Source organism: Thermobia domestica, chromosome 13 (assembly GCF_964235325.1).
Source record: "Thermobia domestica chromosome 13, izTheDome1.hap1.1, whole genome shotgun sequence".
NCBI classification, from domain to species: Eukaryota; Metazoa; Arthropoda; class Insecta; order Zygentoma; family Lepismatidae; genus Thermobia; species Thermobia domestica.
In genome coordinates this window covers 32490528-32634706 of record NC_137466.1, presented here as the reverse complement: position 1 = coordinate 32634706, position 144179 = coordinate 32490528, and the positions used below count along the sequence as shown (strand labels likewise).

The 144179-nt window shown below is 35.1% G+C and overlaps 1 long non-coding RNA gene across 1 annotated transcript; it reads left to right on the top strand.

Moving 5' to 3' along the window:
- The first annotated feature begins 32747 nt into the window (after positions 1–32747).
- LOC145669155 (uncharacterized) lies at positions 32748–132301 on the top strand. Its single transcript, XR_014128150.1, has 4 exons — positions 32748–32828; positions 65484–65517; positions 104327–104422; positions 130964–132301. It is a non-coding gene; the product is annotated as an uncharacterized LOC145669155 (long non-coding RNA).
- Positions 132302–144179: the final 11878 nt, after the last annotated feature.

Here is a 144179-nt window from a genome sequence, read left to right as displayed (position 1 = left end):
GTACCTTAAGCCATGCTGCATTCGCAAAATGTCCTCGCTTTTGATGCGACACTGTTAACTCTATAATTATTTCTAATTTTTCTTCATTGTACTCGTACAATATTTTATCTTAATGCTTGAATCCATTGTTCCCTCTACTGGTACGTAGGCGAGTGTAATCATAACTTCGGACTGTAAAAAATACAGAAATACCTAAACCGGTGTCGGTATCTTTGAATACGAAATTTCGGTATTACTCATACAGCGAAATACCAAAATACCGAACCATATCGAAATACTGAAAATACCGAAAAACACTGAAATAAAAATACGGATCAATATCTGAGTGTATTTTAATGATCAGTTTCTTTCTTTTCTCTCTTGTTAAATTTCCAACTGTAGATTGGTTTTATGGGGAACTGAAAAATCTTTCCCATGTTATTTATACGGGATACCTCTAACACCCCCAAATTATTGGGCACTTCCTGCAAGGCTACAATTATTAAATTTGACATGATTGTAGCTTTTCGGGACTAACCGACAGAAAAAATTGCTAAAAGAGAATATTTTTGATTTTTAGGGGGTCTGAAGGAGAGATGAAAAAATCCGTATGCTATTTAAATGGACCTTTTTTGGACCTATAATCTCATATTTTAGGTACTTGGAATTGGAATAAAAACTTAAATTTCTGTATGCTTATACGTTTTCGTTAGCGTTAACTAAGTAAATCGCTAAAAATAAAAATTTTCAACTGTAGAGTGGTTTATGGGGAACTGAAAAATCTTTCCCATGTTATTTATATGGGACATCTTCTACACCCCAAAATGTTCAGGCACTTCCGGCAGGATTAGAATGATGAAATTTGGCATGATTGTAACCTTCCGGGACTAACCTACAGGAAAATTGCCAAAAGTGAATATTTTTAATTCCTAAGGGGTCTAAGGGAGGACTGAAGAAATTCCCATGTTATTTAAATGGTCGTTTTCTTGGGATACACAAGGTTATCTTTTAGATAGTTGAAATAGAAAAAAGAACTTGAAATTTGTTAGAATTGCGGATTGAAGAGGTGCGAGGCCGTAGGCCGAGTAAACGTGAGGGTCAGGGGGCGAAGGTCCCAGCTGTGCCAAATTCAGGAAATGTAATTAAAGAGCAAATGCACAAAATTCACTCTTGATGCAAAGGCTAATACCTAAGAGATGCGAGGCCGAACAAGCGCGGGGATCTGGGGCCGGAGCCCCCAGCTAACCAAAGGCTAGTGTATATATATGAGGTACGTTTGTACCTGTGCATCAAGATATAAATACCATGTAGTTCATGTTCAAAAAAAAATCAAAGAATTAAGGAATACTTTTCTTCTGTTCTTGCTTGATTGATTGAATTCCAACGTTTCTTTTAAGCATCAAGGCTGCATGAGACAGAATATGCTGCCTAAAATGGGATTTGAACCACTATTCATTTTTATTTCACGGCTGAGTAGTTTTACCTGGAAACAAACCAGGCTCTACAGGAAAGCATACGTGTCATCATATCGTAAAATGCTAAATAATATTATTGTAATACAAAATGTAATAATATGAGATTAGAGATTTTCTGTAGCTCTTGTAAGCATGTCTATTCCATAAGACGTTATGTAATTCTTTTGTCAGGTAGTTACATTTTATAGTCAGATCGTGTGACAAAGTATTGACAAACTCTTACTTTATTTTAACGTAAAACGAAATGTTTTTATTTCACAATCACAATTTTCGTACCGATAATTCTCTCTCTACATATATACAGGGTGTTTCAAAACAAGACAGACAACGTTTGGGAGGTGATTCCTGACACCAGGATAAGACAAAAAAGTATAGACCAACCTGCGTGCATAAATGCTTTCTTTTCTGAGTTATAGGCTGCCGAAAACATGAAAAATTGAAGTTTAAAGGTCCATAGCTCAAATACCGTGGGACCTACCTTAGTTGGGTCATGACTTCACTTGGGAACTAATACGTGCCCTATCTAAATATCCATGCTACAGAATCCTGTAGTACTTCCGCAACAATTTTTATACAGGTAGTTGGTGAGTACTTCAAGTTATACACCCGTAGCCAAACTCCCTTACCTTAATACCTAGCACTATAATAAAGATCAGTGTAGGATTTACGTATAAGCTAAACAAGTTATAGCTTAGGGCCCCACTCGCTTGGGGGCCCAAAAATTTTAAAGAAAAAGCTGATTGTTGTAATGTAATTTCCAAGTAACAAGAGAAAGCAAATAAGATAAAAGTTACATATAACAATATTGTTTTGTATTGATATATACTAGGCTTTTATGAAGCAAGTAATAGGGCTCTATTTCTTAGCACCACTTGGAATGAGGCCCCTGTTATCCAGACTCGCTTATAATGGAGGCCCCGTTTCCTAGCCCTGCTCGTAATGGGCCTTTGTTTCCATTGAGTTATCCATTAGGTCCATAAATGAGTGTATAGCATATATTCAAACCTAAAAAAAAAAAAAAAAAAAAGCTTTATTTTGTCGCTGACAAAGAAAGCTTGATGTATAAAGGGCCCCTAAAGCTTGACGTATAAGGGGCCCCTTTCAATAGCTTAGGGCCCCATCAAACCTAAATCTGATAAAGATATGTTATATTTCGAATCAGTATGAACAAAGGCACAAGGGATTGAAATCTTTACTCTTTTTCAGAATTTTTTAAATTTCAAAAAACTTCTTAGAAAAATATTACGTCAAATCAAATAGATGATTTTTAGTAGATGCAAAAATCGCAATATCGTTTACTTACATTCTTATTTCTACTTTACAAAGTCAAAGAGGAGATGCTCGTTTTGAGTATCCCTTTATTCCAGTTCAACGTTTACAACTTTAAACTTAAAACATTAGCAATCATTCGGAACTTCTAATGTACTAATTTTCAGTCATTCAAAAAGACAACTGAATGAATTATTACTTTTTGAAAGGGAAGGACGATAAAAAAAAAAAAAATAAAATAAAATAAAATAAAAGAAGAAAAGAAAGAAAGAAAGAAAGGAAAGCATTGGCCCCTCTCACTACGAGTTTTCCTTTAAAGCATCACCGATTACCTCAACGAAAAACGGTTTTTACTTGTAAAGTACAGTTTTTTAAATTTCCTTACCCTGCGTTCACCGTAATTACGGGAGGAGTTATTGCTTCTGGTAAACATCTCATTTATGTTAAATAACAGACGTAAAGAGCATAAAGGGCTTAAAAAGGGTAATTTTGAATGATTAAATGATTCAATTTACGAAACTTGATCAAATGAACTGTGTTTGTATTATAGTTATCAAAGAAAAGAATAAAAGGGGACAACATACTATATAAAAGCAGGTAGATGTGTAATGTTACGTTTGGCGCCACCATTGAGAAACGGAGGAGTTTGTTAAGGAGAAAACCTAAATACATTTTCTATCCTGCGTAGATGGAAAAGAAAGGAGCAAAGTATTAATTATCAATCTAGAATTTTAAATTTACCGGCCTGACGTTCCCTCTACTATAAATTAGAAACATCCATTTCAACACAAAAATCTAATATGTAATCAGTTATTCACGCCCAACTAGAATATTAAATTTTAATGCATGTTGTTTATTAAATAAATTAGTCTCAATTACCTGCTTCGCTGGGCCAAAATAATAAAAATTAGTAATGTGTACCGTTAATCAGTCACTTTTTACTATTACTGAAGTGTTCTCTGATATCAGACATTTTCGATCATTTTTATTAATCTCTCCCCTCCTCCTCCCCTAAGTCTACCGTCAAAATGAAATGATAAAAATTATCCCAGGCCCGAACCTCTTCTATGTTGAAAATTTTATCGAGATAGATCGGGCGGTTCAAGAGTTATTAAATCACTTTCATTTTTATTTATATAGATTTCCGTCATTAATCCTAACAGAAACAAAATGCTCTACCAGACAGCTGAAGCCATCCGGAGATTTTTTCCCCCAGAAAATTTCGATATGGGGTCAGCAGATCGATTCTCTTTTTTCTTATTTTCTAGACCAAAATTTCTTATTTCTTAATTCAAGCAGTTTTCTAGTTGTCTCAGAATGCTGAGTGAACACAAAGAATCCTGTGAACTTAACGTAATATCAACCTGGCACAATGTGTATTACATCAATCATAAATATCTTAAATTTATGAATTTAGTTTGTTATTCGTTATTATTTATGGTTTGGATCAGTAATTTTTTTTTCAAATACTAAACCTAATTTGTTATCAAGATTATAATTCGTTCCTTTACTAAAATATTAGGAACTGGAAATTAAGTGAAATCTCTAGTTGTATGTCCCACGTTTACATACTTCAGGCTAAAGGGGACGGATGATTAATGAGAGTGTATAATTATAAAGTAATTGGGGGAATGCGGATGTAGGAGAAAAGCCATCGACACATGATGTTGTCCATCACAAACTCAAATGACTGTGCTATTGGTGAACGCTCTACCACTGAACCACTCTGGCCCCAATCTTATATTGGAGTATCAAAAGTAGAACGTATACAGAAATATATACGTACTTTCTCTCTCTCTTTAGGTTCGGCGCGGGAGACCCAGGTTCGATTATCGGCGGAACTTATGTAGTTTGGATTCCACGTTAATCAGTAGGTCCACATCTCATATAGCCTCGCTGTGAAAAGGGACGTTAAACTCAAAATAAACTCTACTTTTTACACAAAGGTATTTTTCTATCGCTTTTCAGCGTCACAGCTGGAGGCCCAGTAGTATGAGATGTAAGAATTACAGTTTAGTGTAGAATTCAAAGCACATTGTATTCCGGACGACAATTGAAGACCTGAATTGCAAAACATCCCAAATTCACTCTTTTTTTCGCATTTAGCGTTTTTTTTTGTTTTGTTTTGTTTTTTATGTTAGCTTTCACTTGCATAATACGTAAGTCCAAATCAAAACTTAAAATAATAATAATAATAATAATTTCAGCTAAACAGAATAGCATGCCAAGTATAATCTTCTTGTCTTTCTGCTGAAAACATAAAAGTATTCCGGTGGACTTGGGATGTTCTACAATTCTTCAATTAGTATCAACATGGAGACCATTAATTTGTAGCAAGCCTTTATCATGTTTCATATTGCACATACATTTATATTCTTCAAACGAAACCATGACATATAAAATTGCACATGTGAAGTTTAATGCTGATATTTAGAACTTCAAAAACCAAATGGAAAATATTTGTCTAGATCAGAAATAGATTATATTAAATGGAAAGCGACAATTTTATATGCAGACTCGGGATGTACGGTACACAAGAAAGTATGAAAATGCTTCATTTGTTCCTAAAATATATCGTAATGCAACGAATACGCTCAATCCCAGAAACTAAATTTTGCGAAAAATATTAAATAAGCGTTTCTGAAATTTTTTTCAAGGGGGACACCAGTAAAAATGATATTAATTAAAATTTCGTTAATTGTATATAGCTATTAATGGAAGAACATATATTAGTTCTTTTTAAATAATTGATGGCTATCAAGAATATTTTACAGTTGTTAGAATTTAAGCAATTTTAATTAAATTGTACAGGATTAGCATAAATGACTCATGTCGTTTTCAAAAGGCTATATTTTCAAAAGTATTAGCTACATGTACACACATGAAACATATATGAAAAGAGCCACATACTCACCGAGCTTATACACCCTCTACAAATGTTCAATATGTGTCCTTTGACAGTAGCGTACGCAGGAATTTATTTCGGGGGGATCCAAACTCAATATGAGGGTATTTTATATTAGAATTCCTAAAATTGACCCTAAAGTTAGTCAAAATTTAAACAAAAGTCGAAATTTTGGGGGGTCCGGACCCCCAGGACCCACCCCCTGCGTACGTCCCTGTCCTTTGATGACGACACACGTGCAGACGATACTCGAGCTCATTTCATACATTTTGTAGCATAGTCCTGTCAATTGTCTGCACTGCAGTATTGATGCCTTCTTTGAGCTCGACTAAGGATTGCGGTACTGAGGGTACGTAAACAAGGTCCTTAACCTGTCAACGCCCAACGTCACCTACAGGTGACACTACCTTAAAGGCGTCTTCTTCCTTGTACAGTACGTCGACTTCTAAACTTTTTTGTGTGGTGATGCAACAAACATATATATGTAAGTAGCTGGTGCTACTGTGGTTCACTAGGACTCTCTGGTGGACGATTGGTGAACAAGAAGATGCCTTTAAAGTAGTGTCACCTGTAGATGACATTGGGTGTTGACGGGTTAAGAGTCTTCATCCCGGCGAAATTAAAATACCGCTAATTTTACAGTAATTATGTGATATCTTCAAATAGATAAAAGATAATCGAAATGTGGAATAAGAGCGCCCTAGACAATATTATTTTACACGAGAAACCGTTATCACGACTCACTTATCTGCTTTCGATTTCGAGCCATTTTGAAAATCGGCATTTATTTTCGCGTTTCTAAACAGCTGAAAACGGAAAGCCACTAAGTGGCTTGTGATAACGGTACCTCACGGAAAATAATATTGTCTAGGGCTCTCTTGTTCCACATTTCAATTATCTTTTATCTATTTGAACATATCACATAATTACTGTAAAATTAGCGGTATTTTAATTTCGCCGGGATGAAGACTCTTAACGAACCCCCACAGGAAGAAGTCGCAGGGCATTAAATCAGGAGCTCTGGAAGATCATGGGAACAAAGTTATCATTCTCACCAATACGTCCAATCCAGCGATTTGGGATGTTCCAATGAGGAGGTGTCCCATCTTGTGCCCCCCCCCCCCCTTCGTGCTGCCACCTGGAGTACACAATACAAACTTGGTGAGTCTTTGGTTCTTTTCATATATCTTTCATGTGAGTACGTGTAATACCTTTGAAAATATAGCCTTTTCAAAATGAATGAATTATTTATGCTAACCCTGTATAATACACATGTATATTTTTGTATAATCTGTACCTGTTTGAGGTTCTCAACTAAATGTCTGATGCGCTATTCAGATGAATTTTATTTCTTCTGTATATTGTGAACTAACGTACAAGGATGGACGTCATTAATCACTTCAAGTCCGCGGGCGAACTACAATTTGAGAAACGCTGTTTCATTCAGTTTGTAATGTTTCTATATCAATTAACTGCTTTCACCCTTAATAATTCGCTAATATTATAATCATTCTATCATTCCTTTCCAAATCGCAAAACCTGTAGTTTTAAGATCATATAAAACACGGATGAAAAACACCAACAAACATTTTACTTACTATACGTATTTATCTTTGTGAAAAACTTTACATCTTAAGCCTTACTTCAACAAAATTCATAAACTAGTTGAAAAATGTAGTAACTCAGTCGTATAATCTAGAATTTCGGGTTAAATCTAATGTTTGTTTGCCAGTTTGAAAGTACTTATTTTTATTACCTAATCCTCCAAGTAGGAAACAATGGTCTTGTGCGGAAACAAAGCCAATGAACTCAAAAGAGCAAATTTATCTGTTTCTAGCGTTCCTGTGATAAATGAAGTAGGCCTGCTCATTTGATATTGGTAGTTTCACCGGTTTGAAATTTCCATGTGTTAGTTATCTTTTGTGCACGGATTAATTTTAATCAGTGTCCCGGTCATTGAACATTATCTTTTTCTTTCTTCTGAGTGGTTTCTTAGCGACAAACTATTAAAAAAAAAAGAATTCGGAATCATGAAAACACACGGAAAGAAACGAAATCACGAGAACTAATAACTCTCTTTTCAAGATTTATATGGCACGAATATATTGCACAATGCAAGGTTTAAAAGAATACTATATGCCGGCTTAACATAAAGTATATATAGCGTAATTTGACACAAAATATTGCTAACTATGATGTCATTTTTAAGCTTTTTCGTAGCTAAATGAGTTCTCGCCTTTGATGCGTGAAAGCCAAGTTCGTTTATTAGTACGAACACGAATAGATGTAATCAGGCGCGCATCCAGAAATTTTTGTAGAGAGGGATCCAATATTACAAGACAATAGTCTATATAGTATTGAACTGGTATTATTCTATGCCCGAAAAATCAATTATTAATTTACCTCTGGCGCGTAGGGTCCCTGGTTCGATCTCCGGCCAAGTAAATTTGTGGTGGACAACATCGTGCTCGTGGGCTTTCTCGAAATATTCCCATTTCCTTCCACTCTCTCATTCCACCAATTCTTACGTCATCATTCACTTGCTTTAATCATCGTCTCCCTTAGCCTAATGGGTATAGTCGTTGACGTTAAACTCAAAGATTTCATGCGTACGCGCCTTTGGCGCGGGAGACCTGCGTTCGATTCCCAGTGGGAGCTCAAGTGGTTCGGAGTCCACGTTAATCAGTAGGTCAACGTCTCATATAGCCTCGCTGCTGAACGGGACGTTAAACTCAAAATCAACTCAACTCAACTCAAAGATTTCATTTCACTTTCAATTTCAATTATTAATCACTGCCACCTATATTCTCAGAAGACGAACTAGATTCTTTTGTAAGAAAAGAAAGAACATAGATGAAATGTTGACGCTGCATCAATCATTTCTCTGCCAAAAATTATAGTTTTATTAAGAAAATGTAAAAATTTATGTTAAATTACGATGTTTGTGTGTTTATGTTAAATTACGGGGTTTGCAGACCTGATGGACCCCGTGTATGGGTGCGCCTCTTTTTGTAATTTAAATCCAAAATTAGATTATTGATTCAAGTTTCATACACCTTCGGTGACGAAAAGTAGTGTTATTCCAAACAAGCAAACAAACTTCAATATAATTTATTTATTTCAGTTAATTCCAATCACATATTAGCTATATAATCATGGAAATGTATTCAGAAGTAATGTTAAGTTGGATCAATATATCAAATGATGAATACATACATGTATTGAGATTACCAGATTTTCTTCAGTGAATCAAGACACCTTTACAACTTCAGTCACGAAGCATACGGATTTTGTTCGGGAGAGATTTGTAAACCCAGAGCAGTGACGTAACTAGGGGGGAGGGCAAACGGGGCTTGTGCCCTGGGCACCGGATTGGGAGGGCGCAAAATTGGGCAAATATGTGGGGGAATGGTTTGGTTTGGTTGGTCAATGGGACGCTAAGGCGAGTTCTTGCCCCGGGCGACAACTACTGTATTTGTTGCTACTCTTTTTCTGCCTGCCAAATTCTTCATTTGCTTTAATAGCAGAAGTTGAACTTGATTACTTTCCGGCTGTGCTTCGTACCAAGACATTACTGTCTCCAACGGCGTGAATGTTTCAGCGTGCGACGGAGCACCGGCATGGTAGGCAGCGTCATCTGCAAAGTCGTTTTCACTTTCACTGTCGTTTTGATCTTCAGACACTTGTACACAGTAAGCAATGTCAATGTCACTAAGGATTTCATAGCCCATGTCATTTCTGTCGATGTTCAACTATTCCGCAACGTTATTTTCGTCACAATCTTGAAAACCAGGAATAGATAGCCATAAATTTGCCACGTCAGTATCATTTTCAGCAAAATGTAAAAAGATTTTAGGGACCGCGTTAGAATTTTTGACGTTGGGCGACGTCCTACTGTACATGTAAGTTCGCCGGGATTGTAATACTGCAAAGTATGGATGCATCGAAATATCAAATAGTACTTTCGACAAAGTAGATATTTTCAAATATTTAGAATCAGAGTTAACAGACCAAAAACATATCTACGAAGAAATTAAATGCGTACTGAAATCAAGGAAATCGCATTATTGTTCAGTTCCAGATCTTTTGTCGTCACGAATTCTGTCGAGGAATGTAAAGATTGAAATAGATATAACGATAGCCATGGCTATTTTATTGTATGGTTGCAAAACATGGTCGTTTACTCTGAGAGAAGAACGTGGACTGAAAGTATTTGAGAATAAGATCATGACTAGAATATTCGGACCCAAGAGGAGCGGGAATGGCAATTGACAGAAACTTCATAACGAATAACTACATAATTTATACAGTTTAGCGAAAATTGTTAGGGTCATCAAATCTAGGAGGCTCAGATCATGTGATCAAAATTGCCTTCCTTTCCCTTTAGAAGCTGATCCCACGTTAAACTATAGGTCTACATCTCATATAACCTCGCTGCTGAAAGGGACACTAAATTGAATCCAGATCGAAAACGCTATGATACGCATTCAACTATCTTTAATGGGGAGTTCTAAGCTGGAGGATCCCTAAGATACTATTTCTTTTGACAAATTTTGAACTCCTCCTCACCCTCAGGACAGAAAGTTTAATCAAGGTAATATGTACACCGCAGTCTAGTGGTTAGAGAGTTTTGCTCACATCCACGTGGTTCGATTCCCGACCGGTGCTTCCAAAGTTTCGGCATCCACCCAGAGTCATGAGGCAAACTGGGGAGTCACATGAATAAAAGACGTCACTAGGTGTAGAAAGCTCCTGATTAGTGATGTCCAATTTTTGTGACATTTGTAGTTTTCGATTTGTGAGAAAACCGTTGCGGTTTTCAAAACCAAAACCGCAAAAGCGGTTTTCAAAGCCGAAACCGCAAAGCAGTTTTCAAAACCGAAACCACAAAAGCGAATTTCCAAACGTAAGACGCAAAAGCACTTTTCGAAAGCGAAGCCGCCCGAAACCGTGTTTGCGGTTTTACAAGCAAAACCATGATTGTCCTTTTCAAAGCAGAAACAATGTTTGCTGTTTTTAATTACACCTTTTAACAATATTGTGAAAGCATCTATCAATCGAGACATTTGTATTGATTTATATGTGTGTTTTAACTTTTTATTTATTTGCTCCAAAACTATTATGGTAATATGTGCAGTAGTGCTGGCGAATTTTTGTGACATTTGCGGTTTTCGGTTTTTGAGAAAACCGGTTTTTAAAACCGACATTTCGGATTTATGAAATTTCACTTTTTTCGAAAACCGGTTTTTGTTTTTTTCAACAACCGATTTCGACAGCACTATTTCCTATGCGCCTGATAGAAACGGGGTGACGCAGCGCGCTGACTACCTGTCCGTCGCTAGGTTGGACGTAGTTCAGCTGGTCGCTAATAGATGGCACTGAAGCTGCTCAGGCCCACAAACGGCTGTTACACCAAATGGTTTGGTTTAGATATGATGAAAACCCAGACCGAAGTAGATACTAACTATGATCGAAAATAAATTTCAAACGGAGACACGACGGAGATTTGTATAGCAGACTAAAATGTAAATATCCATTAAGTTTTGTAAAGGGAAATAAACAAATCTCTTAGTTTGTTAATGGTCGTCAGCAGGGTCGTAGCCAGCCCAAAAATGTAGGGGGGGGGCGGCTGAAGTTAGAAGGGGCCCGATCCAACCATATGATAGTTCATCACCATATTATAGTTCTTTTGCAAGCCTACTGTAAAATTTTAGTGGGGCAGCAAAAAATTAGGGGGTGGATACGGGCCTGGTCGTCAGGGAGCCACAAAGGTAGATTCAAGTCACTTTTGCGGAACACTGAGTACTTTATACGATTTCATAAATTAAATTAAACTTTGACTGCTAAAATAATCAGGTATGTAAAAGTATATCTTTAACTAGAAGATAGGAAGAGGATGTCCAAAAAGTGAAAGAAACTAATTACTAGCAAGTGACACATGCTGAGAAGAGCAGTGATATGACCAGCATGAGGTAAAGGAAATGCCCCTTCTTTATCTTAAAACGAAGTTTCGTAAGAAACGAAAAATATATTACTTCCTATTCCATACTTGAGCGCAGTCAATAATGCGTTATTGTATCTGCAAGTAGAACTTTCCATCGACGTGTCTTCTACAGTCAGTGAGACAGGAATTTGAGGCTCATCCAAAAATTATGAAGTACTTACCTCAGAGAGCCATTACTGCTGCTTATTTGAACGATGTTTGCTCTTAATCAGTCGACAATTCAAATTTCTGATGATAATTCTACTCACAATCTCCTCTGATAATAGGAAGCTACAGTCACTCCAGGGTGAACGACAAGGTTTGTATGTAATAAGAGTATTAGATACAATTTATTATTCAAGCTTATTGAACACAAAGATACGTATAATACTGAAATAATTAGCAACATTTTATGTATGTAGTCTATACTCAAATATATCGTCATTATTATTCCTATTCAATTCAAAACCTTATGTCGTTGTGAATTACGTAGAGAAATTTGAAGTTTAAAATATATAAATGATAATTATGCCTGTTGTGATGTATGGTTGCGAAACATGGTCACTTACTCTGAGGGAAGAACATAGATTGAACGGCAATGGGGATTGGCAGAGACTTCATAATCAGAAACTGCATATTTATATTTACCAAACATTGTTAGGGTCAAGTCTTAGGAGGATCAGGTGTAGCCGGAATGTAGCCAGAATGGAATAAAGCAGGGACGCTTTCAAAGTTTTAGCTGGAAATCCAATCGAAAAACGCCCATTAGGAGCATGTAGATGGGAAGGCAATATTAAAATGGATCTCGCAGAAATAGGAATACAAAGTAGAAATTGGATCCAGTTGGCTCAGAACAGAAGCCAATGGAGAGCTTTTATGAATGCGGCATTGAACGTCGAGGTTGCATAGGCATAGAATCAGTTAGTTAGTACAAAAATATACTTGCAATAGGGTTAGGTCTACGGGTCATTTATATATACTGGCTTAAAATGCAATTTGATAGGAGCAATTGGGGCATCCAGAAGTACAAGACAATAAGATCTAATACCAAAGTTGTGGGAAAAACACTTAAAGTTTGTATGTTATGCGTGAGTTTCAAAATATGGAAAATTAATATTATTTTTATTTTTCATTATAAGAGTTAATTACATTATCTGCAAATGCATATTTTAAACTCTGAAAGAAACATCAGATAGAGATTTTTTAAGATGAACTATGTAGAAAATGGCCATAGAAATGGATTTGATTACCTTTCTCCAATTCTAAAGTTATTTCATACTTTACTAAAGCAAATTATATTATTATAGTACCTAAAGTACTGAGTGGGCTAGACTAATTAGACAGTTTTGAATAGATATTGCGTTTATTGAGAAATATATAACATTGTGCAATGGTTACAGAAATAGTTACAAAATAGTTAGGTTAGTTTTTAAAAAAAAATGGAATTACACACATATAAGTAATCGATTTTCAACATAGTGATCGACCTGGGCACCACCTGACATATAGGTTTGCAGACGCATAAGAACATTTTTACATGCCTTCCTACATATATTCACCGGAAAATTGTTGAACTCTTAAACAATCACTTCACGCTTATATTGCTCACTGTCAATAGGATTAGCGTACACTTTATTTTTAAGTGGCCCCAAAGAAAAAAGACAGGTGCGGTTATGTCGGGTGATCTGGCTGGCCACTGCACAGATCCTCTACGGCCAATCCAGCGTTGAGGAAAAATTTCTTGCAAGAGCGCCCGAACAATTTTGGTGTAGAGTGATTTGACTGCATCTTGCTACCACCACAGTTCTTGAATGTTCTGTCGCCTATGAGGTTCGGGGACTCAGTTTATCTCAGTAACTGTAGATAGATTTCCTTTCCTCATTTGTCTGTGTGTTGTTGGATTGATTGGTTATTAATAATCAAACACTGCCTAATTGAGTCTGGCCCACCCAGTACATTCCTGGATCTGCCTCCTATGGTGATCACCATCACTATTTAAAAATTCGAATGAAGGATCATAAGTTATGAAGATATATGGGATTTTATTTTGTCCTATCTTTAGGAATTCGCACGAGACGAGTCGAGACAGAATTTTCCCGACAAAATTCGAGTCGAGACACAGCTCTTCTAATAGAGCAGAATACATTTTTCGAGTCGAGACTTCACTTTTACAGCACATTTTCGAGACGAGACAGACTCAAATCTTGTCTCGTGCGCATCCCTACCTATCTTCGAATGTTTGGGATTTTCTCTTGTCACTACCTTCGACACTTTGAAGGTCCCTATGTTCTGCACTGTCAGGGCCGAAATTTTGTTTCCAGCTTTGTAAACCTTCAGACCGAATGTTATTCTTCGTCATATATCATACCTTGGGTTCATGGATACGAGGAAGACAGAGGAATAATAAATATGACAGTTTCGGATATCTAACATATCCTTCTTCAGACACTATCGAAAATTATTTTAGATAGTGCCTGAAGAAGGATATGTTACATTAGGGATGCGCACGAAACAAGATTTGTGGCTGTATCGTCTCGAAAACTTGCTGTAAAACTGATGTCTCGACTAGAAAACTGTATATTTTTCTGTTGGAAGAGCTGTGTCTCGACTCGAATTTTGTCAGAAAAATCTTGTCTCGACTCGTCTCGTCCATATCCCTACGTTAGATAGCCGAAACTGTTACATTTATTATTTTGTTATTTTATAATAAAACGTAGTTTTGCCCTGCATTTATATTTTAGTTGCCCTGCATTTATATTTTAGTCTAAGTTATTGAATATAGCAAAGCTAGTATGAATCAGTTAGTTATTGGTATGTGGAGTACTATCATAACACAAATTATTATATAAACTCTAACTGACTAAAATATGGATTAAAGCTAGGTTTCGAAAGAATTTTAAAAGTAAGTTTAAGGTGTTCTTTACTCTTGAACTCAAGGCAATGTTCAGTACATACATTATTCCTAATAAATAATAATTGGTGGTATTTCAAGCTAATTTTATTGTATAGAGGCTTGTCAAGAAAGTAAGTTTCCCTAAAGCTGTAAACACGAAGAAGACACAGTGACCTGGCAACATTTATTGTCACAGATATTGTCACGAAAGTCAGATTCTCTAAGACGGTAAACACAAAGAAGACACAGTGACCTCGCAACATTTATTGTGACAGATATTGTCACGAAAGTCAGATTCTCTAAGGCGGTAAACACAAAGAAGACACAGTGACCTTGCCACATTTATTGTGACAGATATTGTCACGAAAGTCAGATTCTCTAAGGCGGTAAACACAAAGAAGACACAGTGACCTTGCAACATTTATTGTCACAGATATTGTCACGAAAGTCAGATTCTCTAAGGCGGTAAACACAAAGAAGACACAGTGACCTTGACACATTTATTGTGACAGATATTGTCACGAAAGTCTGATTCTCTAAGGCGGTAAACACAAAGAAGACACAGTGACCTTGCAACATTTATTGTGACAGATATTGTCACGAAAGTCTGATTCTCTAAGGCGGTAAACACAAAGAAGACACAGTGACCTCGCAACATTTATTGTCACAGATATTGTCACGAAAGTCAGATTCTCTAAGGCGGTAAACACAAAGAAGACACAGTGACCTTGCAATATATATTGTCACAGATATTGTTACCAAAGTCAGATTCTCTAAGGCGGTAAACACAAAGAAGACGCCATAACCTTGCAACGTTTATTGCCACAGATACAATACAGATGACACCAGTTTTAAACATATTCGCCTCCGAAATTCCGACACTTGTCACAACGTGGGATCAACTTTTGTATTCTGATCATAAGCCAGCCGCTTGGGAGTGGAAACAGTGTATGGCAACTGTCTGCAATTATTATTACTAGAGCTTAGATTTCCATTACATGAAACTATGAAAATATGCATGTATTTATGCCTAAAAAGGCCAAAGAATGGCCTAAAAATACAAGTACATCTTTACGCTTATACCAATATCACGCTTTCAACCAATATTACAATAATATACTAAAAAGCATGAAAAAAGCCTCAATATTTTGTTGAAATGACGCTATGATGCTTTTAAAAAAATCACACTAACTGGAGTCAATTGACTTGAAGTACCGTGAAAATATGCTCATTAATGCCTCCAAGGAATGTCAAATATAATTCATACTGGAAATATATCCCTACATACAAGTGTTAAAAAAGGGAAAAAGAAAAATGTCTTATCACAGTACCAGTGGTGATTCCAGAAGGTGCTCCGGGGGCAAGTTTCCCAGGGATATATATTTTCGACCACGCTCAATATAAATTACCGGTATTTTCGCAGTTCTATTTTTATCTAAAACAGTGATCGCCAAACCGTCGATCGCGAACTACTAGTAGCTCGCGGGGACATTTTCGATAGATTGCGTTAGCGTCTCGGTTGGCTAACTTTGATCAGCATTGTCACTTTGGGGAAAAAGTCACTAAATCTAGGAGATTCGACTTCCAGAAAAAAAAAATTGTTTATGACATCTCATAAAGTTAATGTCTGATAAAAAACATGTTATTACATTTGTTATTTATTACTAACTATATTTCAATTTCTTTCTTATGTACAATTCAATTTCAATTTCCTTTTTTATATACAGTTTAATTAAAACTGATTTCATATTTACTAGAAATGTAAGTTTGTAGGCAATAAACAAATGTAAAATTAAAAAAAAAAAAAGTAGGCAGTTCTTTTGGTCGGTAGCTCATGGAAGGATTTAAAAGCGATACGGTAGCTCAGAGCTTGTTAAGATTGGCAACTACTGATCTAAAGCCTCTAAATAGGATGATGAAATATTTCCCATTAATATGTAACAAAGAAACTAGACTTTAGATATCACTGCAGGGAAGCAGAAAGAGAGAGACAGACAAAGGCTGAGGTGGGTATTTCTCTTTTTAATATGACTGATCCTGCGCTAGAACCTCCTCACACTGTACCTCAAATCCTGTTACACAAGATCAAATATTTCTAAGAGAGAGAAGTTCCAAATAACCCCCTTAACCAATACTAACAAATATAACAGTATTTCTGAGCAATAAGTGTAACGAAAAAATGTGCTTTGATGTCATTTCGGGCCCAGATATGACCTAAACCTAAAGCATAATTCAGTTATGTATTTGTATGACCGAGGGGAACCATATCTTCTTGTTCAGAGGAGTCCGAAATGTGTTTATATTTAATTAAAATGTAAAAAGATGCCAGGACAGAAATATAACTTGCCATAAAAACACGAGCCTTTTCATCGCTATCAAAATGCTTACAGGGGTGGTGGTGAATTTTTGAGGTGTAAGAAGACTTGCAAATAGCTTGAAGCAAGATTTAGACTATACGGTGGATGGTCCTACATGTTCCAGTGCAACGACTGCAGAAGATCGATTGTCACCTGCCTATAGCTCGAATCTTGCTCTGGCTCCAACTGTATTTAGACGAACTCGCTTTTTCGGCTTTCGGCTCCGAGATACATTTGAAGGAGGGTTAAAACTTATGGATGTTTCTGATCGCTCCTAAGAACGCTTATCTGTACCTACCTTACCTGTTATGCAGGCTTACGAAATAGCAGAGGATGAACTCGTGGACAATTCTATTCCTCCTTTTATCCAGGTTGTGAAAGAAGACCTGGCAATGACGGGTGCTTATCCGCCCCCTCCCGTCTCTTCCGAATTTCCCCAATATAGACTCAAAGTTTTGTGACATAAATTTACATTTGTCCTCAAAAGGAAGTGTGAAATATTGGCTAATCTAGTCAGGCGGCAGTACCCCCCTCCCACAGCCGATTGGTGCCAAAATGGTTTCAACCATTAGTGCACGTTTTTGCACACAAAATTTTCATTTCTGTACAAAAGGAAGTATGAAATGTTGGCGCGTCTCTTTTTCTGTCGCCAGGCTCCAAACCCCACCGATCATTGCCGATTTGGTTTTGGCTCTTGGGTCTAGCCTAGAAGAACTAGGACGATTTTAGCCAAACTTAAAAGAGTTCTTCGACCCACATTGAAAAACCAAATAATTAATTTATTTGTTTACATAAAGGGGTGACATAGTCCAAAAAATTGTCGAAATGGTACAAAATTTGCAGAATTTACTCTCCATGATATTGTGGAAAGTAAAATATTTTAAAAAATTTTATTTCCCTTTTTGGCGGGAGCAGAGGGGAGATATTCCTCCATGTAATGTCGTGGGTCCGCTTTGCCTCTTGAGCCTAGTATAGAGGAACTGGGAAGATTGGAACCAAACTTGCATAATTCTTCGGCTTACAATTAAAACAATAAACTTTTCTTCTGTTTTTACATATACACGAAGAAAAATCTGTTGTCCGGACAGTGGTATATTGTACAAATATACGGATTCCATGAGTTTACTACGGAAATCTGTATGGGGCATATGTTATCCATATGCTACATACGTACTGCCTTTTTCCCCGCTTAGATCTTACATCATGTCGCTGCAGAATGTCTGACATCTAACAGTCTTGCATACATTGCATATGTATACGTATGTTACATGCGTCAGCTATATGTTATATACGTCCATCTGTATGTGAGATCCTGACCGTCTTTTATACATTTCTGTTTCATATTGATAGTACGTATAGATGGAACACATACGGAAAGCATTATACCTTTTCAGTTATATGTTTGTTGCAGTATTTTATCTAAAGTCCTACAGGATTTACCCATGTAACCTAAATTTTTGCGTATACCATATACATTTTTTTTTCTGTGTACAAGGAGTACAATGGGCATAATTCATAAAATTTATCTGAGTGGAACAACCATTACCAAGATCTCAACTCCCCAGTATATGTAAATAGATACTTTTATTTGTAGGCCGAAGAGCTATGGATCCTGTAAATTTGATTCCAACGGTTCCATTCTTTATATACTAAAGCCGAGACATGGCATTACATGGGGAAATATCCCTCCTCTGCTCTCGCCAAACAGGAGAAGAAAACTTGGAAAAAATATTTTATCTTTTACAGCATCATGAAGAGCAAATTCTGCAAGTTTTGTTCCATTATGACAAAGCTCTTATTACCCCTTCGCATGTGTAATTAGATAAGTATTTTTTGTTGTTGTTGTTTGTTTTTAATCGTAAGACGCACAACAGTGGACCCTACAAGTTTGGTTCCAATCGTCCCAAACCTTCTAGGTTAAACCCAAGTGCCGAAGGTGTAACGAAAAACTATTTTAGCACCAATCGATGGTTTTGAGAATCTGGCGCCAAAAAGAAATACACCAAATTGACCACAGAAGAGAATTTTGCTCAACTTCATTTTGTAGACAAACCCATTTTGGTGCCAAAGCATCCCCAAATTATTTTTTTTAACATCTTAAAATTTTTTGTACACAAACGTTTGAGACTATTTTTGTGTAGTTTGGAGGGGGTGAAAGGACCAGAGATGGAGTGGGTCAGTGGGTCAAGTGGGTCAAGTTTTCTGAGTGGGTCAGTGGGTCGTGGGTCAACGGCATGTGACCGACTCTGACCCACCACCCACCGTGACCCACTGCGACCCACCACCCACCATGACCCACTGCGACCCACCGACTCAGTATGATCTACCGACCCTCTCTGCTCACTGCATTGTAGACAGTGTCTTCTGAAGACTGGTAAATTTGTCTCCGTTTTACTTTCAAGACCTTCATTTCCCTTCCTTTTCCACTTGTTTCTGTCTACTTACCTGAGGTGAGTATATCTAACCAAGTGAAAAAAGAACTTCAGGCGCTTTTGGATATTGATATTTTTAATTGTAATAATAACAATAAGACTTATACTACTACTTGGCTTTCGAGATCTGTGAGTTTTTAGAGGAGCTTACTACTGGAAAAAATACATTTTTGAATGCCTGTAATATATAAATTATTATATAAAAAATTGAATGTAACTATGTGTGCCTGATCATCACGGCCGAATTGCAAAGTAAAATGAAATTACTTTTGGTATGTAGTTAGACCTTAATCCAAATTGGGATATTGTATTGATTTCATTATAACAGCTACATACTCTCAGGAGGGTGAGGATCCGAATTTTTGCGGGGAAAAAATTAGTATCTCGCAAGCCGTTATACTTACTGAGCTGAAATTCAGTGTATTAACACTTTATTGAAAATAAACAGAATGTGTCCTTGCATATTTTTAAATCCTCCTTTATGGAGGGGGGCACTTTCTATATATGGAAAATTGGTAGTGAGTTGGTTTGTAAAAATGATCGAAAACGATCGATGTTATTTAAGAAAAAAAAATCAGAAACAAAAAATTACAGTGCTTGGCTTCATATATCCATTGCTTTCTACTATAATAATTGCTGAAGCTTATGTTTCTTATGTGGAGCGCTTACAGCACAGGGCAATCAACCCAAAAACTTATGACTAAAATAGGAATAAAATTTGTACTGTAAGCTTAATTACACGGAAATTTTAAGTTTGGATTGTACGCATAATTATATGGAAAATTTTACACTTTTTTCCCTTTACGTTGGTCTACTTACCTTGATTTGGAACTTTCAAATTTCATCCTTTTTTCCACGGAAAAGTATTGATAATTCAACAAGGAAATAATTATACTATGATAATTTAATTGAAATTCATCGTAATTTGGCATATGGCAAACAGCAGTGTGGTAATTGAAGTTGAAGAAGGAGGGAAATTCCCATTCAACTCTGAACACTTTCCAGGAACCACGTTCTCTTTCGCTTTCTAGACGGGGGGAGGGAACTTGGTAATGGCATCAAACCTTTATGTGTAATTACAAAAATTGAATTTATAAACAAATAAGAAATCATAAGTTTATCAGGCTTTAATTGATAATTTATTCACAAGATTCCCTATCAAGGGCGTGGTAGATGTAGCTTCTGTGCTCCACGAGTCGACATTGCCAACTGACATGGTCGATATGGAAAAGATGTTGTATGGTGATAGAGAGATGATACTTCTTGCTGAGTATTTCAAAACTGACCAAGAAAAATCGTTATCAGACTTAATTCTAACAAGCAGATTGTCGATGAAAAGTTGCAGAAATCGGGTAGAAGTATTATCAATTTCCACGACAGAGTGCGAACGGGGAGTTACCCTTATGAATTTACAGATGACTGATATTAGAAATAGACTAAGTGCTCAAACATTGTCTAACTTGTTGTTCATCAATGTTAATGGCCCACCGCTAGACAAGCTCAAAGTAGACGAGCTATTTATTTCTTGGCTGAAGGATGGACATAATTCCGCTGCGGATGAGTTACCACGAAAAAGTTACCAACAGGAAATAAACCCGATTTCAGGTTTGTTTTAAAGTGGAAAATTACGAGCTATAGAAAATGTATAGGCCTACTTGTATTACTAATGGCTTATTTGTGCTATTCAACTTTGTACCTATTTTTTAGTAAGTCTCTTCTTTGCTTTAGTTAAACTATTTTGAATAAATATTCATAATAATTGCAATTATGCATATTTGTAACTTAAATTTAACGTGGTGTTTAGTGATTACACAAATTACAATTATGAGCATACTTTATGGAGATGCTCTCACATAGGGTACCCGAGCACCTTTATACACTATGAAAAACTGATTTTTCAAGTCTTTTGTGAGAAAAATACTGTGAACTGAGAAACCATAACCTTTTCCATATTGTACAGGGGTATTTTCTTGCGAATAGAAGTTTCTTTTGGAATGCGTTGAGAAATTAACACTTGCAAGAATACTTTCTTAGTGCAAGTATATTTTATGCACACACTAGTTTCCCCTCACCTCGAACTGTTTCAATTTCCTCACTGACAAACACTTTACCATTTTATATAATAAAGATCAGATCCACCGTTATTCTGACAGAGCGGTGCTTGAGCGGTTGACTAGAAATTCAAACTCCGATTAGTGACAATTTCACAGTCTTGTTTTATTACAAGTGTAAACTCTTTAGTCAGCAGAAGAGGCCGTGGATCGTGTTCAGAGTTGGTGACGATGGATTTTGGTGAGTCAGAATAGGTCACAGTGGGTCAACGTGGGTGGTGGGTCACGGTGGGTGGTGGGTCATGGTGGGTCACAGTGGGTCACGGTGGGTGGTGGGTCAGTGAGTCGTGGGCCAAGATTTCATTGACCCACGCCAACTCTGGAAAGGGCTGTCTAATAGGGTTGCCAACTGGCCGGAAATATTGCTGTTATTTTGATTAAAGCCGGTGACCGGTGCAAACTTCTTACCAGCCCATTTTTTTTTCAAATTTGTACCTAGTTTGAAGTATAGACTTAAAAAGTAACTTTCATTCTGTAAATCCAAAGCTGTCACCTATCACCATCTATCAACGATTAATATATTTTGTTCATCTGTTTACATAATTTTAAAGAGATGACAGGGACTGTATCACGGGAAATTTGAAATTTACTTGTAAGGAATTTTACATATTTATTGAGAGTAAAAAAGGACTTCTTAAAGCAATTTCTTGTAGCTGAAGTATAAGTTTAAAGAATAAATTTCATTTTCCAAATTCAAAATTGTCACGTAAAGACTAATTTGTTCTTTTTTTCGATAATTTTAAAGAGGTGGTGATAAATACAATAAAATGATCAATGCCGATTTCAGTTTCTTATTTATAATAGGGATGGCCAATTCCAGAAAGTGAAATTTCCGGAATCGGGATTCCGGAAAATTTTGGCCATCCCTAATTTATAGCACATTGTATCTACTAACCTTATTAGTGAATGTACTACGGATATGCAGAATACAGGTGCTAATGCACTTTTGTTCACGATAGTATTTTCCTTCCCATGAAGGGGGGGGGGGTCCAAACAGAGTTACTTCACAATTAGACCTATTTCTTAGGGAATATTGAGGGGGCGCCGGTTTTTTCTTTTCCATAGTTGGCAACCCTACTGTCTAAACGGCGTGATGTTAACACTAGTTTATTATTAATTTTAATTGCAAGAAGCCAATACAAACTATGAAGGTAAATACAACGTAATGCAACCTAACCTAACCTAACCTAATTTAACTAAACTTACCCTAACCTAATCTAACTAAAATTAGACTATAGTTATTTAAAAATATGAATTCTTAGGAAAAATTCTGGTCCCCGTAATTAGAATTTATCCCTAGTTTATAATATAAATTTTAGAAACATATATAAGAACTGTGCTCTTTCTGCAGATTGTACTTGATTTGTGAGCCTAATAGGCAACGCTTAATGTCTGTGGTTTAGATTCTGGCACTCACTAAATTCAATATATCAGATATCCCAGTTTTACAAAGGATTGTGCCTTTTTTTATTCTTTGTACCCGTAATATTCCTGAATTTTCGAACATGTTTCAGTAATTTCCCAATTTCTTCTATACAATTCCAATTCGGGTTTTTCATACCTGAGAATTGGTATGAAATAGAGACAGTTGGGAATAGTTATTAAGCAAAGGCTTTTTCATTATCAGTAGATTACCTTTATTGAGAGCCTATCGGAAGAATGGTGCAAGAAACTTCTATTTTCCTTGCCTGCCAACCTATAGTATTCGTTCTCGAAATACTGTTTCTATAATTTGTAGATTCGTAGTGAAATAAATCTATGTAACTATTGAAGTCTTAAATACACAACTAAGTTATTCGATACTTTTATTCTTAACGTGTGCCTTACTGCAACACAGTTACTTACCTCAATACTATTCCAATATACACTAACGTGGCTATACATCTCAATGTTACTCTAATTACAAAACCATTCTTATATCTTCTTTAAAATCTTATCTGAACAAATCTATGTCGTATTTCTTCTATTCATAATCTTACTGTAATCCAATCCACTTCACCTATCGGTAGGTGTAAAAAATTGGAGAGTAAAGACTTAAGTCTGTTTCACCCACATCTTTAGTATGGAAAGCGGTGTAAAATTGTGATTGTTAGGTGTAAGGTGTGCTATTAGGCCTTTCCGGTGAAATTGAAAAAGGGAATTTGAAAAATACAGTAGTTCAGTTTGGTAGTAGAACAGGATATTATGATTGTCAGAACATATGTAAAGTGTAATTAAACAATTAAGAATCATTTTTTCTTCATCTTAAGAGAAAATACTTAATAATGTGTATATATATATATATATATATATATATATATATATATATATATATATATATATATATATATATATATATATATATATATATGTGTGTGTGTGTGTGTGTGTGTGTGTGTTAATATATAATAATCAATATTAGATTCCAGATAAGAATGCTATAGCTCTTCAGAGGGCAGGACCATTATCTTGGAAAAAGTACCGTAATGATGAGGTGCAAAATGTCTAAATCCTTTATTGTCAAGATTTGTTTAATAGAGAATGGACCGTAGCCATAGCGTTGATATAAAACTTCCATAACTAGTGTCCTATGTTTAGACAAGTACTGTAATCTTGTCTTAACAAATCAATCTCTGTCTCTTAACTACGCAACAGTATGTGTCATATTTGTAAGCACTTTCAGCTATGTTCCTATATCCAACACTCAGGTCTAAAAGAAAGTATAAAGGTAACCAAGAAAGCTCTGTCGCTTTTTGTGGAGGTCTGTGTTCCATTGGCCCTCATACCGTGAGTTGAATGCGAATGGAGATAAGGCGAAGGTCAGTTCTTGGTAAGGGTATATCTAACATAATACCTCCTCATGGCATTTCAGTTATACCGTGAACTTGCGTAAGGACAGAGTGAACATTGGACCTCCATAGAGCGTCATAAGGGCGTTTATGCTGTACGAGTTCAAACTAAGATCAGACGCCTCTGCAGCGGGGCGGAAGATATGCCAAGCCTTAGGTGAGGGTGTCCTGACTACGCGGACAGTGCAGCGGTGGTTTAACAAGTTTAAGGACGGTGACAAAACACTCGAAGACTCACCACGTGCCGGAAGCCCAACACATGTACAAAATGGAAATCTTCAGGCAGCAATTGAAGCGAACAGTGGTCAGACATGTGAGGAACTGGGACTACAATTCAGTGTGAGTGGAAAAACCATTTGGCAGCACCTCCATCAACTTGGAAAGCACTACAAGTTGGGTCGATGGGTCCCACATGATTTAACTCCGGGCCAGAAGGCAACGCGAGCAGACACCTGTGTTTCTTTGCTGTCACGTCTGAGGAAGGAGCCATTTCTGGACAAAGTGTTGACATGTGATTAGAAGTGGGTCCTGTATGAAGCTCCACGGCGCAGCCATCATTGGTTAGCATCCCGCGAACCGGTTCCAAAACAGCCGAAACCAGCACTGCACCAGAAGAAGGTTCTCCTGTGTGTTTGGTGGACTGCTCGCGACATTGTGCATCGGGAACTGCTACCAGCTGGTCAGAGCATCAATGCAACTGTGTATTGTCAGCAGTTGAGCCGTATTCACGAAAAACTCAAAACTCTGGAGCCAGCACTTCTGAATCGCAAAGCGGTCTTCATGTTACAGGACAGTGCTCAGTCCACGTGGCTAGGATGACCCGGGGTGCCATTCTACGCCTTGGATGGGAGACACTATTGTATCCCCCATAGTCCCCGGACATTGCACCGTCCGATTATCACTTGTTCCATTCCTTGGACAATCACCTTAGAGGACGCCATCGCCGTTCAAATCCCTAGTAGAGATGCAAGATGTACTTGATACTTTCTTCGCTTCACAGCCCACCAAGTTCTACCGCGATGGAATTCTTGGCTTCTAGAGAGTTGGCAGAAGGTCGTCAATGCTGATGTGGGCTACTTTTGATCTTCCAGGTACGTCTAATTGAGACATCGATGCTCGAATGTGGTGGGTGAAAAAGCGACAGAACTTTTTTGGTTACTTTATAATTTGAATTAGCTGTTTTGTGTTTGCATAGTGAACATTAACCTGAACACTTCTTTTTTGCCTACTTTTGTACTTTATGTATTATCAGTGGCGTATTTAAGATTTTGTTTCGGGGGGAGGGTCTTTGCCTGAAAATGTGAAAATTCTTCAAGATATTTCATATACTTTACCATAGTAAGATTTCGGGGGAGGCTTAAGCCCGGAAGCCCCCCTAAATACGCCACTGTGTATTATTATTATTACATAGCGAAAAGCTGTGAAAAATGCTTAAGTTCCACCACATAAGTTTAATACAAAAGTTAAACTACGTAGTTTAGCTAGTGTATTGCCAAAATATTATTTTAAAAAAACAATTTAAAGACTTGAGCTTTTATTCTCTTTTTCAGAGCTCCTCCGTGGCTAAGCGGTTAGCGTACGCGCCTTTGGTGTGGGAGACCCGGGTTCGATTCCCGGCGGGAGCTCATGTGGTTCGGATTCCACGTTAATCAGTAGGTCCACGTCTCATATAGCCTCGCTGCTGAAAGGGACGCTAAACTAAAATCAACTCAACTCAACTCTCTTTTTCTTCAATACTTGGTGTCACAAAATTCGTACAAAAATAAGTCAGATAGCTTTGCAGTAAGTCAGGTAGCTCATTTTCGCATAGCTGTTCCGTTGGTGGAGCAAGTGGAGTGCTTGTCCCAGACCCCGCGTCATACGAAAAAAGAGTTAGGCCATTAAAAAAATAAAAAGTCTATGTCTAATTCATTCTCAGATTCAAAACACTTAGAGAAAATAAACCACCATTTTCTAATATACTATTTAGACTGTATTAATGTTGCGAAATGCAATCATAGTGCTATATCCGTCTATCATCGATATGAATAAGGCAAAGTTGACGGTAGATAATTTATTCGTGATGGATATTGAATGTTTAAGTAGGCCCTACATCATACGGTCCATTTTAAACAGGTCCGGTAAATCGATGAAGCAGCCCTACGTTTTCGGATATTCATTTAGGTTTCTACAGTCAGAGACAAAAGTTCTTTCCATTTGATGAAATTGGTTTCATAAACATCTTCAGAATGGAAGGACAATTTGGGTACAGTTGCGTAGTGAGTTGAGTAAATTACAAGCAATGTAACTTTCTGTGCGTTCCAGCCTTGAAACTCAGTGAAACTGTGTACGTTCCACCGTTATTGCCAAAATAAATTTTACCGAATGAAAAGAAATTTTGTCGATGACTGTACAACAGCAACGATGTTCAGTCAGCAAGTATCTCATTTTCGAATACGCGACAAAACGTACTAGCGACAAAACGTACCACCGACAAAACGTACCACTTACCCTGAGGGCTGCTTGTGAAGGGTTTTCTAAAAACACTTTAAATAATGACAAGCGACAAAACGTACCACTTGCCTGGAGGGCTACTTGCGAAGAGTCTTCCAATCAGCCATCAAATAATGACAGGCGACAAAACGTACCACTTGATAGGACAGTATATAAGTATATATATACCGGATAAAATAAGGTTAAAAGTTGAACAGATTGGTTGTGAGAAAAGTACCGATGCAAGACCAAGACCATGCCTGCAAGATTCTTGCAACGCGAAGACCATACCTGCAAGATTATCACCAGACCAAGACCAGCAAGAATCTTGCATATGCAATATTAGAATATTTGCTGATTTCCATCACACTTTATCCAGGCTTTGGACTGGCAAAATAACTATATAATGTATAAATATAACTACTTTGGCGTGTTTAAAATCAGCTGTGGTTAAGCTATCGTCAACATTTTTTCCTTTTTCTTTTCTTTTTTTTTTTTTTTTTTTTTTGGAACGTATTTTATATTTTTGCTTTTCATTTTATTTACATCAGCAGCAAGAATATTTTGGTCTCTTGTCATTTTAGAAGATTCTTGTAGTTTATTCCAGTTTCTGTATGTAAGCTATTGCCTTTAAGCAAGATCTTAGACTACCATTTTCTTCATAGTGGCGCTTCACTGTTCTTTCAAGGCGTTCATCATACTTTATGTACTTCTTCTTCCTCTTGGAGCTTCGAATGTTTAACTCTGACCTCAAAAATGCACAGTGTGATCTCTCGGCTTCTTCCCTCAAACAAATAATGACGTCTTTAACGCGCGGGTTTCTATTCTATCCATTAATTAAATCACATCTAAAAGTGAGACAAGTGTAATATCAGAGAAGGGGGATGGGATAACGAGTCAGTTGTTACGCCATGCCAGCTCTGTTGGCCCGTGTTTCACGATGCGGGCAGGTGTTTTCACGATTCATCTTACAAATATCTCCCAAACCGTTACTCCCTGTTAAAAATCTTAGTGAACCTTCTTTGTAGAAGTAGTCTTAGAAATAAAATGAAAAACGAACAAACAAGCCAGACTGTACGATAACGAAAATATGAGTGATACCGTAAACGCTTCCAGAGGGAGGGGGTCTCGATTTTTACAAATATCCCCTAACCAGTTACTTCCAGCTATAAATTGTACTGAATCGTATTTGTACTACGTAATCTTAGGGGGGAAAAAAGAGTGAACGCGCTAGGGTATATAGTAACGAAGATATGAGTGATGCCATAAACGCTTCACAGGGGGGTTTAGGGGAATAGCGGGATAAGCATCGGGGAGAATTTAGGAGAATTTTGAGAAATTATACCTTTACATGTGTGCTAACGATTGGTAGATAATTCATCTTGCTACAAATTTGTTCTGACATTTTCCCTTCATTGACCGGGCTAGTGGGCAATATATATATATAACCGGGTCACGGATAATTCGCAACAGAAAATGAAAAGGGGTCAATTCCCACCAGGAAAGCAAAAGGAGATAGGTTATTCGTTATACGTACAATATACCTAATAAGAAAAACACTTGTAGATGAAATATAAGCTTTAGAAATATGAACTACTACTACTACAACTATTATATTATTACTATTATTATTGACCATATAGGTTCGGAGGCCAATTCACCAAAATGTGTTGACTCCATTCTTAGAAGCCCATTATTATTATTATTATTATTATTATTATTATTATTATTATTATTATTATTATTATTATTATTATTATTATTATTATTATTATTATATTATTATTATTATTATTATTATTAGTTTTGAAATACTATCAGCTGAACTTCCTATTTGCTACTTATTTCCTATTTTGATGAATGTTGAACAATGACTTATGAGAAATGATAACTTCGATTAAAATTTATTGTGATTACAGAATTTAGCTTGAAGTACCGTGATGAATTCAATATGCTATTTCGATGACAGCAGAAATTATATTCTTTTGACACACATATTCATATGGCCACGTCTCTCGCAAGAGGAAACCAAAAGTGTCATAAAATTCCTGACGTAAGTTGTTAATTTATCACATCAATAACTTCACGAGTGATCAAAATGATGTGTTTGTGCATATAGCTTTCATTTTATTTATAGACCCTATTAATTGCTGTATATTTATATTTTATTGTTTGTGAAGTCAGTGTCAAGATTTTGTATCCTTGGCCTTTTTCTTTTGGCGCGAACAATTTTTTTTCACTCATTCATGTCTGCATACTTTCTTTCATCTGTAGCGAAAAGGATCCTCAGAAATGTGCATCGGAATATATAAAAGAGCAACCTTTGTGTAGATTTAGGCCATCTGTCCCGAAGGAAAAGAAAGGATGTTTCCATGCTTCTTTCCTACCGCGTAGGGTCTTTGTTTCTTCAATTCCCAGTTTCAGTACAGTGCAGTTTATTGTACGTGTAACATGGAGCACGCTGCTAGTACACTTGGAGTGGAAGAGCAATTTGTTTTTTTTGTTCTTATACCTACCGTACTTGTAGCATGTAATTATGCTGCTGCTAGGAATGGTAGGAAGCGACTATGGGTGAGGGATTGGATAAGACGTCGTTATGGCCATGGTATTCACTCCACTCTTTTACCAGAGTTGAGGATCAATGACAGTCATTCTTATTTCAACTACTTACGAATGACTGACGAAAGTTGTTCTTTGTTCAATGACGTCACTCATGATGAAAGAAACAACTGTCCATAGGCGGTCAGAATCTCACATACAGATGGATGTATGAAATATATAGCTGACGTATATAATATACGTATACATGTGTAGTATACGGAAGTTTGTTAGATGTCAGACACCCTGCAGCGACATGATATAATGTCTAAATGAGAAAAAGGCAGTAACTATGTAGTATATGGATAACGTATGCTTCGTACAGATTTCCGTACTAATCGTAAGGATTCCATATATTTGTACAACATACCGCTGTCCGAATAACGGATTTTTCTCAGTGTACACATAATTCTATACTATATGCAATAGTATCATATATACTTTGATTTTCATATTTATATTGTCAATGTAAATAGCAACAATACAAAATATCAATATCAATATCAAAATACCTGTATGTTTTTTTGTAGTTTCAATCAAATCATAGGGTCAGATAATGGGGGATCAGGGCCGTCTTACGCATCCTTTTGCATTGTTTGCTTAATATATGGCCAAACATGTCTTGAGGCTGTGAACTGTGGAACCTTTTACGTACTGCGAGCAGTGGCGGTTTTAGCGGGTAGACACGGGGCTACCCAAAAATATATAAAACTGAAAATATATAAACACTAAAAGATATAGTAAAAAGTAAATATATTTTCACTTTTTCTATTAATGGTAAATAATTATTTAATAAACAGCATCAACAACTACTGTAAAAGTAATTTCCTATTGTCATTAATCAATCGAATGTGCATATGTATCCATACGCGAGGAGCGGACCAACCCAAAATTAAAATCCTAAAACCGCCCCTGACTGCGAGCTTTAGCATGTTGGAGGTGAACTACTGGAAAACAATACAATTGAAATGACTTGATACTAGACCGAAGTAAGTTTGTTTTATCTTTGTTTCAGCTATAATGTCAAACGGTTTACTTGCAACTGAGTCAGTCAATTTTCAATTTATATGCAGTTAGCTATCTTTCTTTTTTTCTTTTTCTTTAATCACATTCATTTTTCTGATATAGATGTGAATAACGCTGCTAATAAGAGAATAGTATCTAGTTATTTTTCCAAGAAGAACAAGTAGAATAACATCTAAAATTTATGATAAAACTAAAAGAAAGAGTTATTCTTCTTACAGAATTATTGCGAAAAAATGAAATGAAATCTTTAAGTTTTACGTCCCACGGTTATGCCGGTTATTCTAAAGGAGACGGTGATGAGATATGAATGAAATGGTGGAATGAAAAAAGTGGGAGGAAACGGGAGAACCCCGAGAAAACCCAGGAGCATGGTGTTTGTCCACCACAAAGTCCACACGGCGCGAGCTGGGGTCGAACCAGATACCCCAAGAAACGGAGGTGAACGCTCTACCACTGAGGCACCGCAGTTTCTATCTACAATCAAAATATAGGCATAATTAGAATAATTGCAAAACCTAAGGATTTCTGCTCAAGTACAACCCTGAAAACTATGTAAATCGGTTCAAATTTCCATTTAATCCATCATATATATATATATATATATATATATATATAATATTATTTGGTGACAATCAGTTTATCGGAAAAAACATTATTATTATTATTATTATTATTGTTATTATTATTATTATTATTATTATTATTATTATTATTATTATTATTATTATTATTATTATTATTATTATTATTATTATTATTATTATTATGAAAATTAGTAATTGTGAAAGATAATAACTTCGATTAAAGCTGCTATGATTACAGAATTTAGCTTGCAGTACCATCCTGAATTCAGTATGCTATTTTGATATCTGTGAGGAAGCTAAATTATTTCGATGCCTACATTCATGGAACCGAGCTGTTAACAAAAGAAGAGACACTTGTTTTCCCTGGCAGTCGTAAAAATGTGTATTTTGGCTCTTCCCCCTCCAGCCCAAAAGAAACCGTTGTTTCGGAAGCGGCGCAACTGGATTTTCTTTTATGTCAGCGGGAGGGCGATAGCAGGTAGCAAGCAAGACGGCCCAAAAAGTTGGACACTGTTGAACTTCTTGCAAGATGGAAAAAAATGTTTTATGACCCTTTCAAGACTGTATGTACACGGGGAAATATGGTAGGGTTTCAAGATTTTTTTTATGACAGCTACAAGATCTTGTACAGCGGGGGACACTTCTAAATGGTACACCTTAGCCGTAAATCTCCATATGGCTGTACCATTTAGAAGTGTCCCCCGCTGTACAAGATCTTTTATGGTGTACACGGGGTTTTATTCCTTTCCAGCCTGCACTCACTCAAGGTCAACTTTTTCCTTGAAGTGGTACGTTTTGTCGCGGATTAAATATCTGAAATGTTTTAATTAGTCCATGACAGGTTGTAATTTATATAAGTGGTACGTTTTGTCGTGGAATACATATCAGAAATGCTTTAATTAATCCATGACAGGTTGTCATTTATGACAGGTCATCAAAAGTGGTACGTTTTGTCGCGAAAATTCAAGTGGTACGTTTTGTCGCTGGTACGTTTTGTCGGGACACCCTCATTTTCTCGTTTGTTTATTTATTAACTTATTTTGCTTGCTTGGTTCTTTTCGTTTCTTTTAATTTAGACCTATGAAGAGGGTGGGCAAATGGTTGGATCAGGGCCCACATATGAATTACTTTTGGCGGCCCCCATGAGTGCAAAATATACCATATTGAAAATCACAAGTCAGTGTGTTTATCCCACACAAGAAGCATAAGAGCAGAACTACCAATTCTGGATTGGAACCCAGGCCATTCAGTCTATAGTCTTGTGTGTTTATTTCAATAAAAATCGATTTCTCAAGCTACAGTATGGATGCAGATTAAATATTGAGTATTGTTTCTTGAAGACAACAAACGGGGAACGGTCAATGACATTTTGATTTTGAAGAACGAAAGAAAACATATACCACTGGTCATACAGAACTTAGTAAACATTCTTATATCTTGTTTCCCCTGACCTGATCCTATGTTTAAACAACAACTTTGAAAATTACGGGTTCCTTATAATAATCATGTTCTTTTCGTGCCGCGATTTCTCCCCTCTTAAAAAACACTATTTTGTTCGTTGTAAGAGACAGTTTTTATCGTCTTTTTTTTCTGTAAGATAAGTGACTTTGAAACTGTTTAATGTTAGGGGCAGGAAAGTGGGAGGGAATATGTTAAATACGAAAGCAATGGGGCAGCGTAAGGGGAGGGAAAGAAACTTTTGCACTTATCTAAACACACAGGGGAAGATAAAAAAAATGAAGAAGAAAAAAACAAGCTGCGGGCGCAGGATATGACGTCATAAGCACCCTTGTACTTAAGACGTCGTACCTGCCAGGTGGGGCGATATATTGTACGAGTGATGAAAGCTGCTGCATTGACAAGTTCAACTCCTGATTTGCTGTTCTGTCTAAGCGCTACTGTTGTTGTTGGAGCAGGTAGGCAGACTTTTTTCCATCAAAGATAGTTTTCGTTTTGTATGTTGGTTTTTTGTTTATAGAGTTTTCATGTATTTAACTTTCATTACCGGCATCTGAGCATAAAAGAAAGCATGTATCGCGTTTTGACAAGACTTTTATCATAATAACTTTTCCACTTTCAATAACATATATCTAGACTAAAAAAAAGGTAGAAAAAGTAAATGTAGTTTGCCCGCATGTATGCAAAATACACCGAACGAATTTTTTTCAAGTGACAGTGCATGACGAACATATCCTTTAGAGACGTTTATTTATTTATTTGTGTATGTATGTATGTATTTATTTATTTGAATTATCAGTTCGTATACCCTTTAGCCATTGTCGGTCTCTGCTATGTATTTTGTTATATTTTGTATTTACGTGTCACGTATTTTTCTATTACACATTGCGTTTACATATAGTTTCGTACGTGCAATATACGTATGCAATATAGTGGATGTGTTAGCTCTTGTTTTGCGTAGTTCCAACGGAATGCCCTCGAATGTCCTTTGGAAGGTCTAGGCGCATGGCTGTTATGTTTGTAAGTGTGAAACCACTAGTTTTTACTATGAGTAAATCTAAGTTTCAGTGGTAGATAAATTTCTTTATTTATGATTTTTTAAATATATATTACCGGTAACTACATTAAACCGAGCATATTACAATGTACATAAAAGTTGAATCTCTCTCAATTTTATATTTTAATATCACTGAAAGTACGTAACTACCAGTGGCGTATTTAGGGGGGTGGCTTCCGGGCTTAAGCCCCCCCCGAAATCTTACTTAGTACAGTAAAGTAAATGAAATATCTTGCAGAATTTTCACTTTTCCAGGTAAAGCCCCCCCCGAAAGTAAGCAAAGCCCCTCCCGAAACAAAATCGTAAATACGCCACTGGTAACTACCATCCACGATAAGAAAACAAAGTGAGAAATTGCTGAAAAGTTGTTTGCTACTTTTATAGTGCTTCAAGATTTTAGACTTCAATATCGTCTTTGAAATTCTGTTTCTTGCTGGAGAAAGTGCCAATCTCATTGAGCAAGTTTCAAGTAAATACAATTTAGTAATCTCTCCTTATAAATATTTTTTCAAGTTACTAATAATATATTGGAGTTCCCAATGATTTTATTTTCATTATTCTTCCATACTAGTGTATTTAGTAGTTTAGCTTATTATTATTATTATTATTATTATTATTATTATTATTATTATTATTATTATTATTATTATTATTATTATTATTATTATTATTATTATTATTATTTATTCCCAATTGCTACGAAATTTCATTTGAAAGAGTAGTTTCATTGAACTCAGGCAAGCACGAGTAAAATTTCCGATATTTTGTATATGATTATTGTATTTCAAAGATTGAAATATTAATGGTAACATTTAGAAATCTTTATTTGCCAACTTTTGTATTTGTACCGTTCGTTTCTGAGGTTCACACATAAACGACTATAGTCCTGCATCTTGGTACAAGAAAGAACCGTTTTATAAGTTTGTTTATTTTGTAAATTTTAATTGAAAGCTGATTTAATATATATTAAAAAAAAAACTTGTTAATAGACTATATCCACGAAGAAATTAAATGCCAGCTGAAAGCAGGGAATTCGTGTTACTATTTAGTTCAAAATCTTCTGTCGTCACGAATTCTGTCAAGAAATTTGAAGCTTAAAATATATAAAGCAATACATATGTCTGTTGTGTTCTGAAGTTGCGAAACACACTCTGAGGGAAGAACGCATTCTGAAAGTATTTTAGAATAAAATCCTGAGACGAATATCCGGGCGCAAGAGGAGCGAGAATGGGGAATGGCGGAAACTTCATAACGAGGAACTAAATAATTTATACGGTTTACCCAACATTGTTAGGGTCGTCAAGTTTAGGAGGCTCAGGTGGGCAGGTCTTGTAGACGGGATGGAAGAAAGTAGGAACGCTTTCAAAGTCTTAACTGAAAGACCAATCGGAAAACGACCACTAGGAAGACCTAGGTACAGATGGGAGAACATATTAAGATGAATCTCCCAGAAATATGAATACAAAGTAGAAACTGGATATGGATGGCTAGTTGGGAGATTTTGTGAACACAGCATTGAGCCTATGGGTTTCATAGGCCATAGAATTAGTTAATTAATAGAGTGTACAGAAGATCTACATTTTCCAATGATTTTACAGATGGTGTGTGTGTGTACTATGAACAGAAATCAAAATCTATCAACTCCCTCAAAATGCCAACGAATGACAGAACTTCTAACCCCATAAAAATAACTCGTTTGTCTCGACTTTCTCGAAAACTGAGCATGAGGATTCTCCCTTAAGCATCTGACTTTGCCAGAGCGATGTGGTCTATCAATTGCTAAATATATTATCTGTGGACAGTTAAACAAAAGCAGACTGAGAATTTATCTTAATTTCGGGCTATGTCCCATTTTGAACGATAATGTATACTGTCGTCTTCCTTAGTTTCATTTGATTTAATTTTCAGTTTGGCGTCCCTTTTCAGCAGCGAGGCTATTATGAGACATGAACCTACAGCTTTAACATGGAAAACGAAATCATATAAGCTGCAACCGAGTATCGAACCCGGTCTCCTACGCTAACCACTTAGCCACGAAGAAACTCTGCTAGTGTTGCAATGAAGAGTTTGAGGGGTGTATACTTCAGTAATATGTACTTTCATATGGATAGATGACGCAATTCTCCTACAGTATCAGCTTTCAGGTTTACGAAAAAAATGTTCTGGATTTTCTCGAAAACTAAGCATCAGAATATCATTTTGTTCAACCACATGAGAGGACTGTCAATTCATATATGCCTCATCTTTGGACTTTTTATTTAATTAAACGTTAACAATGTTGAAGAATTTTATTCATTATTCTCCCATATAGACATATTTTAATTAATCTATTTTCTGTGAAATTTTACTTCAAATAATTAGTGGACGTAGCTTTTGAGCAGCTACGCTAGACATTCGGACTTTTTTCCCTTTTTTTTCTTTATTTTTTCTTTTGGCAAGATAAAAAGGGAAAAACGGGCATATTTTTCGTTGTAAAGTATTTTTAAAATCACAGTACGGAAACGGAGATTAAATTTTTTTATCCTTTACAACGCAAAGATGAAAGAAACCTAGCTTCGGTTCCGCTGGAATTCATGTGTCGGGTTCATTCTTGTATGGCAGTGTGCCGATAAATTCAAAACAAAGAAAAATATAATTTCTTACTAATTATAATTATTTTCTCCTTGAAAGGGATCTAAAAATTCGAAAATATATCTTAGTCAGTTTGTACATGTATTTGAAAACAAGAAAATAAATATAATTAATGCATTTTTTTTGGTATAAATTCAGCAAAGAATGCTAAAGTTCTTTCTTCTGGTTTCTCGGTAAGCCAGATTTAAACCATGATTTCTTGGTACAAATTCCGCTCTCAGTTACAATAATCTAATGAAATTTAGTGGTTTGAAAATCAGGATTGACAATCTGTTCTTCATTATACCGTACATATAACTTTTCCCTCAAAGAAGCTGACGGGCAGCAAGTGCTTTGTGTTAAATAAATTATACAATTCTGAGTTCATTTTTTGTCCTGTATCAAAGAATCCATATTCTAATAATATGAAATATCTCTTTTCAATCACGAAGGCAATGAAGCAAGGAATGACATATAGGGTCTAGTATTATTTGATACCATTCTGACATTCTTGCTCATCTCTAGTGCGACGGATCTCTGATTTGATCAAAGCCCATATACGTTTGTGGTAGACAACATCGTGTTCGTGGTTTTTTCAAGGTATTTTCCAGTTTTTTAGCACCCCCGTTCTCATTTCACCCTTCTTTCATAATAATCCACTTGTATTAATCATCCATCTCTTTAGACTATTGGGCATAAACGTAGGACGTAAAACTAAAATATTTCATTACATTTATTATTCTGACTGCCACTTCGGAAAAGTTTTAAAAAATCTTAAGAATCATGTACAGTGCAAAGAAAAGGCTCTGAAACTTAAACACAGGAATTACACAGCAAGTAATTGTATTGCTGATTCATTCTTCTGTTCGGTATCTTGATAGAAAGTAGTAGTATATAGAAAAATTAATTGAGTTTGATTTTATTTTGTCGAGTACATAATTGTTTTTAATTGAAAATACGTAAAGATAAAAATAAATCTTTAGTATCTTATAGACTTCCAAAGATTTTAACCAGACTGAAAACATGGGAGGCGTAACGGGAAGACCTCTCTCTCATTATCCTTGGTTTTCACAGCGAGACAAAATGAAAACAATTTTTTTTTTTTTTTTAACATTTAATAACAATGTTGCATACCTGCACTATCTTGCCTTTTTAGCATTGATTTGTAAAGGAAAATAAATTTCTTTCTTTTCTTGGAAACGGAGTAGGGTTGTCTATAATGCGAGACGAGACGAGACGAGATATAAGGTTTTCTCGTTTAGTCATTTTTGATGAATTCTCGTTTCGTCTCGATTCTGTGAAAGATTTTCTAATTTCGTCACATTTTGTAAATTTCTGTACAAAATTATGCCCTGTTTTTGTTTGTTTTTTAAAATTTCACCTACACGTTATCAGAATCCTTCCTTCCGCATCACGATAGAAGAGTGTGATATGACCAGTGGCGTATTTAGGGGGTGGCTTCCGGTTTTAAGCCCCTCCCCCCGAATTCTTACTTAGTATTGTAAAGTAAATGAAATATCTTGCAGAATTTTCACATTTCGAGGCAAAGCCCCCCCTTAAAGTTAACAAAGCCCCTCCCGAAGCAAAATCGTAAATACGCCACTGGATATGACGATATCTAAACTATATTTATTATTGAAGTATACGGGCATATGCAGAGTCGTTCTGACTCGTGATTAGTGTCATACTAAAGATTTCGACTAACATAAGCTTCCTGAAGTAGTCAGGCCTTTAATATGACTGTAATCACACGTCAAAACGACTCTGCATAAGGCGGATATTGTCTATCTTTAAAGTTGATAAACGTTCTTCATTATGTTTATAGAATGACTTTATCAATTTATAGTTTTTTTTTTTTTTTTAACTGTGAATCACGTAACAATAAATCAGTGTTTGAAATGTAAACCTTGGATGCCCACGAAACTCGAGGAATTTCTGGCCGTATTTCCAAAATGAGACGATTTTTTTTAAAATTTTGTCAAGTTTCTAATTTTGTCTCGAATTTGGAAAATTAACTCTCGTCTCCTGTTCGATACGATACGAAAAGTTTTTCATGTCATGTGCAACGCTAAAATCAGTGTATTTAAAATGGTTTGATTGGACCGATTTCTTTTTCAACTCTAGTTTGGTGCTTACCAATTACTTCAGAATTCTGGGCTCTCTTTTTAATTATAAGGCAAGCTACCGACCTCAGCCTTTAAATTTTTATATCTGCGTAAAATTACTATTAGAGAGTTATGAAGAAGCATTAACAACAGTTAATTCACTAAGTTTAATTTTCCACACGAACTACCTCTGATTAGGGGTATATTTAATATCAGTAAAATTAAATTTGATTTATCTATCTATTAAAATGCTACAATAGCAATTAAAAGCGCCTGAGCTCCAACCTATAACTTTGGCTTTCAAATCTTTCATTTACGGTTATGTGTGATTTCACGTTTAACAGAGATAAACATTTTGAGTATTTGTACTTTAAATAGACTAAATTAGTTAACTATATCTTTTTCATAAAGTTTATGATATAAAATTATTGATCAAACAATTTGTATTTTAATAAGTCTTCTCTAAAATCAATGCATGTGAATTGTGCTTCTATCTTCCGAGTTCTTTTAAACTATGTTTATATGTTTGTGGTCAATCCTTTCGACAATGAGATCTCGGAAACTACAAGCTCTAGAAAGATGACGTTTTCACTGATCGATTGGAAATTTTGCGTAGATTGTCCAGTTCTAATTGAATATTTTTTTAAAAAACATTATTTCTTTATTACATTTTTTAGGGTACACTGGAAGCGTTGAAATTTAAAAAGAACCTAAAGCATCATATCCTATGTGTTATACATTCCAACACCACAATGTTGTATATTGGGGTTGTATATGTTTCAGGCGTTTGTTCCATGGCCAAATAGTAGTGAAAAAGGAAGGATAACCATTTCTCGAGTCTAAGATAAATCTTTATTTTTTGAGTATTTTGCCCAATGAACACCATATAGGCCTATAATTGACATTATAATTAATTGTATATGTAATGTATTTGCTTATTACATACTGCATGCAAGAAGAAAGAAAACACTGGTCATACATGAATTAGAAACTCCAACCGGAAGTAGGCTCAAATCTTGCAAACGGTGCGAGATATTGAGAAAAAATAATCGAAAAATCTCCCATTTATGATACCCCTTGCCGATTTTTTTTAAAAAACAAGACGTCTTTCACTTGTGCTCGTAAAGGGACATGTACATATGTTGTGAGGAATGAGAGGAGATTTATGCTTATATGCGAATGATGCGCTGTGTAGAGAGCGCAGGTTCAGCTAGTAACTATTAATATGATTCATCGCAGAATTTTAATTTCCAGAAAGCAAGTGACACATAAATAAATTTGAAAAGAGATCAGTAAATAGTAAGAAAAATAAATAAATAAAATTCCAGTTTTAGAAGCAAGTTGATAGGATTTACACTTAAAAGTATCATCACAATGTTCTCTAGTGGCACTGAAGAATATCGATCAAGATAACTGGTCTGGGATTTAAACCCAGTATCTTCTGATTTCTTCTAACTGTTCATTTTCGCCACTCAGTTTGCGTAAAAGCAAGGAATTTTCTGTGCAATTATTTCATTAGACACGTTACCATGCATTAAAGCATTTGTAACAATATATCAATTTCCATTGTTTACGGCATTTTTAGTGCATTCTAGTTTTACAATAGAAGTCTTTCATTTCAAAAGATGTATTTACGTATTTAACTTATACGTTATACATTTGGCTTTAAGTTATCCATTTGTTTCATCCACATAACTGTGTCGCTGAACTCAAAAATATGGCCATATCGGTTTGCTGAATTTTTCTTTATTTAAGTAACTTAGTACAGGTATTCCGCACAGAAAACTGAAAAATTACATATTCTACAAGAAAGTTAATCGCATCTACTATTAATTCTTTCATAAATACTTATGAGATCTTTCGTTTTTCTTTTAAAAAAATAAATAAAACATTCACATACCTATCAACATTATATAACAATATGGAGTCAGCCAGAGAGAAAATGCAAGGTTATCTATCATTCATCAATACTGAATTACACATGTAGGTATTTCCTTTAAAAATCTAATAGAAAAAAAACTTTTGATTGATGAGCAAGGAAATAAAAGTAGGTTGTGTCATGGAGTTACCGGTGAGCTTTTTAGAGCATCAGAATGTGTTTGAAGAGTTATCTTGGTGTGAACTTTGATTCCACACACAAGTGATAAATCATGATAACCTGGATGCCTTGGATAGAATAAAATTTATTAGGTCTTTCTTTTCCTTTATTTACAAAACTGTAAAAGGGAATCAACTTTATTACCAAACTATGTCTTATGTATACTGCAAGGAATATGTTCTCAGCTTGTTGCATTGACGAGGAAGAATCTTAGATAACATTAATACAGTTGATAAATAATAGAATACAGTTGCACAATGTACAATGGAACATATCTAAAACATCCTTTCTCAGAAACTCATCCTCACTTTGTACAGGCGTCAAATATACCGAATATTATAACAGGTAGGTGTCTGTGTGTACTAAATGTATAGTTCCATAAACAAATTAGGGAGCACCTACAAAGAAACCATTTTATTGGAAGGTATGAACTTGAACAAAACCGATACATATAGGTCTATTGGATCATTTTTTACAATTGCGAAATAAATGCTTGGTTTATTTTGTAAGTTGTTCAAAACAAGGAGGAAATGCACTCTTGATCCATATAAAGATGACACTCTCACTATCTTCATTACTACGAGTTCCTCCCATTATTCTTAGGTCACGTGTTGTCACAAACTGAGAAGTTTCATGCGCTACAGAGTTTAGATAACCTCTTCGTCTTCATGTAGAAGTTTTCTGTTTTATAAACGACCGTCAACTGTTGAATCTTTGCCCCTCCCTCTTTTTTTCTGCCATCGTACCTTCTTTCATATCCCTCATGATACCGTTCCTTTCAGGCAACGTCCCAACCAGTCTCTCTTTCTTTCTTTCTTTTTTTTTTTAAAAAAAATTACATATACAATTAAACTTTTCCAACTCCCGCGATACCATATGAAAATTCTATCAGGGGATTTCAATGCGAAGGTAGGACAAGAGGATATTTTCAAACCGATTATAGGGAACAAAAGTCTGCATAAGGAAAGTAATGACAACGGTGTTAGACTCGTATACTTTGCAACTTTCCTTTGCAATAAAGGAAATATGAAATATTCAATGTCCGAAAACAGAGAGATTTAATTTAAAGAAATTAGATGGGAGCCAGGTAAAAGAGGAGTACCAGATTGAAGTTTCGAATAGATTCTCGGCTTTAGAAGATTCGGAGTGCACTACTGTTGAGGATTATTGGATTGAAATTAGAGATAGCATTAAAATTTCAGCAAAAGAAAAATTGGGACACGCGGAAATACGTAAGAACAAACCATGGTTCGGCCAGGAATACATTAAACTATGTTGACTAGAAAATCCGAATGAAATAACTACACAAAATTTCGTAGACATCAGGCGGAAAACTTCCAAAACTTTTAGAACAAAGAAATGCGATTTCTTGAAAGCTAAAATTAAGGAACTTGAAGATAATAGTAAAAATAAAAACATTCGGGACATGTATAAGGTTATCAACGAATTTAAGAAAGGCTATCAACCTCGGAACAGTTCTCAGAGATACGGATAGCATCTTAAATAGATGGAAAGATTTCTTTGACGATTTGCTGAATACGCAGCCAAAAACAAATGTGCGTGGAGAAAAGGAGATACACACCGCAGAACCATATATCCCAGAACCCAACCGAATAGAAGTAGAAACCGCTATTTTAAAAAATAAAGAAACACAAATCTCCGGATGTAGATGAAATTCCGGCTGAGTTAATTTTAGCTGGAGGCGAAAAATTGTGGAACAAGATACACAAACTCATTCTCCTTACATGGAACAAGCAAGAATTGCCACAAGAGTGGAAAGAATCAATCATTTTTCCAATTCACAAGAAGGGCGACAAAACTGACTGTAATAATTATCGAGGCATTTCTTTTCTGTCAACATCCAATAAAATCCTTTCAAATATTCTATTAGCAAGATTGATCCCATACGCAGATGAAATTATTGGAGATTATCAGTGCGGATTTAGACGAAATCGATCAACTATCGACCAAATATTTACCATTCGCCAAATACTCGAAAAAAAAGTGGGAATACAATACCCCGGTACATCAACTATTTATTGATTTTAGAAAGGCGTACGACTCGGTTAGGAGAGAAACAGTACAACGTTCTTTCAGAACTTGGAATACCGAGAAAGCTAACTAGATTAATTAAGATATGTTTAAATGAATCCCAAAGTAAAGTCCGGGTAGGAAATATTTTGTCCACGAGCTTTCACGTCAAGATTGGCCTGAAACAAGGAGATGCGTTGTCGGCAATATTATTCAACTTTGTCCTGGAATACGCTATAAGGAAAATCAAAGATAGCAACCAGGGCCTAGAGTTGAACGGTGTTCACCAGTTTATTGCATATGCTGATGATGTAAATTTAATAGGGGATGACGGGAGAACAATAGAAAGAAATGCAGAGACATTATTAAACGCTTGCAGGGACATGGGTTTAGAAGTAAATACAGAGAAAACTAAATACATGGAAGTACGTCGGGACCGGAATACAGCAAATTATGGATGCGTTAAAATATTAAATAATACTTTTGATAAAGTGGATAGTTTCAAATATCTAGGATCAATATTAACAGACGAAAATCATATTCACGAAGAAATTAAATGTCGACTAAAAACGGGGAATTCGTGTTACTATTCGGTTCAAAATCTCTTGTCGTCGCGAATTCTGTCAAGGAATTCGAAGCTTAAAATATACAAAACTATAATCATGCCTGTTGTTCTGCATGGATGCGAAACACGGTCTCTTATTCTGAGAGAAGAACATAGACTAAAAGTATTTGAAAACAAGATCCTGAGGCGAATATTCGGATTCAAGAGGAACGGGAATGGGGAATGGCGGAAACTTCATAACGAGGAATTACATAATTTACACCGTATACCAAACATTTTTAGGGTCATCGTGTCTAGGAGGCTTAAGTAGGGCAGGTCATGTAGCTGGAATGGAAGAAAGTAGAAACGCTTCCAAAGTCTTGACTGGAAAACCAATCAGAAAACGACCACTAGGAAGACCTAGGCGCAGGTGGAACGACAATATTAATATGGATCTCGTAGAGATAGGAATCCAAAGTAGAAACTGGATCCAATTGACTAAGGATAGAAATCAGTGGAGAGCTTTTATGAACGCGGCATTAAACCTCCGGGTTCCATAAGTCATAGAGTTAGTTAGTTATTAATCTTTTCTCCCCTACTCTTCCTAATTTGTTTCCTGTTCGACCAAGCTAATTTTTTTCCATTCTTCTCCACACCAACATTTGAAAATCCTCCATTATTGTTGCTTTCGGTTAGTGTTCATATTAGTGTTGGTTAGTTTCATTTCATAGAGTACAACTCTCTGGATGAAACATTTTATGAGTCTTCTTCTTAACTCTTTCATGTTCACGATGACTCAGAAGTGCTAACAGTAGTATTGATAGGTTTTTCTAACAACTCTTATGATTTTTTATGTTACTCTCTCTTTCTCTGTGTGTGTGGGTATGGGTGTGTGTGTGCCAATAACCGCAGTGTTGTATCCGTAAATTTTTGCTTCAACCTTATTTCATCCTGAACTTGATCCATTTTTTATCTCTCATATTTCGTAGATGAAGGAGGGTCCAGTCGAATTTCTCCAGATTGAGGGAAGGAGAGTATTCTTCCAGTGCATTCTCCAGATCAGAATGATGTTCAAAATAAACTGGAATTAATAATAGAGTCAGTATCATCTGTTAAAGAAAAACTTTGAAAACAATAACTTCCACATTTTGATTTTCATTAAGATTCTGTTCACGTTATTACTTGACCTGAGGGTGTTTCTCCTTCACACTAGCGTTGAGAAAATTCAGATGTTCAAAAATATCAGTAAATCGCACAATTTGGACATTATAGTGGGTCTTTAATGAGGGTGAAATCCTAACTTTCTGTGCTGCAAAAGTAGGTAATAATTTTTTCTTCAGTTCTAAGATCTGACGGGTTTAGCACTTTCCCTTTGGACATTCAGATGATAGGCGTGAAAACTAGACTTCAATGAATTAAATAGTACAATATGTGATCTTATAGTGATTGCAAGGAATCGTGAAGCTTGGTCTAGATTTACCAATTTCAGCATCCAATAAAATGCAAGAGTGCGTCCCAGTCGTTAATCCCACAAATGAAATGTTGCCACTGTCGTCTCTCGCGCTTTACGGAAAACATCTCCTGAAGGTACAATGTTGTCGGGTTGCTGCTAAGTTTCATTTTGTTATTATTGTTGTTGTCAATATTTTATATTTTTTGCTATTATTATTGTTACCTTTGATTGGAATAATTGTTAGTGTTCATGCTATAGTTCTTTAAGTGCTATTGTGTCGCTTAAGTGTCGTTTGTTTGCCACGTTTTCTAAGTTTGGTAACGTTATCGGTACACTTCTTCTGTTTCACTTTTTCTCGAGTGTGCATTTGGAAGACAGCTCCACGAATCGTTCCGAATTCTTCCGATGCATTACACGTGAGGGAAAGCGGTTCTAGCATTGGTGTGGAGACCAGGCTTCACGAGTCCTCGCGATCACTATAGTCGAGTCACCACTTTACTGATGTGCCGCGGTGGTAAGCTCTTCTTTAGATAACCCTGTGATCCGCTATCAGGTTTGGGTATATTTATCTTGATATATAATGATACGTGAACGTCAAAGGTATGATCGGACTTTTAAAAAAGTGCACTAAAAAATAGAAAATAGTAAAAGCGCTAGAAAGCAGAAAATATAAAGTATTTTAAAGCACATAATAATTCATTATTGCTATCTATGAAAATTTGCTGATGACGTGCCAAGCCGAACTAATTCCTAATATAAAATTATTTCCATGGTAATTTCGTATGACATTTATTCGTTCGGTTTGGCACAACTTCTTTTTTAAAAAGATAGTAAGTTTTCTACTTTTAAGTGATTTATTATTATTATTATTATTATTATTATTATTATTATTATTATTATTATTATTATTATTATTATTATTATTATTATTATTATTATTATTATTATTATTTAAAAAGTTTTTATTTTCTGTTTTTCAGAGCGCTTTTAAAGTTGACTATTTTTTTAAAAAATGTTTGTTTAATTTTTCCACTTTTCATTATCCCAGAACTATGGAAACACTTTCAATTGATAATGTTGTTATTCCAAGTTTGAAATCAACGGTGTGCTCCTAATAACCACGACTGGCTAGTATTCGTTAAACTGTTTCATTTTGTATAACAGCAATTTCCTTTATTAATGATAGATATTGATTTGAATAAATAGAGCAACGTGGTGCACTGATGAAAGTATGAAGCAAAAATGGAAGATAAAGACCCTTCACACTAAACCTAAATCACGGAATGCTACGGTTAATAAATGCTATTAAGACATTTATTTATGATTTGTGAACAAAATTATAATATACATTTTCGGAAAACTGAAAAAAAAAACAGCCCCGAAAGTACTCTTTATGGATTTTTTTAATGAGAAATGGCTTATCCCACGGTGTAGAGTTGTCAATGAAATACGAACTTACTTAAGTCTTTCTGAGAAAACAGTTCAAAAATAACTTACCCGCAACTAATCAAACTACCTTTTGTGGATCTTTTCCGTGAAAAGCCAAACAGTATTATCGAGTTGTTAATAGATTTGATTTCATTTGATCTTTCTGCAGGGAAGCTATATGATGCGTGAACCTACAGCTTACAGTGGGCTCCGCAGCACATGAACTCCCACCGGGAGGATTAACAGAAAGTTTATTTTCCAAAAAAGCATAAGAGACGTTTCCGAGCAAATTGCACAATATTGATTTTCATCTTATAGTAAATAAATTACTCTTATTTTGGGGGGTAGGAAGAAAGTTTGAAATTACCTGAAGAATCTTATAAAAATCGTAAGTAAAACCTATGGTATCCGGGCGAGTGTACATGAATCGGGACTAACATGCGGATAGAATCCGAAAATCTGTTTTGCGCAATGTAGAGGATAAGAAACGTGTAAATATATTGAAATCTCGAATTTCATTTTTTTTTTTTTTTTCACGATCGTTATATCTTCTTCTATACTTCCCGGTCAAAGGTAATGGTAAAGCATTCCAATCTTGAATTAATAGTGACTGATTTCTCTGCTTTACAAACAAACTAACTAACTCTATGGCCTATGGAATCCGGAGGTTCAATGCCGCGTTCACAAAAGCTCTCCACTGACTTCTATCCTTAGCCAATTAGATCCAGTTTCTACTTTGTATTCCTATCTCTGTGAGATCCATCTTAATATTGTCCTCCCATCTGTACCTAGGTCTTCCTAATGGTCGTTTTCCGATTGGTCTTCCAGTCAAGACTTGGAAAGCGTTTCTACTTTCTTCCTTTGTAGCTACATGACCTGCTCCACTTAAGCCTCCTAGACTTGATGACAATAACAATGTTGGGTAAACCGTATAAATTATGTAGTTCCTCGTTATGAATTTTCCGCCATTCCCCATTCCCGTTCCTCTTGGATCCGAATATTCGTCTCAGGATCTTGTTGTCAAATACTTTCAGTCTATGTTCTGCAAGACTAAATTAAATGTCGAATAATAGATATCAAAGTAATGCGATTAAGGTATTTCGTCTTTATCCTACTATGATAATTTACCGGTAGATAATCTATAGATTAGTGGAAGACTATCCCATGACATAAATGGATGGCATTTTTCTTACGTGGGGGAATATGCATTAGTCTTTCAGTTTTAAATATTTTTTTTTATTTTTTCTTATAATATTTTTCATTTTTCTCTATCTAGTATTTTAATGTACCTTAGTTCCACTCCGGGATGATAAACTTATCATCGCAGAGAATTCTTTTACAGTAGCACTTTGAATACAATCGTTATTGAAACACCATAATGCTTATCTTTATTTGAAGGCGTGTTTGCAATCTGTTTGACTGTAAGAAGGCAGTTCATTGCCGATGATCTGTTTGCTCTTAGTTTATATGAGTTTCATGTGTGATATATTCATACTTCCCGAAGATACACGTTCGTCTGAAGTAATAAACTTCGATATCACCGTCATTGCTCACGATCTTTGTATTTTTCTTCTGCAAAATCATATTTTCATCAAACACCATTCTAGAGCTACACACTTTATGCGGGAATAGCCTACCGTATTTACTCGAATATAAGCACGGCCTAAACGTAGTTTAAGCGCTAAAAATGTAATGTCTATTTTGAAAAACCGTTTAATATGCGGATATAATTATCCCTGTACTACTCAGGGAGAGCCAGGTAGTACCTCTCTATCCATTCTGAAAAAGAAAACTTAGACTATAGTTTACATGCAGTGTTATAAACTAAAAATTAGAACTTTACGTTGTGAACATTTCTAACTCGTTTCCGTCTTCCATTCTTGCGGTATGAATACTGTAAAACTATCGATAAACTATGTACACAGCGTATACATTTATCATAAAAATATATCTAAAGTTAGCAAAATAATGCTACTTTAAGAAAGAAATACATAAATAATTAAAACCAACTACCCTATTATAAGCACCCCCAAATACTGTAGGCCTTTTTTTTTTTAAAAAAAAAAAAGTGGCGCCTATATTTGACTAAATATGGTATTTCGATTGCATATAGTATCTTTGAAAAATAACTTCAATTCTACTTCCATGTGCTTTTCTCTTTCACTCGAGGTTTGTTTACTGCATTAACTTTCGCCAACCGGATTCCGTGTTTGATTGCAGATGTCTCAGTACGAGAAATAATTAGTTCGGCTAATTATTATGGCACATGTTGGTCAGGAATGATCCCCCAATGAGACCTCGCAAGACGAAAACCTACTGGTTGATATATATCATTCGCCATCATAATTTTTATGTGAAGATCAGCTTGATAAAAATATAGGACCATTGTAAGTCCTTTGCGGCCTACACATACTCCAAAAGTTCTCGTCAACTAGAAGCATGTACAACTCATGTAAGCTTTCCATGCCAGAGACTTGTTCCGTCCATTGCACATGTTTTTTTTTTTGATTTCATTATTTGCATTAGTTTGGGTATCAGTATATATTCTGAAGTTTATTATAATTATTATTATTAGTGGTAGTAGTGTATTTAATAATTAGCCATTTATTCATTCATTTTTGTTCCCTGTCCATGTGTAAGTATATTCTTCCCTTAAGATTTTCGGACCAAGTAAATTACTGGTTGAATTTTTCGAGCCCATTCAAGCACATAGATATTGCTAAAGAATTTACTTCAGTAAGGTGTAGTCTGAGAATTAGGAATTAAGATCATTAAGATAAGTTCTATATAGTTATTATGAACAATGCATGAAAATAAACTACAGAATCTACATTTCAGATTCTTTTCGCATTTTTCACTACACAATATTCAAAACCAAAACCAAAATAACCTACTTAAATAGAGATTCTAAAATCTTTTTATCTCGCATTAAGACGTGACTCGCATTAAGGTACAGAATGTGGAAATCGTTATTATCATTACTTACGTCAAGTTTGTTTCTTTGACGTCATATGCCGCAACAGTAGATATGTCTTTTTTTTTAATCTTTTTCATGTACATATATTCAGTATAACATTGTCAACTACTTAATTTATGCCTTGGCACAACCTTCGTTTCACCTTTGTTATGGAGTAATTGGTCTGTTGTTACTATCCTTTTTATCTATGGTTATTGTGTACATCAATAATTACCAGTAAGAACAGTGAAGGACCAAGAGCAGATCTTTGCGGAATTCCAGCAGAAGTGCGAATTATACAACAGTTATCGTATGTATACGGTAATTTTATTGCTTGTGGGTTGCGGATCGGTATACCATTTTCAACTATCAAGTTTTAAGGTATTTTTATGCAGAGCTACTGTACACATTCTTTCATTTTCTTTTCCTCTCTTACTCTGAATGTTCTAGTCTAGTCTATTCAGTTTTTACATAACCAGAAACATTGAAAGCAGCAAATAATCGATCGCAAGTATATCGAAACGAAACTGATGTAAGTAGTATCGCCAAGACATTTAATTAAAACTCTCTTATGACAAAATGATTATAATTCTTAACCTTAGAGATCTTCATATATCAGGGCGCACGGACAACAGAGCGCTATTCTACAGGTCAAAAATAAAGCGAAAATATTATATATATATATATATATATATATATATATATATATATATATATATATATATATATATATATATATAGCAACGTCGTAAATTAACATAGGTAGAACCATTAGGAATTCTATATCGAACCTATCAAGCAGTTACGATTATTACGTTAATAAGTGATGATTGTGTCAACGTCTGTTGATTTTAAATTCAATGTGGTAACTGGATTAATAGATCTGCTTGATGAGAACCCGAAAGGTATACAATTATATTTATCTATTTGCTTTAGTTTGACTATGACTTGTAGAATTAGGGATGCGCACGAGACGAGTCGAGACAGAATTTTCCTGACAAATTTCGAGTCGAGACACAGCTCTTCCAATAGAAAAGAATACATTTTTCGAGTCGAGACATCACTTTTACAGCACATTTTCAAGACGAGACAGCCTCAAATCTTGTCTCGTGCGCATCCCTATGTAGAATAGTGCTCTGATGCCCGTGGGTGCCACTTTCAGAACACCCTATATATATTTAAGCATTTGGTTCCCGAATTTATATGCCGGGAAAGAGCTTATGTTCATGAAATTTTTGCAAAACATTTTTTTAAAAATAATACATAATTTGCGAATTCTGTTTCCTTGTTTCAATGACTATTCACTTAGCAATTCATTCATGAAGGTTATCAGAAATGTTTGGAAATTATTACTCATATTCTTGCATACAATTGCAACATGTCAAAATTCTACAAAGTCATACTCGCAATGCGAGTCTGTCGATACGATATAAGACTTAGTGTTCTGTATTCAACTGAGTCACACTTTTATAACGTGAGTTGCTGCGTTGACATTGCTTGTGCTCTGCAGTGCCTGGAGCTTATCGATAAACAGCGTAAGTGAAGCAGAACTATCACCTGTAGGTGTAGGTATTGTGAACATATTTTGTATTGTTAAAATATTGTGTTAGTGTTTTCAATGTATACATTTTTAATATCTGCTTCTATTACTTTTTAAAATTTATGCAATACTTTTTAAACATTCTAATATTACTAGTTACAGCATGAAAAATCTATTGAATTAATCCATATTAGAAATTGAATATTAACTATTCCAATGCTAATGGATGGGAATAGTGTGAGAAATATGTTTATCTTAAAAATTTCTTTTGTAGTTCGAGGCAAGGTGGCGTTGGGATAGAAAGAACTATCTTAAACTCTAGTTTAATGTTATATTTTGTTAAAGTGTTGTTTTTTTAAAAAAAATTGTTTACTTTTGATGCAAATTTTAATAAGTGTGCACATTCCTGGTGTCACTACTTTTCATGTTCATGATAATTTAACTGTGTAACTATATTGTTTAACACGGGCGATTTCGGGCTATATGTCTGCGTCATTTTGGTTACAGCTTAGCCACGATTGTGTAAGTGCAAACTAATTTTGCTTCATACAATTTTACTATTTTGTAGCAATTTATAGTGCAGTAGTAGCAGTGGATGCACAAAGTAGTTATAAGAATATGAATAAAATTTCCTTTCCCTTATTATCAAATAAAAATGTCAAAATATTAACGCATGCACATTTTATTTTAATTTGTTTTTCGATCCAATTACGGATTAATTTCTGGATTATTAACCCTCTTGGTGTTCACATACACAGGCAAATAAATAAATAATATTAAACCTTAAATACAAATCCGAGTAGTGGTTTGCAACCAGGGGTGGACCAAAGGCTGGGCCTCAGTCAGTGGGGCGCCAAAACGAGCCTCAAAAAATAAATTTTATAACGTGTTTCGTGCTGACTTTTTCTACGAACTTTAAAAATTCGTTACTGAATTCTCTATGTCTGTGTGTGTCTGTTATTTGCGAATTTTTCAATTTCGAGTTCTCCATTCGATAAAGCATTAGAAATTATCACAAAGAAGTGATTGAATTTTTCGTGTCACTCTCAGCGTTCCCGAGATATTGACCAAAAAAAAAAAAAAAAAAAAGTTCCGATTTCGGGAGATCTAAAAAGCCATATCTCGGGAACCGTAAGTCATAGAGAGAGCTTTAGTCTTGTAAGAGTGTTCAGCTTTTGTACAAATTCATGAGATACGTTTTATGAATGCTACGGACTTCAACTACTAGGACCTACGTAAAAAGGGTTGTCTATATTGCTGTGTGTAAAACAAGTTCAACATATGTGAAATGCATTTACTGTTATTCCATGCTTTTAGAATAGATTGTTATATAGTCGGATATATGGGATAGAATGACTCCTGATGTTTTTGATATAACAAAACATTTCACAATATACCAGTAATCATGTCACCATTAGTATACTATTCAATAAATGCTGTTCGATATTGTTTTTGCTTATTCATATTGGTAGATAAATAATAATAATAAAAAACACAACGTGGTTGATACTATATGAGTACTTTTAAGTAGGCCTACTAAATACATCTATATCATGTATTTGAGTATTAATTTTTCTGGCTGATAAATTGGTTTAAAATATTAAAATCGTTGTAATAAAATGTAAAATATATTCTAGGACTGGAGGGGGCGCCTGGCTTGGTCCGCCCCTGTTTGCAGCTCCTTTAACCAGCGTGTTCCATCTTGTAAAATAGCTATATTCTTAGAATTTTAAAAAAAACTAATGTGTGTTCTTCAGTTAATACCAATGTAAAATAAGTGAATTTTAATACTATATTAATTTACAATGTTTGAGAACGCTGTCGTTGAGTATTGGTGGTGAAAAGAGGTATTTAACTACAATCAATTCGTCGGCTACAAGCGCATTTAGCTGAAATTGAATATTTAATTACAATCAATCAATCCTGTAGCAGGAACACTTTAGTTGGAAAAGAATATTTAACTACAATGAGAAGACACTGTTTATAACGAAAACTTCATAATAAATTATAATGAGTTGGGCTTGATTCGAAAGCCACTGTATATGTCTAAACAATAAAACTCTCGTGACCAAAAATTTCTAGATTTCAAAATACGTCCCGGTCATCAAACCAAACAAACACGTGTATTAAGATACCTTTAATGAAGGTGAGAACAGAAAACCATTTTAATTTCCGTTGCTTGTAGGTTTTAGTCCGAAATGAATTAAAATCTTTCAGTTTAACGTCCCACGTTTATACCCTTAGGGGACGATGATTAAAGTAAGTAAATGATGACGGAAGAATAGGAAAGTGGGAGGAAACGGGAGTACCCCGCGAAAACCCACGGACACGATGTTGTCCACCACAAACTTACTTGGCCGGGGAATGAACCAGGGACCTCACGTACCAGAGGACAGCGCTCCACCACTGATCGGCCGTATCCCCGCCCCTAGGTTTTAGTTCGAGTGTTGTGAAATAAGCACATCAGCTTCCCTTGTGACTATTAGAGCTTTCTAAGACTGGAGCTCGCTGCCTCTTCGTTCAAGAAGCTTCTCAACTACCTCATGATCAGAGACAACGCTAGACAGAACCAGAGCCCCCCTCCCTCCCAGTCCCAACTGCCACCAGACATCTTGCATTATTACATAGGTCAAATAATATTGTATTTTTTGGTATACAAAAAAATAGCTGCTCCTCAAATCTCTCCTTTCCCTCGAAGAAACTAAAGCTGGCGTCGTCACTGCACATCATGATAGAACAACAACACCGAAAATGTACCAGTATCAGGAATAAAACCAGGAATTCGGCTACACAATAGCATGCCAGAAACATTATCCTATTATTTTTACTTTAAAAAAGTACTCGAGGAATCCATGAAATAAGGGTTCTCTTAGGTTACTCTTCCGAAATCAAATACAGTCTATACACCGTAGAACATATTTAAGAAAAAGAAAACCCATATGCAAAGTCACACACCCCACGGGCTATGCGACCATTATTTATTCTGCGTGGATGGAGCCAAGGTCTGCTTGTCCAATCTTTCCTCTTCCCCCCCTCTCCTCTTGTGTCCCAAGCCGACTTCTTTCCGGTGAAGATCGCGGGCAATGGACGATGAATGGATAGAAAATGTGTACTGTACACACTATCCTTGGAAATTTTAGACAGGCGTAGTAATACTTAAAACAAAATCGGCAAATCTTTCAAAGAATTATATTTAAATTTCACAATTGATTAATGAAAATGAAGACCTTTGTGCTTTTTTTTTTTTCGATGTTATTACACAGTAAAAATTACTACATGAAATATATATCTTAAATTTGGTAATTTGCTTATTTTTAGTATGTCTGTAGAATCATGTGGACATAAATATAGCTACGTAGACATACTTAGCATTGAGTTGAGAATTAGGCTCATACTGATGCTATGTAGTAATCGCAATCAAGGGGTACAAGCTTTTTTGAAGGGGGGAGGGTCCAATACTAAAAGTCACCACGTCTATGTAGTTCTGAACGGTTATTATTCTGCACCCAAAAAGACGATAAGTATTGTAAAATGCTTCCACCTATATTTTTAGAGAAAAAATTATGGAACTAGATTGTTTTTAAAACAGAAATAGTACAGGTGAAGTATAAGATCAAATTTTCATGCTATATCAATCATTTTCCTGTTCAACAAGTATAGTTTTGTTGAGAAAGTATACAAATGTATGCAGGACCGGATCCAGGATCGTCTGAGGGGGGGGGGGAGATGCACCAGTAATTCCCAAAATAGCCAATCACACTGAAACTCTTCAAAGTGACATGTAACAATATTCTTTACTTCTGACAATGCTGATGCATGGAAAGGGGGGGGGGGGAGCATTTTAAAGAGGGTCGCAAATATTATGCAGGAAAAAATATTCTTCTCTTCTCCTGGTTTCTGTTTTCTTCAATACTTGAGAAATGTTATATTGTTTTGCTTCGTGAATCCTTTTCCTTCAACCTTTAGAAAATCGACTTAAACTATTGCTTTTGCAAAGCTCTGCTTTCTTTCAAGCTCCAAACGCAAACATGATGGCAGAAAGTTTCAGAAAATATAGCTGTTTTCACTGCTAGCTTCTCGTTTTAGATAATGTATATTTATAACGAAGGGGGGTGCACGTGCACCGGTGCATCCCCCTAAATCCGGCCCTGAATGTATGTTAAGTTAGGAAGTTTTGGGATGTCCGGGCCCGGTGCCCCCGGTGGATGTCCCCTATCTCTGTATAAACTACTGGTCTAAGAAACGCAAGACAGCACGACTATTCAACATCGTTAACTGGGATCTGGGATAGTGATTGCTGTGAAGCTATTCGTTTTCAACTAGTGTCGCATAATTTGCATAAAACAAAGGGATTCTTGGAAACGATGTACACGATCCGGAAGTAAAGAGAAAGGATTATCATGTAACGAAGTCTTTCCTTCTAACGCCTGCCAAGATAATCTTCCAACGGAAGAACGAAGGATAAAGGTGAATGTTGTATCTGTTTCCCACGAGGTGGAGTTATCAGTCATTCAACTGATAAATCTTATGACCGTGTGTTGTCTCATGTAACTCGACGGATAGATTCCGTCTAGCAGGCTGTATACACATCCAAATGTATATAAACATTACTAACATCCAGGCGTGTTCAGTAACTCGTGTACTTGTACAGTCAGTGACAAAACTTCTTTCCGTTTGACGAAATTAGTTTCGTAAATACCGGTAACTTTAGAATGGAAGGACAATTTGAGTGCAGTTTTCAGTAATTTAAAAGAAATGTAATTTTCTATACGTTCCAGTCATACCACTGTTATTCCTAAAATAAATTTTACCAAATGGGAAAAACTTTGTCGCTGACTGTACAATCAAAATGGTATCATACACAGTACAGTAGGTTTTCTCAACCTATTTCATATCACGACCTCCATTTCATCATATCCTCTTGCCAGCGATCCCATAAGTAATTATTATTATTATTGTTATTGCTGCTTATCACTTGTGGGTAGTCTAATAAAATCACACCGGGCTTAAGTTTCATTTTGAATTGTATTTCAATGTGCCATTTATGTTGTTTTTGTATTTTTGATGTATTTTAATGTGAATCTATAAAGAACATCAATAAGATGTTAGAAAACTTGAGGGAGGTCTGTGAAGAATATAGGTTGAAAATAAATGTTAGAAAGAAAAAAGGCATGATGATTGGAACGAAGGGGTCGGTGTCAAATATAGAAGTAGGATGGGAGAAAATAGAACACGTGTCTAGTTTTTGATTCCTGTGTAGTGTTATTAGTGATGATATGAAGTGTAAACTTGAAATAACTACAAGGATAGGAATGGCGAAAGAAACCTTTAGGAGGAAGAAAATAGCTTTTTGTGTGGCCTTGAATAAAGAGTTTACAAAAAGACTCAGAAAATGCTTCGTGTGGAGTATTATATTGCAGTGGTTCTCAAAGTGGGGTACGCGGACCCCTGGGTGTCTGTGGGACGTAGCCAAGGGGTCCGCGAAGCCTAAAAATTGACATGTGTTATATAATAAAATGGAACTCACAGCTGTTTTGCAAGAAGTATTTGTTTTCAGGTACTAAAAAGAAACCAATTAGAAATTATGCTTAGGTTTGTAAATTTAAATGTTTTCCTACTTTACTAAATTTCTGCCCTGTGAGTATGAAGAGTTGTTTAAAAAGGCATTGCAACATTTGATGAATTTCCCTATCACTTACTTATGTGAAGAAATCTTTTCTGCTCTTTGCAGTATTAAAGCCTGAATAGAAAGCGAAATCGTCTTAATGTGGAATCGGATCTAAGATTAATGGTGACAAAACCTATTCCTAATTTCAGTGCAATTATGGAAAAACAGAAAGAATTTCATTCTTCATATTAGTGATCCCACATTTGAGAATATTGTTTATCAAAAGAATTTCTTTAAAAAAAAAAATACATTTGATTTTGATTTTCAGTCTTGAAAGTTACTGTATTTTCAATTGGAATTTCGTTCACCAGGAAACAGTGTATCTTTAGAATAAATTACTTATTGCAATATTTTTCTTGATCTTTTTCTTGTCAGTGGTAATTCTAATCAGTATAGTTTTTAATACCATGTGAAATTTCAGATAGCATTGCAAGGGGGTTCGCGGATCACTTTCCGAATGAACAGGGGGTCCGCGTTATCGGAAAGTTTAATAACCACTGTTGTATTGTATGGGCAGAAACATAGACATTATGTAAAAATTATGAAACACAACTGGAAACTCTAGAAATGTGGGTGTAGAGAAGAATGGAGCGAGTTAGCTGGGTCGAGCGGAAAAAGAAAGTGTTAGACATGGTAAGGGGGGAAAAGAACAATTTTAGACCTCATGAAGAAGAGGAAAAGAAACTGGTTGGAATTTTGGATAAGAAGGAACTGTATCATGAGTAGAGATGCAAGGGCTCGGAAAAAAACCGGCTTTTTTGAAAAAAAAACTCGGTTTTTTCTGCTTCGCTTTTTTGCTTGGGAAATTTTGGGCTTTTTTCAAAATTCTGCTTTAGATTGATAAAGCAGACTTTGTTTCGCTTCTCTATAACCCAAAAAGTCATTTAATTAGTGGTTGATGCCGATAATAATATAAAACCTCGAAAATAAACCATGAATTTCGAAAAGATATTTTAAACAATTTTACTTCAACATTTCTACATTATGAATTCCAAAGGATTAACCAATGTATATAATAAAAAAAAAAAAAATAACCTCCTATATACAAAAGTAAGCAGAGTTGGCAAGAACTATGGTTGTTTCTGAAAATGCCAAAAACCCGTTTTTGGGAGGCAGTTTAAACCAGGCTTTTTTTGGGGTTTAAACCAGGTTTTTTGATTTAGATATTTTGCTTTATGTATTTATATTACATATTCACAGAAATAAGTTTGTTTCGCCTTGGTGTTATTATGCAACAACGGGGTTATGCTGGAAGAGGTCCCATAAGCTTAAAGAAGTCCGGTCAGTAAATTTCTAAAATTGAGAAACTCCCGCCCTAGCCATCAAGAAAATCCCGTCATTCTTTTAAATGTAAAACAATAACGGGAAAATCTTGTTATTGCTTTCCATGTAAAATTTAAAGGTCAACGTATTATAATCAGTACGCTAAAACTGAGGTATTAAATTACAAATTTAGTATGTAGGTATCATTGAAAGTCTAATCCAAGCTAATGTTGGAAGCTACGTAGGCAATCGATAAATTTTACCAATTTCAATCAATATATTTAAACAACCTTGGCTTTTTTATAAAACAACAGGCATGCAGAAATATATAATTTGGTTTCGTTTCGTATGTTTAGGCTTAACATCCTTACGTAATACCGAGGTTATCAAGGAGAAGACTTTCGCTTAAAGTGACATCCGAACCGCTACTTGGTTTACACATGGAAGAAGGGTTGTGGTTCGACCCAGAATTGAACATGGGATACCATGATTAAAAGGTGAAAAGGAAATAAGACTAATGCAGATAGTTTGACATGTGGAAACGTCACCGTGAAGTTCACACGATTCGCATTTTTGTTCTTTTTATTTTTTTTTAGTTTAAACCAGTTATTAAAAAAAACAGCTGGTGTAAACGAGCCAACCCTAAAAGTAAAAACTTCTTTTAAAAAATATATACAAATAACTAGCAAAATTGTATGTAGTATTTTTACTGCAAAATATTCCATACCCTCTTTTTGAAACAAAATAAAATTAAAATAAAACATAAGAGAAATACTTAGATTTATATGATACAATTAAAGGCTGCACATCTGGAACTTTTGGTTCTGTATATTCTTGAAATTCTAGAGTCAAGTTTTTTATAACCACCATCAAGGGCGCCCATCAGGAAGGGGGCAAGGGGGCGCTTGCTCCCCTAGGGGCAATGTACTTCAGAATATTGAAAATTCAATAGAATTTTTACATTAGTTACAGTAAAATTTGAAACTATTTTTGAAACGTCGCTTATAATTGCCCCTCCTTGGAAACCACAACATGGGCGCCCTTGACCACATCACGGTTTACCCAGTCCTTAAGTTTTCTGATTTTTTAACAAGAGGGATTCAACATATCATTAGGGAACTTCCCCCCCCCAAAAAAAAGGACTACGGAATATATTTAAGTTAAGCTAATCACATGACTGAGTGGCACAACAAAGCACAACAAACATGACTGTGTGGTTGGCTTTTGCGCTTCTATCGAGAAGTCCGGGATTCAACCCAGCATTCGACCATTCTGACAAAGCCTTCCTTCATTCCATCTGTGAATTTAGAAATAGTGCGTGTATTGGCCGACTAGAAGTGTAGGAGTTGGCCGACTTCCTTTCTTATTGTTTTTAAATCGTTATTATTACTCATTACCAGCAGTGACGGTTTTGCGAAGGTTAGGGGATCGGTCTTTCGGACTGAAGCCTGTTCCCCAAAGTTGCGGAATGTCTAAAACGAACGAAATATCTATTAGTTATGCCTTTACTCATAAACTTTAAGCTCCCGTCAAATAAAAATTACGAATGCTTAGAAAAACTAAACATTAGTAATAAGAAAACCCCTCCCAAAACACTTTTTTAAATTCGTCACTGATTCTCAGTATAAAATGATCTTCAAGGTTGTATCCGGAAGATTATTGCTAAACATATAAACGAAACGAAATATTAATTATGCCTGTACTCATAAACTTCAAGCACCTCCAAAATAAAATTAGGACTATTTAGAAAACGAAACAATCAGAGAAACCCCTCCCAAAGTACTTTTCTAAATCCGCTACTGATTATTTGTATAAATTGGTATTCAAGGTTGTATCTGGAACAGTATACGTTTTTAAACGTTTTTTAAATCATTGCACAACTACAGTATAACAGAAATGTGGAAGTACGGTTTGACGGACATATTTAAAAACGTATACTTTGACGGATATATAGAAAAACGTAAGTTTAACTTTTGTGCTAGAAGCTAGAATACTAAGCTCTTAGAAATGAAACACGGATGACAAACTAAAATTATCTAGAGAAGAAAAAATGTCGATAACTCAAAAGTTAAAATAAAGTTAAATAGCCTGTAAAATTGTCCTCAAATACTACATTCTTCATGTTAGCTTTAATTCGTAAAATATGTGCTCCATCCATCTTGATGGTGAATTACACAACTAAATACGGCATTTAGGTCGTGGAATTCTTATCTAACTATAGAATATACTATAAGAAAAGCTATTTGGATAGAAAAATCATGAAAATGAAAAAAGCCAAAATTTCCAAAATTCTCATTTTTTTCCCAAAAAAGCCGGCTTTTTATGTGAAAAAAACCATCGATTCAAAAAAGCCGGCTTTTTTGCATCTCTAATCATGAGGGACGTGCTAGAGAATATGGTGGCAGAAAAGAGAGGGAGGTATGAAGGAGACTACAATTAATAAACGCTATGGAAACAGAAAAATCGTACGTGAATATGAAGTTAGCTGAAGGCCGTGGAGTATGGAAACTTGTCAGTATAGATAGAAACTATTGAAATAAAAACATGTCTATCAAAATGAGAAATTATATTTTAAAAATATTTTTGTTAGATTTCTATTAGATGTTAATTACATTTATCTTCTTCACCTTCCTTTGTGACTACCATGTATTCCTTTCAAGACCCACTACGAACACAGACCCCAAGTTGAGGAACACCATAAATAGCTATAGTAAAGCTTTATGTAAATTAGTTACTGTCAAAAACTTACCAAATTGCATATATTAAGCACATTTTAAAACTCTCATATCTAATTTATCAACGGATATATTGAGCTAATTAACGAATACACAATCCTAATTAAATATACGAAGATTCCAGGAGTGTAGCCTTCGTGACTGACTATGGTTAACACTCGTATTCTGTGTACGTGGTTCCATATGTTCTATTCCCGATGTGGTTTTATTCATCACAAACCCGAGTAATGATTCGGATCCAACTTTAAACCATAGCTGCCGCCTCCTATGACTTCAGTGCTGACAAAGGATGTTAAATTTGAGTCAGTCATGGACTTGAGGATGATTGATTGATTGATTTGCAGTTTCATGTAGGGTTGCCAACTCTGGAAAATAAAAAACCGGTAACCCCTAAAAATTCCCTATGATGTAGGTCTAAGTGTGAAGTATCTCTGTTCGAACCCATCCATATGAAGGAAATGTACTATCGTGAACAAAAGTATTAGCACCTGTATTTTGCATATCTTTATTAAATTCACTAATAAGCTTAATAGATACAATGAGAAACTGAAATCGTCATTGATCATATTATTATATTTACCAGTAACTGCCACTTCTTTAAAATTATAAAAACAGATGAACAAACGTATATTAATTTTTACGTGACAATTTGGATTTGGAAAATGAAATTTATTTGTTAAACTTGTACTTCAACTGCGGGAAATCGCTTTAAGAAGTTCATTTTCACTCTCAATAAACGTGTAAAATTCCTTATAAATAAATTTCAAATTTTCCCTGATACTGTCCCTGTCATCTCTTTAAAATTATCTAAACAGATTATGGTGAAAGATGATAGTTTGGATTTACGGAATTAAAGTTACTTCTTAAATCTATACTTCGAACTATATGAAATTGCTTCGAACTAGATACAAATTAAATTTTTAAAAAACGGTCATATAGGGACTGGTAAGAAGTTTGTCCGGTCACCGGCTTTAATCAAAATTACAGCAATATTTCCGGCCAGGCCGGTCAAAAACCGGCCAGTTGGCAACCATAGTTTTATGTCCCGTTTAACACCGAATCAACATGAAATGTAGATCTACATCTTAACATAGGGTCCAAACCACATTATCTTCCACCAGAAATCGAATCTGAGTTCTTTCACGCCAACTCCAGGATTGAGTTTCATAAAGCGTGTACCATAAATAAGGCAACTTTTGAAACGCCCGCCATTTCTGTTCTAGTAAGTTGGCAGCACTGATCATTACATGATTTTCATCTGTTGTCCTTGTGGTTTGTAGTCGCAGAATGGATGGGAAATTTCTTGTAACGGTGATGTGAATCGGCCATTCAGATCTTGTGATCTGATACCATGTGATGATTCTGTCTGTGGGTGTACTTGAGATCTCGTGTATACGCCAACGATTTGAGCTCAAGGCTGAGATTCAGCGTGTGTAATTTCAGAACAGATTTTTCAATTTTTGGACGTGGAAAGGGGGAAATACGGGTTGTAATTATTAAAATAAGATGTCCATACCTCGGAATTCCTTAAGATTAGAAACATGAAATTTGGTATTTGAACTTTTCATTTAAAATAATTACAAACAAATCAAACGTGTATTTCAACTCTTTCTAAAATACTTGACCTAGAATGGAAGAAAAAGAGATGAGATCATTCATTACGACGCTCCACAAGGTACTTAAATTTCAGAGGTTGGCGAAATCTATACGAAATATTTTTCGTTCAAACACCGAGCAAAACTTGTGAAGAACGTGAATTCTAAGTGACGTGATAGAATAAGGTGGAAGGAAAACAAGGAAAGGGAATAAAGGATTGCAATGGACAATATTAAAGGGACATTATAATTATTACATCTACACGAAAGGAATTAACACTGTAGTGCTTTCTCAATTTACGGCAGATGGTAGCAAAATACTCGATGAAAAACCCTGTTATAGTCAGTTTTGTGTTGTGGTCGTGTATGTGGAATGTATGTTACGAATAAGGTGTGTCCATGTCTGGAAATGTATGACATTGTTCACATTTTTTTTTTTTCAGTACATAATTCGACCGTGTCCTTTCTCACACATAGAAGCGGACACAAACACCCATACATTCTAACACAAAACACACAGATGTATCCATAGTTTGCTTTGCAAAGGAGTATTTTCCTTTCATACGTACCAGTCTTTTCTTTTTAACACACGTGTCATATTGTATAACTACGTCACGTCCGGTTTTCTTGTTCTTCTATTTTTAAAGTGACCAAGTTTTTTTAATGCCAACATGCTGAGGTTGGCAGTTCATGGTACAGGTTCACGACTCTTTATGATGCTTCTTTTTATGTTAATAGTATTGTTCTACCTAGAAATGGGACTTCAGATTGTATATACACTGTTTAGATTATATGCAATTTGGAAATGAAATGAAATGAAATCTTTGAGTTTTACGTCCCACGGTTATGCCCGTTAGGCTAAAGGAGACGGTGATTATGAGAAATGAATGAAATGGTGGAATGAAGAAAGTGGGAGGAAACGGGAGAATCCCGAGAAAACCCACGCACACGGTGTTTGTCCACCACAAAGTTCACTTGGCAAGGGCTGGGATCGAACCCGGAACCCCAAGCACCAGAGGTGAACGCTCTACCACTGAGCCACCGCGGCCCCCTATATGCAGTTTGGATTTCGGGATTTAACCTCTGTTGAGCAGGAAAATAAACATTTGCTTTATATTTAAACATGAAATGAAATGGAATCTTCTTTAACTTCCTACAAGTATTCCCTTTAGGCTAAGGGAGACGATGATTAAAGCAAGTGAATGGTGATGGAAGAATTGATGGAATGAGAAAGTCGGAGGAAACGGGAATACCCCAAACAAATCTACGGGCACGATGTCGTGCATCACAAACTCATTTGGCCGGGGATCGAAGCAGGGGACCCCATGCACCACCGTGCCCCTATACATACATACATACAGGGCCGGATCCAGGATTCACTGAGAGGGGTGCACCAATAACTACCAATACATTTGAATTAAATTTTAGTTTTTTAAATGTCTTTTGGCATTTGTGATGTAAATGAGGAATTCCTTTGGAAATGCTAAGTATCTGCTCTCGATGAATTCTTTTCCTTCAACCTTCAGAAAATCGTCTTAAACTATTGATTTTGTAAAACTCATGCTAGCTTCTCACTTTAGGTAGTGTATATTTACAATGAAGGGGGATGCACGTGCACCTTTGCACCCCCTAAATCCGGCCCTGCATATATATATATATATATATATATATATATATATATATATATATATATATATATATATATATATATATATATATATATATATATATATATATATATATATATATATATATATATATATATATATATATATATATAAAATCACTTATCTTGCAAGGATATGAGATTCAGTTCTTGAACCCCCTCCCCCCGCTCTTGATGAAATTGATGCAATTCTGTGTGTATCAAATACGTACGTCTATATAACTGGTTTGAATGTCAGAGTAATTCATCTGTCTAATGATTACAACATCAGACTAATTAACGTCTAATTAGTCGTACCTGATCTGTTTAAGATTAACAACATTCATATATTTCAAATCCATTTAGCATTTCTCACGTTAAAATGTTATTGGTTCATTATAGTTGATTCCAAAGAAGAAAGAAGAGGAATTTTTCTGGTATCCTATTTTATCTTACATATAGCTATATATGGAAGTATATACATATAAAGTTTCATAAAATAGGATATTTACAAAAATCTTCCTCTGTCTTTTGGAATGAAACGAATAACACTACCGTACAGAAGTAGCTATTTTAAAGACGTTTAATTCACCATATAAATAAATGCTTCAAGTGGAATTATCACATAAAAGAAAATACGAACGGTTATGAAATAAGCACAAAATGTAAATATACAAAAATTTCCTTTTTATAACAGAAATATACAAAATCTTTGTTATAACATAAAAATATAGAAAAGATTTTTGTTATAAGATAGAAATATACAAAAGGTTTGTTAAACATATATATAATCTTTTTGTGAATCATAATAATATACAAAAACTTTTTGTTAAAACATAAAAATATACCTACGAAAATCCATGTTATATGATAGAAATTCTCAAAAACTCCTTGTTACTACAATACAGAAGTGTACAAAAACTCCTTGTTATGACAAAAGCATACAAAAACATCCTTGATATAACATAAAAATATACAATGACACATACGATTAATTGATCAGCTAGGCGAACATAATCATAAGCGCCATTTCTGGTAAAATTGAGTCATTAGATGGAATACGTTGAGATTGAACCACAGAATAGTATGTAGGTAGTTTAATTGCGGAAATATGCCGGTAACTTGTAAGGGAAGATATTTTTGTATGTTTCATTGCATTGAATTGCATGGGAATGTTGAACCTTCTTTCCCAGTCTACACAAAACCTAGAAAACGTGACGTACCATTGTGATTCTCCGAGCCTCTTGATTGGTTTCAGACTTCTCATTTTGTTAGAAAATTTGAGTAAGATCTATGAAGAATATGGGGTGAAAGTAAGAAGACAAAAGCCATAGTGATTGAAACAAAACAGTTGATGATCAATATTGAAGTAGCAGGAGAGAAAATGGAACATATGACTAGTTTAAGATACCTGAATAGTATTATTAGTGATGATATGAAGTGTGAATGTGAAATAAAAGCAATGACAAAAGAAGAGGAAGAAAAGTATATTTTGTGGGATCTTGAATAAAGGGTTGAGAAAAAGATTCTTAGAATGTTGCCTGTGGAGTATTTTACCGTATGGAGAAGAAACATGGACATTACTCAAAAATTATGAAAAACGAGTGGAAGCTTTCTGAATGTAGGCTTGAAGACGAGTGGTGAGAATTAGCTACGCTGAGAGGAAAACTAATGAGAGGATCTTAGAAATGATGGAGGAGAAAAGAATACTTTTAGATATTATTGAGAAGAGGGAGAGAAATTGGTTGGACATTGACTAAGAAGGAACTGTGTCATGAGAGACGTGCTAGAGAATATAGTGGCAGGAAAGAGAGGGTGGGGAGAAGCAGGCTATAATTGATGGACGATATCAAAATAGAAAAATCGTACATGAAGACGAAGAGGTTAGCTTAGCATGGAAGCTTCTCAGTTACGGCAAGTGACTGCCAATAATGGCAGAATACCTATGATGACGGAGATTTCATATTCTGGTATAAAGAGTCCAAATGGAAGATTTCAGATTAAATAGAAGTAATGAAGCAAATAACTAGTTATTTACTTGTGTATTTTTCTTTCAATTTTTTCTAAACAAAATATTTTGAAGTGCCTGGAGGCGGAAGGGGGACATCGCATCCTCTTGGGTCCATATAGACACCCATGTATTTTCGTGTTGAGTTGATATGCCTATTATTGTACCTTTATCGTTTCAAGTGTCTTACGTAATCGCTGGTTTCTTATAAGCAAATTCCATCGAACGGTTGTAGTAAGAAATAGTAACTTTAGTTTCTGCGATTAGAGTATTCATTCTATTTTCCTTTGTCATAGATTTAATTAAATGTGAAAATTGTTTGCTTGCATAGTTTATCAAGTTTCGTTGTATTCAATCATATTTTCTCTTCCTTTCAGATTGAATCCACAGCTTTTGATCATCGCCTTCATTGTAAGTACGATCAAATTTTATGTACATTTCCTATAGTATTTATTACTAGAACTGATATGCTAACTTACGATATGCGCACAGTTTAATGCATATAGAATTACTAATATTCAATGGCGTATGCAAGGAGGGTGATTCGGATTGTAAGTCCCAGACGAATTATATTAAGATATGAATACGAGAACTACATGTGTAATGCAGCGCCGTAACTTTGATTTTTTCTGGGGGGGGGGGGAAAGCATTAATATTTGGGACCCCTAGGAAAAGTTGTTTTTCTAATTCCTGGGCCTCTTCTCCCCATCTTTCTCTTACTCTTTGTGGGCCCCGGAGCCTGTGGCCCTCCAGCACGGCAAGGTCTGCGGTGCCGTTAGTTACGCTCCTCGGCTCATTCCATACATGACAAATTAATTAATTGGACAATTATTCTAGGGCCCCTGACATTTAAATAGTAGACATTTTTTTACTGAAATGGGCCCACGACTCATTTTTGTTCTATTTACCTTTCGTGTGCTGATTTGTATGTGTAATGTAGTGAACTTGTTTGATGCTTCATTTATAATTTCATGTTTGTATCGTATATAGAGTAAGAAATTTTGTCTTAAAGTGGGGCCCCCTCGAACGGCGGGGAGCTTCCTTGGGGGCAATTGCCCCTCCTGCCCCCTCCCCCAAAAGTTGCGGCCGTAGTGTGATGTAATGAATTCAACTTGGGTGCTTGAACCCACTCTTGAAAGAAAATTAAATGAATTCTTTCAGTTAACGCCCTATGATTATGCCCATTAGGCTAAGGGAGAAAGCTGATTAAGGCAAATGAATGATGATGGAAGAATTGGTGGAATGAAAATGAGGGAGGAAATTGGAGAACCTCAAGAAAACCCACTAACACTATGTTGTCCACCACAAACTGAGTTGACTGGGAATCGAATCAGGTACCCCACACCCCAGAGTTAAGCGCCCTACCATTGAGGACCGATGCCTCCCATGCTTGTTTCGAATCGTTGGCACAAGGCCAATAATTTAGTATATCGGGTCTTTTTTCCTTCAGATAATGAGCTTTCTCGTGGCTAAGCGGTTAGGCGTGGGAGACCCGGGTTCAATTCCCGGCGGGAGCTCATGTGATTCGGATTCCACGTTAATCAGTAGGTCCACGTCTCATATAGCCTCGATGCTGAACGGGACGCTAAACTAAAATCAAATGAAATCAATCCTTCAGATAACAAAGACTTCATCTGTTGATTTGTGTGATGAAATGAAATGTTTAATTTGAAATCTCTCGGTACGCCCTTTAGGCTAAAGAAAACGGATAATGAATGAAAGCAAATGGCCATGAAATTACATTGATATTCAGCAAAAAAAATCTCAGTCTGGATTCGAACCAGAAACCTCTCGCACTAGAGATGAATGCTTCATCACTGAGCCAACATGTCTCTCATTTGTATGATGAATTCAATATAGAGAACATAAATACAGAGAAAGGTCCTAAATATTGTCCACAAGAACTCGACGTGAGAAATAAAATAAAATTCAATAGAAAATTAATTGATAGACAGATTATACGGCAAGGCGGACACGTAGAAAAACAATAATCAACCCCTTTTTTAAGGTTGTAAAGTAACAAGTCAAAGAATACACGCACAAAAACTTTGAGCAATGTGAACGGTGTAGAATGAAAACAGTTAATTACCATATCTATAGCAGTAAGTGGAGTTCCGGGTCTTGAGCTATTGTGATGCAGACACTTGGGCTCTCCAACCCAACGTTTAAACCACAAAACCTGCGCTTTTTAATGGTGTTTCCGAGTCACACCTATTTCTCCAGTCTCTCATATGTTTTTCCTCTTTCTTTTCACAAACAGAAGGAAGATTTTTTTTTTTTACTATTTAAAAAGACGCAAAAAAAGAACGAAAAGTGCATAACAGTGGGATAGGAAGTTTACCATAGCAAATGCAGCTGAGCCGTTTTGTTGCACCGAGCTTTTTCGTCCCTGTTCTTAAACGCGCAATCAACAACGCTTGCAGTATGATGATCGCTTGGTCGGACGGAGTATGCAGGTTCAGAATAAAGGAAAGAAAGAAATGAGAAAAAAAAGAGAAGTAAATGCTGCAACCACCAATTGCATTGTCACGTATGAGCATGTATATGTGTTAGTGCGTGTGACAATTGGTTCTTAGTGTCCACGTAGGCATAGTTTCCATTTTTCTTCTCAGGATTTGTTTTATCTTCTTCTTTTTCTTCTTCGCCTGAATCGAGGCGTCGCTCATTGCATTTGCTTACGTTGCTTCATTTGCATAAGACCGGCGCTTGTCTTTATTTTTCGGGTGAAGGAGGTGAATTTTGTTCCAAGTGTACAAAGAACGCCCAACATAGACGTATTAAATACTTCCAGGATTGTCAATCATGTAGAAAGGTAAGATAAGTAATTAATTTATCCATTACAGAAATGTCATTGAACACATACTTTTTGATTCCAGTGACACGTTAGCGTCCATAAAATGAGAATCTTGTACACTGTAACCCCACCACAGAATACATAAAAAGCATTAAATAATTGGAAATTTGCCTAACGGCATCGTATTTTTTTGTAAACACTACTTAACCATTACAGAAAGAAAAAGTTTGATTTATTAATACATTGATTAATTCCATAGACATATGTTTCCTTTTCTGAGTGGAGTGGGGCCTACCAGGTTACAATAGATGATAAGGAAGTTAATGGTGAAAGGACAATATTTAACATGCATGTCACAATGAATATTACTTCTAGGTGTTATCCAGATTATTCTAGTTTCTGGTTCAAAACTTGATGTGTTTTGAACAGCAAAAAGTTATTAAATGAAGTTCGTTATCACAAATTTGCAGCAGTTTATTAAGAATATACAAGTTTCGAATAATTAATAAACTGTTACATTCTATTTGTTTTTATTCTTAGGAAACTATTCAAGTGTAACCTTCATATGCAAAAAAAAAAAAAAAAAGTCGCTATTAGTAAGCCATTAGCTTATAGCAAAAGTTAGCTTATTTTTGCCATATTTCAGGAGCTAGTATGCCATGGATAACCATATGGATGTTGTTGGCTCCAAGATTGCCCTCAAAGCGAGGAAGTTATCATGCAAAATTCGTCAACTAAATTTTAGGATACATTGACGAAAAATAATTTAAACATTTAATTCATTTAGCAACTAACGTATTGGAGAAAAACTATATTTTATACCCCATAAAAATCATGTTTCAACAATGGCTGTTCACGAAAGAGGAAGGGTGTTGGGAGGTCTGAAGAATATATTATGTTTCATAACGGTGCAGATTTTTTAAAAAGAGGTTATCAGGGATGTGTCATGTGTCCCGGGAAGTTTAGTTCGTTATACATTAAGGATGTCATTTGAGTGCAGCAGACACAGATCGAATTGAGCCAGTATAGCATACCTGTAGTAAATTAAAATACCAAATATCATATCTGCTATAAATATTTTAAAATAGGCTCTAACGTTACTATATTGACGTAGACCTAAGCTAGATCTATGCACAAACACGCCGATAGTAACTTATTTTCAATTCATCCACTAACGCACAATTGGTGTCTCCTGAAAGGAAAATTTGAAATATGATATATTTAGTGCTACTTCTGTCTCTGAACAACAGATAGATCTAGTAGCATCACGGTGTACACCACGTGAAGGAGTTTGGTTGAAAGTCATTTTAGCGTTGCACTCCACGAACAGTTTCTTCCTGAGGATTACACCCGTTAATCTCATCGGCACTGCGGGGTAGTCTATCAAGCCAGGATGATAGCCATAAATACTCTCATAGGAATATATGAGGAACTGATTTTTGATTGTCCATACCTTGAGATCAACTGAATGAACCACATCCTTCAGCGAAATCGATTCTTAACTTTACTTAATTATTTCAGCAGTCATTTCTACAGAGCTTGACTGCAGACATTCAACATAAGTGAGTTAATTTACTCGTAAAAATAGGGTAGTAACAACAACTGATTAAAGAAATTTCTTATTTTAAGATTATTAAAATAGAATCCAAGATGTTATTAATACATATATCACATATATATCATATAGTTTCTTAGAGCTTGCTTTTCCCAAAAGAACATGCTCTACAAAAACTCTATAAAATTTCAAATGTTGATTGAATTCATAAAATTCAGACTTAATAGATACTATTATCTTTATTATTACTCGTATTATTAAGTATTCTGCCTTTTGGCAGGTTCTAGGACAAGAGGTTTTGTTTTCTTTGCCTGGAAATGTTTCTTTCAAATTTCTCGATCTTTAGCTTCTCTTTTTAACTTCCAATATTTAATTCTATTTTTCAAATCATTGATCACTTGTGTTCTTCCTTTCCTATTTTCCGCTTTCTTTCCGTCTTTCCTTCTATGGCGATATGGATAAGACAATTTCTTCACAAAATATCAATCCAATTGGCCTTCCTCCGAAGGATGCTGCTGGCTAAGAGCGTGATCTTCTCTCCTCTTTGTCCTATATTATCATTCTACAGCGTTTCATCAATTGTGTGCACTTCAGGAAAAAAAAAAAAAAAACATTTTGCTGAGAGACGAAATATCACATTTAACTAATCTAACCTAAACTTAACTGAATTACCTAGTTCTATAACTTACGAAGGGCATATCCAACCGACGGGTCCCAGCGCCATGGTTGGATTTTCTAGATCCGATTATCAATACCTTCTAATACAGGTAATCTCTTCAGTTGCTCCACGAGGTTCGAGCAAGATCGGAAACTTTGTGCCCTCATCGGGAATCGAACTCTAGATCAAAGATTCGTATGCTAACTACGCATATTACCTACACTGATGTACAAATATTAAGTGAAACATTTAATTTGTGTTTGTGTCTTATTAGGATTTTGATTTTCATATAATTTTCGTATTAAAGTATAAATAGATTTTGTGATTGTACTCCATATATGGGTCTTGCACTTAAATGATCGAAGTTTATACATCATTTGTGATACAAACAATGTGAAAATTTGTATCTTTGTGCAAACTATCTGAGAATTTGGGTTATTTTCGTGCAGAAACCTCTATGTAAAAATGAACGCTACATAAAATTTAAAAAGTATATGACTCACCGGCTCGTTTTTTAAGTGTAAGTTATGACTCATCGGCTCTTTTCAAAATAAATTGTTCAAACATTCAGAGTCTTCCAAATGGACCGTATGTGCAACTTTACTGAGCAAAATTGTCACCAATTAATATTTCTATATGAAGATGTAAGTTGATTTATCAAACAGTGCAAGTAGATGAAAAGCAGAACATATTTATCTTTGATGTTTATACTTAAACCAAACAGCGTATCTCCAAGGAGTCGTAACTGGTTAAAATGTCAAAGTTTACTGAGTATCAGTTTAAAAAAATATTGACAAATATATAATGTATAGATATTTCTCATTAATGCATGTGAAACTCATTCGCAAATTATATATGCAAACTTCTAAGATGATTTGTAATTTATTGTTTGACTGTAGAAATTCTGGTATTGTGACGCATAAAACCCGAACAGCCAATCGGTTGCAAGTTCTTTTATTACAGTTTCTTCCGGATTTTTTCCTGTTCATACAAGAGCGAAGAATACGCAGAGTTTACATTATGACATTCTTTATGTGTATAGATGCTGTCTGCACTAAGGAGCATATTTGTGTTCGTGTGTTTGGTATTTTAGAGTTTTCCTTCATTGAAGAATACGATAATACTTTCTCGTGGAAGGTTTAGGAGAAAGAGTTGACAGTAGAGAGCATGTCAGGTCTTATTTCAGTTATGTAGTGTTTCAATCTCAAATGTGCAAGAGATTTTATAAAGTTTTGCATTACACTCACGCACAAAACATAAAATTTCCACCGGACCAAGGTGTTATTCCCCGATATGAGTCAAACAATACGATATCTATGATACCTTCAGTTTATGCTTATGTCTCATTGAAGTTAGAAATAATACAAGTAGAGGCAAGATAAAAAGAAACAGCTTTTTTTAAAAAAAATAACAAAGTTTCCTCCCACAGCTTTTTTGCCTGGGAAATTTTGGGTTTTATTAACTTTTCTATTTATTGGAAAAAGCACGTTCCATGTTTGTTTTCCCACTTTAAGACGAAAAACATCTAATTAGTGGATACTGCCGAATATCTAGGATCAATATTAACAAACCAAAACCATATCCACTAAGAAATTAAATGTCGACTGAAAGCAGGAAATTCGTGTTAAGTTCAAAATCTTTTATCGTCGTGAATTCTGTCGACGAACGTCTAGCTTAAAATATATTAAACGATAAAAATATCTGTTGTTGTATGGTTGCGAAACATGGTCGCTTACTCTGAGGGAAGAACGCAAACTGAAAGTATTTGAGGCGAATATTCGGACCCTGAAACGAATATTCGGACCCAAGAGAAACGGGAATGGCGAAAACTTCATAACGAGAAACTACATAATTTATACCGTTTACCAAACATTGTTAGAGTCATAAAATCTAGGACGCTCAGGTGTGCAGGTCATGTAGCGAGAATGGAAGAAAGTAGGAACGCTTTCAAAGTTTTAACTGGAAGTCCAATCGAAAAAAAAAATATTAGGAAGATGGGAGGACAGTACTAATATGGATCTCGCAGGAATAGGAATACAAAGTAGAAACTGGATCCATTTGGCTAAGGACAGAAGTCAATGGGGAGCTTTTGTGAGGGGGCATTGAACCTCTGGGTTCCATAGATCATATAGTTAGTTATTTTGAAGAAAGAAAAAAAAAGTTTTAAAAATCAGGAATCAAAGAAAATCGCTCATTTAGTAGGAAAGAAAAGTGCAAATCAATGGACGCCTAATCCCAACTTCTTGTTTGTAGTGCTACCGGGCGAACTTCCAACGACAAAAATACTTGAGTAAAAAGTGTAATAATGTTAGCAGTAACTGTTTTGAAAATATATTAGATTTCGTGGGAAAGGATTGTCATTAAAATTTTATAATTAAAGTAAAATCTCATCTAAGTAACTCGTGTATATTATTTGAGGCCAATAAAATTCGTCGAAAAGAAAGATTACAGTGCTATCCACAAGTTCACTATTCGAAACAGTTTATTACGATATAATAATAAAGGAAGAATGAATGATATGGATACTAAAGCTTTGCTACCCTATTAAACTCATATCATGCTCAAAATAGCTGTTTGTGACTCATCTGATTGAAAATTGCATCCATATTAGATTCTAATGGAATATCTGACTCTTTGGATAAAGTGTTTGCCTAACGGAGAACGAGATATAACCGAAATTTTATAACAAAACAAAAAATGTTTTTGTATCTATTTATTGGTTTGTGGTACTTTTATCGTGAAATTTAGACAATCAATAAAACACAAACTGTATATCAAAATGTGGAACTCCCATGTTCCTGATCAAATGGTTAGGCAACCAATACGACACTTGCAGTGAGGTGCGACGCATAACGTAGATTTGATGAATACGAATCCAATGCCAGTTAGAAATACAAATCAAGACAGCCAACCCAGACAGAACATAAAATTCTATGCAATATTGTAAATGCACTTTCTTCGGATTAGGATTAGAAATTAGCTTTCTAGGCATTTGGTATATATGGCCATGTTAGCCCGTCACACATACCGGGGAATTGGAGAGGAAGAAAAGAATGGGGAAGGAAGGAAGCGGTCTGAGATTATTATGTTCGGTACCATCTCGACATTTACCTGCTGTCAACGCACTTTCTTAATTGTAGGAGAACCAAGGTAGAACTTGAAAAAAAATTCATAAAAAGGCAAAAAAAATCCGCTTTCTTTCAGAAACCCACCTTTTTATGAAGCAAACTTCACCTCGAAAAAGAGCGGTATTTTTTGCAGCAGTAGTTACAAGTAGTAGGCCTATGTGTGACTGTTAAGAGAAATGAAACAACAATACAAAGAATATGATACTTAATAGTGTATATTTTTTATATGCATTGCATGAATAAATAACTGTTAGCAAAATAAATAAATAAAATAAAAATAAAAAGGATAAACATTTCACCAGGTTTACTACATTTGGTAAAATTCAAATATCCAAATAACGGATTCCTCAAATTTTCGTTATTCTAGTAACTTCGGATAACGATTGATTATGGGAGCAACTTTGGATATAGATTAATTATTCGATAATTTTTGGAATAATGAAAAACAAATATTCGGATATACGAATACTAGAAAAACGAACAGAAAAAGATATTGCACTAATGAATACTGGGATAATTATTGAAATAAATGTAACAGCGCCCGTAAAGGCTCATGAACGCCGAGTCCGTCTAGAAAATTTTCAGAAATAATTTTTATTCATATATTTTTTTAAATAATACACCTTTATGCAGTTGAAAGCTTCTCAATGTCATTTAAGATCAATCTTGCGGACCTTGAATATTGACCTGCTTGAAATTTCTTTGAGGCACGAGCAAATTGTTGATGTGAGAGGGAAGGGAATCTAATATCAAAAAGAAAGAAAGGAACAATTCGTATCAACCAAAATACATAGATACACTTATCAGTTTAATGGAAACCTCCAAAGTGAGAAACAACGTAAGATGTCTGCGTTGGCAACGGTCAGGCGCCGACCAGAACGCTGGGTTATTGGTGGAGAGTGTTAGGGCAAACTCCGTACTACGTCAGTTTGGAACGACAGTTTGGAATAACTGAGGAAACGATGATAGTGTAAAAATGAAAATGAAATCTTTTAGTTTAACCTCCTACGATTATGCCCTTTAGGCTAAGGGAGACGGATGATTAAGGTAAGGGAATAATAATGAAAGAATTCGTGGAATAAGAATGTGGGAGGAAACGGGAGCACTCTGCGAAAATCCACGAACACGATGTTGTTCACCACAAACTTACTTGGCCAGGGATCAAACCAAGGACCTCACGCACCAGAGGTAAGCGTCCTACCACTGAACCACCTGCCCTCTGATAAAGTAAATGGACCAACTCTCTGATTTCCCAAGAGAACTAATTGTTGGCGTTCGGTTATGTGGTCCGAAAGTGACAAGCATGTTGGGTGTGTCGCGAGGGACAGTGTCAAAGGTGATGATGGCCTATAAAACTGACGGGAAAACTACATCCGCGAAGAGGAATAGTGGACGGAGGAAACCCTCATTTACATGTTGGCCGAGCATTGAGGCTTGTCATTGAGAATCGTCATGAGATTGCGGTGCAAGTGATGAAGAAATTTAACAGCGCCTTCCACAGCTTGTGCCAACAATCACCCCCCACCTTGAGTTACATGACATGAAGATACAGAATCAGATTGCATAAGTGAAACGGCTGGTAAAGGACCAAAACGTTTTAGCACGACACTAGCGGTGCCGCAAGCATGCAAGATGGATTGCTGATAAGCGGAAACGTATGATATGGCCAGACGAGCCATCATTCATCTTATATCAAACAACGGACCATATTTATGTGTGGCAGTTGCCCAAATTAGTGTACAATCCGCAGTGTCTGCACCCAACTGTAAAACATGAGCGCCTGATCTGTGATATTATTGGCCGCAATGTCCTGGTTTTCAGTGGATTCCGTGTTGACACCTACCGGTTGCGTCACTGTGCATTATTATCTCTCCATTTTAGGGGACCACGTGCATCCTATGCTCAAGATATTGTTTTCAGGGAATGACTCCATATTCCAAGCTGATAAAGATGATAATGTGCCAATTCACACAACTGGAGCTGCTGCGCGTACTATGAAGTACTCTATAATGAAGTTAAACATATCTTCTGTTCCGCATCCGCACCCAGAATCTCCGAACCTCAATATAATTGATCATCTGCAGTTTGTTTTGGAAATATCACGCAGATTTTCGCCTCCATCCTCTCTTACAGAGTCGAGTGATGTATTGCATGAGAAAGAGCGTAATATCCCACTTGTTACCATTCGCCTCTGTAACTTCATTCTACGTCTCATCAGAGCTGTTCTGGGAGGCGAAATGTGGTCCAACGCTATATTTATCTGGTAAATTGCACACTTTACAAGGTACTTCCATTAAATTGAAAGGAACTGTATCTGCCAAAATTGTTCATTTGCACCGTCACAATGTATAACGTTAAGACGACATTCAACATAAATTGTACAATATTACTATCGATTAACGAAAAAAAAGTCCATAAATGAGAAACATACGAATCGAAAGATCTCATTAAACTGAATTTATATACGTATACTAGCAGCGTTCACCCCGCTTCGCTGCGGTCACCCCGGAACGCAATAAACTTTGTTACTTAGATAATTTTTACTTTTTCGCTTTCAAGTGATATGATAAAAACCATAGTAGATTGCAGTAAATGTTAACATTATATCGCCTGTCATTTATATTAACCCGCCCCGCTTCGCTGCGGTCACCCCGGAACGCAATAAACTTTGTTACTTAGATAATTTTTACTTTTTCGCTTTCAAATTGCAGTAAATGTTAACATTATAGCGCCTGTCATTTATGTTAACCCGCCGAGTCACACGGTCATGCGGGTTGCATATAAATACGTTTATTTTTACCTATGATGAACTAATAACAAAGGATTTGTACGTATGGACACCTGAATGGTCAATTATCTCAAGACACTGGTAATTGAAAATTAAAGTGATATGATAAAAACCATCTAGGGTCCAAATCCTAACAACCCCCCAAAAATGAAAGAAATTGGTTCAGCCGTATTAGCGTGATGAGCGGACAAAGGATTTTGTACGTTCTCTTTTATATATATAGATGAATGAGAATAAATCCTCATTCATAGTTTTGGAGAAAATTGATAAAAAGAATCTTTCAGTAAACCTTAAATTTGACGCTTCTACGACTCTCGCCACCTATGAAGATAACCCTAATATTGAAGTACATATTTAGCAAACACCCTTTTGTTATTACACCATGGCGCTGATAAAGATGTAGGCTTAATGAGATATACCCCCAAATTTAAGATTAACCCTTCAAGTTTAACTTCTGTCTCTCAGATCAAGCAACCCGCAGCACAGCAGATCATTGTGGGTTGCCTATCTTGCAGGTATAAAGTCTCACGATACATACTCGTACTGTAAAGTTTGACCCTCAAGTCCTCCCTCGAATCGAAAATCGGAAAACCGGCTTCGTACGTGATTAGATCTATAATGTTTTCCAAAGAGAGGACATGTGTCAATCGATAGATCAGATCGAGATGAACAAAATGACAGGCTTTTGATGCGTAGTTTTCCGAAAAATCGAGAAATTCATATTTTTGTTATGGTCAAGAAAAGTATAGCGTAAATTTTGACGGTTTAATTGTATTAATATGTTATATATATAATCTTAATATTTAATAAAATGTATTTAAGTAACATTAAATTTATGTACAACTTGATTTTGAAAAAAAAAACAACGGAAATTTAACTAGAATTAAGGAAAAATCAGTAAAATATCATCATTAAAATTCCTGTTTGTTTCAAAGGAAACCAAATATAATTCCCGGTATAAATCGATGGGCTAAATAGTCAGAGATGACGTAGGCACTCCAAGCCGTTAACATGTAGATATTTCATATTAACAACTGCTGTTTGGTTGCTGAAGGCGAGGAAACAGTTTATTGTATGTCGAAAAATGCGCTAAATGACACCCATCATGGTGTTGCTTAAATATACAAGGCATGATGCAAACACACACTGTGTAGAAACTGCAGAATGCTACTTTTCGTGTTTGCATATAGCCAATTTTATACACAGTTTCATATGTTAAATAGAGCTTAGATGTGATAAATGGCAGATATATATATATCTGTACGAATCGTTTGTGTCTCATGTCGAAACGCATTATTGTTTGTTTTCTCGCTCCTGTTGCATCTCGTCTATATAGCTTTCCTTTTATTTATTTATTTATTACTTCTGTAGGCTAATATAGTGTCTATATCTATGCAAATGTATAGGTCATTAGCCTCAATAATAATAATAATAATAATAATAATAATAATAATAATAATAATAATAATAATAATAATAATAATAATAATAATAATAATAATAGTGGTAGTAGTATAAAAATAGCTCAGGGAAGAAGGGTGCGTTTATCTTACTCGAGTTAATATTTTGAGTACTTAGTAGATAGTTTGGAAAAGTAAATTCATCCTTATAAAGTAGGTAAAATTTTAAAATTTGATCTGATTTTTTTTTCGTAGTTATTACAAAATGAAGATTGCATTTCAGTAAGAGCTCGAATGTTTAGATCAGGGATGCAAATAAGCAACAAAATTTTACTCGCCCAAGAAACAAGCTACTAGCCCACATTCCGCAATAGAAATCGTTTACTTACCTTTGGTATGATATTAAATACTCGCCCGCACCGATGAACTACTCGCCCAGGGCAAGTAGGCGAGTGCTTATTTGCATCCCTGGTTTAGATGTATACGGTTCGCAGATGATGTGGCGCTTGTTGCAGAATCTGAAAAGAAAATCAATCAGATGTTTAAAAAAAAAAAGCCATGGTGATTGGAACGAAGCGGGCGGTGTCAAATATAGAAGTAAGAGGGCAGAAAAATTTTCGATACCTGGGTAGTATTATTAGTAATGATATGAAATGTGAACATGAAATAAAAGCAAGGATAGGAATGGCGAAATAAGTCTTTAGGAGAAAGAAAATTCTGTTTTGCGGAATCTTGAATAAAGAGTTGAGAAAAAGAGTCATAAAATACTTCGTGTGAAAAATTGTGCTGTATAAACCAGAAACATGGATATTACACAAAAATGATTAGAAATGACTGGAAACTTTCGAAATGTATGTGAGGAAAAGAATAGTGTGAATTAACTGTGTCGAGCGGAAAACGAATGAGAGAGTGTTAGAAATGATGCGGGAGAAAAGAACAATTTTAGATATTATTAAGAAAAGAAAGAGAAACTGGTTGGGACATTGGATAAGATTGAACTGAATCATGAGGGACGTACTTAGAGGATATGGTGACAGGAAAGAGAGAGAGGGGCGAAGAAGACTACAATTAATGGACGATATCAAAACAGAAAAGTCGTAAGTGAAGACGAAGAGGTTAGCGGAAGACCGTGGAGCATGGAAACTTCTCAACTGTGGCAAGCGACCTGCCAATAATGGCAGAATGCCTATGATTACTACGATGATTACAAAATGTGTATTAGGACTAAGAAGTCCAAATTATACTGGATATAAACAGTTTCTCAGATTTCGTTTTTGAACTTTATACCTAGTGATCGAATCGGGACGATACAGCATAGTGACAGTAAATTGATACCAGAAATCATACTAGCCATTTTAAAAAAAAACTGAAAATAGCCGAAGAGTTTGTTTGTTAAATTACAATATATAAGCATGTTTTTTTCTATAATTCGTTAACTGTTTGTATTAAAACAGATTCGATCTCTCAGAAACAGGAGAATAATGTTGCCACGAGACGAGACAGAACCCTTTGAGGCGAGACATGAGAAGAGACGAGGCATCTCGTGAAATGTCTCGTCTTGTCTCGTGTCTCGAAAATGCAAACACAGTTTTTGAATTTGTTTAAAGATTTATTAACTCGGAATAAATTATTTGTCTTTGGAATGTATACTAGCGTTTATTACTTCAAATGAGGACTATCCTACAAAGAACAGGGAATACCTAAAGTTATTTTTATTAAATGATTGTTACAAACAGCTTTCATTTCCATTTTTCAATCGATTCAAGTTTAATTATTTTGTGATAGTGCTCCAGATTCAAGTACAATGCTAAAGCATTCACAGAGATTAGTGTTTCAGAAGATTTCATTCCAGGGGCTACGGGTGGGAATATCTATCGTATAAAAATCCTGTTATAGAAGTACAAGTTCTCTTGATGACAATTTTATCAGTAACTAACCATTGTTTCATGGTCTTTCTCGTTTCGAACAAAGACAGAAACGTATCAGCCTTTTTCGGTACTGACTTTTGAAAGAATACTGGTTTGACATTTTTTTTTTATTGTTTTAAGATGTTATTCGAACCTAAGCCATTTTTGAAATCAGGAAGTCACATAGGCCTCCTTATTTGTTGAAATGGCGCCAGAAGTTCTGAAAAAAAGAAAGGATTTCAGAATAAGTGGGTAAGTCTTGTCTTTCGACAGTACCGACGGTATTGACAAATATTCCTGTTGTAGTAATTCATTACTGGTTCACTCGAAACTAAGCAGTCCTTGTTGGAAGATTGTAATCGTGTTGTGTGTTGTGTGCTCTGTTAACCAAACCAAACTTGGTTGAAAGTTGTAACTTTAGCCACTTTGCATAACAGCTCTTTTTTGTGAACCTTAGCCGTTCTAGTGTTGCCACGAAACGAGACATAAACGAGACGAGACAAAACCACTCGAGACGAGAAATGCTTTGCACGAGACGAGACAACCTGAAGTCTCGTCTCGTCCCGTGGCAACACTTCAGAAGAATCTTTCATGACTTCTTAATACATCTTTCAATACTCTTTTCTTCGTGGCAAGATCGCTTGTAAGAAAGGGCTACTTTATGCAAAGGTCTTCCTTCTTGATCTCGGTGTCGCATTAGAATCTAAAGCAAAAATTAATCATCAATAAATAAGTACTTTTGTGCGCAATAGATGCAAGTCTTATCAAATGATTTAAAAGTACAACGCTTATTCATAATCGACACTTTTAGGTATCAAAACATTGAGTATTCTTGATGAAACACCCTATATATATGTATATATATAGAAACTATATTAGGAATGAAAGAAAAAAATCACTTTAGATTGCAACATTGTGTGTATTCTGTAGAATTCTTTACGGATGAAAAGGGATATACATGTGTGTTGAGATATACATACATACATTCATATGAAGAAAGAAAAAATGTGTGAACAGCACACTCTGCTAACAGGTGGCCCGGCCCAACACTCAAACAAGAAGCGGTTATTAAAGCCACGACATACAGGGGTCGTTGAACTCGTGGTAGACTTTACCTGTCGCCCTGGCCTCTCATGTGTGTTGTTTCTTTTACTAAGCACATATGCCACAAGAAGAGAAAAAATAAGGGGTGTACATTCCATTCGTAAAGAAACAGTAAAGTAACCTACATTGATAAGCAAGTTGTCAGGGGTTTTATGGTCTATATTGTTTGCCAAACTTATCACAAAGGATGGAGATTATACGTAAGTATGTGTGTGTGTGTGTGTGTAATAGTTTTGTGTACATAATGTGGAATTTCATGGGACAAACTTATGTTTAGTGCACATAATACAAAAAAAAAAAAAACGCTTAGCTGTGTGTTTTATTCTAACTTCACGTTTCTCATTGTGTTAGAACTAAGCACCAGATTATTATGAAGACCTGAGTTTTACATCGCCGAATTTTTCGATCTATTTCATCACCCACATACAAACTAAGACTCCCCGGTAAGCTTATTCATTTAAAAAAAATTAATAACACAAAGGCAATAAAGACCAGGAAGAAAGTGAACTAGATAGGGATGTAGATAAGGAGGGTTCTGGGCGTCTAGACCTCCCCAAAATCCCTACTTTTCTGTAAATTTAGTCTAATTTTAGGAGTGATTTTTAAAAAAAATAGTTTAATTTATTCTCATACTTAATTTAAAGCGCTCCCAAAAGCTTTGGACCGCAATGAAATAAATTTCTGCCTACGTACTTATAGATAGTATCTACAGAACTTTTTTTTACATAATCTAGTAATTGTTTTCAAGACATTACATGTAATATATAAATTTGGGTCTGTAACAATTATGACATCCTAAACTATGCACTCAAAATTTTCTTTTATTAAAAAAAAATGTTAGTCTAGCATTTGTGTAGATCCTACCTGGCTGACTTCCTACATTTTTGATATTCTTCATGAAGTTCTTCCCAGAAATTCAAAAAAGTAGGAGAGAGATTAGCGAAGAACCATAGTTCTACAAAGATCTCGTGCTTACGATACTCAGTTGACTGCATCCTTCTGACCTGACAATGTATTCGGCATAATACCGTTCATCAATTCTAATTTTCTTTTCCTCACTTGTTTTCCTTTCACCATATGTTCCTATCCATTCTCACAGGATACCGTACTATTTTTTTTTCTAAAAGAGTCACCTAAACATATTCATTTCTTGCTTTCAATAACCTCCAAAACTGTTCATTTCTCTTGTCTGTGAATCACCTTCTGAATGTTTTTTCTTTCTATACTTATTTTTTTTAATTTTCTCCATACTTACATTTTCAAGACCTACTAGTTATTATTATTAATAGTGTTCTTAAGTTTCAATTTCGTACAATACCATACTCTACACGAAACACTGTAACATTTTCCCATAAGTTTTTAAACAGAATCCTCTCTTCTTATTCCTAAAGACTTCTTTTGTCATTCATATCTTTCCTTGTATTTATGTTCACATTTCAGATCTTTGCAAGCAACATATTAATAACGCAACATGTGAAATAAAAAAAAGAAAATGAGGTTCTGAATTTTATCTTTATGTTTCTATGTACGCACGCACGTAGCCAGGATTTCGTGAAGGGGGGGGGGGCTCCGTCACATGAAATACTGTGGTCATCACACCAGGGGTTCGATCATTTGTAATGTACCATTACAGTTGAAAGTAATGGCAATTTTTTTTTACGCACCCTGTACCTAGTAATTTTTTTTTTCATTCAATTTCGGTTCAGCTACACAATTTATTTACTCCCTTTACTTCGAATTAAATACAATGAATCGAAAGGTTTCATTAATAACCATATTCCCACTGTATAATATATTTATTTACATTTTGATTAAGTGTAAATCCCATTTTCTGATATATAAGTTGAAAAGTTTCAAGGTTTACCATTCTGACGTCATACCGAAACATAGTTCTGTCATTGGATATAAATTTTCTTAATTTCAGACCAATGTAGAATTTAGTCAGGTACCTAACCTTTTCCCTCACCCCCTCTCAGTAGTCCATAGTCACTTTCAGATCCGGTTATATCTGGATTTACCAAATTTCCATTCGCTTTGTAATTTCCGCGGCTAAAGTTTTCGTTCTGATTGGAGGAATTCTCCTACCTCTGGCTTTTTCGGCGCAATGTTATTAGAATAATCGAAGACACACTAGCCGGAGCAGCTTGTGATTTTTGTGCCACATATTTTTCGGGAAGGATTCGGATTTCCAAGGAAAACTAAGGTAACATATAATGTAATTCAATAGTTAAAGTTTTACAACGGAATAGGAGCCCGGAAAATCCACAAATTTTGGTAAAGAAGCTGCAATTCAGTGAAATAACAAATTCCGGAGTTCTGTTTTCTAGGAAGCCATGTTTGCTGCCCAGCTATAACAGCAGAAGTGAAAGAGTGACTTTATTTTTTTTGTTATTCCAAATTCAATTAGGGATTAGGGAAATTACGACCTGATTAGTGCATGTTGGTCGTGTATACAGTAAATGTGATTTATCATTATTTATTTCGTAATTGCATGTATGTAGTAGGTTTGATAGTACTGTAAATAATCATAATGGCAGCTTAAGTTAGTTCAAAAGGGCTCCTATCCCCTTTTCCAAATTGAACCGGTTCTAGCGGGGGAATGGGTTAGTTATTGTTCGTTTTAGGGCCTTTTCCCCTTTCAGGGGAAGGGTCCCTCCATAAACCTCATTAAGGTGCCCCCAGGGCATCAATTTTTGGCAATCATTATGTAAACAATTGGTCAGGTCAATTAGACCTAGTGTTACCTTTCTCATTTTTGACCCCCTTTAAATTAAATAGAGCCGACTGTATATATCGACGAGGGAGTAATGTATTTTAAATCTAATGTGTTAGGTTATTTTCGTCAACATGCATGTAACTAAATGGTGCATGTCTAGTTTAGTTAGTTGTCTTTATGTATAGTACTAACAGTGGTGTATGTAGTTAGTAGTTTTGTGTGAGTGTGTGAATTTTCGATTTGGACAGTGTATAAATATGCTTTAATTTAGTACCATTTTTCTAACATAAATAAACCAGAGTAAATATTAAATTTCTGATTAATGAGTACAAGTATACATTTCGGTACACGGTAAATTATGCCTCCACTACAGCGCCATAGCGTCAGTTTTCGGTAGTCAATTGTTTGTTGACATTATGACATCGCATGACTTAGTGATTTAGATTGTTTGATTTTGGACATTTATTCTCAAATTACTTCCCGTGGACATGGTTTTCGGTTCGGATGAGTATACCTTCATATAAAATAGCATGAGATCTTACTGTACTGAAAATTTCAGCTTGCTAGGTCCAATAGTAAATGAATAATCCGCTGAAATAAAGAACACCTATTTTCTTAATAGAAGTAAAGCCCATATGCTGTTACTGTTTGTTTAAAAATGTAGTATTAAATTCTTTTTTTCCCGTGGCTGTAGAAAATTCCATTGTTGCTTCAGTTTTATCAACAAATCAGAAATAGATTAATCATTGACAATTTAACTTTCCGTAAATACATGTATGATTTTTTTTAAACCTGCAAAGTAAATACAATTTGGGTGCTTCGAAATAAAGAGTACGTGGTTCGATGAATGTGATCGTGTGGTGGTTTGAGCGTGATAGATTGTGATAGTTATATATATATATTTATTACTGCGTAATGTAAATATGTGTATGGCCTGCGTGTAAAATGTACGAAATAGGGTGTTTATAAAATATTACTTCGTGCGAAAATTAGTAGATAATGAATGAATGTAATGATATGTTAATAATATGATATATAATACGAATGAGATGATGACCCCTATATTTAAATGGATAGGCCTAGTGAATTTTATATAGTGAAAATATGAATATGTTTACGAAGAAAAAAAAAATCTCTCGCGTTTTGACTTCCACACCAGTGCATTCATCCAACCGAGTTTGCTACTTGGATAGTAAATTATAGTTGGGAATTGTGTGTTACTTTGCATTTATGTACCTCATAATAACAGCCCCAGATCTTAAGCCTTTCAATAGATAGAGTAGTATCATGTGGGAATTACTTCTAAAGGATGACAGAAAATGATAATTAAGAAAACCAACTGCTATATCCTGTGATCATCGAAAAGTACAGGTTTTGGTCATTTGTACCTTTAACATTCATAGCCTCTCCGAGATTTTTTTTTTTTTTTGTTGCTTACCTTATTTATTTATTGTGCAGTGTTCATATAACTCAGTTCGGACTATCCGATTAAATTAACTGCTACTAAATTTAGCGTACCCGGACGTCGACCCCTAGTCCCCTTAAGTATTTTCATGTCTTTTCTTAGTTTAATTAGATGAGGGAAATTAACGACGTCCCAGACTGTGGCATGTCTGCGCAGGGTAGCCATCGGTGAAATTTGGTTATTGAAATCACCGATCCAAAATTCAGTTTATTTAATTTTTTTTATTTTGGCAAATTCTCATTAGGGATATCTTAGCTATTACTCTAATTTCATTACTATTCTGGAATCTTCTAGTTTCCAAGAGGTCGGATGATTTTTTTTTTCTTGAAATTCTAAATTAGCGCCTTCTCTAACCTTCCGGACGATTTCCGGGAACCTGCTGGTTTGGGCCGGATACGGGGATCGGATTTCAATCTTACAACCAAATACTTGTGGGATTGGGATCTGATGGACACAGAACTTGCATCCTTGGCAGCAGGGCGTTCCTTGAGTCTACGTATTTGAGTAGACCACCCTTTTGGCATGTTAAGAATATTTTGGCTATGGATTTTGTTGAGAGCGAAATTCGATTTCTGTCTTTGTAGCGTTAGTTATTTCCCACTTAAGTCTTTGGCGCCACTATTTCTTCGTCTTCCTTCTTCTCTATCTCTCTCTGTCTTCATTACTTCGAGATTTTTTTTTTAAATTTCAACCTTGCCCCCCCCCCCCGGTTTCTGAAACTCATAAAACATACAATATTCATTTCACTTATTTCGATCGTATGTACTAACTGAGACATCGAGGGATGCAATTCGTGGAGGTATTGCAGCACATCTCAGGACCATTTTCGCGATATTCAATCCACCACGGGAGAAATTGACGGGAAGGTACACTATGCTTTCAGATTCCTAGAAACTTACTTGTTATTCATTGATCGCACAACTTATACCCATTGACGACTGACTACTGGTTTTTATTTCTATTGATTGGTCATATAGTGTGTATGTATTAGTAGTCTGGGCCCACTAGTTTCCAATAACATTGGTTTTTTTTTATATACATCTATATATGTGCTTACATAGTTTTAAAAGTTACGTGCCTGCTCAATTTGTTACATCTCCACCTCTTATGTCACTAAATAACACCAACTATTTTATATATATATATATGCGGATCTTTAGTAAATTGAAAATGATTATTGATTATCGGGTTTATACATATAAATTACAATGTTGCAACCTTATGAGAAAAAAAAAGTGAATTTTTGATAGTCAGGGTTTTTGTTTTTGTCTTTGAGCCAATAAAATATAAATATTTATAAAATATGAATACTTGTCGAATATGAACGGTTATGTAAAATTTAAACGTCGACAAAATACTACGATGGATATTAAAGTAAAATTTATTGTATTGAGTAATATGAATATATATATATACGAGTATGTATGTAATGGGCTCGGTATTTACCCTGGTTTTGTTTAGGTTGCCATAGGTTTTTGACACCCGACCTTTACCAACTATTTGTGATATATAGCGTTACCGCGTATATTGTAATAAATTACATTTTGTTGAGTGGTTACTGATGTCTGTAACTATTAAAGTTGAATATAATGTTAAATACCGCATGTAAGTAAAACAAGTAGCAGGTCGTAAGATAAGTAAAAATAACCCTAATCCTCATCCAAATTTATTCGCGAGATCATAGTGAAATTAATAACCTACGAAACAGTGTGCCCCACCAACGAATCTTCTATCAGTAAACTCTGAAACAAATCCTTCCCCTACGATCGGAAATTTAACTATTCAGTGACTAGAATCTTCTGACTACAAGATCTATACTATAAAGAAAATTACTGGTCTTAAATTTAATGAAGTGAAATTTAGTTGATAACTTAATGTGAATACCGGAATATGGAAATATGTTCTCAATGTCTGTGACTGGATTTAATAAATTTTTTTTTAACCTTGATAAACTTTGAAATTTTATATTGAGTGCGTCGAGTGACGAAATGAGAAATATAAATATATATATGATATGAAGCAACTATTTGTCTATAGTTAAAACAAAAATAATTAAACACTCTCATGGACACAAACCACAGTGCAAAAGAGAGTTGGAAAAAGGAGCTATTATCGATGTGAGAACAAAGACTCATAAAATCGTCGAAATGTCTCCTCTTGGGACAGAGACCTAATAAAATGTTACTAAAGTGTTTTTTCTTTTTTTTTAAGGATGATTAACCAATTATATTTATTTTTTTTTCTTTCTTTTCCACAACGATATATATATATTCATTACATTGAATCCTAAATGTATTGATTTTTGAATTTTTTTATTTTTGTCTTTTATTTTTTTTTTTTTTGTCAAATTCTCTTTTATGTAATTCAACTTTTAATATATATATAGGAAGAGAAATGTGTTATTTGGTCTTGATAAGATTAGCGAATTTCTATGCATGTTAATGAAACATTCTTTCCATGTATTAAGTTTTTCCCTGTTATGTCCAACTAATTTTTCTTTTATTGAAATGTAATAAATGTATATAGTAATGTAGTTAGGTTAGTTTAATTTAACTAAATACAACCCGAAGTATACATTGTCCTGTATGAATGTGTGTGTGAGTGAAATGTAGGTTCATTATTAAGTGCATCCATTATTTTGACATATATGTGTGACTTATTATAATTAATGGTAGTTATCAATTAAACTCATTGAATGTTAATACTAACTTAAGTTGGCTCTATGAAGGAAGTAAGAAGGACTGAAGTAGCCTGAACGAATGATCAGCATGGGAGAACTGTGAGAGTCAAAATCTTCTACGAATATGTAATACTCTGATTTTTTTTTTTCTGTGTGGTCGATTCTAACATGCCATCAACTTCGTCTCTTATTTTTCAAATATTGGATATTAGTCTAGAACTTCTGGAAATATTGAATAAACTGTAAACTTAAACTTTCTCGTCTATCTCAGATCTAGATCGGGATAATTTGGTAGTTGGGGTTAAATGGATCTAGATCGGGGATGTATGGGTTAACATGCGTCTACCCTTAATCACCTGAATACCAAATATTAACCCAATAGCTATTGGAATTCGATAATTATTCACTTTCTTTACCATATTTTTTCAAAATATTCAGTAACAGTTTCCTCTTTATTACCTTCTTACTTTACCTCTTTCCTCTTCTATTTTCCTTTTCCTTTCTTCATCTTCTTCTTCTATTTTTTTTTTTAAATAAAACTGAAAAGGGGGTCGTGACTGGGAATCCTAGATGTAATAAACACGGTCATGTACTTAGTTACTTTATTTCATTCTCTTTAGAAGTCCGATAAAAAGTTTTCTCGTTTCAATCGAATCTAATATGTTCAAAATTAAGAAACGGTGGTTTCTATGGCAACGACGACTCTCCCTTTTACACATTCTAAACTATTTTACTGGCAACATATATTGGTTCGTTTAGCCAGGATTTCGTAACGGGGGGAGGAGGCGTGACATGAAATTCTGAAGGCCCAGGAGCTCGATTAATCTAAACTACTTTACTATCAACATGTATTGTTTTGTTATCACAATAAAATGAGGATATGTTGGTAAGTATTTTAATAACAAACTATGAAGAAATCTCGAGTAAAATAAAAAAATGTATTGAAAAAGATTTTACAACATTTACGTCCTTCCTCTGTTCATTCAAATATAACAATTTTCCTTTCATTATGACCTCAACCATTACAAAAAGTACATATTCATTATTATAAAAAGTACATATTCAATAATGTCTTGTAAATTATTTTACATCTGTGTTTCTTTCTCTGTTGAATCAGAGGTTAACAGAACTTTCTTTCCACATATTTTTTTGTTTTTATTATTCCGTCAACTACTGTCGGTTCCAAATGACAGGTTAAAGGAGCAGTAGAAAATTGTTTCTGAAATAACATGTTTGACACTGCAAGGATGCGATGACGAAAAGTTATGATAAAAAATGTCCACGCTGATACACAATGGCACTATGCTTTCTAAAGCTTGAAATCTTCCTGACTAGTAGCAGAAATTCTGAGAATTCCGTAACTTTTCTAGAAATTTCAAATTCCCTGACTCTTCCAGGATATGTCGCTCACCTCGCCACCATGTATTGCAAGTAATACAAATCTTCTCATAAGAAAGAGTAACCGAAAGCTTCCTGTAGTTTTTTAACTTTTAACGCTGGTCCTTCTATTTCTAATTTCATTTTGTTTCATCCTTCCTTTATTTTTTTTTCATTTCTGGTCTCGAAGGGGGGTCCGGACCCCCCCCTTGGCTACGTGCCTGTATATATGTAAGGATATTTGCATTGTTTATATTTCGATTCGGTTTTCATTAATCCAATAAACTATTCCTAAGGAAGATTCTTACGTATAGAATATTTGAAAAAATAATTAATCAATTCATTATTTAATAAATAAATAAATATTTTTTTAATTCTTGCAATATCTAATTCTTGCAATTATAGATCTTGCAATATCTAATGAGAAAAAAGCTTATCCGAAAGTATGCAGGAACCAGATAATCAACCAAGTAAATTGGGTTGCATATAACCAAGGGGTTAAGAATCTTTCTGTAGCTACCTTTCTCCAAATGGTTTTAACACTGTTTGGTGATAGATGTTGAGGTCATTGCGACGTCACGATGCTTCCATGTCAGTCTTGATCTAGTTTTGCCAGAATATCGTTCACTTTTTCTGTGAGATTGCTCGCCGCTGCAAGAAGCATCTCAGACATCGAAATTGGAAAAAGGCTGCCAGTAGTGCGTACCTCCGTAAGCATGTTCTGTCAATAAGTAAGGAAAGAATTGAGGGAAAATGTATAATTAAAGTGGAAACTTCTTTATTGGGGGGCATAGAGCTCAGTGATAGAGAGTGCTCACATCTGGTTCGAGGGATCTCTAGATGGATTCCAATTATGTGAGTTTGTGGCAGACAACATCGTATCGGTGGATTTTCTCGAGATTCTCCTGTTTCCTTCCACATTCTTATTCCATCAATTATTTCATAATCATTCACTCTCATTAATTATTCGTTCCTTTGCCTACAGGACATAATCAAGATGTAAAACTAAAAATTTAATTTCATTCCAACATTTTAATGAAGGCGTACGTTGCGTATAGAAGGGACGTTGAAAATCAGAGCAATTAAGCGTGAAAAGCACGTAAAACTTTTAGAGATAGACGTGTTAGGAAAATTTAGAGAGGTACGTCATAGACTGTGTGTGTGCACTCATACTGGGTGTTATAACATTGCTATGCTATGAATGGCCATAGAATAAACTAACATAGTAAAAAAGTATATCATATGATATCTGTCCTTGGTTCAAACCGAAGTTTTATGCGCATGGGGTTGTAGGTCTGTATGTTTTCCTGAAGCGGATCCAGTCCTAATTTCGAACCGGATTTATCGTAGCCACAGAGATCGTTTCAAGAACAATCAACCGAACACTGTATACACTTTTCAACAGACATTTCAGTTTTATTTTTTATTTTTTAGTATTGTTCCGAAGGGAATAATGGCGGTAGTGTTACCTAGGATACGACGTCATCTTCTGTAAGTGCAGTGGTAATGAATAGTGGACACAAATCACAAATAGAAAGAGAGAGAAACACACGTGTCCGTTACACGTGTTGTGTTTGTTCAAGACAAAATATGAGTGCAAATCGATTGCAGGTGCAAGTTGCATTCTCGTTGTAATCACGTTTTCCAGTCATTAAGATGAAGGTGGCTGGCTTTGTCTGAGAAAAAGGATTTGTCAACTGCCCCTGTCGTCAAGTGGCTTTTCTTCCCTGACTATCGTCTGATCACGGAACCTGGCCAATGTGTCCCATAGCTATCGTATAGGGAGGGTTCTTCAAGTTATTCTCATAACTTTCCAGTTCTATCGATTATTCCATTATTTGTTATTTGAATAATAATTCGCGTATGCATATAATTATTTGCACAATTGTAGACACATTTTTTAGTAAGTGTTCATTATTGAACAGTTGTTATTACTCCAACCATTATTCATTATTAAAATAATTCGTTATTGAAAAATCATTATTTGAGTAATTATTGATTTATTATAACTATTATTTTATTATTTGAACATTTACTCTTTTTGGAACAATTATTTGTTACTGGAACTATTTTATTATTTGTTTGAACAATTACTTTTTATTCCAAAAAAATATCATTCACTATATACTTGAAAAAAATATTCTTTATTCGCACATCTATCTACTATCTGAACTATTACTCTATATTAGTACAATTATTTATTAGTTGAACAACTACTCTTTATTCGTACTATTATTTATTATTGGAACAAGTATTTATTGTTTGAACAGTTATTCTTTACTCCAACAGTTATTTATTATTTGAACGGTTATTCTTTATTTGAACAATTATTGGAACAATTACTCATTATTCGAATGTTCATTGTACGAACAATTCATTATGCAAACATTCATATACTATTCAAACAACAATTCACTTATGACAATACACTGTTGGTAAAGATATCCGATTATTTTATCAATGCTAAACTCATTTGGATATTCGAATATGGCGTTGTTCGAATTTGAACAGCGCAAGCTAGTGCTTAAATTAGCTTGGTGGAACTAAGCTAGAACTACGAAGGAATTGACAACAAAGAAACTTGGGGGATGGGGACAAATAGTAATAAAGATAGTTAGAAAGAGAAAAAAGAAATTGGTTGAGAATAAGTAATCGTTAAATCAAGAATGTAACAGAAGATATAATAGAAGATGAAAGGAATAGGGATGGAATATCTGTAATTGATGACCTTAATTAAAGGGGATAAAGTTTACACTCAAATCAGTAAACTAGCGAGGGACGACTGTGCATGGAATCATCTCTAGGACTTGCCACCAACAACATATAGAATGTTATGATAATTAGGGCTGCCTATGAAATGAAACGAGACAATTTTAGCGATATATTACCAGACGAGACATAGCTCTTCTAATAAAAACAGACCAATTTTCCGTGACGACACGTAACTTACATAGTACTTTTTCAAGACGAGACATCCTTAATTTCTGTGTCGTAGGAATATAATAGTGATGATGATGATTATAAATAAAACTTACGTTTATATAATATATCATATTTTTATCTTCGTGTTTTTTATTTATCTAATTAAATGTAAACACAGTTTCGATTGTTGTGAACAGAAAAATACGGTTTTTGCTGGTCATATAAATGCATATTTTAGCTTTAGGTTTATATTTGAGCGTAAAATTATATTTAAAAAAACATATTTTGGGTCATTTTAAGGTGCGTTTCTCTTATTCTTCAGAAATATATTAGACTAATTGGAATCGAGGAGAACGCCATTCGATTTTTTTTCTTTATAGGGTGTGATTATCAATGTGTTATGATCGAAGTTTTAGAGCTTAAAGTTATTTATCCAGGACAAAATAACTTTGTAAAGTTTCTAATAAACTGTAGTGCTTACGAATTTTGGTTAACTATTTATTTACTTTCGGTCATTCTGCCATATTTTACCTCATATTTTGTCATTTTCAGGGCTATATGCATGCATATTTTCGAAGTTTTTAGGTCATGAAAAAGCGAGCAATTATGATGAGATTCCGAAACTCTTATTAGTCAAATCTGTTCATTAGAGATCACAAATCCTCCATACCAAGAGACAGACTCTGTTGTTTAATCATTATAGAATAGGAGGATGAAACCCTATCGAATGTAGACGAAGCGCCCGCCAAGTGTGAACAACATTATGTTCTCCAGGCGGAAGGGCATAATACAGCTACAATTTTTCGTCAAACGATTAAGGATTATACTAAGTAATTGCTATGTATACAAGCGCTACTGAGAATTTAAAGAAGGATTTACCGACATACATGACGAGAATATCCAAGGATGGAAATCTTTGGCAGAAGACGACTAAGATGAACGCAGGGTGGAAAAAACCAACATCTTTTTTAAAATCATTTTTGTTGATTTTTTATTTAAATCAAATCTTTCTTCTCGTGTAATACAAGTACCGAACTGAAGAACAACATTAAGAATTAGTATTACATGTTAATTATGTCATTTAAGTGAAAATATTATGGTTGAATTTTGAATTAATCACAAATCGTTAACCTATTTCTTTGTTAAGCATTGAGAGAAAAGTACAACGTTTATCAACATGGCACTTCCTTCACAAAAGTTATTGCTATTTGTCGAGGACATCGGGTGCTCCAGAACTAACTTGCGGCACAAAATATACATATGAAATACGTAAATTTCACCTAAAGTTATAAATTCTACAATTTTTTTAAGTTTCAGAGAGGGGATCGGACCCCCTAAATACGGCCCTATTATCTGGGAAGAAACAAACAGACGCGCGCACAAAAGAATTTTCCACTTAAATGCCGAATGGTGATTTCCTCGGTGGAATAGTAAACGATTTACAAACCTTATATTATGTTAGAAAGAGAAGAAAGCAGGATTGCCCCGTTACCCGTTCAAAATTTCCCTAATCATCCTCTGCATGGAACAATAGTGTTTATATATATATATATATATATATATATATATATATATATATATATATATATGTGTGTGTGTGTGTGTGTGTGTGTGTGTGTGTGTGTTTGTGTTTGCTATACATATATTTCAGTCATGTCATATACCGAGATTTCACTAATCTTCACTTTAAATTTATTTGGGAGTTCGATTTAAACCAACAATAACAATTTTTATTTTAAAAATCAGATGATTTAAATCTTGATTTAAACAGTGATTTAAATCAGACTTATCTAAATCAATCCACCCTGGATGAACGCGTGAATCATATGGTTCGTGAAAGGAGTAGACTACGTTTATTGAGCTGCTTGGTCTTAGAATTTCATGAAGCTCAGCAGTTGTCTGGAGAAATCGAATTACATCACGTAGTTCACACTTGATGGGCGCTTCGATTACACTGGATATGTTTTTACACTTATTCGACTATAGTTGAACGGCAGAGTCTGTCTGTCAGTGCTAGGGATGAGTTACATCCATTGAACAGATTAGGCTTATCCATGTTTCGCCATATCACGTGGTTTCTCTTTAGTGGCTTAACGGTGATATTAAAAAAAAAAAAACATCCTCGTATGTACAGGCAGTCTTCACAGTTTACGTTTGCAATCTCTATATTTTTAAGACAGTAAGTTCTATGACTGAAATCATTTATCTAATTTAAAGTAAAATTGATTAGTTTAAACACTTCTTTCATACACTAGTGTTAATTATGTGTTTTTAAAAAATAAATCGCAATTATAAGTGTGTGTAAAAGTATTCTATCAAACTAAGGAAAGACAATTTAAATTTAACTTAAAATAAAAACATTATTTCATCTTATTTTTAAAAATCCTATTGACCTTTGAAAGGTAAACGAAATAGATAATAGTGTTTTTCTTTTTTTTAATGTATAATATCGTATAAGCTAATTTTACAGAAAAATCACAAGAGGTTATTGTCTTAAGAAATTAGGACTATTATAGAGATATAAAATAACGTTTTATCGAAAATAAACTTTAGAATTTAGAAAAGGAAATGTTCTAATTTATAAGTCCTCTTTCCCTGAGTTAGCCTTGCTATCGTCTACGAAATAAACTTAACAATAGATTTCAAGCTTCTCATCCTGTCTATTTTCAAACATGAAAATTTGATCAAAGTATTTAAAAAAACGTGATATTGAATCAAAATGTCATCTAGAATTTGTGCTAGGGTTTTTCTGATCATCAGTATTTCTTTCAGAAAAGATGTTCCGGGGACACACTTAGGTATTCGGAGGGGCCACATATTATTTTCACACGATTTTGGTATAATTTATTATTATATTATAGATGTATTATTTTAGTCTCCTCCGGGGAAAGGGCAGTCTCTGATCTCCGGGGACAGAGTCCCCCAAAACATGTTTGGAAGAAATACTGATTATAGTCTATTTTCTCTGTAGTTAAATATTTCTTTTCTAAACAGTTTTGTAATAGTATTTACACTTTCAAAAACAATGTATTTATATTCTTATGTAGTTCATAAATATAAGAAGTTATCTCAAGTCTTTGCTATAAAGACGGACAGAGTAACACCACGAAATGCATGCACTGATACACATTAATACGTAACACTTGTGACAAACACGAAAACACAATTCACTTAAATATGTATCTAGAAAATGCATCGCTTCATAAGTTAATCCAGTGAAACTTCTGATACGTAAAATACTACGTAGAAAGAAAAATAGTTACCAGTCGCTTTTGATACATTTTCAATTGTGACGGGAATTTTGGCGAATTAGCCCCTTTCTGCATTATTTTTTTCTTTTAGCGAAAAAAAAATCAGTATTGGAAATCCTCATATGGGAATTTGAAAAATGAATTAAAACTTGAATTTTAGTTTTTTCACTTAATTCCGACGAGAAATAAGTAAGTGCCATATATGACAGTAACGACACACTTACAGCTCACAAAGAACATGCCAGATGACACGAAAATCTTTTATTCATACACGTCAACATCTCACACAGCAGACAAAACAGTCATTTGATGCGTTTGATAAATTATAAAAAATCTAAAAGTGAAAAGAGGGCATGTGCCATATATGGCACGACATGCGGTAAGGGGTTAGTACTTATCTTTTAAAAGTAGAACTTGTTGATGAATGGTCAGGACACTGGGTTATTATTTCTGGATATTTGGGAAGGGTTTTGATGCCGTTAAGAAAGATTTTCAAATAATCCCCACAAATGAAGGATGCAGAGTCAAAACCGAAAATACTCTTGTCCCTGCACGGATGGAATCCGAGACCGCACACCTTATTCACTCAACAATATGTATTGTAGGGACATTTATATGTATACATACGCAGAAGGAAAAATGTTTGCGTGTGTGGAGAATGTTAAAGAATGTCTCATAAGGAACGCAACTTTTGAAACGCCCGCCATTTTTGTTCTAGTAAGTTGGTAGCACTGAACGCTACACCATTTTCATCTGTTGGCTTTGTGGTTAGTAGTTACGGTGCGAACAATAGCACATGATCATCATATGTTTTCTGTACGGGTAGGAACGGAGCGCTGCACGACGTAATAGCGTATTGTCATGCTGAAAACTTATTACAAATGAGGTGAATGTTGTGCAGAGACTGTTAGGAAACTCCGTAAAACGTTTAGTCAATGTAATGCATCGAATACGTCGACTGTAATGGGAATGATCGCTAAATGTGAGCAAACCGGTTTTGTTGTGGACATTAAACTCACGGGACGTCCTGTGTTAGTCGCCCTGCGGAAAAACATCGCTACCGTACGCTTTTCCATCTTGAAACGCCGTATAGAAAACAGATGACAATCATACGCTATTTGACTCTCCATGACTACTAACCATAAATACAACGGATGAAAATCGTATAACGTTCAGTGCTGCTAACTTAGTACCCGGCTATTTGTAGCGTTTGCAAAGCGTTTTTATTGCTCATGCGTACGCTTGGAATACGCTGACCATGTATTTAAATGCGGATGGCTAATCACAAACGCGAAAGCAATAAAAACGCGGAGAAAACGTTAGCTCGAGCGTATTTGGTGCGTTTCGGAACAATAGACCGCCTGCTGTTTAAAAGATGTCAAAAGGAAGGGAAAAAAGGAAAGACGTCTTGCCAGGCAATGGGACTTTAGCAAGTAACAGCTGTTTTGAAGATGGAACTCTGCTATTATAGGCCTGGACTTGGCAAAAAGGACCTGGAAACCCTGGCTGGCTCACAGTATGATTTATAACTCTCGCGAAAGTAAAGTTACCAAATAGCCACCTTGATCGCGTTCGCTCTAGTGGGTAACGTTTCGAAAACGCATTCTCAAATAGCCACAGACTTACTAGAACAGAAATGGTGGGTGTTTCAAAGTGAATAACTACCCGGAAGTCAGTACAGATTTTAGCTCATTCCCTTAACCACTGCGCAATGAAATGTTACATATTATAAATATTGTATTTTAAGACAGAATTATGTTTCACCTACAACACAAGACACTGATTCACTTAACTGTGTCTTCTGATATCGAAAAAGATAACAAATAAAAGAAAAAAAATTGATTTGTTTTACAATGAGCACACAAGATGGCACTTGCTATTAGATCTTACTAGAACTGCTCAATTTTATGAAATGTGTATTTGTACGTGTAAAGTACGTATTTTAAAGTAACAATCTTATTACGAAATAGCTATGTCTGACCGTTTCTCCTGTTATGTTTCACATTATCTTTAAATATTAACTTACATTTAAAGAAATAGATTTTCAGAAGAAACTTGCGCAGAACGCGATAATGTGTTCTTGCCAAATTTGTACGTTTACTGTAGTAGTCACAATAACAAAATTCCTGGATTCTAGCGTTGAGCTTCAAGAATCGGAACTTAGTTGTGAATTGCGATTAGGTCAAAAACTAATTTCTCCAGTAAGTATCTAAGCAGAATTCCATGATTACTTCCTTTATTATCAAGCATTAGTAAACACTCGACACTAATCTGACAAAGCCGCACTATACGAGCAACGTTTAGCATAGCGCCGAGAACACCTAGTGATTCACCTTCAAAAGATGCGTTCTTTGTGGAACACCCTTCAGAAACCTAACGTCATAAAATTGTAATTTAATAGAATTATTTAGCGTTTAACAGAGAAGATTTTCTGAAAAGATAGTATATACATCAGTCGATAGATGGCAATCAAATGAACAAAAAATATGGATGAGTATAAATCCTTATTCGAAGTTTTCGAAAAAAAAAACGATTTTGTAAAACTAAAAATAAATGGTGTACTATATCCACACCGCTCATTAATGATGAAACTAATACTGAAGAATACATTAATTAAACTTTTTGTTATGACGCTAGCAACACATCAGTAAATGTATAGTTAATGAGATATAGCCCAGTACATGGGTATGGTTAATGAGATGTAGCCCAGTATACGGTATGGTTAATTTATATTTCCCTTTATATTGTATGCTTAATGAGATATAGCCCGGCATATGGTTTGGTTAATGAGATATAGGCCAGTATATGGCATGGTTAACGAGATGTAGCCCAGTATACGGTATGGTTAATGAGATATAGCCCAGTATACAGTATGGTAAACGGGATGTAGTCCAGTATATGGTATGGTTAACAAGGTATAGCCCAGTATACAGTATAGTTAATGAGATATAGCCCAGTATGCATGGTTAACGAGGTATAGCCCAGTACACAATATAGTTAATGAGATATAGGCCAGTATATGGTATGGTTAACGAGATGTAGTCCAGTATAAGGCACGGTTAATGAGATATAACCCAGTATACATTATGGTTAATGAGATACAGCCAAAAATTGTGGTCAACTCTGTGACTAATTTTTGCTCAACTACAATATTGTTCAAACTTGAGAATCGATAGATCTTACCGAGCTCAACTAAATTACATGCTTGAGGGTAAATTCAGATGCGCAATTTTCGAGGAAAATTCATTTTAATGTCGTTAAAGATGTGTCGTTTGTTTTCAATCTAATTTAGCTGATCCTTTATTCTGCAAAAGATCTATTTACGTCCTGTATATGAAATATATGCACTGTTAAGTAACACTACTATGTAATAAATTATTTTTGGAAGATTTTGAACGAAAAACCGCGAACAAGTAGATACGGCTACGTAAGTGAATAATTAGCGTAATTCCTTTGGTGCTTCTTCATACGAAAACAGAATAATTTCCAACCATTTTGTTAATAGTTATATATATATATATATATATATATATATATATATATATATATATATATATATATATATATATATATATATATATAAAAGTAACTCATGAGGTCAGAAATTGAATGCTGTTACAGACATTCTTAGGATTCTTTGGCATATGTGTTCACCTTTGTTAATTTTCAGCTTTTGTTGGCGATTCAGAAAGACCTTGCTTGTTAATCAACAGCATTCAAGGACAGCGAACTGTGCCATAGTTTTTTTTTTTTTTTTTAAGATGGTGCTTGTGGGAAGGAACGGCAAAGCAGAGACTTTCCACATTATGTCATTGACTGCTATGTTCTCGACATTCCATTCTTTCGCATCTGTGGCGCAGTTTACTCACTCATGTTCAAGTATTGTTAATGACACAGCACAAACCACGGCAGTGTCTTTAGAGATGGTCATGTCACAGCCATGGAATATCATAATCAATACCTGGTTTCCATTTCTAGTATTGTCAAAATTACAGGCGCCGATCTGTTTTTTTTTTTTTTTCTATGGGTGCTCAGCTCACGCTTCGAAACTTTGTAATTTAATTTGTATATAAAAGAACGTGTGTGTACATGTGTCTGGCATCAGATCTTCGCATAGAAATGAGTTACTTAAAGCCACTAATTTTCATATATAATGTTAGATAGGTCTTCACCAGATCTAATCGCGTACTAAACCTTTAAAATTTTTCGATCTGAGAGGGATGAGGGGCTCACATGTTCTGGAGGTTCAAAAAGTATAATGTTTTTCAGAAGTCCTTCAAGTTACGCAACCCACGCTACTGTACGGTATTGCGGGTTGAGTATGATCCAGTCCATTGAAAAGGAATGATGTTACAGATTTTTATCAGTACACTTTCGTTGTAGTACGTGTCCTAAGGGGAGAGAAAGAAGTTTCCCCTTAACCTATTCTACTCGTTCGAAGAAGGTGAACCTCAAACCTGGACATTAAATGTGGGATCATGATCAGAAAAGAATTTCACTCTAACCACTTAGTGTATTGATTGATTGATTGGGGGGATCATAGGGACGTTAGCATCGTGGCTATTTGTCTCCGTAACGATCTCACCAGTTAAATACTATTCATTATTATTATTATTATTAGTAGTAGTAGTTGTTGTTGTTGTTGTAACAGCAGTAGTAGTAGTGGTTGTAGTAGTCCAGTAAAATTCAACCAAGATCATGTAGGCAGACGTAACATTCCGGTGGATGAAAGTGCGATACTTGTGCGAAAGTGCAATACCCAGACACAAAACGCTTCACAGAAGAAATACAAGACCAGCTAATAAATGCAAAATACTACCAAAAGAAAGTCGTGAAAGTGACACTACACAAGAAAAATATGGAATATATTCAGAAACAATACAATAGCATATTACGAGTGAATGCGTAATGATAACACAAACTGACTACAAAAGGGGACACACTATCTCAGTGGTATATTGCTTACCTCTGGTGTGTGGGAACCCTGGTTTGATTCCCGGGCAATAAGTTTGTGGTGGACAACATTGTGTCCGTGGGTTTTCTCGAGATATTCCCGTTTCCTCCTACATTCTCATTCTACCAATTCTTCCATCATCATTAATTTGTCTTAATCATCGTCCTTCTTAGCATAAAGAGCATAATCGTGGGACATTAAACTGAAATATTTAATTTTATTTCACTGAAACAAACTGTCTATAAAGAAGGACATGATAAAGTGGCAAAAAATCATACAACAATGAATGAATGGGAACAACAATGAATGGGAATGAAACAGAAATGATACCAGAAGAAGCATCTATTTACTAAACATTGTGACAAACATTTTGGCATTTGAAGGCGGTGCTCCAATTTCCCTTTAAATACTCCTAGCAAATGAGAGTGCTGCGGTATTGCCACGTTTATTTTGTACACATTCACCCTTTGCCACCTGATCGCGCTGTAGTTGGTCTGCTTAGCCAAGCCATAGCCACACCTCTTTATCACTCGGCAACGTCGCGTCGGAGCTTGCGTTTTATTCGTTTAGCTGAAATGCCAAGATGTTTGTCACAGGCTTTAGTATCAATCGGAAAGCATATTAGAAACAGGCAAAATAAATTTTACTGGGACGTTCCAATGTTGTTCGATAAACAAGTACATCACAACAGGCCGGCCATCATAGCAGTAAGCAAAGAAAAGGATGAGACACATCTACCCGCACTAGACATCACTATACCGAGCACATCAAACTTGCAGGAAGAACATAACGAAGAAAAAATATAAAAATACGAACAAGTAGCTCAAAACATTAAAGAGCAATGGAAGACTAAAAACGTTAAAGCAATATCAATAATAATACGGAGTAGCAGAGACGCACATAAAACGATGAAAAGAGAACTTGAAATAATCGGAATTGGAGAAAAAATGGAGAATACAAAAGAGTTTAATACTGGATATAAGCTAGGTAGAATTATAGGAAACTTCATGCAAACCGCAGCAGAAAAACTCAGAATAAGTAATATACACGGATCGATGGGCCTGTATATCGCTAGGTCAGATGAGAAGTTGAGAAAAATGCGGACATATAATAATAATGCATTATATTGTAATATATTTTCTAATATGTGTATCCTACGTTCTGTGTAAGAAACTGTAAAGGATACTGCTTAGCGACGACTTTTTTTTTTTCCCAAAGAGAGTTTGTTTACATTTATCGTCTATTTGCCGCATGGATTCTTTTCGCCTCTAAGTACCGGAAGTGCAGACTGTGAGGAGGAAGTCTTCGTTGCTGTTTGGTGGTCGTTGGAACATGGTACATCCGGTCTTTTTCCTGTCAACGTTTAATTGTCACTGTTGAAAAGAGAGAAAGAGAAAAAAGTAGAATTAAAAATAAAGTACAATTCAAAAAGTCTTCTTACTAATAACCTCTCTGTACGGCATTAAATATATACAAGTATATGCATATGTGAAGGCATAGATTTTAACTTTGCTATGTTCATCCGTTGATTCTTCTTAATCATAGCGTCCTGCATTTCTTCTCATGGGTTGTCTGTCTGCTCTGATAGCTGTTGTAAACTTATATCTATATTCTTCATCAGTTTTAATTCTCCATTTGACTTTTCCATCTAAAAAACAACCAATCACAATCACAAATAATCTATATATCAAAGATATCCATCTTTTTAAGTTTAAAGGCTATTTTACATTTCAGAAATCACTGGCGGAATACTATGTTCGCTAGCTTGCTAAAGGAAATCAAAACTATAAAAGCAATTGATACAAAAAACCGGTCGCCTAGTAGACCGCGTACACAGCTTACCCAAAGTTGACATAGAGGTAAACCTTCACTTGTTTAGTATTTATGTGAAATATCTTCCTGTGCAGATCTTGGGTCCCCCAGTTATTGAACATAAAATGGACCAAGAAGTAACTCCATTAGATGTGGCAATGACACTTGCAACATAATACATTTAGTATAAATATTAGCAAATATAAAGACCTGGGAGGGGAAATAATAAAACCAATAGAAGATATGAAAATATTAAAAAGTTACAGTAATACCAATCATTATCTGCGCTACAGTTAATGTCTCTGGAAGTATTGTGACACAAGTGGAACAGATAAACACAAAACATCTTTTAATAAACCTAAAAAAAAATCAGTAATTCTGGGCACCTGTCACATAGAAGTTCATTGGAGAAGGAGAACTCTACCAATATTTTGTACTTGCTGAAGACGACTATTACATTATTACCCAATGTGTAAGTTAGAACCGGTTTAAACCGAGATATACTTGAGATAATAATAATAATAATAATAATAATAATAATAATAATAATAATAATAATAAATCAGTAATTGCTCTTTAGGATAAGAATTAAGGATAACAAATGGAACAAAGCTGTTCTTAATTTGAGGTTAAATGTTAATGCATCTGCAGTGTGTATTTAGATTTTCCAAAATCAATAAACGATTGTTCTTTTATTCCGCAATCGAGAAATTCACTCGTTAAGTATCGTATTTTGTCTTGTTCAGAGATATAAGTAGTGGAGTTCTTCAAGAAACACTCTGTGGGGCATGACTTCACAATTTAATGTTGGGTGTCGAAAGACATGAGTGCGCTTCCTACATCAAACTCGAATCTCCCGCACCAAAGCTGATAATCGTAACAATTTAGCTAAAAGCATTTCTTCAATCGTAAAGGAAACATGTGTCCAGGTCCTATCATCATGATTACAAATCTAATTACTTGAAAATTGATTATAACTAATCAAGGTAATTAAAAAACATAATTACACGTATATCTTAAATTTTTATCATTATACAAAATTACCAGAAATATATAAAAAAAAACAACAACTTGGTCTTAGATTCTTGTTAATATTTCCAGCGCAATTACATTTATCTTTTACATACGACCTGACGGAATTAGTTTGTTGATAAATTCAGCATGCAGAAGATTGAAAGGGTAATGGTGTATGAATAGTTACGTAATAAGTATTTTTGCAATAATAATAATATCCTGTCCAAACATCTTAGTACTCAGAAGGTTAAAAACATCACTCGTTACGTGAATATAGGATACGAAAGGAGTTACCTATGCATTAGCTTTGCTGCCGAGAACGTTTCCAGCACGTCAAGGCTATTTGCGCTGATAAGTTCTTCAAAACAACACCGTCGTAAAATTAGGTAAGAGTTTTTATCAATGTACTGTGCAATGCTTGACGCACACTCAACAATAAAAACAGCGCATTCAACCAGCAACCATTTTGAATTCACTCATTTTTCTTTCTTTACTTGAAATTCATGTTTAGTAGCATGTAAACGACTGGTGGCGCCTTTTTTCTACTTCAAATATTTAAAGAGAAGTAAAGTTATTATTTTTGAAAGTGTAATCCTAACCGCTAAACTACGAGAAAAAATAATACAAAAAAGTAGTTTTCTTCGAGTACACAAATTCTCATTCTCCACAAGAGGCCACTGAAGCTTAGACTATATGACTGTGCATCAGAATATAGAACACATTGTATAGCAACGGATTTAGAATTCAAATCAATTAGTATTATAATAAATACTATTAGTATTATAATACATAATAGATTAATATTATAATAAATACTGTTAGGATCATTTTCTAATTCTTACTTTTGTAATGGTGGATTTACATATTAATCATACATAGTTCCTAACTGCCAACTTTTCTGTAGACATTCTTTTAAGTTTGGTTCCAAGTGTTTTTAACTAATAAAATATAAACATTGATTTTACAAATACGTTCAAGATATTCCTGGTATCCAAACTATTACATAATGTTCTAAAGCTCTTTTTGAGTTGAAAATAGATATTTTTCTTTCTTTCTTTTCTTTTCTATTCTTTATTTCTTTCTTTTCTTTTTTTATTTTTAGGAATCGTACCTCAACGTTTTATTAGAGACTTATAAGATTATAGTTAGACGGCCACCCGTCCGTTATTCCACCCTATAACTCTTGTACGGAACCAAAATTTTCAATTCTTTTCTCGTTGTGACAAATATCTAGAGCGATTATCTCGGCTGACTTTGTTAACGGAATCAATCCGTCAGCATATTGACGGGTAACGTTCACTGTAACGATAAGCATAAAAATCCCGTTTAAGATCTATAACATTTTGCCTAACTTCTATGCAACCAGCACAACAGCAAAGAAATGTTGGTTGCCTATGATAAGAGGATACACAGCTTCTGTTACTGGAAATACCCCATACAGGGAACCTCTTTACGAGTTTTTTTTTTTAATATTTACTTTTTGAAAGTATATAAACTTCAGATGATTATATATTACGTTCTATTACATTCCTCATAATCTTGTACATGAACCAGTTACTTTTACGTGAATGATTACTAAGTTATTTGTGCAAAACAAAAAGGAATTTATGTAACCCCTTACTTTACTATAGGTACGGTATGAGATACTTCGCTATACATTGTGAAATTCATATTTCTATTTTCTTTATGTTACAGGATCCAAATTAATGACTGTTAAATGTGATGGGCACTTTGTCAATGCTTGCGAGTGGCAACGGAAATGGAATTTCTTCGAAGTCGCAGTGCTTGGAGGTAAGTGTTACAATATCTTAATAAATAGATTTTATTCTTTAGAAATCTATACTTTAAAAAAAAAAACGCTCCATAATTGGTATATGTGTGTACTCATTTATTTATTTTATTCAAAAGTTATTGGATGTATTTCAATATTAGAGGTAGCGGTAGAGTCTCATCTCTAGTGCGAGAGGTTCCTGGTTTAGGCGCGCACTCAGAAAGTTTTGTTGGGGGGGGTCAATAGTAGAAGCCACTACGTCTATGTAGTATTGAACGGGTATTATTCTGCACCCTAAAAGACGATAAGCAATTGCAAAATACTTTCATCTATATTTTCAAACAAAATGATAGAACTAGATTGTTTTTATAAGAGGAAGAGTACAGATGAAGTCTAAGATCAAATTTTCGTGCTACATCAATCATTTCCGTATTAAACAATTATAGTTTTATTGAAAAAGTGTACAAATGTATGTTGAGTTAGGAGGTTTGGCGAGTTCGGAGCCGGTAGACTCCCCGTGGATTCGCCCCTGCCCTGGTACGCTCCTAGACCATGAGAATTTGTGGTAGAGAACATCATATCCATGGATTTTCTCTGATTTATGTTGTTTTTTCCGGCAATCTATTTCTACTTGCTATTTCATAACCATTCAATTTTATTAATCATTCTTCTCCATTAGACTAAATAAAGAGCATAATCATGGTGCATAAAACTAGAAATTTCACTTTCATATTCGATTTCAATAGCATGTTCACTGAAATCTCAGAACGGGTGCAGAAACAAACGATCCAGAAGGATATCGGCGGTCTGGGCATGAATAAGTTTCAAATATTTCATAGAATTATCGTGCAGATAGCATTAACGTCAAAAAGAAAAGGCAATAATGGCTATTGGCTGGTTAAATGAACTGATAATATGCTGTCTTCTTCAAAAATTGAACGTTCAAATCTTTGGTAACACAAAAATTTCTGAGTTTGTGGGAGTCGCGGTGGCTTACTGGTGGAGCATTCACCTCTGGTGCATAGCGTCTCTGGTTCAATCCCGGCTCGTGTTAAGTGAATTTTGTGGTGGACAAACACCGTATGTGTGGGTTTCGTCGGAGTTCTCCGGTTTCCTCCAACTTTCTTCATTCCAGCATTTCATTATTTTCTCACCATTACCGTTTACTTTAGCATAGCCTGCATAAACATGGGACGTAAAACTCAAAAGAGCTCATTTAATTTCTTTAAAGTTTGTGAGCAACACAAATTCCTAATACTTAATAAATGACGCTCCGATGCGTTCCATGCCTGTCTAGCCACTGCCTTTATTTGAAAATAAATATTTATGATGCTGAGTATGAACATGCTTTGGTGTTTATTACTAAGACAAGGGACATATTCAGTGTGAATAAGATTGTAATTACTTTCATAAATCCAACAAGTATTTATTCCATGTCCAGAACAATATAATTTAGTTACATTCATAGTATTATGAAAGAAGAATCTGATCCTTTCATAAGGTAAGAATTATCTATGCTGAATACGAATATACGGAACCCATATGTTTACCACGGAAATCTGAACGGAACATACGTTACCCGTATCTAGATACGTTTTGCCCTTTCCCCGTTTAGATGTTACCTCTTCCCGCTGCCTGACATCTAGCAGTCTTCCGTATATTGCATATGTATACGTATGTTACACAAATCAGTTATATACTATATACGTTCATCTGTGTGTGAGATCCTGATCTTCTATATACCTAGGTACAGTTCTTTCTTTCGCACGGAGAGAACGGAACACTTATACGAAAAGTATGTATAAAACATACACTTTCAATTATGCGTTTGCGCAGGATATTGCATAGGGCTGTATGTTAAGTCGAAAAAGTGCAGGATCTACGCTTGTTATTTGTTTTTAACGTACACAACATACGTTTTTTTCTCACGTGTGCATTACAAATTATCACACATATATACAAGAACACAAAACACGTGTACGAAACAAAAGATAAGATAAAAGAAAGAAAAACTTCTTGACGAATGTTTGATAGAAAGTATTACACGTGTGTTATGATTATTTCGCGAGGATATTCTGGTGTGCGTACTTACCGCGGATACAAATCCGAGCAGCGGTTCGGATGCTACATTAAAACAGTAGCTCCTGTCTCGTGTGGTCACAGTGCTGAAAAGAGAGATTACATTCCAATGAACCAAATCGAGCGACCAACGAGAATATATAGTTTATGTACTACGTAAAAATATGTTAGTATGAGTTACGAAGCGGTCGAGGACTGAAGTAAAACTCCCAACTTGTTTGTATTGTAATGAGATTTGATTTGATTTCATTTTCAGTTTAGTGCCCCTTTCAGAAGCGAGGCTACATGAGACGTGGACCTACAGCTTAACGTGGGATCCGAAGCACATGAACTTCCGCCGGTATTCGAACCCGGGTCTCCCACGACAAAGGCGCGTATGCTAACCGCTTAGTCTCGAAGCAGCTCTGTTACAAAATTGATTTTGATAAATAGTGTGACTAAGAATCTCGGGTTTTCAAACTAAAAAACTGGGACACTTATGATAATCTACAGTATCCCGTTCTCGTACAGTAGTACCTGTATGTTAAAGTATCAAGATGATCTGTTCACTTGCCAACTACACTGTATTCAAGCCAGAGTCGTGGTTTTGGAGCTATTGTTAATTGTCTGTCATATATACCATAAAGGGGTAAAACTATGTATGTACACGAGACACGAGTTGCAGCTGTGTCGTCTCCAAAAAAAAAAAAAAAAAATCTCTTTCTTTGGAAAGCCTCTCTCACTTGTCTCGTGCACAGCCGTACGTAAAACAGAAAAAAAAATTCAACTCAATTTTAGCGTAGTAGAATATCGAACGATAGTTATGTGATCCAATAATAGCATTTTTTAAATATCTAGACTACAATTATAAATTGTATATTTAAAAAAACGTAAATGCAGGACCCGAATGGCTATGTGATCATCCAAATATTCGTCGTATACCTACTTATCCATTTTTTTTTTAAATTCTGAAATATTAAAATCAGTGGTCGAAGTGAGACGGTATGCGGTGGTATGCCATACCGCCTCTGATTTTTCAGTGATCAAGGCATACCGTCACTGGAGAGTAGATGCTAAATACCTTTAATAAATCCATTTTTATAGATATTGACGAATAGCTTTGCACGTAAGAAGATTTTATCTCTTATGTAGAAATAATTTCTAAGTTGACAACACCGACATTTTTGTTATCTTTTTCCTAATTTTTGTTTTTAAAATGAGGTTTCTTCAAACAAGTTCATCTAGTTTATATTTTGATGTGCCATATTGAATTGTTTCTTTCTTATGTATGTGTGTCTTCTTGCCGCAATTCATATATATGTGTTTTGAGCATGGACAAATTTAGGGGTTTACTGCTATGGGGACGGATCTTTCAGGCGTTTGGAATACCACTCAATCGAGTGGGGAATCCGGGAGTTTTCCCAAGGAAATTGTTGATATAAAAACTTATTTTTGAACATTTTAGTGTATAATTCTCTATAATACGACATGCGAAAGGGGATTTTTTTTTTCAGAGTTGTTGCCAAGGGATAAAAGTATCTCTATGCTTCCCATGTAACTATAGAGAAGCTCTCCAATGGTTTTCATCACTATATAAATAGAAATGCAATCTTTTAGGCAACATACCCTCACTGCTTTTCAACATTTAGATAGCCGGTATGTCGAGTCAAAATCGTAACAAAATATACCGCCTCTGCTTTTTCTCCACTTCGAACACTGATTAAAATTAATTACATAACCAAGAGTTACAAAATGTGAGTGACAGAGATTAGATTATTCTTATTAGTTTTCTGTTTCAGACCTGTTGATTCAAAACAACAGTGGAAAAAAAGAAGTAGTTCTGTAAATAATGAAGATTTACTACCGTTAAACTAACGCCATACTCAAAACTGCCGTTAACAGTTTTAATTTTTATAAAATGGATTTATTACGTCCTGATAGAATAGATTATCTGAAACTCATAATAGTGTTTCCTTGCGGAGAATGAAATGTAAGCAAAATTTTATAGCAAAACTAAATTAGGGTTGTATCTTGATATATAATGCTTTTCCTCTTGTAAGCTAGTGTGATTTTAGGCACCCTGTAAAACACATTTATATGATAATATATATAAATTTCAGGGACTTGTTGAGATGATTAGACAACCAAACTGACACTTGTAATATGTTGGTTTGCATATCTTATTCTTGATGGTAACCAAAGGAATGACAGTTAAAAAGAAATTAAGATAACGAGAACCAGACTGAAAATAGGAGTCATAAATAGTCATTGTAATGAAGGAACTTTTTAAAATATATAATCCACTTCAAGAAATCAACGGTGGAGCTCGAATAAAATCACAGAAAGACAAAAAGCATTTTAATAAAAGCCAGTTTTTTATCGAAAAAAAATCATCCCAAAATGTTGCCTTTCTTGCACAAAAAGAGCACTATAATTGGATATGACATCTGTTGTGTTCTATTTAAGTAAACAACACAAGTTTTGCCGTAGCCAAGTGTCCTCTAATGAATATATATTTGTTGCACTCTCACTGCATTTGCTTAATATCAATTTAACTAAGTAACTAACTCTATGGCCTATGGAACCCGAAGGTTCATGCCACGTTCACAAAAGCTTTCCATTGACTTCTCTTCTTAGGCAACCAGATCCAGTTCCCGGCGGGAGCTCATAGTTCGGATTCCACGTTAATCAGTAGGTCCACGTCTCATATAGCCTCGTTGCTCAAAGGGACGATAAACTAAAAAAATCAACTCAACTCAATCTATTTTGTATTCCTATTTCTTTTAGATTCATCTTAATATTGTCCTCCCAACTGCGCCTAAGTCTTTCTAATGGTCTTTTTCGAATTGGATTTCTGGTTAAAACTTCGGAAACGTTGTTATCTTCTTCCATTCTGACTGTATGACCTGCCTACCTGAGCCTCCTAGACTTGATGACCTTAACAATGTTTCGTAAACGGAATATATTTTGCAGCTGTTCGTTATCAAGTTTCCGCCATTTCCCATTCCCGTTCCTCTTGGGTCCGAATATTCGTCTCAGCCTACGTTCATTCCTCAGAGTAAGCGACAATGTTTCGCAACCATACAGAACAACAGGCATGATTATCGTTTTATACCTATATTTTAAGCTTCAAATTCCTCGACAGAATTCGCGACGACAAAACATTTTGAACTGAATAATAACAAGAATTTCCTGCTTTTAGTCGACATTTTGTTTCTTCGTGAATATTCTTAATGCCATCTTGGAAAACATATTGTTTCATAGACTTTTTATTCGTCGCACTCAATGAATCATCCGAACAAATTCGCTCATTCAATTAAAAAGTACTTTATACAATAATCCCTATCTCCAATTCTGGGCGTTTGCCACCTTCCAACAACAGTTTATTTCGTACAGATAAATTTTATCCGTTTATTGTTGATTGTGCTTGATGCTTTTAATATCTGTAGTCATTTTATACTTCCACTTTCCATCTGCATCCAGTTCTCAAACATCCAATACCATTCCTCTAAATTATTTAGCCATGTTTTATGTGCATTAAAATTGAAAATAAAATCTTATCACAACGATTGGATTGGTTTATGCATGGAAAGCTGTAAAATCTTAAATTTAAAAGCATGAAATCTGTGAACTATTCTCACTATATGCTTTGTATTTTGAACGGCTAAAAAAGCCTTGTGCTAGACGAGATACATACAATTCTTTATTTTATCTTCTTGGTTTGTTTTCAGTAAAATTGTAATGTGTAATCACAGAAAATGGGTTATAATTTGAGTATGTTTAAATATACGTGATTATAATATGAAATTTACTATTCTATCATTTAAATCATGGTATTTTTAAAGCTTTTTATTTAAACAATTGACGAGTACAAGAAAAAAGAAGAGAATAGGTTTACTGCGAATTTAAACTAATGTATGTGCAATGCCTGAATGTTCTGCCTGAAGATAGTTTCTAGTCCACTTGCCCTAACATATCTAGGCAGAGCCACGAAATGAGTGGTGCAGGGATAGGTTGGCCAGTTCTTTCCTTGTGTTTCACGAAGTGTTTCATAAACTGGACGTTTAAAACTGCGTAGACAGATAGGTCCAGAATTAGGATTATATGTATCACGTATACAAAAGATACTTATCTTTGTACAGTCCGCAGGAAAAAAAACTTGCAACATGATCATGTAAGTTTATTGTGAAACGACGAAGTCTTTGCTTTAAAATAAGTGTGCGTGGGAGGACGCCGAGGTTTCCTTAGCGTGATTCGTGCCATTTAGACGTTATGTTGATTCCCTGCGCTGTTAGGTGTAGTTTCACAATAAACTTACATGTTCATGTTGCAAATTTTTTACTGCGGATTGTACTTATATTTCTGTACTTATACTTACTTATATTTTTGTACTTATACTTATACCTATATATTGTACTTATACTTATAATCCGAATTTAAACTACTTATTGTAAGATTTGTCTAAATAAGTATAAAAATTCTTCATATGTAACTTAAATATCTATACAGTTACCATTATTTTGAAACCTATCTGTATGTTCGAATTGATTTTTAAAATAAAAAACTTGATGATGTTTATTATATATATATATATATATATATATATATATATATATATATATATATATATATATATATATATATATATATATATATATATATATATATATATATATATATATATATATATATATAGGCTGGTAAATGAAAGAGCAATGTTCTCTGTGCGAGGTTCCTACTTCGAATTGAGGTCATGTGATTTTGTGGTCAGCCTAATCGTTGTTCGTGGGTTTTCCCATTTTCTTTCACATTGTCATTCCACTATTTTTCACAGTCATTCACGTATATTGATCATCCGTATCATTTAAGATACAGCTCATAATCACGGGACGTAAAACTGGAAGATCTCATTACATCCCAAATAAAAACTCGTATTTTTTTTCGATAGTGGATCTTTCCATTCCACGAATAATGTATGTATAGAAGATTGTATTTATTTGTTGTACTTTAGCGCCCCTCTTTCATAAGATGACATCTGAACCACTGTAAAACGTTGAATACTCTTCTATCGGGAATGGAACCCAGAACCACGTACACGAAAAGAATGTGTCCTAGCCAGTAGATTAGCGAGAAGATAGAGAAGACAATATTGTAATGAGTAAGCGAATGATTGATGCACAAGCAATTAGCTCTTTGAGCGGAAAAGATTTTAATTTTCATTGATTTTGAGAGATCGATACTAGCATTTGTCTTGTAAAACCAGTTTTAATCGTAAGTTACGCGGGATTATCTAACATTCAGGGGTTAGTTTTGAGAAATCAAAAAAAAAATCAGAACATTTCTCTTACAATATCAAAAAAAAAAAAACGAAATGTGTCCACAGATTTTATAAAACATCAGTCTTATCCATTTCTCTCTCTCACACCACGCACACACATGAATTCGGTCTGTTTTAAGATTCAGGACCTTTTTCCCCCCTTTTTTTTTTGTTCCATTGCTTGGTTCAACTTACATTTTCAGTTTTACTTATTAACTTTTAATTGATTAAAAGAAAATACTTATTTTGGAGTATTATATGGCACCATTAGGAAAAGACGAATATAATCTGCTAATTAGGACGGTATTTTTTACATGAAAATTACTTAAATAAATAAGCAATCTGTTCCAGCAGGTTAAAAAATTGTCAACGAATGATATACTTTTTAATTCCGTAAAAAATTGTTTTCTTTTTCAAAAACTACGCATAAGAATTTATTTTGAAGCATGTAATTCTGTTTAACTCGATGTTATCTATGGAATGACACATGTCTCTTCAATGATGATGTAGCTAAACAAAATTAAAAGTTTTATGATTAATCGTAATTTCCTTCTATATCTCATTAACTACGCCATTGTACTATCCCCTTGCTAGTATCGTAATGTAAATCTTATGTCTGATGAAGATATTGCTGTAGTATCGAAGTGTTACATATACATACATATCTTTCTCGTTTTCGTATTTGATAATTGAGGAGTGTATTTCCAAAACATGCTAAATCCGTTTGCTAGAATTCTTCAGAAAGGGTTTAGAAAAAAAAAACTATATTCTTTTTCATTGAAACACTATCGCAAGCGATATTTCAAACAGACTTTATCACAGAATATAGTATGTTTTAACAAAAATAATTACAAAATTTAATGTAAGAGGTTGCATGGTATACTCTTCCATATTCAATTCAAAATCGGACATTTTTGGATTTAACATGTTTTGGAAATATCCTCTAGATTTATGCGTAGTACTGGCACCAATAACATGGTTCAGTAATCTAGCGCTCTTGAAAGCAGCATAAGGTGGTGGGGAATGGTGTATACTGATCTGTCATGATGCTCTGTGCACCCATCAACTGCACCATATTTAAGTCCCGGTCGTGATTTTGGAATTCACGTTAATAGTCGATCAAATGTTGCATAAGGGCGTAAAATTATACATGTACACGAGACAAGAGTTGCAGCTGGCTCGTCTCAATAAAAGAGCTCGTCTCGTGCATAGCGCTACGGTACGTAAAATAAAAACTCATCTAGTATCTAACGATGGTTATATGATCCATTGATAGCAGCATTTTTTTCTAGACTACAATTGTAAATTATATATATATATATATTAATGTAAACACAGGACTCGATTGGCTATAAAATCATCGAAATATTTTTCTTTCGAGAAACCATGATTTCGCTGTCCTGTTCACTCAATGTACGAAACCCTGGTGGTGCGGTGATGAGAAATTCCCCCTTCTAAACTAAAAACTTACTGCGTGATGTTTTAAGTTATGTTATTGTCAAAAAGCTAATTAACATATACGTATTTCATATGTAGCTTTAATTAATTTGTGAACTATTGGTTAACGGTATCCCTTGTTCAAATATATGAACTCTCCATTTCTAAACATTCCAGTGTGAGGAAATGTTTCTTTGTATATACTTCTATTCTCCACCTCCACCCCCTCACTTTAATTGTTATGATTTCACACTCTGTGTGTTCGCTCTTTCGTTCAATGCGTAGTTTTGGGTTGATTTTCCGGTGATTTGAAAAACAGAAAATAGATTCATCCCTTGGTCATTCAGATTTTTCTCTTAACAGGTATCAGAAGCAATGGACAAAATTTGGAGGAGCCATTTCAGTTTGTAAGTCGGGCTCTCCACGGACAGAGATGTAGCAACACTAGTCAGGAGCTACTGTTTCGGGACTCACTGCTAGTTGGCAGATCGCCATTTTGTTGAATTTACTGTGTTTTTATAGTATAGGCCTAATTTACATTGTACAGATATTCCACACAGTCAGATTGGCTAATGTACTTGATTAAAAAGTACAATATTATGATAGTCCTCTTTACTTCTTAATGTAAATGTCGATATTAGTCAATACAGTTTAAGGTCCAATTAAATATTGACTTGTGTGATCGCAAGGAAATGTTTTCGATCAATTTGCGACAAACGGCATTAAATATCATTTGCGATATGACTAACCCGGTATATACGTAAAGTGAAGTCGCAAACCAAGAGGAAGGAAAGAAAAACAGCGCGTAGCACTGCGATCGCAAAGTTGCTAAGACATGATATTTAAATTTTCCTCTTAGTCAGCAACATCAGACCAAGTTTCCTCCTTTTATTTGTTAAAACCAGGAATGAGCCTAAGTGAATAAATAAGTTAGGAGATAGAACAACAGAGAATGAAGAACAACAGAGAATGAAATACATAGAAACTACTTACTGTATTTGAAAGGAAAATTGATACACAACAAGGATTTTCAAGATAAAATTAATTCAAAAAAGAAGTACTTAGGATGCCATTTTGTAAATAGGCTGACCATTCACCAAAAATACCTAATTATCTAAATTATTGCTGCAACGTATTTCCTTTATATATTTTTTTCTTTCCTTCTATATTCATTCAACAAGAAACAAAACAACTCTTGTTAAGGAGACATTACGCAAGGGTGGATACAGTAATTAGCTTCCCAACGTAGATTATTAACGGCTACTGTCGCATTGAGGTGTTAAAATTAACTCTTATAAATTGAACGTTCGTAGAGGAGAGAAAGTTTCTTATCGTACGTTACATGGGAGATTTTATTTGCAGGATTCACTGGAAGTTAGCACAGCCTAACAAACAAGCGTTAACAAAAATCAACTGTTTTTTTTTTTCGATGTCAAATATTATTATCAATACGAAATAAGTTTAGTCAAACAGAAGCTTATCTCCTATCGTGTCTTTCGAGTATGTCTTATGAAATACTACTGTAAAGAAAAAAAAAAACTAACGTAATTCAAATGCTTGTTCTTAGTCAACAGGTTGGGCTTCCATGCTCTAGAATCCTCATTGTTTATGCATAGCAGCTAGGACCTCGTGATTCTCAAATTAGCAAGTGCCGCCATTTTCACCTGAAAGGAGGTAATAAGATGGCGTCAAGTCACGTGCCACTAAGATGAAAGGAAAACGATGCAGTCTGAAGAGTATAGTGTCTACCAGCAGTGAGGTGAGGACAAGAGTCGTGTGCGCATGGTCGCCAAGGAGGTGTGCTTCGGTCATCGTCTACCACTTGAACAACCATAAGAAGTCTACGTAATGAATATGTACACAGTTCGAGCTATCAAGAGAGCTATCCGTCGACAGTATTGTTACTAAACTGTCATGGAGTTGCTCTCTTTATGGACGAACTAAGATACGTCGTGTGAAGAGGACGGCATCTTCCTAACCTAACGTCTGGAGGAATTTTGCAGCAAGTATTTTAACTTCCGAGTGTCTCTCTACAGAAGGAACCTGCAACACTGCGACATTGAGTTTCTTTAGCCATACATTGTGAGGTTTGTTCTTTGATATGCATATTTGTATCTTGTTTCTTTGTTTCTTGCTTCAAATGTTCCAGTGCGTGTAAATATTAGAAGCTTTAAGTATCAGACTATTAAGAAACTTGCTTTAAAATCTTCTCGTTAAAATACAAACATATTAAATTAGAAATCATTGATTTCATGCTGTAGCGATGGTTTGACATCCCTAAAGAAAGTTCATATGTAAAACTGCATTTTAAGTTAATTTGGTACATTTCATTGTATGATTAAAATTCATTTTCGTATTACTAGAACGTTTAATAAGACAATAAGAAAGTAAGTTTATTACTTATCAATTATATCTATGATTATGAAATAAGTTTCACTTATGATTATGAGTATTTGCCTAGGCTACTGATTTCATCTAATAAAATCGGAGATAGATTAATTGCGATTATACTCGTAGTAACCTAACATAGTACAATATCCATTTGTGTTCGGTCATGTCAGTGAAGTAATCCTCAGATGTACTACCGCAAATTTTTAGTACTCTGAAAGTAATATTGTGTTTAAATTTTATAGGATATTTGTTATTTTAGCTGCTTAAAAAAACAAAGTAATGAAAAAACAAAGCCAATATTTGAGTATTATAGTGGTTTGATACTAAAACAATATTGCAAAACAAATATTTGAGATTTTGTTTTTCTGCATTTTACGAAATTTGACCGCCCGCGCCTTTCTAAGGTGTAATAATGCAAGTCGTTCTCCGCCTTTGAAGGAACAATATATTAACAACAACAAGTGTTTACAGTGAACTTAATTTATTTGTATTTAATACCTGTGTCTGCAGTGAGTCTGTGTAGGACGAGAGTACAGATAAAGTGGGATTTGAACCAGTTTGTGCGTTCATAGTCCCCTACCGGGAATCGAACCCGGAATCATTCGTAAACACTACACCAGCAAAGAGAACTATATTTATAATGAAATAAAAATAAATATGCTCTTTACAGGTAGTTTATTAGCTTATGATGTGCTGTTAGCAAATCGTTACGTGAGCAAGTTTTTATTTATAAATTGAATTTTAAGTTAACACTTTAACCGAAACATGAGTTTTAGAAACGTTAAGAGAAACACAAGGTCTCAGAGACCCATAAGTCAGTTTTGTATTATATTTACTTTGAAATGTATTTAAGGTCTTTTATAATAGAAGGGCCAAATAAATTTAAACCTTCACGAGCAACCAGGGTTGCCAATCTACTCACCATGATGAAGCGTTCACCATTATCCGGACTCATTACTACGTGGATCATTTTTATCCCGATGATGCGGAATATATGTTTTTTCAACAATAACTGTTAGAGTAGTATTGTGAAAATAATTAAATACAAAAAGAACTAAAGTTAGTTATTAGCTTGTATCTTTACTCGATTGACAAAATTTAAATCACAAAATTAGAAAGCATCCCATAATTGGATCGATAAAAGAAATCTCTATATATCAGCCCAACTGGTGTTTCTTATAATCATATATAACTACTGTACTTTTTATGTTTGTTTTGGGACTACAAAATACAAAATACACTTAGAAATACGAGTAATAGTAACTATAGAAGGTCTGAATTTGATCTCAGTTGCTTACACTAAGCTCTATAAGAAGTAGAATACGTTATCACGAAATTTAAAAAAGGGAAATAATTTAACATAACAGATTGTTTTTCATATTAATAGTTTTAAATGACACATATATGCAGGGGCGGATCCAGGACCGACTTCTGGGGGGGGGGGCGGTGGGTTGTCATACTGCTACTTTTAAAGGCTCCAAACTTTGGGATGAGTTTTATTTATATATATATAAAATAAGAAAGCTTCCTCTTCTGGGAGGGCAATTGCCCCCCCCCCCGCTGGATCCGCCCCTGCATATATGTGTGAATTCGTAAATTATATTAATGAGGAAGTACATATCGCTTGTACTCCAGTTTCAAGATAATATTCACGTTAGTACCCTGGCTCTTCACAACCAGTATCAAATAGACGAAATGTTGTACCGCATTACTGCATTTGTAAGGAAAAAGTTGTGTGTTTTAATGTCATTCAGTTATTAAGAATTCAGTGAAGTTCATCAGCACTTACATACAGTATAATGAAACTTTCCAAAACACGATTTTTTAATTATACCTAGATATCAATTATTTTGCTATTTTTTTATTTCTAAAAATGAGTTGCCTATTTTCCTACGTTAATGAATATTTACTGTATTTGAATGTAGACTAGTTATTTTATGCATACTTTCCTGTTGTTTACTACAATATGACATAATGTTCTGATATAACGTATAAGTATCATTAATGTATTCGAAATGAATAGATTAATTGCAAAATCAGTGCAAACAAATTTTATTTAACAAACTTATTGGTATAAAAATTGATTTAAGTTATTACTTCTATGTACTATGTATCTTTATGTACCGAAACAAATATACTACACATGTAACATCTCAACTATTGCATAAGAGTTAACATAAGTATGAAAAACTTCTTGAAATTCCAATGTCTCTAGAAATTCTCTGAAGTGAGTGTAGTTTTGAAATTATCAATCGCAACAATTAGATTTATATTGAAGTAATAATATGTTTTGGTTCATTTATTATGGCAAGAAGGAAGAAATTTCGAAGCACTTAGTAACATCAGTGATGAATTTTGCTGTTTGTATCACTCTGTTCAGAGTTCTTTAATTAATCCGTTACAGCAATATCTTCTATATGTGAATTTAAAGGTAACTTTAATTTCTTCAATATTAATACAAAACTGAAATGATTTACTTAGAAAGTTATAATAACATTTCGTAGTTTTACCAATGCAATGTTCATGATGTACAGGGTGACCCAATAAAACCTCCAACACCTTAAAAGGTAATAAAAGAAAAAAATATTGCAGAAACTTGTTTATTCAAAAATACAAAATAGTTTGTAATTACTTTGTTCTTATTTGAATTATTTTGTTCTTTTATATGTTGAAATGACACAACAATTGACAATGCAATCATTGTCAGTAATATCAAATAAAACCTCCAAGTTCTTGATTGGCTGTAATGTTGTCAGTGAAAGGGCGAGGGGTGGGGTTCGTCGCTCCCGCTCACTACTCTCCTATCGTTCTCAATCTTCATTATGGTTTGGTTAGGAGCTAATGACGCGTACGCAATTAAAATATTTTTCGAAAGCAGTGTTTCTGTGATTACAGTGCAATGAGTTTGTTGTTTGAAGTTTGCTATTCCGCGTAATAAAAACATTCCTTATTGCAAGATTATGTTGTAGCGTGTCGAGAATTTCCCAACAACGGGCACAACGTAGAAAAATATAATGTCACAGACTTAAAATTCCTCGTACGCCACAGAATATTGAAGTTGTGAGTTAGTCTGTTTTGCAGTCCCCAAAACGTTCTGCAAGGACCTGCAGTAATTATAAATTGTTTTAAAAATCATTTTATATTTTTGAATCTATTTAAACTTCCTATCTGCAATACCTTTTGTTTCAATAGCATTTAGAATGAGGAAGGCTTTTATTGAGACACTCTGTACCTTTAGATTATTTTACTTTGCATAAAATTGAAAATGTTTTAAATCTGTATGATCTTATCTTTAAGCATGATATATCTAATATAAACAGCTCTTGTGAAACCTCAATATTACTTTAGATAATAAAGGTGTAAATGTCCCTCCTCCGATACAAGCTATTCTCAAGCACTAACTAATTCCAGTAATATTAGTTGGTAATATATAAAAATCCTACTGTCTTTGCTTGTATCTTGTGCCATAGTTTCTTAAGAAAATTTAGCAGTAAATTCAACAGACAGTAATAATATCTGAAAGATCAAACTGTGCTGCTCTACCTTTCAAGTACTTGCACAAATGCTTTAATAAATAATGTTGTTAATTAGTTCTCTGTTTATAAGTTTAAAGGTATTTATTAAGGTGCAACTAAATTATGAATCTATACGTAAAATTGTAAAGCATACTCCATTGAACGCAACCATTTTCATCTCCTGAGTTAACACTTCTTTGAAACAGCATCGGGAAGAAAAAGGAAAATAAAAAAAACGTGGTTGATATATATATATATATATATATATATATATATATATATATATATATATATATATAACGATTTGTCTGAGACATTGAAGCGTTGAAGAGAATGATCAAATACGAGGTTTCAGTTAAATAATTATGGATAATTTTGCTGTTTTTCTGATTGAGACTATGGTGTTAAGCAAAGAAAGTATGATGAAAGAGTAATAAGCTACGCTTCGGGGATGTGCTTCCCCGTCTCTTGTTACAATCCTCCGATGTTAAATATAATCTAGAAACTGCAATATGTTTAGTAACTTTCGTTGCTGATAAATGTAGGGAGGATATTTCGTAAATCAATATAGGAGTGCTGAACATTGAAAGTTTTTAGAAATTCTAAACTAAGGCATACGATATTAGTCAAGTTAAATGTTCAGAAAGTTCTTAGTCTTCAAAATAATGCTGAATTTCATCGTGAAACGATAATATGTTAACTTGCACCTGAAATAAAATATTATATTAAGAAAATGCAAAAGAAAATGGTAGTCAATTGCGTCGGGTGTTTGATGTATGAATAAATATTTTTATAAGGTATGCGAGAATAATTATTATATGTATACGTGAAACGAGGTTCGTTAATGCTATTCGAAGTTGATACTATTGAAACTGAAATTGTATATGTTGGCAATGTTAAGTGTATGCGCACGGATACTTGCATTTATGGAGGACTAAAAATTAAATATTCCAAAAGCTATTGCTGTAAGACCAAAATAAGTAATAGTACTAAAGAAACTACTCACTCCTATTGGTAACACATATTCTGGCATATCCATCTCTTTTCTACTACTACTACTACTACTACAATACTACCTTTGATTACAATACTAACGCCACTGATTACCTTGATGAACCACTTCCTATATAACTAATGGATTTTTCTTTCATAATGCAACGAAAGAGATTCTGCGACACTACCGGCTAGATTTGTAATTAACTGCACCGTCTGCTACTGGCAGTAGCTAAGTGTATCATTGGCTAATTCTATCAGACTCACGCGCTCTGAGTGATTTGATTCGTTTTTGCTTTTAGAAGTTCGTGGTATCCAACTTCATTGAGTGGTGGCGCCACAGTTTCAGCGGGAAGTAATTTTCACCCTCGCATAATTTTCGCATCCCAATTTTGAAGGGCATTTTCTGTATATTTTATTTTCCTCGCGTAATTTGCGCACAAGAGGATTTGACAGTGATTTGTAAGAAAGCACACGACTTCTTAATCAATTTTTTAATGTTATTTTTCTACAAATTTAGAATTAGTTGTTTGTTGTCAATTCTTGCTACAAAGAAAATGTGTACCGGTATTTTCGTGTTATTTTGACTGGGAAAAAAAAAATAGATGATGTTCACTGATGTGGCTAATTTTTTTCCCCGCATAATTTACGCACCCTTGTTTCAAAACAACTTTTTTCCTCTAAAAAAGTGCGAAAATTACGCGAGTAAATACGGTATATGACTAACGCCGTCCATAAATTATAGAGGAAGAATATGGGACGTATTCTATTGCATGTATTTATCTTGTATTCACTTTTCTGATCTTGTTGATGTATTCACTTTGAGGTTAACAAAAATATATGATCTTGTTGATGTATTCACTTTGAGGTTAACAATATATGTAATTGTCTATGTCTTTGCCATGAATCTGTGTTAACTACTACTTGTAGTCGTAGTATGTGTATTTAGTAGCATGAGGTTCCGGACAATGTGTAAGTTAAGTTTCGGTTTAAATTTTCTATCGAACGTTGTTATAAAATAGTACCATGTTCTTCAGTACATTCCATTACAGAATCCGGAATCAGATAATTATAATTTTCTCCCAGAAGAGGGTGGCGACTGAATATTGGGCTTACTTTAGTTCTTCGTGGGATATCTCGTTGTGTACTAAATTTCTAAAAATCGAACAACGTTGCACATATAAATGATTTGTATCTACCTCTCCGACGACGTGGGGTCCCGTATTTCGTGAAAAGTGGGATAGAGGAAGCTGCAGATCCCCTGTCTTATTTTGCGCAATCTGGCGTGGACGACGCGAAGAAGAGAGGGGCAGGACAAAACAAATAAAATAAATAAAGTTACAATGATAAGATCAGATTAATTTTTGCCGGAATATTATGAAGCAATCTATTATGAAGCAATGTAATAATTTGCATATAGATACTGTAATTAGTATAGTCAACAACAACGACATTCTAATTATACTTTGATCATGTATATAATGCTCATTTACTAGTTTAAAATGAAATGAAATGAAATCTTTGAGTTTTACGTCCCACGGTTATGTCGGTGAGACTAAAGGAGAATTTACTAGTTTAAGTATCGCTAGAGTAATAGTCGATATAACTTCGTTAATAACATATTATTATATTTTAAAGATAAATAAACTGATCTAAAATGTTCTAGAAGAAAAGTGTATGGGGTAAAACGAGTCTAAGTTGACCATTCTTGGTTGCATGAGAAAACCTTAAACTTATACGTAACCTGATCATCGTACACAGTATTTATATGAATCATGTTTATGGATATGAGAAGACTGTGAACTAATTTCCTTGTTTCGAAGAACACGTACGGCAGTATTGCTAGAGATACTGCTTTTTTCGTGAAATTTCTTGGATATATATAAGTTCTTCAATAAAACAAAAATATGTAAGTGGAACCTAAACAGATGTGTATGAGTACAGTCGTGTACATACTTTAAATCGTTTCGTATTCAATGTGTAAAACTATTGAATATTGGATCAAATGGTGGGTTCAGTACACAAGAGAATCAAGTCCATTTTTGGGATTATTTTGGGTATATTTTGTCTTTAAGATCTATCTGAAGATTCTTTCAAAGTTTAAAAGTTTCATCTTCGTTTATTGTAAATAACTCTTATAATGTGAAAAAATGTTAACTTTTGCATTGTCTTTTGTCTTTTCTCTCTCACAACTTTGGTTATTGTACTTCATTCCATTGTGCTCTGAATGTCCCAAATATAAAACATCCAGATGGCTACTACCTCAATTGTCTATACCAATGATTCTCAACCTTTTCGAGTCTAGCGCCTCCTTGGGTAAATGCGATTGCCTTCAGCGCCCCCCATCGCACCTTAGCCCAATCCACCTACGCACAAGGCTGAGCGTAAAGCTTGGAGGGGGCAGTCTAAGAACCAGAAAAAAGACTTCAATTCTTTTAATCAACCTTGAAGAATTTACATGTGAAAATGAAAAAAGTTTAAACTTTTGGTGAGTTATAAAAAGCGCATTGGCTTTTGTCCAATAATAAGAAAAGATCTAACAGGTCATGAAATCTCAAACTTCTCCTAAATAGTTAACGCCCCTTTTTGTGCAGTGGCTTCTTTGGAAACGAGAAAGTCCGTTAGGGGTGTTAACACCAACGTTGAGGACCACTGCTTTATATTTTAAAAAAAATAAACATTAAAGAATATTTTAAGAAGCAAGGTTGGTAATACGTCTGCAGTATCTTCTCTACAGAACTTCAATATTGTTTACATAGTTTTTTTTAAAACCTACTTCAGAAAAAAGGAGATTCACAATTCCACCCTTATAGACAAACACACACACACACACACACACATACATACATACATACATACATACATACATACATACATACATATATATATATGTAGGGTAACTTTGGCAAATAACGCCACCAATTCAACATATTGTTCTAGTATTTAAGTGTTTTTATATCTAGAACCGTGCAAGTTACATGAAAGATGGAGTGAACCTTCCGCTATAATACAATGAGAAAAGAAAGATCCTACATACACAATGTCGAGCACAATGCACTGAGAATTGGAGTGAGTATGAGATGACGTTATTACCAGACGTGTCGGCAAATAACGCCACTTTCTTTACAACAACGGAAAGGTATTAGAATCGTAACGAAATACGTTTTGAACACAACTAAACAATGTTCAAGGCAAAATGCTACCTGCTTTGCTGGTACATAAAACTCATAGTCTTGAATATATGTAATGATTGTGAACCTCTTAACGTAACAGTTGCAGTCATATGGAGCATTATCGTCGTAGCCAGAAAACAATGCACAATCAGCGTCACACAATGTTCACAAGCCACATTTAACAATGCTGGCAGAATAATATGATTCGTGAAACAAGATCTTGTATTCAATACACCGAATCCACGTTTAAGGACCTCTGGGATCATAGTAATATCCTCCACAGTGCCCACTTATCATGTCTCCACCCTTCTTTCTAGAGGATGCTTGTTTCTTCGTACCGAAAGAAGTGGAAGGGCCAGCTGTCGCAAACAGGTCTGATGTTGCCAATATTCCTCTGGCAGTTGGAAAAAGGCCCCTGGGATGAGATTTGCTAATAGTTATTTTAGGTGTAGGCAGAAGCTCGTAAATGGAGCGGACACTCGATGGTGTTGAAGGAGAGATGGAGGCTGGTCATGTACTTGGAGGTGTTGGTGGAGGTTGCTGTTGCTCATTTGGGGAAAAAGCGACATCGGGTATAGCATTTTTGTTAAATGGATGCGCTGAAGCCTGACATTGTGTTCTGAGGTGTTGCTGAACGGAACCATGCCTGTGAAAACAGTTTTGGAAACTGTAGCTTCCCAAGTTTTCTTCCGGGATGTGTTGTCGATAACTGTCAACTGCTTCAAAGCAGTTTCACTTTTGACGATTTGAAGGAGCTCTTACCGAGCGGTTGAAGTTGATGGATGCAATGTGCAGGCAAGCACAATAGTTGAATATTCATGGTCTCAGCAGAATTTTAAATGGTAATATTAAGATGACTGCGATGACAATCTACAAAAGCAGTGCTCGGCCAGGAATCCGGTGTCTGTTGAAATGTTACGGATTTTTTCCTTTGTAACATAGCCTTTAGGTGTCATTGCATAGGTGTTACCTGGAGGAAGATCATCACCAAACTGTTTTTTTTTTTTTAATTATTATTATTCTTTCCCTTGGAGGGATACCAATTTGAACATGATACATTGGTGCAAGCAACAACAATCACAGTTTCAACTTTCTTGCTGTGTGTGGCATTAAGTACTCGCTTGCTCCCTTTCTGTGAGAGAATTTTTTAGGTTACTGTTGTACGTTAATTCTAGCTCAGTTTCATCTGCATTATAAATAAGTTCAAGATTGTCAAGTAAGTTCATAGCATCAAATGTATTTCCCAATAGCATATACAATTTGTTCACTATAGTTCTATTGAAACGCATGAGTTTACCATAGCTCAAATTTTCCGCCTTTCTGCACACGATATTCGGGTATTTTGCCATTAAAGTATAAAACCAGTCTTTTCTGGTTCTACCACTACGAAATGAATAAGTTATGGCGTTCTCTTCACATATTCTATACGCGGTATCAGAAACATTTTTTTTCCTAGTTAAACGAATACCAACTGCTTATAAACGAATTATTCTCTATTTTAATTCTTCTTGTAACAATACAGAACTGTGACCAAGTTTTCGAATGGGCTTCTTGTCCTTTCGTTTTACCCAGTCTCTTAACGTTCAGCAAGAAATGTTAAACGCACATGCAGCCCTTGCAATTTTCATACCTTGCTCGATGGTCGTGATAGCTTGATGTAAATCACCTGGCCCGTATGTTTTGACATTTCTTTGCCATCTGGAAAAGAAAATGAACAAAACATCAGAAGTCTCACATTTCATAGCCACTTCGACGAAAAACAAACTTTTAATACTAGTATTAGTTTTCATTAGCGATTAAATGGAGTGGCATTATTTCCCGACGCGATAGCGGCGTTATTTCCAGAAGTAATAGACTTTGTTTTGACCATTCTTTCTATACTAAGAATAGCGATCCTGCATATTTTATCTATATCGTAATATTATGCAAGTATGGCCCTATCGACTTATACCTCTAGTAATAGTAAAATCTTACTTTTACACAAACAATTCGCGTACTTCGTTTGACACACTAAAAATTTGGGTGTTTCCTCTGTTCCTTGGCTGCCACATCAACACTTATTCACTGCTTTCTCTCTACTGACACGTGGCAGACCACTAGTCTTTGTGTCTACAAAGACAACAGGCATCACTGCTTATCACAAACCTATAAGTGTTCATGCTAGCACTGTGGAAAGTTTTAAATGGCGTTATTACCCGACTGGCGTTATTTGCCGAAGTTACCGTATATAAAATTTCACTATGTGCCAACGTTGCAGATTAACATGAAACCTTTAGAGTTGCTCTACGAATACATCAAGCGAGTACCTCGATTGCTACGCTAATGGTGCTTGTGTCAACGTCTATGACTTTAATTGCCATCTGGAAAAAATCGATGTAACTATTTGATAGATTGCTAGATCTTCTCTAAGGTTCTTCATCTACGACGTTGCCACATAGTGCAATTCACGTCTCCAGACGAGGACCCGAAAGGTTTACAATTATATATATTTGCTTTTTTTTCGGACTTGTAGAATAGTGCTCTAGTCCGTGGGCGTCATTTTTAGAACTCTCTCTCTCTCAAAACTTCGACATAACTGCACGAATTTTGATAATTCTACTTTTCCGGTGGTTCCATATTATTTTCATTAGGGTCTGATGGTAATCCTCATAGTTAGTTTGTGAAGCTCCTCAACGGCTGACAGTGTTAATAACGTAATTAACTGACGTCATTGTGTTCATATTAGTGTAAAGCTTCAACATAGATGTATGGATAATGATAATTCTTTTTTACTTTCAAAGAGTATGCTAACTCGCAGGTTCCGTATAAATGTAATCAAGACACGATTAACAGTCTTTGGAACTTTACCATAAAACTCAACAGTTACACTTAATACCGTAGGTACCTAGGTATGTTCAGTAGAATTCCGTAGATCGATTTAAAAATATATATTTGTTCATGCTTGTTTCGTAAACCGATCGAGTGTTCTACTTTTAGTTTAAGTATTTAACTAAACTACTTGGATAACATAAAAGTAGAAAAATCGTACAAACTTAAGATAAAAATAACTTACTTAACAACGCATTATTATTATTATTATTATTATTATTATTATTATTATTATTATTATTATTATTATTATTATTATTATTATTATTATTATTATTAATACTACTACTACTACTACTACTACTACTACTACTAATAATAATAATAATAATAATAATAATAATAATAATAATAATATCAAAATATTGACATAGATGTTCATAAAGATTATTTAAATGACATACTTAAATCCCACAACTTCTTCGTTCACCATATTGGAAAATGTATATACAGATGTCCGCAGTAATTGAAAGATAATATTTTGTTAAGTGAAATACAAAATCTGGATCGGGCTAAATATTTGAGAAACTGTAAATGCAGTCAATCCGAAGCCAATTGGGATCAATAGTGGTGCAAAGGGGAAACATTATGACGTGTTCAACATAACAGTAATAGTAATATTTTTGTTTTTGTGTTACTATTGCCTACACAGATTTTTGTTTCTAACATTCATCTTATTACTGTTCCCATTATGCGATATACCGGTATGCAACCCCACTGCGCAGTACTGTATCACTGGCTGTCTATACGTACGGCGTTTGCATCCTTATTGCGTCTTCTCCCATCTTCGTGCATTGAGATGAATCTGCATCTTATTCGCATACTGGCGACATATGCACCAAAAGCAAAAACACGTAATTTATGTTTTCGTTTCGTCTTTCTTCCTGCTTCTTACCACCCTTTTCCCTTATTTCCGTAACACATTTTGACAATGTTGTACACGTGATTGGTCAATTTTCAGTTCGGATTTCTGCTTTCCTCGCATGGGTGTGTTCTACCTTATTGCCTTGCGTCGACTATGGGTAATATTTCGTATATTTAACCTTTTCCGATATCTCTTCTCGTTGTCGCTATATTCCACATAATCTCATTTTGACCCCATTTTTATACCCTTATTTGACCTTTTCAATGCGCTTGTTGGCCGATATAAAAGAATATGTGTCGCTTATTTTTCGATGTTCTCAACGTGCAATCTCATCACAATCGGTGTATTACACCAGGGCACCTTGCCTTGTTAATATAGGTTAATTGCGCTAGCATTGTTAAGTATTGAAAATGAATTGTGCTGCAAGCTGGATCTGAACGGTATGAAAAACAGACTTTTAACCGCGAAACAAAGGAGATTTGGAAGATGTTGAGCGTATGAAAGCCCACTAAGTTGCAGGTACGCACCCAGAAACTTTTGTTAAGAGGAGTCCAAAGTTTGAAGATGGACCAGTATTACAAGACGGAATGATTTAATATTGCACTTGCTATCAATCACGACTTCTATGACTCCATTTTACGTTGAATTAGAAATATTCTGAGGGCGAAAGATGATTCAACGCCATATTAATCCGGGAAGTTGCACTTTGATGTGTGTCCATTAAACTGAAAAGTATCTGTAGATCATGTGTTCAAAATTACGGATTTTTTTTAATTGAAAATATATTACGCTTTCCACGATTCAATATCTTATTCGGAAAGTGTTCAATATCACACTCCTCTTTAAGGGGGGTAAAATAATACTATCGAGTAAAATAATTAAGGTTTATCAACTCCAAATTATCTCTTATTCTTTAAGTCGATGTTAGTGTAACCTTTTAACACAGCTTTGAAGACCTGAAAATGATCTTTATTAACAAATGAAGTCAAAAGAATATTTAGTGACTAGCAGATTAGTAACAAAATGTATATTCACAATTCTTGTTAAACTTTTGTGAGACTCTCCTATACACCTAATTAATAATGCTTGTATATTCACGACGAAAATTGGGTTTAGCAGAACAAAAAGTTTCGGCTTTGAAGCAATACAATATTCTTTACTCGGTTAATGACTGCAATTCGAGTTGTTTACACCCACTTAAAACAAATCCATGACATTATTGCTCAATAAAATTTCTGTTACAGAACTGTATTTACAAGCTATTTTCTAATACCTACCTATGTACGAGATTGATTTTGTATTGTCCTAACTCAGTGGTTATTCGTTCATATGTGTATTTATTTGAAAGTCTCTGTTCTCCACTGTTGTGTTAGCTTAATAACTTTTTGTCGTTTCTAAAGCCGAACCAGTTGAAGGAAACAATGTTGGCTACCATTTTCCACGCCCATTCTTCTTGAATAACAATTTTCATTTTACCTTCAGTGCTCTTTTGTTTCTGATTCTAATATATATGTCTGGTCACATTAACGTCACTAACTTACATCAGGTTATTTGATTATAGTTCAACATCTTTCTCAGTACTAAGGCTATATAAGACGTGCACCCGAAATCGTACACGTAGATACATTAGCATGTTGGTAGAACACAGAGGGAATTCAACATCTCTGTAATCAGTGGTGCTTTCAGAAGGTGCGACGGGGGAGAAATTCCCTCTGCACTTACGACTTTCCTCGGGACATATATCCGATAGATCTGCCGTAGGTTGCCAATATTTCAGCAATATTACTTTCGCCATGTCTATTGAATGTTCCCCCGGAGAAAATATTCGAAATCACCACTGCAACCCTACGTACGTGTCATCCGCAGAGTAGGATAAGGTGGCAGTTTGCTCTCCCCTGGATTTTTGAAATAGGGTAACTTGTATAAGTTGTGTTGATACACTTTTTTTTCTTAAAATCAATATTTGAATAAATAATGAACTTTTCATGCTAGGTTGACATTTAACACTGATTACACTAGTCAACAAGGTTTTTGCCACATGGCCGAAAATAGCCAGAATTAAATCAATTTTATACACTATTTACGACGAATGAGAATGTTCCATCATTCTCCATTTTGTTGCACGTAAATTACTAAAATTCATTTCATACTGGATATTTTCTTATAGAAAGCGTATGTCCTATAACTGCCTATAAATCCTACCACGATTATTGTATTGGAATCAACCTTGTTTTATTTGTTACAATAGACTCAGTATTTTCAATTGGTTTCTGAATAAGTTTACTAGTCTAGCAGAAATTGAGGGATATTTGTGAAATTTCCCAGCAAAACTCCGTTTTCCGGGATTTTAGCTTCCTTTCGCTTCAAAAGTGCATTTTGCATTAACTTTGTGAAAATAATATATTCTATATTCTATCACCAACATTTCTGGAAAGTTTCGTAAACATTCAATGCACACACACACACACACACACACACACACACACACACACACACACACACACACAAACACACATATGTAGAGCCAAACTCCCTCTACCAAAATTGTTGCGTGAGTACTTTAGAATTCTGATACATGGATATTTGGATACGGCACATATTAGTTCCTAAGTGAAGTCTTTACCCGACTATGGTAGATCCCATAGTTCTGGAGCTATGGACCTTTAAAGTTAATTTTCATGTTTTTGGCAGCTATAACTCCGAAAGGAATCATTTACGCACCCAGATTGATCTATACTTCTTGTCTTATCTTGGTGTCAGGAATTACCTCCCAAACGTTGTCGGTGTTGTTTTGAAACACCATATATATATATATATATATGCTATAAATTCCTTGCCGCACGGACCTGAACTCTCAAACTCTAATCTACCGTCAAACCTAGAAGAATCCTTTCTAGCAGATCAAATGGATGAATTACCTGAAACTTCACGTCCTTTGATCTAACCTATAGCACAGAACCTAAAAAGAAATCTTTCTAATTAGCAAATCCAACTGAACGAGTTGGTCAGAAATCTGAGTCTTACTAAGTATCATGCTGAGTTGTTTGGATCAAGGCCGAAGGAGTCGAATTAACTGGGTCCCAACACTAGAATTTCAATTTTTAGGAACAGGCATGAACAAATTTCTGGGTATTATGTTACGTAAAATGTCCTCTGTATTTCAAATTTAGATGGTTTAATTGAGGCAGTAGGTTTTCGACACATCCCTAACGAATAGAGGCTGTTTATCGACTTAAAACTAAGCCTTAAAGCACATTGTTACACAATAAGAACACTAAACCATCAATATCAGTGTTAATTCCGTACACATTAAGAAAACATATAAAAGCATATTAGTGTTACTAGATATGTTTGGTTATAACAAGTACAGCTGGCAAATTTGTGGAGATTTAAAGATCATTGCAATATTACTGGGACTGCAGGGAGATCTACAAAATACTGTTGTTTTGTTTGATCGAGGAATAGTAGAGCAACTGAGTCATACTACACTGTTTAACTGGTCTTTCCCTCGAGAATGAAACTGTGAGTGATGATCAATGATTAAAATTCTATCAGAATATTCAGAAAATAGAAAAGAGGTATTAAAATACATGTCATCTTCACATGATGGGCGACTACTGCTGGTTCTATAGTTAGAGAAAGTAGTACACACTACAAGTGAAAGAAGTAGTAGTAAGTTTTAAAATATTCATCATTTTCATAATACTTCAAGATCTCAATTTTCGTATACTAAATCAAACCAAGCTTAAAATCTGCCGAAAATGAAGATATTTACCGTAAAGTACGATAATAATTAGCCGTTCAATAATTATTGTCCCTGGCATGTTTAAAATACTTGAGCTGGGATAGATGATGGGGGATATTGTAGCCTAATGTCTTAGATGCCTTAATGCTAAATTTTAGAACCATAGCTGCTATATTAATATTCTTTTTTGTCGTTTCAGGTGTGAGAGGTGGCACCTAGCTTGAAAAATGGAGAAAACCGAACAACGAGCTGTCATCACGTACCTCCAGAAAAAGGAGTTAAGCCCAAAGGAGATTCATGAGGACATGATCAGTGTGTTGGGTGATGGGGCTCCTTCCTACCAGGTGGTAAAGAACTGGTACCGCAACTTCCGTTACGGCAGGGAGAGCTGGCAACAGGTGCTGGTCCTCCAACAACAGCATGCATCCCAGAAAACATTGATGATGTGTATGATACGATTATAGCAGACAGACGAATCACGGTGTAACAGTTAGCAGACATCATGCACATCTCTGTAGGCTCAGTGGAAACCATTGTGCATGAACACTTGGGATTCAGAAAGGTTTCGGCGCGATGGGTACCCAAAATGTTATCTCGTGAACATCAGAAAGACAGAGTTCGATGTTAAAGGACTGGTTTGGAGGTTGTGGGGGCAGAACTGAAACAGTTCTGTGATAGATTTGTGACAGTGGATGAGATGTGGCTCCACCAATATGATCCCGATTCCAAACGACAGAGCATGGAGTGGCGGCACAACAGTTCGCTTCCCCCACGCAAGTTTAAGGTCCAGGCATTAGCACGCAAGGTTAGGGCCACAATTTTTTGGGATGCGAAGGGTGTGCTCCTTGTTGACTACCTGGAGGTTGGACACACTATCACGGGGGCTTATTATGCAGCCCTCATCCCTAAGTTACGCAAAGTAATCAAGGAAAAACGGCGCGGGATGTTGCAGTGAACAGTGCTGTTCCACCAAGATAATGCTCCGGCCCACAAAAGCCATCTTACTGGTGCCGCAATTCGTGCTGCTGGTTTTGATGTGACGACCTAGCCGCTAGTGACTTTCATTTGTTCCCAAAGTTGAACGAGCACCTCAAGGGGAAGAAGTTTCACTCAAATGCAGCTGTTATTGAAGCTGTGGAGAAATGGCTCAAGGCTCAGCCAGAGACTTTCTTTGAAGATGGCATAGTGGTTTTACAGTATAGGTGGAAGAAGTGCATTACTATGAAAGGAGACATTTTGGAAAAATAATACTGTTTATAGGTCAGGAACAATAATTATTGAACCACCCTCGTATTAAAGCCGAAAACGATTTACTAAACTAGCATTAGTTTATTGTATATTGTATGTTGCTTTAGCTGTAAAATGATTCCATTCTCTGATCAGATTTTCATACTTAAATAAATATAGTAGTGACATAAGTAAAATTGTGTTTCAACAAAATAGACTATTTTGACGTTCTTTGTCAGAATTCAAGTCGCTTCGTTCACACACAAACCTTACTATTACGTACTTTTTATTGTCATTTCCGTGTTCAGGACAGTCGATTTAGTTAAGAAAATCTATTTTCGTCCATGTGACAGGCAAATAGTTTAAAGTTGTTGATTACGTTACTTGCTGGCACAAACCCAATTTTAATTACGGAGGGAGTTCAGTTATGCATGTCTAATACACAGCATAGCTGTAGCAAATCATAGGATATTTATTGAGAAAGGATGCGAGAAAAAGAGGGGTTAAAAATATTGTCCAGAGTAATACATGAAAAAATCTGATCGTTACATAAATGCTTTGTATACACTTTCTGTAGACATATTAGACTCGTTTACACGAAAAGTTTGTTAAGCCGCATGTATCAATGTCTTCGGTATTTTATTCTCCGCTTCTCCATGGAAAAAGATCCTGAAGGCAACCTTGTATGTGTGTCCAATGGAAGCTGTAAGTTCAACTTGAACGAGTATCTAACAGATTGAATTTTATAGTTTACACATTTGATTCTGCGGCCAGCCTATCTGTAAGGTATTAAGATTAATTCATACATAGTGTGTTGTTCCCATGCCGTGCCCCGACAGACAGCCTTGAAGAGAAACCAGTCTAGTCGTGGTTTTTTGGCCGCGATCCTTCGACTTTCTTCGAAGCATACGAAGCAACACGAATCACATGAACGTCTTCCTTCTTGCGATCCATCTTCGGAAATAGTGTAGAATAGGGATGGCCAAAATTTTCCGGAATCCGGATTCCGGAAAATTTGTTTTCTGGAATCGAAAATTTCACTTTCTGGATTTCGGAAAAATCCGGAATCTTGTAAATTCCAGATTTTTCCGAATTTTGGATTTTTCCGAAATCGAAATCTTCTAAATTCCGGATATTTCCGAATTCGATTTTCGATTTTCGAATATTTTCGATTTTACTTTCCGGATTCCGGAAATGAAAAAAGTGTTTTTTCTTAATGTAGAAAGCAACAGCGGCACGGCACGGCATGGCATAGTATGTGTGAATGGTCGCGGCCGTCGTACGCACAGCATGGCAAGAGAACGGTATGAGCACAGTAACCTATGTTTGAATCAACCTTTACTATATGCGTTCATTGACTGAGGTTCTATTTAAAAGCAACGAATCCAATGCACATCGTAGCTGTAGCAAACCACAGGATATTTGTTGAGAAAGGTTGCAAGGAGAAGAGAGGATGAAATGATCGTCCAGGGTAGCAAATGAAAACGTCTGGAAATAAAACTATGTAATATGTATTGAATATACTTGCTGTCGTACCCGACAGTGTTACCTCCGTCCTAGCTGTTGAGTGGTTGAGTGGGCTGAAAAATAGTACAAAATTGAAAGAAGAAGGACTGAATTCATTATTTTATACCAGTGTAATACATGGCTCTATAACACGATACCATAACAGGTAAAGTTCCAGAACACTCCCCTCCCCCTCTTTGAAGAGTCCAAATCAAGAAAGAGCCCTTTTTAAAAGTTACGTTTTAAAATCATCTAAATTGCAGGACCCCGAACAACCCCGGAAGTAAATGAAACTTTTCTCGCATGTATGAAGTATAACAGAAGCCGCAAATTAAAAAGGGAAACAGTTATCATCTTCACTATGTATTGTAAAGAAACCAAATGCGCCTCTATTTCAAAGTGACTAATAGACCAAAACGGTATTATGGCCATATATGAAAAATTATATAAAACGAGGAAAAATCTTACTGACACTTTTGAAAATGTGACAAGTATTTGTTAAATTGTACTAAATTGGGTAGAATTGTACCAACTTTTTCACAGAAGGGGCTAAGAATGCCAGCGTGGTACCAACGATGAATGACAAAAAGGGCTGAATTCGGTACAATTGTACAAAGTGTGGCAACACTGTTATCCGACATATTAACACCTCAGCTATATGTTCAAAACATACTGTGTTAATATGGAAGATTTAGCAAATTACATTATTCAGAAAAGCAGTGCCGCCTTTCTCATTAGGCCAACTAGGCCCGTATCTATAGCGTAAAATTTTTGAAGGGCGCAAAATTTAAAAATTAAATAATATTTTAACATTTTTCCATGTGAAAAAGTTTAAAAAATCAAGAGGAAATATACTATTTTATGAACAATCCTTTTTTTTTTTTTTTTTTTTTTTTTTTACTATTCCAATATGTTTAATGATAGGGTAAGAAATCTAAAAATAGTTCAGAGAACACATTTCCCATTTGTTATTTTTCGTTACGTAGTTAAGCTGTAGCATCTAGTGAGTGTATGTGAGTTTTATTTTTAAGCTAGGGATGAAGGAGTGGTTAAACATGTAATTATTGGGGGGGCCGACATCAAAAGTGCCTAGGGACGCCAAGCTATAGAAAAATGAGTAATTGATTAAGCCTAAGAACTTCAATGAAAAATATACTTAAGATACGTTGCAGTAAGATTTTTTTATTTTAAAAAAAGTGAATACATCTAACTAAAATTCCATTTCGTCTATTTAGAATTTAAGCGTAAGAACTTTAGTAAGTCACATAATCTTCTAAACCAATGACTCCAAACGTTTTTGACTGATGGCACAATTTCCTAAATCCCCACAACATTGCGATACATTTGTTTGATTTTTTAATAATTATATAAATTGTAATAGGGTGAATCTATTAGTTTCTATAAAGTAGTGACTCTATGTGGTACTGGGCATTGTTGCTGCCGCTGAACGTAGTGGTGGCGTAAGGGCGGGGCGAGTGGTACCCCCGCCCCGGGTACCAATTTGTGAGGGCCTCCGACGGTAGGTAAAAAATAATTACTAAGGAACCTTGTTAGCACGAGCCGTACAAGGGCCGTCAAGGTTTATAATCCACACCTTCCCTAAATGTAAACGCAATTAATTGTCAATCAATATTACACCAAATAACGGATGAAACAACAGAAATATCTGTCTAATAAAGCTAATCAGTGCTGAATTTCCGTATAAGCTAAACAAACTATAAGCTTCGGGCCTCACTCTCTTGGGAACCAGAAAGAAATTTAAAGAAAAAAGCTGAATGTAGATTAAAAATAGAAGTTTCATTATCTTGGAGGCTCCCAAAGAAATTTAAAGAAAAAAGCTCTGAATATAGGTGAAAAATAAAGTAGATGTTTCGTACTCTTGGGGCTCCCCAAAGAATTTTAAAGGAAAAGGCTGAATTCAGGCGAAAAAATAAAACAAACGTTTCACTTTCTTGGGGCCCCTAAGAATTTTTTTTAAAAAGTTGAATGTAGGTGAAAAATAAAATAAAAGTTTTATTCTCTTGGGGCCCCAAAGAAATTTAAAGGAAAAATTGTATGTGGATTAAAATATGAATAAAATAAAAGTTTTACTCTGTTCAATGACAGAGAAATTTAAAGCAAAAACTGAGTGTAGATTAAAATATAATGAAAGTCAAAGTATATTGTGTTATTTAAATTCTAAGGTCTTATATGCAAGTAATGGGGCCCCGTCTGCTAGCCTGCTTCCTAAACTATCACTATTTATTTATTTATTTATTTATTTATTTATTTATTTATTTATTTATTTATTTATTTATTTATTCATATATCAGTTCAAGAGAAGAGTAGAAAGAAGGGACCAACGTATATAATGCTTTATTAGGGTACTAGCATTCCGCTTCTAATTAAAAGCTCTTTGGTGCAGACGCTATAGTCGCTGATTCACTTGTTTTCCTTCTGTCTTTATTCTTTTCTCCTTTACAAGTCAAATTTTCATCGAGCGAAACCCTTTTGCTTAGCTGGTTTCCCCATTTCTGCTCTTGTTTTTTGGCGTATGAATTTACATTTCAGCCCACAAATTTAGAGTGAAGAAAATATTCAATAAGAAAACAAGTGTTCAAATAATCAAAATACTTCAGCATTATATTTAATTCAACTTCTGATTGTTCTCATATGGAACACTTGTCACAAATCATTCGATTTGTTGACATACAACGTGATTCTGTTCAAGTTCGGGAAGCATTTATTGATTTCATCTCTGTCGAAGGAAAGACTCCTGAGAGTATTCCTGCTGAAATACTGAAGAAACTTCAATGTGATAGGCTTGGTATTCAGATTCTAGAGGCCAGTCTTGTGATAATGAGGCTACAATGGCTGGGCAATATTCTGGAGTTCAACCTTTCATACGGAATATAAGTCCTTTGGCCATTTTCGTTCCTTGTAACAATAATTCATTGAACCTTGTGGCTTACATGCTGCGCACGTTAACGTTCTGGCGGTGACTTTGTTGGGAGCAATGGAACGTTTGTTGGTATTCTTCTCTAGATCTACTCACCGATGGAATGTGCTGCAAAATCACGTAAAAATTGGTCTGAAACGTGAAAACGACACTAGATGGAGATCAAAAGCAGACGCTTTAAAGGCACTTTCTAGTCAATTGGATGAAGTAATTGATCTGTTGGAAGATCTGCGTGACACTTCGATTGAAACGCTTAATACTAGAAAAGATGCTGGTCTTCTTCTTGCAAGCATCCAGTCATTTAACTTAATCGCTTTACTATATTTCTGGTCTGCAAATCTCTCATATAGATATATTGATCGGATCCAAAAATGCCTTCAATCTCAGGATATGAGTTTGAATCAAACTTTTATTCAGTTACAGAGCTTGGTTAACACCATTAATATCTGGAGACTTCAGCTGGACAAGAAAATCATATCCACAACCGAAAGAAGTTGAAGGGCATGGAACATAACTGTGGGTACTACACACAGTAGAAGGAGATGCATGCCTGGAGAAGCAAAGAAAGAAACCTGACTGCACAGGCCGAAGTGAAGCGCTCTATCAATGAAATTCTAGATGAAATGAGACAACAAATGATCATTTTACTCAGATGCATGACCTGAACGACAGATTTGGATTCCTATGTTCTATAGCCAACTTTGTGCAGCAGCTAGATGATGAGAACGAGGAAAGGCTAAAAGCATGTTGCTCTGATTTGGCTTTGTTCTACCTGAATGACCTAGATGGCTTATTATTATTTCAGGATTGTAAGGATTTAATCCGTTTACTAAGGTGTGCACAGAAAGCTAAAGAACAACTTGACTTTTCACCACAAGATATCCTGAAATATGTATCTTCAATGGGGCTTAAAATTTACTAAAGTTTGGCAACCGCTCTTGAGATTTTGATAACACTGCCCGTATCTGTCGCATCATGTGAAAGGTTTTTCACCAAAATGAAATTGATAAAATCATACTTGCGTTCCACAATCAGTCAGGAAAGATTCATTGTGGCCATCCTTTCTATTTGGCCATTCTTTCTATCGAAAATGAAATAGCATCCACTGGACTCTGATAATATAGTTGAGACTTTCGCTGCTACCAAAGCAAGGAAGGTGTCATTCTGAATGTTGGTGGAACATAGGCTAATATGGTAGTGGAACCACTGTTGAAAGTAATTTCATGTTTCAAGTAAAGGCAATAAAAATACAAAGGTACCAAAGGAAAATAAAATGTTTGTTTTACTCCCACGGTTATGCCGGTTAGGCTAAAGAGGACGGTGATGATGAGAAATGAATGAAAAGGTGGAATGAAGAAAGTGGCAGGAAACGAGAGAACCCCGAGAAAACCCACGAGTACGGTGTTTGTCCACCACAAAGTCCACACGGCGTGAGCTGGAATCGAACCAGGGACCCCAAGCATCGAAGGTGAACGCTCTACCACTGAGCCACCGCGCCCCCAAAAGTACCAAAAGAGTAATAAAAAACTGTCAAGATTTGTCAATTGACTGGTGATAGGTGGTAATGAAAAGTAGGATGGTATAACCCGTAGTAGAATTCTGTGCTCACATATTTAATTCATAATATCCCCAATTATTCAATACATTCAGGATTTTTTGTTATAATATATTCTAATACTAAGTACGTTAGTAAATGGTAATGGAAATAGTCATAAGTGACAGAATATAAACATGACTGAATTATTAAATACAAAATAATATAATCATAAAACAAGTGCGAAATCTGGAAACAATAGTAAAAAAGACAAGCAGGAGAGAAATATTCTAGTGCTTAACTATTTTTGATATTTCGGCAAAAGCAGCGGGACTAAATAGATCGTACATTATCACTGGAGAGAAACCGAATGTTAAAGTGAATGGGACTAATTGTAGAAAGAAAAATCTAATCAAATAAAACACATCTAACGTAAATTCAGACAGGTGAGAAACTATGAATAAAGTTCGAGAAATTGAGCAGGAGAAACACCAAAGGCGAAAACCGAACAAAAATATTCTAAAAAACAGAGCATACATTTAAAAATCACACCGGTTATATTATTATTTGCAATTTTTGCAGTATCAGCTCATTGTTACGTTTTGTACGTAAATTTGTCTCTAACTGTATTAGTCGTTGAGCCAGAATCCAAAAAATAGGTTTTTGGTTTCATCTCTAAGGACTTGATGATATATATCTTTTTGTATTCACAGTGGTCCAAGGTGTTCATCAAATGATGATACCCTGAAATTTGTGGTAGCTTAAAGCCGCCATATTGAAAAATGGCTGCCATGTCTCTACATTTACGAGGTTTTGCGCATTTATCTCATAAACGGTTCCTCTTATCGAGAAAATGAAGAGGAATGAAATTCAAGAGGATAAAATTTTGCACATATTATGTTCAGTAATATTTTTTATTAGAACCAATCGATTAGGAAATATTTGCGATTAAAGGAGAAACGGCCTTGTTTTAAATTGTAACACTTGTTATTTTCCCTGGAAATATTTTACCGAGATACATATTTCTGAAGTATTTAATATTTGTACTAATAAGTTCCTTCAAAAATTATTCATGTTAGTCTTTATCTTCACTGCTGTCATCAGATGACAGTCCAGCGTCGAAATCAGTGACCTTTTCATAGTTGGAACAGGTCTGTATTTTGCACATGTCTATACATCTGAGGCTGTTGGAAAGGCACACACATGAAGGCATGGCACATTTTCTTGGGCAAGAACATGACATCAGTTCCAAAACAGCTTCAGGGGCAGGAGAGTCCATCCATTGTACTCCCAGACAAGATCTTCCCTCACTGTCCGTTATAGAAATCCAGCCATGGTCCACTGGGGATGGAAGCTCTGGATCAGCTTGTAGACATTTCTTCCAAACGAGGGCTTGGTAGTTTGCTCTTCTTATATGTTGATAGAGCGTGTTCCGACACGGAGGAAGGCTATGAGGTTCAACAGACCCCTTTTTAGCAGAAAATATGTTGTAACGCAATTAATTGATGTCAGTGAGCTTTTGCTGTCTAGAGTAGAGCTGGCAAACAAAGAACTCAAGCTGCTTCTTTGTTTCCTCTGGTATTTCAGCTTGAGTTCCAAGAATACTTAAAGCGGTTCTGAGTCTAGAATTTTGAGTCATTATCTTGTAGGCTGCAGATTTCTCCTTGCCTGCAAATGCACTTACTGCATCGCACCCAGTAAATGAATGAAGTCCGGGCAATACTTTACACACTTCTTGACCTAGAAAAGCATTCATCTCTCATGTTGTAGTACTTTACTCTGTCACTAGATCCACATTTTAGAAATATTGATCCCTTGCACTTTTTCAACTGTTCTTCTATAGCATATAGTGTAATAACAGCAACATCTGTGTCAACGGAGTTAATAATTATCTTTGTAAATCCCGAAAGAAGAGCATGTTGTACGTGAAGAAGAAGTCGGGTATCCGCCTCTTCTTGGAAATATGTCAACTCAGGAGCTTCTTGTGCCAGTTCGCTTGTAATTTTATGGCACTTTTCTTCACTTACTCGTGTATTCAGCTGATTGAGATACTGCACCCTCTGCCACTCTTCACAAATGAAACGTATAAGTTCTTTTTTGTTCTCGTCATCAGATAAAAACTGCTTCCATTTTCGGACTGAATGGGCAGCAGTTATATGTTTCACTTTTATAGAATCACCGACAGCTCGATGTTTTCGTTCGCTACTTTTTATAGACACTTGTCTGTACGTATCAAAGACAACGTGAATTGTCTGAGAAGATACGGATTCTTGTAATATTCTCGAAAAGAGCTTGTCAGCTACTTCGCCAAAGGTTTGTAGTCCCTGTGGCAGCTTTTGAACAAGACACATTCCATCAAAGATGTTAACAGCGTCACTAGGAATTTACCCATCAGTTGCAAAGTCTTTGGTCAGGACTTCCATCAGTTTGGACTTAGCAGTTTTTCGAATCGAACCATCAGGAGTAGCCAAAGACCATGGAAGAGGTCCCAGAGGGGAAAATGAACTCAGTGTTATTCATCTTCACACTCTCTTTCTTTTTCAAATCAGAGAACGTCTTTAGCTTCTGCTTCTTGAGAGGCTTGAAAAATTCTTCTGGTTTTGAGTCTTCAGACAGATGATCTTTCTTGAATTTTTCATAAGCTTTTTGGCCTACTTCATGTGCTGTGACCATGTCTTTGATAATGTCTGGAGTTGGCACAGCTCCAGTAGATAAATTGATCATATCTATTTCTTCAAACGGATTTATCCATTCATTGGTCATCAGCTTTTGTAACGCTGAAACATCACGTTCATCTTTTTGGATCCTAGGCAAAGAAAGATCGTAGATTGTCCTGAAGAAAAATTGCAGCTTGTTCTTTCACGAACCATGTGAAGAAATGCTGCTCTCATATCAGAGTTTAAATTGTATCTTTCAGCTGCTGCAGGTCTTTTGCTGAACATCGTTGTACCTTTTGTTCCCTGTGTGTCTTTATTTATAGTTTCTTAAATATTATTTTCAGAACATTTTAAGATCAATAACTTTTGTTAATTTTATTCCGTTAATTTGAGTAACTATCAACAAGGAAAAAATAAAATAAGTGTAATATTAGCGGTCATTTTCCAATATGGCGGTCATTAGCTACTCTGCAACTGACAGTATAATGGATAAAAGCCATTCTGGTATTGTGTAGCATCAAAAAATGTATAGTATACCAAGTCCACAGAGATGTAATCATGCAACTCCCTTGTTAACAAATGGTCTCAAAAATTGCAATATTAGCGGCCATTTTCCAATATGGTGGCCATTAGCTACGCTGCAACTGATAGTATCATGGATAAAAGCCATTCTGGTATTGTGTAGCATCAAAAAATGTATAGTACACCAAGTCCACAGAGATGTAATCATGCAACTCCCTTGTTAACAAATGGTCTCAAAAATTGCAATATTAGCGGCCATTTTCTAATATGGTGGCCATTAGCTACCCTGTAACTGACAGTATCATGGATAAAAATCATTCTGGTATTGTGTAGCATCAAAAAATGTATAGTACACCAAGTCCACAGAGATGTAATCATGCAACTCCCTTGTTAACAAATGGTCTCAAAAATTGCAATATTAGCGGCCATTTTCTAATATGGTGGCCATTAACTACCCTGTAACTGACAGTATCATGGATAAAAGTCATTCTGGTATTGTGTAGCATCAAAAAATGTATAGTACACCAAGTCCACAGAGATGTAATCATGCAACTCCCTTGTTAACAAATGGTCTCAAAAATTGCAATATTAGCGGCCATTTTCTAATATGGTGGCCATTAGCTACTCTGCAACTGACAGTATCATGGATAAAAGCCATTCTGGTATTGTGTAGCATCAAAAAATGTATAGTATACCAAGTCCACAGAGATGTAATCATGCAACTCCCTTGTTAACAAATGGTCTCAAAAATTGCAATATTAGCGGCCATTTTCCAATATGGTGGCCATTAGCTACGCTGCAACTGATAGTATCATGGATAAAAGCCATTCTGGTATTGTGTAGCATCAAAAAATGTATAGTACACCAAGTCCACAGAGATGTAATCATGCAACTCCCTTGTTAACAAATGGTCTCAAAAATTGCAATATTAGCGGCCATTTTCTAATATGGTGGCCATTAGCTACCCTGTAACTGACAGTATCATGGATAAAAATCATTCTGGTATTGTGTAGCATCAAAAAATGTATAGTACACCAAGTCCACAGAGATGTAATCATGCAACTCCCTTGTTAACAAATGGTCTCAAAAATTGCAATATTAGCGGCCATTTTCTAATATGGTGGCCATTAACTACCCTGTAACTGACAGTATCATGGATAAAAGTCATTCTGGTATTGTGTAGCATCAAAAAATGTATAGTACACCAAGTCCACAGAGATGTAATCATGCAACTCCCTTGTTAACAAATGGTCTCAAAAATTGCAATATTAGCGGCCATTTTCTAATATGGTGGCCATTAGCTACCCTGTAACTGACAGTATCATGGATAAAAGTCATTCTGGTATTGTGTAGCATCAAAAAATGTATAGTACACCAAGTCCACAGAGATGTAATCATGCAACTCCCTTGTTAACAAATGGTCTCAAAAATTGCAATATTAGCGGCCATTTTCTAATATGGTGGCCATTAGCTACCCTGTAACTGACAGTATCATGGATAAAAGTCATTCTGGTATTGTGTAGCATCAAAAAATGTATAGTACACCAAGTCCACAGAGATGTAATCATGCAACTCCCTTGTTAACAAATGGTCTCAAAAATTGCAATATTAGCGGCCATTTTCTAATATGGTGGCCATTAGCTACCCTGTAACTGACAGTATCATGGATAAAAGTCATTCTGGTATTGTGTAGCATCAAAAAATGTATAGTACACCAAGTCCACAGAGATGTAATCATGCAACTCCCTTGTTAACAAATGGTCTCAAAAATTGCAATATTAGCGGCCATTTTCTAATATGGTGGCCATTAGCTACCCTGTAACTGACAGTATCATGGATAAAAGTCATTCTGGTATTGTGTAGCATCAAAAAATGTATAGTACACCAAGTCCACAGAGATGTAATCATGCAACTCCCTTGTTAACAAAGGTCTCAAAAATTGCAATATTAGCGGCCATTTTCCAATATGGCGGCCAATAGCTACCCTGTAACTGAGAGTATCATGGATAAAAGTCATTCTGGTATTGTATTGAATCAAAAAATGTATGGTACACCAAGTCCACAGAGATGTAATCATGCAACTCCCTTGTTAACAAATGGTCTCAAAAATTGCAATATTAGCGGCCATTTTCTAATATGGTGGCCATTAGCTACCCTGTAACTGACAGTATCATGGATAAAAATCATTCTGGTATTGTGTAGCATCAAAAAATGTATAGTACACCAAGTCCACAGAGATGTAATCATGCAACTCCCTTGTTAACAAATGGTCTCAAAAATTGCAATATTAGCGGCCATTTTCTAATATGGTGGCCATTAGCTACCCTGTAACTGACAGTATCATGGATAAAAATCATTCTGGTATTGTGTAGCATCAAAAAATGTATAGTATACCAAGTCCACAGAGATGTAATCATGCAACTCCCTTGTTAACAAATGGTCTCAAAAATTGCAATATTAGCGGCCATTTTCCAATATGGTGGCCATTAGCTACGCTGCAACTGATAGTATCATGGATAAAAGCCATTCTGGTATTGTGTAGCATCAAAAAATGTATAGTACACCAAGTCCACAGAGATGTAATCATGCAACTCCCTTGTTAACAAATGGTCTCAAAAATTGCAATATTAGCGGCCATTTTCTAATATGGTGGCCATTAGCTACCCTGTAACTGACAGTATCATGGATAAAAGTCATTCTGGTATTGTGTAGCATCAAAAAATGTATAGTACACCAAGTCCACAGAGATGTAATCATGCAACTCCCTTGTTAACAAAGGTCTCAAAAATTGCAATATTAGCGGCCATTTTCCAATATGGCGGCCAATAGCTACCCTGTAACTGAGAGTATCATGGATAAAAGTCATTCTGGTATTGTATTGAATCAAAAAATGTATGGTACACCAAGTCCTCAGAGATGAAACCATGAAACCTCCTGGCTCAACGACTATATTATTAGGAGCATTACTTCCACTATTCCATCTAATTACAGTACGCGTTGATACTACGATAGTATAGGTGTAGGATAAATT